General features: G+C 50.4%; 4 protein-coding genes across 8 annotated transcripts; 3 read left to right on the forward strand and 1 right to left on the reverse strand.

Moving 5' to 3' along the window:
• The first annotated feature begins 32,732 nt into the window (after nucleotides 1-32,732).
• MAP3K14 (mitogen-activated protein kinase kinase kinase 14) lies at nucleotides 32,733-80,064 on the forward strand. 2 transcript variants are annotated; one of them, XM_055330632.1, is made up of 16 exons: nucleotides 32,733-32,843; nucleotides 57,826-58,101; nucleotides 59,280-59,349; nucleotides 61,033-61,243; nucleotides 61,349-61,966; nucleotides 62,926-63,063; nucleotides 69,619-69,748; nucleotides 69,985-70,116; nucleotides 70,600-70,704; nucleotides 72,688-72,851; nucleotides 73,330-73,480; nucleotides 75,036-75,410; nucleotides 75,576-75,682; nucleotides 76,121-76,265; nucleotides 77,058-77,158; nucleotides 77,520-80,064. In XM_055330632.1, exons 2-16 carry the CDS (start codon nucleotides 57,846-57,848, stop codon nucleotides 77,682-77,684), a joined length of 2,868 nt encoding a protein of 955 aa, XP_055186607.1. In that variant the 5' UTR covers nucleotides 32,733-32,843; nucleotides 57,826-57,845; the 3' UTR covers nucleotides 77,685-80,064. The 2 variants fall into 2 exon arrangements, with proteins under 2 accessions (XP_055186607.1, XP_055186617.1); XM_055330642.1 differs by lacking the exons at nucleotides 32,733-32,843; nucleotides 57,826-58,101; nucleotides 59,280-59,349 and adding an exon at nucleotides 60,588-60,787.
• SPATA32 (spermatogenesis associated 32) lies at nucleotides 78,352-89,670 on the forward strand. The gene is made up of 6 exons (XM_055325561.1): nucleotides 78,352-78,496; nucleotides 78,605-78,751; nucleotides 85,616-85,751; nucleotides 86,612-86,666; nucleotides 86,991-87,865; nucleotides 88,467-89,670. Exons 1-6 carry the CDS (start codon nucleotides 78,352-78,354, stop codon nucleotides 88,549-88,551), a joined length of 1,443 nt encoding a protein of 480 aa, XP_055181536.1. The 3' UTR covers nucleotides 88,552-89,670.
• LOC129509720 (EF-hand calcium-binding domain-containing protein 3-like) lies at nucleotides 88,202-93,457 on the forward strand. Its single transcript, XM_055325570.1, has 10 exons — nucleotides 88,202-88,521; nucleotides 90,190-90,244; nucleotides 90,436-90,660; nucleotides 90,778-90,827; nucleotides 91,676-91,819; nucleotides 92,190-92,261; nucleotides 92,346-92,466; nucleotides 92,671-92,849; nucleotides 92,957-93,115; nucleotides 93,321-93,457. Exons 3-10 carry the CDS (start codon nucleotides 90,497-90,499, stop codon nucleotides 93,455-93,457), a joined length of 1,026 nt encoding a protein of 341 aa, XP_055181545.1. The 5' UTR covers nucleotides 88,202-88,521; nucleotides 90,190-90,244; nucleotides 90,436-90,496.
• A 60-nt stretch (nucleotides 93,458-93,517) lies between these two features.
• Nucleotides 93,518-118,525, reverse strand: FMNL1 (formin like 1). 4 transcript variants are annotated; one of them, XM_055336234.1, is made up of 27 exons: nucleotides 118,268-118,525; nucleotides 109,310-109,393; nucleotides 107,697-107,780; nucleotides 106,871-106,944; nucleotides 106,392-106,475; nucleotides 105,933-106,070; nucleotides 105,649-105,666; nucleotides 104,230-104,338; nucleotides 103,444-103,520; nucleotides 103,140-103,233; nucleotides 102,138-102,212; nucleotides 101,767-101,877; nucleotides 100,502-100,651; nucleotides 99,913-100,014; nucleotides 99,505-99,778; nucleotides 98,959-99,264; nucleotides 98,648-98,772; nucleotides 97,656-97,858; nucleotides 96,940-97,174; nucleotides 96,687-96,755; nucleotides 95,914-95,994; nucleotides 95,701-95,830; nucleotides 95,420-95,583; nucleotides 95,071-95,172; nucleotides 94,857-94,952; nucleotides 94,475-94,583; nucleotides 93,518-93,996 (listed from the first exon to the last, which is right to left on the reverse strand). In XM_055336234.1, exons 1-27 carry the CDS (start codon nucleotides 118,394-118,396, stop codon nucleotides 93,893-93,895), a joined length of 3,327 nt encoding a protein of 1,108 aa, XP_055192209.1. In that variant the 5' UTR covers nucleotides 118,397-118,525; the 3' UTR covers nucleotides 93,518-93,892. The 4 variants fall into 4 exon arrangements, with proteins under 4 accessions (XP_055192209.1, XP_055192194.1, XP_055192200.1 ...); XM_055336219.1 differs by having other exon boundaries at nucleotides 107,667-107,780; XM_055336241.1 differs by lacking the exon at nucleotides 105,649-105,666 and adding an exon at nucleotides 94,228-94,326 and having other exon boundaries at nucleotides 93,861-93,996; nucleotides 107,667-107,780.
• Between the last annotated feature and the right edge of the window lie 21,490 nt (nucleotides 118,526-140,015).

Raw genomic sequence — 140,015 nt, forward strand, 5'->3', positions numbered from 1 at the left:
GAGGGAGAAGCAGGCCCCATGCAGGGAGCCCGAGGTGGGACATGATCCCAGGACTCCAAGGATCACGCCCTGGGCCGAAGGCAGGCGCCAAACCGCTGAGCCACCCAGGGATCCCCTCAGTGAGCTTTTCTATTGGAAAACTCTAGCCTTGTCTGAACTGAACCAAAGGAGAAGGGATCTGTGGGCACCCAGGGGGATGGGGAAGGACAAGGGGTCAGGCCCCCTCTGACAAACAGTATCAGCTCTCAGGAGCTCACATCTGATGACCCCATCATTGGTTCCAGAAACATGCATGAATGCCTCCCTGGTGTTCAATCCATACCCCTTGACCTGGCATTCAAGGCCTTTCCCTCTTTCAGCTTCAGTCTTTGCTCCTCTCTATGCTAACCCTCTGCCCAGAATCTTCTTTCTTCTCCAACTCCCCAGATCTAACATTCAAATGGCAGTCATCCTTCAAGGCCCAACCCAGATGCATCCTCTTCCATGAAGCCTTCCTTGATCCTCTTAACTAAAAATGATATCTCCAGGACACTTGGGTGGCTCAGTGACTGAGCATCTGCCTTCAGCTCAGGGTGTGATCCAGGAATCTGGAGATCATATCCCATATCAGGCTCCCTGCAGGGAGCCTGCTTCTCCATCTACCTATGTTTCTGCCTCTCTCTGTGTCTCTCATGAATAAATAAATAACATCTTTTAAAAAAATAAAAATAAAAAAGACATCTCCTTCCTCTGAACTCCCACAGCCCCTGGTTCATACCTTTCAGAGGGCACATTTCATTGTTCTGTCAACAGTAGGCACTGACTGTTACCCCATTCCTCCTTCATCTTCCTTAAGATCATAGCACCCCAATCTTCCCCTAGATTGGTATGTGATCCAGAAGAAGCTGACTGCACCCAAGGATCCAGAGAGGGGCCTGTGACCCAGGCCTAGCAGTCAAAGCATCACATGTTCTCTTCAACACCCCCATCCCCATCCCCAACAGAGATCGGTTCAGAGTCAGGCCTGGGACCCAGAGTCAGTTAAATCAGGGTTTTTCTGGTATGACCAGGAGATGGACCCATCCTTTCAGGTGAGACTGACAAACACAGATTATAGTCCTAGGAGAATGAAGCCAAAACAAAGAAAAGCAGAGCCAGGCAGATTGCATACAAGGCCTTGGAGTAAGCCGAGCCTGAAGCTGGATTTGTTTTTTAGACATGGGGACAAAATACTCTTTTTTTTTAGTTGGTTCAGTTTGATTAACTCAAAGCATGGACTTAAGGTAACAGAGAAGTTAGGGGGCTAACAAAAAGATAAAGATGTCAGCTTTGATAAACTTACTTTGAATTCTGCAATCAGAACATCTAAAGAGTCCATGTTAATTTTGGCATACACACACATCACACACATTATTTCAAAAAATAGTGTTTAAAAAGAAGATAGTATTTCAGGGGCACCTGGGTGGCTCAGTGGGTTGAACATCTGACTCTTGGTTTTGGCTCAGGTCCTGATCTCATGGGTCGTGTGATCAAGCCCTATATCAGGCTCCACGCTGAGCAGGAATCTTCTTGGGAAATTCTCTCCCTTTGCCTCTCCTCCTGCTTGCTCACTCTCGCTCTCTCTCTCCAAAATAAATAAATCTTTTATTATTTTTTTTTATTTTTTTAAAGTTTTTTTTTTAAGTTCTTTTTTTTTTTTAAGATTTTATTTATTTATTAATGAGAGAGAGAGAGAGAGAAGAGACAGACACAGGCCAGAGGGAGAAGCAGGCTCCATGCAGGGAGCCCGACGTGGGACTCGATCCTGAGTCTTCAAGATCAGGCCCCAGGCTGAAGGTGGCACTAAACCGCTGAGCCACTAGGGCTGCCCCATAAATAAATCTTTTAAAAAATTAGCGTTCCAGAAAATTACATTTAAATCTGAATCACTTTCAGAAGTGAGAAGCACACAACCTTTTCTATCTAGACATCCAGTTACTTATAACTAAAAAATCCCTGACTGTTATACTCCCCTGTGTTGTGATTTTTCCATAGCTAATGTCCTATTTGAGCCTATGGGATAGAAGTTCCTGGAAGGCAGGGCCACAGCCTCTTGGCTTTGTGCTCCCCCAGCACCCATACAGGGTCCTCCCCACAGAGACACTCGGAGATGAGCGTTTGAGAACTGCCTGGATGAGGAGTGAACACTCTCACTGTCCTGGCCCAGGCAGGAGACAGCCCAGGGTCCCGAGACCCCCTCCTTCTCCCCAAGCCTGACCTGATAATGGGCAGCCCTACCCTGGGCTTCCTGCCTGCCACTCCCAGCCCATGGCTCCAGAGTCAGTGGGGGCCAGAAAGCGGTGATTGCCCAGATTGCAAGAGCTCTGCATCCACAGGGATACATCTAGAAGACAATGTGAGGCTCAGAGACTTCCAGGCACTCTGGCCAGAATCTGGAGAGGAGCCAGTGGCATCTGGGCCTTAGTGTTTGGAAGCTTTGGGAGGGTGTGGTGTGTGGACACAGAGAGGCTGTGCCAAAAATGAGCAGCTTGGGAAAGAAGCAATAGGGAAAAGCCTAATGCCGTGTGGAAGAGGAAGCAGAGCAGGAGGCCAGACCCCAGGGGTCTCTGCTATATGGGGGCTCAGAGAGACCTTCAGTACTCTCCCATCTGTTTCTGGTGGCTTGTCTTGGGGCAGTCCCCTCAGCCCCATGCTTACTCTGGGACTCTCATAACATGTCTGGGGTTCTCTGTTGTCAGTAGCCAGGGTACAACAGTGATGTGTCTGGAATTCTGTTCTGGTATATTAGTCAGAAACAGCCATAGTGAGCTGCAGTAAAAAATTAATCTCTCAAAAAAATTAATCTCTCAATCTCAGGGCTCTAGCACAACAGAGATGTGTCTCACTCACACAAGTCAGACAACTCTCCAGGTCAGCTGTCCTTTGTACAATGGCCTGCTGATCCAAGCTGCATCCTTCTAGGGGCTCCTCCCTTTCAAGCCATAGTCCCTATAGTCACCACTAACAGGAAAAGGAGAACAGGAGGGTCCAACATTTAAATGCTTTGTTCCAGAAATGACATATGTCCCTTCCATTCACAACCCACCGATCAGAGTTAGTCACATGACCGCAAGGAAGGCAAGGAAGTGTGGAGGAGCACATGGCTAATCAGTGAGTACTGGGTGCCTCTGCCACACCGGGTGTCCCAGGGAATAGGGATACAGAGGCACAAGGAATTAGCCAACTTTGAAGTTGAATAATTAGGTTCAAACCCAGCCTCCACCAATCGTTAGCTCTGTGACCTTGGGAAAGTTCATTTCTCTGAGACTTACTTTTCTCATCTGTAGAACAGGGATCAAATAAAAGTCCCTACCTCATTAGACTGTTGAGAAGATTAATCAGATAGTGCTCATAAAAAGTACTTAGCAATCCTTGGCACGTGGTAAGCACTAACAAATACAGGCTATTTAATTAGCCTCGATTTGCTTAGAAAAAGTTGAAGATGCTCAACATATGATTGAGGAGACTAGCTAAGACACCAGCAAAGCAGGGGACATCTGGCCCGAAACTGGCCATGCCCTAAGCCCAGAGCACCCTTGTCTCCTTCCCTCCTTTCTAGAAGGATCTATATGGACCTGCAGAGTGCGAGAATTCTGTCCTCTTTCCCAAGGCGCCTGTGTCTGAAGCCTTGGTGTTAGTTGTGAGGAGAAAGCCTTGGTCCTCAGTTGAGAGAATTCCAAACATTGTGAGCAGATGAGGAAGGGGGAGATCTCCCAAATGTTGCTCCTGCTCCTGTTTTATGGCAAAAAGGATGCTCAGAGAATGGAAGACCTCAGTGTGGATACTAAGATCCCTGAAAAGCTTCTTGGAAGCTGATTTAGCTTCTTGGAGTCAGATTTAGGCAAAGTGTCTAGAAGGAGGTGCAGGGGGTGGCTGAGTGAGGTTGAAAGCAACTTCTGAGACAGAGGAAAATCATGAGACATCCACACTGGGGTAGGGGTTTGTCAAATCCAAATAGCCTTCTACAGTTTATAGAACAAGCTCTCAAGGCTGGTTAAAACTCAGCAGGGCTCAGTGGCAGGGGCAGCAAAATCCAAATTCTTCTTTCCAGTGTGAAGTTGTCCCTGGGAAAGAGCTGTGGATCCAGGACCACATTTTTCCAGGCTCCCTGTGTCGAACTGTGGCCCCACAATAGGTCCTTGCCAATGGAAAGTGAGCAAAAGTAAATAAAGGGTGTCACCTCTGTGCCAAGGCTTTCGCCAAGTGGTTATGCCTTCTGCAGGATTTCCTTCCCCTCCTCCTAGATGGGTGCCGAGGATGACAGCTAGACCAGGGGATGGTAGGGCTTCAAAAATGCAAAAAGCCTGGTCTCTAAATTGTCTCTAAATCACTGCATTGGAGGAAAGCCACCCACAATCCCGGAACGACTGCTCAGAACTGGTATATTAGTAAGACAGAAGCAATGTATTTGGAGGTTTCATTGTTACAGAACTGACATTGTCTCAAAGCACGGTGGGTACACCTTTCCTTGAAGGGGCTTGAGGGGCATTGTGGGGAATACAGAGGGGTGACAGCCCCCTTTGGCACTGCCACTGCCCCCCAACATTCCTTTTGCCTAGCAACAGGGAAATCCTTGTGACTTCCTCCCCTCCCTCCCCTCACCCACCCTTCCTAATGGATGGGGGACAGAACCCAGGATGGGTGGAGCTTCGGTTTGTTCAGTTTCTGCTTCTTGAGAATCTTTCCTTAGAGCATGACGTGGAAGTTTTGGCCTTTGTGAGAGGTGTGGGCAGTTGCCTCTGTAACTGGGTGGGGTGACATGAAGAAATGGGGCTGGAGAAACCTTGAGGGTGGCAGTAGGTAGGGGAGAGCAGACAGCCAGCCCAGAAGTGTGGTGGTGATAGTTTGAGCCCAGTAAATCCTAGGTGCTTCTGCATCCATGTCCTCCCTACAGGCTGAGCCAGCTGAGGACCAGAGGGCACCGCAGCCTCTCATAGAGAGGACAGAATGTACCACAGAGGGCCATGCTTCTCCCAGGCCAGGGTGGCAGCAGCGCCCCCTAGAGGGATGGTTGGATTGAGGCAGCTCAGAAAGTTGGGGAAGGGGGAACAGGAACACTTTCCCAAGACCCCAGTTTTGGCACTGGCCTGCCCTTCCTCTCCTAGGAGGAAGTTGAGGAAGGCCTTCCCTTCTTGGGAACAGGGGAGGGAAAGGAAGCTGGCCTTCCATGCTTTATCGTGCATCTGACCTCCCTGCGGTCACATCAACGTGTTTGTCACTCCCTCAGCCCTTCTGCAGTTGCCTGCAAACAATGGCACCTCCCCCATTGGCATGTCCCAACATCTAGGACCTCCTGAAAGTCTGTCCTTCCTGTCACTGTTCTGGCTTCCAGCTCTGTTGCCAATACTAGAAAATGAAATTTGAAAAGTTTCATTTAACAACAGCATGAAAAAAAAAAAACAAACAAACATGAAATACTTGGGAATAAGTTTCACAAAAGATGCATAAGACCTGTGCACTACAGGGTGGGGGGATGGGGTAACTGGTGACGGGCTTTAAGGAGAGCACGTGATGAGATGAGCACTGGATGTTATACTATAAGTTGGCAAATTGAATTTGAATAAAATATATTTTTAAAAACTGACATAAACTGGGAAAATAAAAAAGATTAAAAAAAAACAAAAATAAAAAAAAATAAAAAATAAAAAAAACCTATGCACTACAAAATATTGCTGAAAGAAATTTGAAATTCAAGAAGACCTAAGGAAATGGAGAAATATGTTCATGGATTGGCAAAACTCAGTATCAAGTATCAATATTGAGATGTCTATTCTCTCCAAAATGATCTACAGATGCAACCCAATTTCAATTATAATTCCAGCAGATTCTTTTGTAGAAATTCACATGTTGACTCAAAAATTTTTATGGAAATGCAGAGGATCTGGAATATTCAAAGCTTCTTGAAAAAGAAGAAAATTAGAGAATTTACCCTACCTGACTTCATGATTTATTATAATGCTATAGCAATTGAGGCATTGTGGTATGATCGCAATGAAAAACAAATGGATCAATGGAATAGAAGAGAGAACCCAGAAATAGACCAACAATTAAACTAGTCATTTGATTTTTTTATACAATCACCAAAGCTTTTCAATGGAAAGGGGAAAGTTTTTTCAACAAATAGTGGTAGAACCAGCTATCCACATGGAAAAAAAAAAACTTCGGGACACCTGGGTGGCTCAGAGGTTTGGCGCCTGTCTTCATGCCCAGGGCATGATCCTGAAGTCCCAGGATCAAGTCCCACATCAGGCTCCCTGCATGGAGCTTGCTTCTTCCTCTGCCTGTGTCTCTGCCTCTCTCTGTATGTGTCTCTCATGAATAAATGAAATCTTTAAAAAAAAGAAGAAGAAAGAAAGAAAGAAAGAAAGAAAGAAAGAAAGAAAGAAAGAAAGAAAGAAGGAAACATCAACTTCTCCTTCACATCATTCACAAAATAATGATATACCTCAACCAAAAGCTAAAATCATAAAGCTTTTGAAAGAAGATATAGGAGAATATCTTTAAGACTTAGCAGTAAACAAAGATACCTTAAAATAGACTACAAAAAATAACTATATTTAAAAGATTGATACATTTTTCTTCATCAAAATAGAAAAACCTTCTGCTCAGGAGTCCTGGGTGTCTCAGCGGTTGAGCGTCTGCCTTTGGCTCAGGGTGTGATCCCAGGATCCATGATCGAGTCCCAGATTGGGCTTCCTGCAAGAAGCCTGCTTCTCCCTCTGCCTATGTCTCTGCCTCTCCCTCTCTGTGTCTCTCATGAATAAATATATAAATATTTTTAAAAAAGAAAATAAAAACCTTCTGCTCATCAAAATACACCATTAAGAAAATTATAGCAAGCCTCAGGCTAGAAGAAAATATTTGCAAAATATATCTGACAAAGGATGTGTATACAGAATATATAAAGAACCCCTACAACTCTGTAATAAAAAGATAGAGAACCCAATTCTTAAAATAGACAAAAGATTTGAATAAGACTTCACAAAGGAAATATACAGATGACCAAGAAGCACAGGAAAAAGTGCTTAACATTATTAGTCATTAGGAAAATGCAGAATAAAACCACAATGAGACACCAACATACACCTACCAAAATAGCAAAAATTAAAGACTGACAGCATCAAATGTTGGCACTGGAGTAATCAGAGCTCTCGCACATTCCTGGAAGGAATGTAAAATGGTTCAACCACCTTGGATAAAGATCTGGTAGTTTCTTAAAACAAAAACCATCTCAACAATTCTACTTCTAGGTATTCACCTAAGAGAAATGAAAGCATGTCCAAAAAATATATATATATGACCACAAGAATGTTCATTGCTAGAAACAGCTCTGATGACTATAAAATAAGAATAAATACTTTATCTTGGTATAATCATATAATGGGATTTACTTAGCAATGAGAAGAATGAACTACCTATACATGCAATATTATGAATGAATCTCCCATTGGGCTAAAAGAACCTAGACACACAAGAGTACATATAATGCAATTTGACTTATACAAAGTCCTAGAATAGGCAAAACTAATCTCTGGTGAAAAAAATTAGAATAATGGTTACCTGGGTAGGGAGAGGAAGAGATTGGGAAGAAGCATGGGGGATTTTCTGGGGTGATGATGACATACTGTGCCTTGATAGGGATTGGAGTTATACAGGTGTGGGCATTTGTCCAAATTCACTCATCCTTGAGATTCGAGTATAATTAAGACCTGTGCATTTCTTGGATATAAATTTTACCTAAAAAGAAATAAACAAATACTGAACTCTCATTAATTATGTTCATCCTAAAGTGTTTCTGAAAAGATACTGATGTCCACAACTTTCTTTGAAATGATTCAAAAAAGTTAAAGGATGGGAGGGTGGGTGGGTGGGTAGGTGGAGAGAGATGTATGGATACAAGATTCAGCAAACAGAGCAAAGCGTTAAACATAGAATCTAATTGGTATATGAGCACGCACATAAAAATCTTTCAAGTCTTCTGTATGTTTAAAATTTTTCTTAATAAAATGTTTTTGGAGAAAAGAGCAAAACAGATTGTTTCCTGCTGTATCCTCAGAACCTAGAACAGTGCCAGAACATGCAGTAGGTGCTCAGTAAATGCTTATAGAAAGAAAGAAGAAAAGGCGAGGAGATAATGTCAAATAGGATACAAGAGCAATTCCTCAGGAGTACCCTCACTTTCCCACTTCCCCTTTTGTACCAAGTTCTCTTTTTCCTTATGACAGTTGGAAAAGTGTCGCTATTCCTCTCCAAGACCATTGGCTCCATATACTCCAGGTACCATCTCCTCCCAACTTATCAAGAACTGGACTCCTGAGAAATCCTACCCTTTCTACCACCAGCAATTCGTCCTCTGAATCAGGTCATTTGAAACTCCTCCTTGACTCCATGTGCACATCCAACTTCTGTGCCATTTTTTTGGTCCAGTGGTTCTGTTGATATGCTGTATTACGTTCACCGATTTTTGGACGGTAAACCAACCTCACATGTCTGGGATAAATCCCACTTGATCATGGTATCTAATCCTTCTGATATGTTGCTGGGTTTGATTTGCTAGTGTGTTGTGGAGGATTTTTATATCTCTAGTCATTATTTTTATTGATCTCTATTTTTTTCTTGTTGTACTGAATTTTGCTTGGTTTTGTTATCAGGGTAGCGATGGCCCCATAGAACGAGTTGGGAAGTGTGTAGTTTCTTTCTGACTAATCTTTTGCTCAAGTTTATCTCTTGATCTTTACAACACTCTGAGAAAAAGCCAAGGCCAAGGAAGGTTTAGCTGGGGTTCTCGACTTGAGCACACAACACAATTAACTGGGAACTTGTTCAAAGCAGATTCTTGGGTTTGGGCTCCAGAGATTCTGACTCAGAAAGTCTGCAGCAAGGCTGGGGATTCTGTATTTCCAACAAGCACCCCCAAGAGATTCTGGGATGAGTGCCCTCTCGTTTCATTTTAAGAAACATTGACACAGCTAAGTAGCCACAGAGGATGGGCTAGAAAAGTAATGTTTCTTCATCCAGGAGTCTCAGAGCCTTCAGTGTGTTCCAGGGCTAAGGGGGAAGCTAGCTAGAGTATGAACTGTCCCACAAACTTTTTTTTTTTTTTAAGATTTTATTTATTTGAAAGAGAGAGCATGAGCATGGAGAGGGGTGGAGTAAAAGGGAGAAGCAGACTCCTCACTGAGCAGGGAGCCCAACACAACATGGAACTTGATCCTGGGATCCCAGGATCATGACCTGAGCCAAGGGCAGACACTTAACTGACTGAACCACCCAGGTATCCCTCCCAAACTTATTTGTCCACAAAATCTTTTTGTTTTAGAGGAGCATCTCACAGGATTTGGGAAACACTGCTCCCAACATTATTCAAATGTCCCTGAGCTCTCCTGGGGCCTTGTTCTAAGCACTCACTTTGGCCTGCTCCTTGGCTTGTATTTGCATAGCCATCAGTCAGAGGTCTGTTCAGGCAGGCCTCCATTAGGGTTACATGAGTTAGGGATTTGCCTCAATAACAATGTTTCAGGAGGTACCAACAAACTCAGTCATCAAGATGTGTTACTATTTGGCAGCTAGGTCAACCAGCTGGCCCATCAGGCAGCCAGTGGATTACTAGAGGGTATAATAGTGCAGCAAGTGTAGAGTCACCACTGCAAGTGGGTCAGGATTCAGGGTCTGCCCAGGTGGGGTCCAGCCCTAGGGCAGCAGGACAGTCAAGCCAGACCCATTGTCTGTCTCCCCATGGACTGTGAACCGACCCCCCCCCCAGTAGAGGGAAGTCTTCCTCACCTCTGAACCCCCAGTCTGAATCCACAGTGCCCAGAACACAGAAGTGTTCAACTCCCTCACACAGAGAACACAGGGTTAATGCCAAGTTCAATTACCTCCCAACTCCTACTTGAGTGTCTAACCCAGCACTAGGCACAAGGAGACACAGCCAAAGCATACTTTGAGGTGATTGAGTGGATTGCATCTAGAAAGCTTCCCTAGTATCTGAGCAGTCTTTGTGGTGATGCCTTGCTTTGCGGGGATGAGAGGGCTGGATGCCCGAGAATTTCTGGAAAAAGTCTGTCTTTTCCCAAATACCCTTCCTCTCTGTGTCCAACAGAGCTTGACCTCAAATGTGCAAGTTCTACTATTCAGAAAAAGTTGGGCTCGGGCCTGACTGGGCTGGTACTAGATGTTTGTGATTTGTGTAATCATTGTGGCCTGGTTGGGCTCAGTAGCTGAGAGGCCCTCAGGCCTGAGCTTGGAAAAAAAAAAATCTGAATGCCAAAAGCAGTTGCCCTGGGACACTTTGCTGGGCCCGCCCTTCAGGCTGGTTCCAGGACGTTCCCCTGCCTCAACTTTACTCATTCCTATGTGTCATTAGAAGGGCTTTCTACATCTCCCGTCTCTCCCTTAGAATTTCTATTTCTTTCTTCCAAGAACTATAAACTCTCGTCAATTAATTTGATGACCACAGAAACAATAATAGGGTTCTGTTTAAAAAGACCGGTGTAGAAAAGTTCCACATTGCCCTGGTCAAGAGAGGAAACATTTCACTCTTAGGCAACATCCAGCTGCAGATAAGCCTCCAGCTGATTATAGAAGATGCTCTTCTATGCAATAAAAAGCTGATCCCCCCATGACCTCTACTTGTCAACACCTCATAAGTTCACTTTGATTTGCTTCATAGCCTCAAAATTACAATGTCTTCTGGGAATTAAGCTTTATCATAATGCGATTGTGCTAAACAAACTTCAGCAAGCGGGGCAATTTGGAGGACTGGTAATCTGCATAGACACACAGGTTTTAGGATGCCAGGAAAGCTGATTCTTAGGGATTGTGGAATTGGCCCTAGGTCTAGGCTGCCGCTCTCAAATGAATGTCATTTCACGGAGCAGGGAACTGAGACTTTAGGTCCGTATTTACACAGTAGCAAAGCTTAGGATGTTGGTCTTCAAACACCAGATCCTATCTCCCTTTTCCTGCCCACTCCCAGGACCCAACACGTCTGCTCTAATCCCCTCCCTGCTGGGAAGGCAGAAAAGAATCTTGACAGCTGATAGCAGAACCCCAGCGAGTAGGAAAGAGATTCAGTCTGATTTCCCTCCTTAATTAGTCATCTGCATTTTAAGCCATTTATCCCATTTGTGCTGTGGAAGTTTCTGTGCCCTGTCAAATGAATTTCAGGCACATGGGAAGGTAGTGGTAGGAAGTGGACAGAGGACCGTGAAGTCACACCTTGGGCAGGGCCAAAGTTCTCACCCTTGGCCACATGGTGGAATCACTTGCGGTCATTTTTTTTTTTTCTTTTAAGATTTTATTTATTTGAGAGAGAGAGGGAAAGAGAGAGAGCACATGCACAAACGGGGGGGAGGGGCAGAGGGAGAAGGCAAGCAGACCCCCCACTGGGCAGTGAGCCCAAAGCAGCTGGACCATGAGGGGCTCCTTCCTGGGATCCTGGAGGCAGACACTTAACCAACGCTCCACCTGGGGTCATTTTAAAAGTCCTAATGTTTGGGACACCTGGGTGGCTCAGCGCTTGGGCATCTGCCTTCGGCTCAGGGCGCGATTCTGGGCTCCCTGCATGGAGCTGCTTCTCCCTCTGCCTGTGTCTCTGCCTCTGTGTGTGTGTGTGTGTGTTTCTCATGAATAAATAAATAAAATCTTTAAAAAGAAAAAAGTCCTAATGTCCAGGTCACACTCCAAATCAATTACCTTAGACTCTCCAAGACTGAGCTCCAGTATCAGGATTTTTTTTCAACTCCCCTTTGATTCCAACGTACAGCCAAGTTTGTGAACCAAAGCAGTATAAACCATTCTAAATCGGATGATGCCAATGTAGGGGGGGAACAGCTGCAGTTGTGATAAATGTCCATCCTTAATGGAGACAAAGCAGTATGATTTGTACGGGGGGTCCAGGGCCCTCACCTTCTCCCATCCTTGTCACCACAGCGAATCTTTATCTCTGCAGCTTGCTTCTGCCTGGCCAGGTATTCTACAGCATGCTCTCTGGGCATGGCCTCATCTCCCCACAGCTGCCCAGCAAGCCAGGTGCATTATTGTGTACACTTTAAAGATGACAAAGCTGAGACTTGCTTTGATGGAAAAGGAATGCAGATCTGTGTGACTCCAAAGCCTCTCTTCCAGGAAATATTTTTGAAGTCATTATTGTATGGATTAATACTGTATGCTTAAATATAATAATGGATTCAACAAATATTTCCTGGATGTCTCTTGTGGGCTGGGGGTAGAGTGGGGAGCAGGACAGGGTGAGGCCCGGCCCTCGGGGAGTTTGCAACCCAGTGGGCCAGATGGACTCTATTTGAAGATTCCACTCCAACAGTCACACTTGGAAACAGGTCATTTCCAGAGACAGAGTGAAGGAGACCAACAGGCAGCTGGCGTTGGGAGCAACGGAGGAGGGGCTGCTTCCCCTAGGGGCCAGAGTTGCGGGAAGTAAGGAAGTGGGTCCTGAGAAGGAGCCAGGCTGGTTCCAGTGGGCAAGGGGCAGGGGCCTCCCCCATCTCCTGGGAGACCCAGAGGAAGTCCCTTGAGGGTTTCAGGCAGAACAGTGACAGGATTAGCTTTGGATCATTAAGAGACAACCACGGAGGAAGTGGACACATTCTGCATCTCAGTACCTATGAGCTGGATGCCCCATCCTCCCTCACCGCCCCACCCACCCGGCAAAGGAGGGCCCACAGAGCCCACGGGTAACGGGCTGAGGAGCACATTTGTCAGCTAGCCTCAGCTCAGATTCTCAGGAAATACCGAAATAACAAGAGACCAGAGTGACCTAACTCAGCCAGAGAAGCTGGGAGGTTTTAATCAGAAACATCAGAGAAATTAGAACCTTAACATGAACAATCCTCGCCAGCTGGAAGTTCAGTTCAGTTCTTGCCTTCAAGGTCTTTGAAAAAGAATTCTCTGTACACAATACACTGGTCAGTTTTTGTGCTTAAATAATATTCGTGGGCTGGGACTCCAACCAGGGCTGAAATCTTCTTTACTGAAATTACACACGAACACCAGCTGATTTTCACCACACTTCTATTTGGGACATTTTGGGTATTTAAAGATAGTAAATTGTTTCCAATAAAAAGTTAAAAATTAAAGATGAGCCTACACTCTGATATAAAATAGTAGGTGTTCCCTTAAGTAGGTGATGGAAAGTATGTCCATTCTTGCCTGGATTCTGTACCCAGTAGGTGCATAATCCATGTTGCCTAAACAGTGGGGCCCCCTTGGGGCAGCCCCTGGGCCAGACACTTCTCATAAGATCACCTCATAAGAGCATCCGGAGGCAGATGCCCTAATTTTCCCATTCTACAGAGGGGGAAACAGGTTCTATTTCCAGGCTGAGCCAGGTATTCCCATCTGATTGCTGAGCAATCATCCCAGTGCTTTAGGGCCATGTTGGGGGAGATATGGTTTCTCCAGGACAGGAAAGTGCTAGGAGCTTCCCCTTTATCCTTTAGACCTAGGGCGCATAATACTTTTAGGGGCCCAGGAAGATGTTTTTGTTGTAATTTCTTTTAAAACTACAAGACAAATGATTAAAATGATCATGAAAACATAATCGTGAATCCAAACCTGAGTCATATTCATCTTTATACAATATAGCTGTAGAATGTTTTTTATAGAAGAGGGGGCCCATGAAGGCAAAAGTCACATGTGACCCCAGTGCCCCGTAATTCTGTCCCCACACGGGAGAAGAAGGCCAAGAGCTCCTTCTCCTGGCTCCCCCCCTCCCCATATCCTGTTGGCCCCTGGGGAGCTCAGCAAGGCCTGGCCAGAGCCCAGCCTATCTGTAGGGGCCCCGCGCCACACTGGCTTGGCCTGCAGAGCCCCTACCCCACACCCTGTCCTGTGACCAGCCTCCAGAGCCCCCCAGCGTCCTCGTGGCCCAGGGTTGAGGAAGGGTGTGTTCTGATTCCTGGCAGAGCCCAGCTTCCTGTTTTTCTCCAAGTGAACGAGGTCAGGCTGCTGCTGGACAGGGACGTGGGGACTAGTTATAGGCCAATAGATCCCAACCGCGCTGATGGGCTCGGTGGCTGAGGGAGGCGGGGGACAGCAGGCCGGTCCCACTGGGCACTCAGACGGACTCTCTTTTTGACACCTCTGCAGACCCCCAGAGATCTCCACAAGGCTTCCTTATCTTCTCTGATCTCCTGGGCTTCAATCTGCTCATCTATGAAACAGACAGGGAGGTTACGCAGTGCCTGCCCACCCACTAAGAGGATCCAAGTCAGGCTGACATGGGAGCGGAAATAGCTTTGTCAACTGCCAAGAGCTCATCAGCCATCAGCGCAGTAGGGCTGGTGAGGAGGTGCCGCCTTCACAGCATCCATTTATCACTCCCTTGTCCTGTGAGGGGCTCTACCCCCATATAACTTCATCTTCACCTTGACATGGAGGATGGACCCACATTCCTATTTTATGACTGAGGAAAATGAGGCTAACTGCCTCCCCTCTAGTCCCAGGGGTGGGAAGTGACCCATGTCAAGCTGTGCCCACACCACAGCCCTCTCCCTCCTTGAAGCTGGTGTGGGTAACTCCAACTCAGAACTGGGGAATCCAGCTTCCCTCTGGTTGGTGGAGGGTATGGCCTTGACCAAGGGGACTGAGGAATTACTGGGTGGGGAAGATAAGATGCTTTAGTAGCCGGTGCCCCACAGACACCAGACAGATGCCAGGGGTTTATGTAAAGAGCCTGCCCGCAGCCTCCCAGCACCACCATCCATTCGACACTGTTCACTGAGTGTTGGCTTGCTGCCGGTACATGCCCTTCCCGGGTGCCCTTGTAGGACTCCTGCACCTTCCCCCATCCAGGCGGTAGACCCAGCTCTCCCACCTCTACCATAGGCTTTGGGAGGGTTTTATAACCTGTGTTTGCTCCAGTTCCCTCTCCTGGAAAATGGGACTGATCATAGTACTGACCTCACAGGGCTATTGTTCAGATTGAAGCACTCATGCATTAATTCATAGCAATTGTCATGATCAGCACCCTCTCACACTTCTGTCTTTTCAACCCCTCTTGCTTCCCAGACCTCACTTCTTTCTTCCACTTGCCCTGCCCACTGCCCTCTCGGCTTCATCCCTCCCTCATCCTTACCAGGCCCTTTCCTGACCTTGGGAGAGGCATCCAGGAAAAGGAGACACAGCCAGGAGGAGTCCACAAAGCTACGGCCAAGGTAGGATCCAAGTGGAGAATCCAGCCACATGAGAGAGCAGGGTTCTAAGCTGCCAAGGGCCTCCTCTCCCACCAAGGCTTCTTGGGTCCAGGAGGAAGGGCCACTCATGGGGTCAGCCAAGGGGGGCATTCATGATGCACACTCTCCGCCAGCACCTAAAGGTCCAGAAGTCCAAAACAGAGGACAAGAGGCAGCTGAGTCGCAACAGAAGCTGGCTTTTCATTTGCGTGACGTTGAGCATGAATAAGAAATGGCAGGGGACAGGGAGTCTCACCTAGGCAAAAGCAAGCCCAGGGCAGCCTGCCCATTAGCTCAAATACTTGTGGGATGCAGAAGAATAAAATAAGAGGTTAGTGCCTGATGCATGGGTAGCAACTTATGAAATATTTGCCAAACGGATAAATGACTCCATGTGGGAGTGGAGGCAAGGTGTGTTGGAGAAAGGAGTCAAAGGGAGGTGGAGCCCGGAAACGACACCAAAGGCCACATCCACCATGCTGAATGCAGACCAAGATGGCAGCTCACAGGTAACACCAACAGCTAACCCCAGAGGAGCACTTCGTGTGTGCCCCAACAGTTCTGTTGTCATTACCATTGTTTTACAGACAAGGAAACTGAAACATAGAGAAATAAAGACACTGGCCTGAGGTTTATAAACCCAGACACTCCAGCCTCAGGGTGTCTCTCCTGCCTCTGAGTTTATTCTCAAGAGGAATATCCTCAACTTTCAGGTCATATGTTGATTCTTCAAATCAAATGTCATGTTTTGGGCTTCTCTCAGGTTTTTTGAGTTCATGTGCTCTGTTGAGGCTCCCTCAGTGGTCTTCTGACTCATTTTCTTCGCATTGCCACCTGTTTCTCCAGCAGCTCCATGCTGTTGGACATCTTGGTTCAAAATCAAAACAACATCAGCAATTAGGAGAGAGGATGTGGTGGTTTGCACTAGGGTGGAGGTGGTGAAGATGGAGAAAGTGAACAGTTGGCTCTGTTTGGGAGACGACTTCCAATAGTTTGGATGTGGGAGTGAGAACAATAATTATACTCACCTCATCGCAAATTAAATGATATGATGATCCTGCAGGGAGTGACATAATGCACGTGAAATGATATAATGCACACCAAAGGCACCAACTGTCCTCTAAAGCAGAGGAAATGGGTAAGGGAAGGGAAGAGAGCTGGTGATAAAGAGGTTGCAGACTGAACAAGCCCTGAGCTTCATGCCACCCTGCACTGATACAGGGTTCCAGCTGAAGGCCCCAGTAGATGCTCCCACCAAGGGCACCCCAGACAGCCTATTGCCTGGACATGTTTGTCATCAGTGCCCCTGTGGCAGGTGCTGTGAGGCACCATCCAAATCCCAAGTTGTTGGGAAAGCTGCCAGATGATGCCTTCAGCTGTCAGCCCTCTTTAGGGACGGCCAAACCCAAGGCCACACCTCCTTCCAGAGGCAGGAGGTATAAAAGCCAGACCACATACCCTAACTGGAGCTGATGCTGAAGGGGCCATCTGAGGTCTGAACCCCCTGTGGAGTTGGCCAAAGTCTTCACTGATAATGTATGTGGTACTTCTCCCTCTGCCTAGTCTGACTTGGGTACCTTCCTTTCCATAGGTGTTGACCCCAAAGCACCTCTAATAAACTTTCTGCACTTGAATCTGTATCTCAGAATCTGTCTCCCAAAGAATTCAACCTGTAACAATCATCTTTACTCTCAACGGTGTTCCAGTTGGGATACTAAATTATACAATCACTCTAGCTCTGTGAGACCTATCAGGTCCCAGCACTTGTCACAGCTCATTGTCATTATTTATTTAGTGACACTGGGCAGCCTTCCTGAGATGGGTCATGTGTGGGTCTTATTCATTCCCAGTCATGCAGCTCAGGGCTTGTCATGGCAGGTGTTCAGTAGATATTTGATGAATGGATGAATGAACCACACTATATGAGCATTTAGAGAGCAATGCAGCCAGTGGGGTCATGGGAGGGGAGGGTTCTCTAAATCTTTGAAGGAAAAGTAGCAGCAAGACATGTGTACCCCTCCCACCCTCACCCATCCCAACCAACTGTTTTTGCATTTAGCTCCTCCCAATGACATTTCATCCTGACTATGGTTTTCAGGATTTTTGTGTTTGTGGTTTCATTCATCCCTTCACTCCCTCCTTCATTCATTCGTTTAATACCTAAGTACCTACTGAGCAATCCCTGTGTGTCAGGCCCAGTTCAGAGCACTGGAATACAGAGGTGAGTATAACCCCGCCCTCTGTCCTCTGGAAGCTCACAAGTTAGAGCGAGGAACAGTTATGTAAACAACCGTGATGTAGTGTGAGGATGCATTGCACACCAAGGCTACCCTCAATTTTTATTTTAGCAAGACTTCACTTGCACTACTGTTGGGTGGAGGGAGGAAATGGATCCTTGGGTTTGTCCGCACCCTCAGAGGTGGCTCTGATCCCAATTGTACCTTTTCCTAAGAACCCACACCCACACTCCAACCTCATTGCTGCTCCCACTCCCTCTCCAACCAAAATCCATCTGTCCTGTGGCTCAGGCCAGGCTCACAGTGCCTTTCAAGATGACAAGTACTGAATCATAAAAGTGGCGGTGGAGTCAGCTGTTCCTTCCTGGATAAGGGTTGGGTTTTAAAGCAAGCCTTCTAGAGATAACAGCCTGTTGGTTGCCTGCTCCAGACCAGGTGGGCAGAGAGCTTGTCCTGGGTGGAAAGGGAACCCAAGCTGTAGACTTGCTTGGCCTCTTGCACAGCAGACAGGAAGCCACCCACTTTCATGGGTGAAATTCTCAGGAGCCCCAGGTGGGCCTCTGGAGGAAACCTGGAGCCAGTCTGCAGAGTTGGCAGTGCCCAGGAGAGCTGTCAGGCCACGCTACCTCCCCACCCACCCTCTAGCTTCCCATTCCCATCTCCTGTTAGTCAGAGGGGCCGCAGGAAGCTCACACACAAAGCAGAATTCCAGGAACGCCAGGCTAGGCAGACTCCTGGCTGTTTTCTCAGTTCCTTTTTGCTTCTTTTTTTTTTTTTTTTTTTTTTTTTTATTTTACTTATGATAGTCACAGAGAGAGAGAGAGAGAGGCAGAGACACAGGCAGAGGGAGAAGCAGGCTCCATGCACCGGGAGCCCGACGTGGGATTCGATCCCGGGTCTCCAGGATCGCGCCCTGGGCCAAAGGCAGGCGCCAAACTGCTGCGCCACCCAGGGATCCCCTCCTTTTTGCTTCTTAAAGGTCTCCCCTGTGGGAGCTCGGCCCCATGACCTTCCAGGCAGAATCCTGGTTGATTGCCTCTGCGCTGCGTCCCCCTCCCCCCACAATTACACTTCTCAGCAGCTTCTGAGAATCCTAGAAGGTCACTGCTGGAAAGGACCGTTATAGATAGTGAAAGAGGAAGCTGAATGGCTCCAGCCCAGAGAGATGGCCTCCATCTAACTGTCCCACCTGCCAGACTGCATCTCCTCAGAGTCCCCAGCCTCCGGAAGTGCAGCCATTAACCAGGCGCCAGTGGTGTGGGGCATGGGAACCAGACAATCTCACTCTTGGGTGACTGACCCTTCTCAGAGGTGATGAAATAAAAAGGTTTAACTGTTCTAGAAAAGGGTATGTGTGTGTGCTGGGGTGCTGACAACATACAAAACCCAGGCTATGATCAGAAAAGGTAGAGAGCTCTTCCAACTCACCCCCAGCGTCACAGTAGGAGGGGGGGAGATGCTGAGTTTTCTAGAAGGATGAAGACCACCTGGAGGGACTGCTCAACTGAGTGTCTATGAGTGCCAAGTGATGGGAAGATTGAGTAAGAAGTGACTCCAGGCATGTTGTTGTTTCTCATTTTCCAAGTTCCCAGATGCCTTTTCATTGCCTCTAGCTCTGCTTCCCCCCACACCTCTCTTCATTAACCCTGTCCTTTCTTATCTCCCCCACAGAGGTTCCCTGCCACAGGGCCTTGAGGTACCGCCCACCCTCAGACCACAGCTGACAACCACTGGTAGAGAGTTACTACCACCTATTTGGCATCAAGGGCACATTTGTGAAATGCGCCATTGTTTACATTTGCAACCACCGAGCTAATTGCATCTTGAGCTAACAAGTTTGTGGGTGATTGCAGACCCACTAGTGGTTGTGGAATTGTTCAGAAGGTTCTGGCTTTGAAAGCTCTTCAAAGGCCGACCTGGGGGGAAAAAAGCTTCCTTGGGTTTGGTTACTTCATCATAGTATATTTTAAGAGATTTATTGAGCAAGTCTTAGCCAGATTATGAATATCTGACTAAGTGTAGGGCATGAGCACCCCTGGCAGAGTCGTCTCCAAATACCTCAGGAGCCAGCAATGACAAAGAAGCCTTGGGGAATTCAAATGAAAGAGATTTTCTGAGGGAATGCAAATTCCTAACAGTTCATTAAAACGCGTGCATGCGCACGCACAAACATGCACACACGGACAACCATATGCAAACCTTTGTGCCCAGGAACTCAGTGAAATCAAAGCAAATAATAAATGATAAATAAAGTGCCTAGGAAGAAATATGGAAGCAAGACCATTTTGATACCAAAGATGATGAGGATACAAAAATAAACATCAACTACAGTATAAAGAGCCTCATCTTGGAGCACCTAGGTGGCTCAGTGGTTAAGCATCTGCCTTTGACTCTAGTTATGATCCTGGAATCCTGGGATGGAGTCCCGCCCCCCACCTTGGGCTCCCAGCAGGGAGCCTGCTTCTCCCTCTGCCTATGTCTCTGCCTCTCTCTCTGTATCTCTCATGAATAAATAAATAAATCTTTTTTTAAAAAAAAAAAAAAGAGCCTCAGCTCTCTGTGTTTTGTTTACATTAGTGATTTATTCACATGGGTCATTTGAATATCACCTTCATGGGGTTTCTTTTTCCCACCTCCGAATTCCACCTCTGTTATTATTCATTTAACATTCTTCTCTAAATTGACTCATTTTCCTTTTTAAGCTTAGCTTATTTTGAAAGTAGCATGATTATCCTTGATACTTTGAAAGGAACCTTCATCTTTGACTGTAGATGAAAAATCAGTATCATTTGCTATGTAAAATAAATCCAATAAAAACCAAATACTCGAAACGCCTGGGTGGCTGGGATCAAGTCCCACATCATGCTCCCTGCAGGGGCCTGCGTCTCCCTCTGCCTATGTCTCTACCTCTCTCTGTATCTCTCATAAATAAATAAAATCTTTAAACAAACAAAAAATACTGTTAATAAGCTCTACCTAGATCTGTGGCCTGCCAAAAACTCTAAACCTTAGACCAATACTCTGTCTTGAAAAGATGAGCCAGTGTTAGAAAAAGGTGTTAAAGACACATTGGCACCAAAGGAGACTTTCTTCTTGACTTAATTAGAAGGATTGACAGAAAGTGTGACCCACTACTTCAGACTTAATCCTCTGTCTATTCTCCACTATAGGATGGCAGCTCCATGATGCAAGGACTGGGGTCTTTGTGTTCACTGATCTACCCTGCCTGGTGCCTAGAGCTGGCCTGGTATAGAGTGTGTGGTTAGTAAATATTCGTTCAACGCATGGATTAATTAATACACAAAATAACATAGGTACAAGGCAACAATTCTTGTCACATGGAATGGCTGGAAACAGGTAAGTCCATCAACAGGGGACCAAGTAAATTACATACTAGCCAATTGTATGTGTAGCCATACTACACAATGGTATAGGATGCAGTCTTTAAAAAGAAGTAGGCAGCTCTTTATGTCTTACGTGGAACTCCCTGATATGTAAAGTGAAATAAGCAAGGAACAGAGCAGTCATGTATAGCATGCTTCCATTAATTTATTTAAAAGAGGGCAGCCGGGATCCCTGGGTGGCGTAGCGGTTTAGCGCCCGCCTTTGGCCCAGGGCGCGATCCTGGAGACCCGGGATCGAATCCCACGTCGGGCTCCCAGTGCATGGAGCCTGCTTCTCCCTCTGCCTGTGTTTCTGCCTCTCTCTCTCTGTGACTATCATAAATAAATAAAAATTAAAAAAAAATAAAAATAAAATAAAATGAAGGAAGTTAATCTTTAAAAAAAATAAAAATAAAAATAAAAATAAAAATAAATAAAAGAGGGCAGCCTGGGTGGCTCAGCGGTTTGGCGCTGCCTTCAGCCCAGGGTGTGATCCTGGAGACCCAGGATCGAGTCCCACGTCAGGCTCCCTGTATGGAGCCTGTTTCTCCCTCTCCCTGTGTCTCTGCCTCTCTCTCTCTCTGTGTGTGTGTCTCTCATGAATAAATACATAAAATCTTAAAAAAAAAAAAGTTACTTAACCTATTTAAAAAAAAATTTTTTTAAAGAGGCTACATGGGGGCACCCGGGTGGCTCAGTCCAGTTGAGCATCCAACTCCTGATTTTGGCTCGGATCATGACCTCAGGGTCGTGGGATTGAGCCCCACATTGGGCTCCCAGCTCAGGGCAGTGTCTGCTTCTCCCTCTCCCTCTACTCCTCCCCCTGGTTGCTCTCTCTTTCAAATAAATAAAATTTGTTAAAAAAAATAAAATAAAAAAGGCTATATGAATCTATGTGTTTGTAGATGCACAAAACATGTCTGGGAAAATGCACAAGAAACTGGTAAGAATGGTTGTTTCAAAAAAGGAAGACTCGTAGCCAGAGATGAGAGAAGCATACTCTTCTGAAATTGGGACAAAGTGCACACATCCACATCAACTATTCAAGGAATAGACTTTAAAAAAAAGGAAAAAAAAAAGAATTGGAAAGAAAACAACTTTCTCAGCATGACATCAGTGTCACTTAGGGCTCTGGCCCACCACACAGGGTCCAGTGCACCACTGGCAGACGGAGTGCCTCACTTGGAGAAGCCATGGATTATAGGACAGCTCCATTAGGATGGCACAGATTTGTGAAAGCACTCTCATCTCCACAGCTGACATCTGCTCTAATCTCTGAATCTTAACTCTGGGCTTTCCCTCCACCTCATCTGAGCATCTTTTATCTTAACGGAGTAAAATATGATTGGCCCATTAGCAGCAGAATCACATAGTCCTTGACTGAGATTTCTGGCATTCTCTGTCTCTAGCCCATTAAATTACTTATCTCCTCCCATAGCTTTTACCAGGAGAGGTTCCCTTTCTCAGAAAATAGGAGTGGCACTCTCGACTAACCTGGGTTACAGACCTGTCTTCTGTACCATTTCCATGTGTTACACAATCCCTCATAAGCACAAGCTGATTACATATGAAAGTTTATGACACTGTGATTTCATTCTCGGGCCATTTTTCATGATTGGAAACTCTCAAGATGGTGACATTTTACAAATCTCAGCATACAAGTCAGTATTGCATGTAATAGAAACTCAATTGCAGTGGCTTCACCAGGTAACAGGCAGCCGGAGGACAGCAGTCCTAGGAGGTGGGCAGTCCCTGGTTGTACCATGGTTCCATGAGGCCATCAGGGACTCAGCCCATCTCCCTTTCCACTCTGCCATCCAAGAATGAAGTTTTCATTCTTATGGTCAAGCACGGGCTGCTAGATCTACTGATAGTGGGTCCACATTCCAAACAGAAGAAGTATAATGAGCCAAAAGACAAAAGGGCATGTGCCAGCTGGGTTGGCCCTTGTTAGCAAGTTTTCCCAGAAGCCCCATCCAGAGACTTGTGTGCACATCTTACTGGCCAGAATTGTGTCACATGGCCACCCTAGCTGCAAGGGAGCCTTTAAAACTGAGCAGGTCTATTACTATGAGCAAAATTAGAATTCCAATCTTCTTCTTCTTCTTCTTTTTTTTTTTTTAAAGATTTCATGTATTTATTTCTTTAGAGACAGACAGACCATGCACACAAGCTAGGGAGAGGGACAGAGGGAGAGGGAAAGAAAGAATCTCAGACTCTGCACTCAGCACAAAGCTGGGTGTGGAGCTCAATCCCAGGACCGCCAGATCATGACCTGAGCCAAAATAAAGAGTTAGAGATTTATCCACCCAGGTGCCCCAGAATTCCAATCTCAAAGAAGGATAGGCCGGATAACCCATAAGCAAAAGATATCATTTTAAACTACTATTATATTAGCTATTAAAGTATGCATAGCTTAGCCACCCAGGTAGATAAAGGAAGGCAATGAGGATATATTTATTCATTTTTTAAAAATCTTTCACACGTTTAGCATAGAGCTGAAATTGAACGTGGGACATATTTTGGGGAATGGGGGTGGCAGAGTGAGGTTAGATACCTACAATGGAACCTGGGAAGCCACTAGAAACAGGTTTCTGAAGCGGATGACAATAAGGAGCCACAGCAGGTTCTTGATCTGAGCAATGATGTTGAGCCAATTTAGTTCAACACACATTTACTGAACCAACTCACCAGGGTGGTGATTATAAGCTGCCTCCAGGCACCATCTGTACAGGAGATGAGGCAGGCAATCAACTGGGAACTGTGATACTTAAGAGGAAGCATTTCATCGGAACCTTGAGTTATGGATGTGATTTGACAGGCAGAACCAGAGGGGTACGTTTCAATCCACAGGACAGCCTGTGGTCCAGGTGCACTGCACTCGGAGTGGTTTGGGGGCAATAGAAAGTAGTATAGAAGGGTGTCTACAGGGAAGTTGTGAACAGTAAGATGGGGCTGGACTGTGGGGACCTTGAGAACCAGATAACAACCTTGTACTTGGGGCGCCTGGGTGGCTCAATGGCTGAGTGTCTGCTTTTGGCTTAGGTCGTGATTTTGGGGTCCTGGGATCAAGTCCCACACTGGGCTCCCCCTGGGGAGCCTGCTTCTCCCTCTGCCTGTCTCTGCCTCTCTGTGTGTGTCTCTCATGAAGATAAATAAAATCTAGATAAAGATAAATAAAATCTTTAAAAAACAAACCAAAAAAAAGCTTGTACTTTATCAGTAGGCAATGGGGAGCCACTGAGAGTTTTGAGCAAGGGAGTAACAGGACAGAGTAGGACAGAGTGGAATGGAAATGAGGGAAGCAAGAGAAAACAGTGAGACAGCACCAGGGCACTGGTAGAAAGGGGAGACAAAGGAAGGCCACAGACACAAAGGACATTATGGAGAGAGAGAGTCAACGTGGCTTGGGGAGAGCAGGCAAGAGGAGGTGTTGGAGGCGACGGAGGCTCCTAGGGTGGGAGGTGATGTCATAGAGAGAGATGGGGCACTGCACAGACAGAGCTGGAGATGCCAGGTGGCTAGAAGTGGAAATGTTTAATGACTCCCTGGAAATTCCAGTTGGCTGCTCAAGAACGAGGTCAGAGATGAAGGTGTTTATTTGGAAGTTAACCAAGAAGGACAACTGAGGTGCCTCAGATACATTATGTCCGAAGCTGACACACCTTTCTTTCCCAGAACCTCTCTCCTCCTCTGGCTCCTGAGCAGCAGCAGCAGCCCAGATTTGGCCCTTCCATCCTCCAGCCACGCCCAATCTGCTGATTTATTTTCTCAATAGCAAGTCTCTCTGTATTTTGCTGATCTCTCTTGCTCCCCATCCCCTTGCACTGCCTTAGTCCAGCCCCTATCATCCTCTTACCTGGTCTACTGCAAAGCTCCCCCAACCCTGACTGGTCTCCAAATCTGTAGCCTGTACCCTATCCCCCAACCCTTTCACACTGCAGACGAGAAATGTCTCTAAAATTCTGTTCTGGAAATGTTCTTTGTCTCTCCCCTGGCCCAGCCTACAAGACCCTCTACAATCCAGATCATAGCCAGTGGGACCAGCCTGAGTCTCACTCGCCTCGTCCTTGCATCCCACACCCAGTTCCTCAATGTGTCTTGACATGTCCCTTGTCTCCATGCTCTTCCCACCTTATTCACCTGACTTACTGCTACTGTACAGCTTGGCAGCAATAGGTTCAAGCATCACTTCCTCTAAGAAACCTTCTTTGATCTCCCCTATGTGTTCTTACTTTACCTGGGGCTTCCTTCTACCCTCTACATTGTATGGCAACCTTACCTCTCCTCTAGTGCAGGCTTCATGACTTTTTCAACTTTCTCTGTTGAGAAAGAGGCATAACAGGTATTCAACTAATGTTTGTTGAATGATTAAAAGAAGTCAGGAATGGAAGAGAACTCCTAGGGAGAAAGTTTAAAGAACTGGGGTGCTTAAGACTAAAACTTGGGGAGTGCCTCAGTTTTTAAGAGTGGGAGAAGGAGGGGTGCCTGGGTGGCTCAATCGGTTAAGCATCTGCTTTTGGCTCAAGTCATGATCCGGGAGTTCCAGGATTGAGCCCTGAGTTGAGCCCTGAGTTGAGCCCTGAGTCAGGCTCCCTACTCAGCAGGGAGTCTGCTTCTCCCTCTTCCTCTGCTCCTCCCCCTGCGCATGCTCTCTCTCCCACTTGTTCACTCTCTCTCTCTCAAATAAATAAAATCTTTCTTAAAAAAAGAAGTGGGGGTGGGGGGAGAAGGAGGGGCGCCTGGGGGGCTCAGTCAGTTGAGCATCCAACTCTTGATTTTGGCTCAGGTTATGATCTCAGGGTCGTGAGATTGAGCCCCCCATGGAGCCTGATTGGGATTCTCTTTCTCCTTCTCCCTCTGTTCCTCCCCATCCTCCATCTCTCCCTAAAACAAAACAAAACAAAACAAAACAAACAAAACAAAACAAGAATGGGAGAAGGAAAGAGACACAGAAAGCGCAGTATCTCCAAAGACTCAGGAAGAGAATTGTCCTAAAACCCCAGTTATCCCTTTACTGTCTCCATAATTTTGCCTTTTCCAGAACAACATATAGTTGGAATCATACAGTATGTAGCCTTTTCAGATTGTCTTCCTTCACTTAGTAATAAGCATTTAAGTTCCCTGCATGTCTTTTCATGGCTTGATAGCTCATTTCTTTTTAGTGCTGAATAATATTTCATTGTCTGAATCTATCACAATTTATTTATTTATTACTATGGAGACAGTACAAAGATCAGCGGTTGCCAGGGGTTGAGACAGAAGGAAGGAATGAATAGACAGAAAGCAGTGGATTTTCAGGGCAGTGAAAATACTCTGTATGATACCATAGTGATAGATACTTGTCATTACACATTTTTCAAATCCACAGAATAAAAAGCCACAAGAGTGAACGCTACTGTAAACTATGGACTTGGGATGATTATGGGTCAGTGTAGGTTCATTGGTTGTTTAAAAAATACCACTCCCGTGGGGGGTGTTGATACTGTGGGAGGCTGTTTATGGGGGAAATCTCTGCACCTTCTGCTCAATCTTGCTGTGAATCTAAAACAGCTCTTTTTTTTTAAGATTTTATTTATTTAGATTTTATTTATCTATGAGAGACTCAGAGGCAGAGACATAGGCAGAGGGAGAAGCAGACTCCCCATGGGGAGCCTGATGTGGGGCTCAAACTCAGCCCTTAAAACAGTTCTCAAAAATGTTAATTCTTTTTGGGGCACCTGGGCGGCTCAGTCCCTTAAGCGGTTAAGCGTCTGCCTTCAGCTCAGGTCATGGTCCCAGGGTCCTGGGATTGAGCCCAGAGTCTGGCTTCCTGCTCAGCAAGGAATCTGCTGCTCCCTCTCTCTCTGCCCCTCCCTCCTGCCCCAACCCCTTCTCATGTGCGTGCATTCTCTCTCTCAAATAAATAAATGAAATGTTTTTTTAAAAAAGTTAAGTTTTTTGTTGTTGTTTTTTAATTCCAGTAATGACTGGGAATGTTTTCCCCTCTCTACTTTTCAGGTCCCAGTTTAACTCCTCAGAGAAGCCTTCTCTGAGCCTCTCCACTGCGTTAGACCCCACATTATCCTCTTCCATCCCATACCTGCCCTGGTCCTGGGCCGTGTGCCCTCCCATCTGGTTCTTAACTTCTCTTCTTTGCACTGGTGACTGATCCTTGTGGGCTCCCAGGTGAAGGAGAGGTGCTGGCAGAAAGTCATGGGGTGGAAAGGGGAATGAAAGGAGACTCTTAATCCCTCTTGGTCTTGAGTCATGTCTATGGAAGGGGTTGTGTCTCCTCTCTGGTTCCAACTTCTTCCAAGAGACCCCGGCCCCAGCCACTGATTACACTGCTTCCTCCTCAAGAACCTCCAGTCCAGGGGCGCCTGGGTGGCTCAGTCAGTTAAGCATCTGCCTTCAGCTCAGATCATGATCCCAGGGTCCTAAGATCAAGCCCTGAGTCCTGTTCCTTGCTCAGCAGGAAGTCTACTTCTCGTTGTCCCTCTGCCCCTTCTCCCTACTTGTGTTCTCTCTCTCTTTCAAATAAATAAATAACTAAATAACTAAATAAATAAATAGATAAATAAATAGATAAATAAATAAATAAATAAATATCTTTAAAAAACAAAACAAAAAACCCACCTCTCCAGCCCAGCCCAGGAGGAGCAGTGGATTCCTGATTACCTTGCCATCTCCTCCTGGACTTCTTCGCAATTCCATCCTTTCTGTAACCAACTCCTTGGATGTTTACAAGCTCAGAGTGAGTGCTGCCTCCCGAGTTGGGCCCTGCCTGATATAATACATTGTATCCTCCCTCTCTGTGGCCTCTGTCACTTGGAATGACTTACGTCCTCATCTGGAGTCACATGCTTGAGCAAGGTCTGCCCACCCACTAGACTGGAAGCTCCAAAGGGCAGGCACAGGCCTGGAGGTTCTGCACTCCCCAGGACCTGACAGAGTAAGTGCACCGAGCACCACATTTATGGTGTCTGCAGATGAGAGCTGAGATGACATCATCTGAGCAATTAGTGGGTGTCCATGGAGAGAAGGGGTAGTGGGCCAGAAACCACACAGCAAGGGGTACATGCAAGTGGGAAATGAAGCAGACATCCAGAGCGCCCAGAATTTTGGGAGTTAGGATGGGAAAAAAAGGTTGGGCCAACAGTGTAGGGAAAAGCCAAGACAGAGGGTTTTTATTTTTGTATTTTTTATTTTTTTTGACAGAGGGTTTTTAAATTATGATTTGTCTGTTTCTAGGCTGGGGAGACTTGTTCATATTTGGAGGTTGAGAGGAAGATGCCAAAGGGGAGGAGGTCAAGGGTAGGAGAACCTGGGACATGGGGGGTGGAACACATGACTAATCCACTTTTAGGAGGATTAAGGCCACAAGAAGGGTTGAGAATGGTGTGGAGAGGAGACTGCAGGCAGGGAGGGGAGTTAGGAGGAGATAACCAACCAACCGGCATCGAACCTTACTTAAGCCAGGGTTCCCTAAGAGGGCCCATGAGTTGAAAAGGTATCAGAACGGATATTCAGGACCTGTTCTCGGTAAGGTCATTTTTGCCCAGTGCCCCACAGAGAACCCCAGCCAGTCAGCTCCAACGTCTGCAGAGATGGGCACCTCTTCTTATCCACATCACCATGGCTCCTCCTCTTCTCCAACAACACTGTGGTTTGCCATGCTCCCTTCCATCTCCCACGTGGGGCAGAATTGGTGCGAGGCAGGCAGGACCCAGGATCTGTGTGCCGATAAAAGTTTAACAACCAGCCTGAGGGTAGGTAAGCCTGGCCTTAAACTGTTTGCCAATTTCCACAGTGTAAATACTCTCTTCTCATCCAGTGTTCAGCTACCAACATGAGGTCACTGAAGGCAAAGTAGGAACGGAGCTCTAGCACACCACTGCCTGCACCCATTCCCTCTCCTGCTTCCCTGGCCCCCCACATACCTCTAGACTGGGCGGCAGCAATGGTAGGCCTAAGCCAGAGAGGCCTGCAATAGCACCATGCTGCAGCCCCGGGCAGGCTCTCCTGGGGAAGGTAGAACTGCCTCTCCTCCAGAAACATCCACCCCCACCCCCCAGTCACCTCTGATCTCAGCCTCACATCTGAGTTCTTCTCAAGTATAACTTCAGTATCTCACAAGAATTTGGGGCCTGAGATCCACAGACACTCAGATGACTCACTAGCCACTTTCTGACTAGACATGGCTGGACACCATTAACTGTGCTGACTAAGGTGATAAAAACCAGAATATAATTTCCTTTTTCCCAAAGCAAACAGAAGAGGAAAAATGATTGAGGGAGCTCCAAGTATTGTCTCACTGATGCTCGACAGTCACTCACTCTTCCATAGAACTCATGGGCAAATGGCTCCCTGAAGCCCAAAGGCCCTTTGCAGAGTCCTTCATGGCTCTGGGGTCATGCCTGGTTTGAATCCCAGCTCTTTTTTTTTTTTTTTTAGATTTATTTATTTATTTTAGGGGGCAGGAGAGTATGTGTGCAAGCATGCATGGTAGGGGTGCAGAAGGAAAGAATCTCAAGATCTCAAGCAGACTCCCTACTGAGCGCTGAGCCCTCAAGCCCTGAGCCCCACTGTGGGGCCCTATCTCATAACCCCAAGGTCATGAACCTGAGCTGAAATCAAGAGACTGATGCTTAACCAATGAGCCATCCAGGCGCCTCCCCCCCCGGCCCCCCCCAAAGCTCTTCTATTAGAGCCAATGACCTTGCATAAGTCACTTCTCTCAGAGCCTCAGTTTGCTCATCTGTGAAATGGGAGTGATAATAATAATACCTATTTTGTGGGGTTAGACTGTAAGTGTTCTCAACGGGGGGGGGGAGGCAATTTCGCTTCCTTTGGGACATTCTGCAATGTCTGGAGACATTTTTTGTTGTCACAACTGAGTGTAGGGAGGGTGGCGTTACTGGCAGCTAGTGAGCAGAGGCTCTTGAACATCCTACAAGGTGTATGACAGCCTTTCACACCAAATAATTATCCAACCCCAAAAGTCCATAGGGCCAGCTGAGAAAGCCCATACTAGAGTGAATATTCAGGGAGGTTACAGACACACATGAAGCACTTAGACGTGTCCAGTTGCATTTTTGCAAGGTCTCAAAAAACAGAAGCTTCTATTCTTTTTTGGAAAAGCCCAGAGCCCCGTTTATCCCTTTTCCAGACCTGAACCCCTGGGGTAGGATGTAGAAACCCTTGAGTGCTGAGAACCTGGCTCACCACTCTAGGTGTGAGTCAGTCTATAAATGTCAATTTCTTTTATTTAAAGCAGAGCCGGGGCTGCACATGTGACTCAAGGCTGGAAGCCTCTCCAGGTTATCGTGACTTAACTGGCTGAGCTGGGAGGAAGTAATTTTGCCCTGAAGCTCTCCTTCCAGGAGATACAAGCATCTCAAGGTTAAAAGATTCCATGGTGCTCACTGAGACTGGGAACTGTGTTGTTTTTCATCTCACCCCCCATACAGCGGGGCTTGGAAAGGCCTGAGAAAGGTAACTGAAACCACGAGACCCTTCATGTCCTCAAATGCCTTCCTCACTGGTCTGTAAGGGTTTGTCCCTCTGCTGCAACCTGATGTGAAATCCCTTCTGGGGAGCTGCAATTTTAGGTCAATAGAGCACTCACTCCTGCTAATACACATTAGTGTTGGTGGGTAGATTTAAAGACAGATAATCTTGATGGGGTGGTGGATGCATGCAGGGGACCCAAAACTAAAGAAGTGTCAAGGGAAGCTGGGTAAAGTACGTGGGCATTGGGTGTCTTAAAGGAATGAGAGCCAGCCAGGGAGCGTCTGCAGACTCCGTACCAGTGCCCACGTCTTTCCGGAGAAGTGGTGTGCCCAGAGGCAAACAGGTGGTGGGAGAGGTAAGCCGAGCATCCAGGCTTACTTATACCGACCTGAAAAGCACCATCTGGCCAAGCTCCACCTCTCCCAGGGTGACTGAAATGAAAAACCCTGGGGTTGGAAGGAATTTTAGGGGCTCCCAGCCTCCTTTTTGCCCACCATCTCCTGGTCAGTGGCCGAGCCAGTTATGCACCAGAGACTATCCAGCTCCAAAGCATGGGCATTATGAGGACCACAACTTCAAATGCTTTAGGGGCCCAGACAGATGACATAAGCTAAGTGGTTGTGTGTTAAGATAACACAGGCTGAGGCTGCAAGGAACTGTAGGCTCTGCTCTAAGGCATTCAAATTCAAATTAAAAAAAAAAAAAAAAACCCAACCACATTGGACCAGCCAAACAAAACATATCTGTGGCCTGAGTGGGTGGGTGAGGCCCTTAGGTTGTGAGTTTTTGACCCCTAACTAAATAAATGGTCTTCCCTACCCCCCAACAACAGAGATCTCCAAAAATAGGCTTTGAGCTACCACAGACTGTCTGAAAATGAGAGCTCCTGAGCAGGTCTTTGCTCTAACACTTCCAGAGATGGAATGATCCTTAACCTCCGGAGACAACCTGGGATTTGGCCTGCCTAAGCCCACCACTAGAGCCAGTTGCCAGACCTGCCTGCCATGGACCAGTGAAGTGGGTAGGGTGCCCAGGTAGGGGCATATCTTTTACTCTGCAAACCGTTTTGAAAAGGTTGTAGGGGCACCTGGGTGGCTAAGTGGTTGAGCCTCTGCCTTCTGCTAAGCTAGTTATCCTGGGTCCTGGGATGGAGTTCCCATCCTGCTCTCCACAGAGAGCCAGGTTCTCCCTTTGCCTATGTCTCTGCCCCTCTCTCTGTGTCTCTCATGGATAAATAAATAAAATCTTATTTTAAAAAAAGTTTGTGGGGCACCTGGGTGGCTCAGTGGTTGAGCATCTGGCTCAAGTCGTGATCCTGGGGTCCTGAGATCAAGTCCCTCCTCGGGCTCTCCACAAGGAGCCTGCTTCTCCCTCTGCCTACCTCTCTGCCTCTGTGTCTCTCATGAATTAAAAAAAAAAAAAAAGTTCGTAATTTTCTACTATAAATAAAATGCAAGCTTATTGTGGAAACACTGGAAAATACAGATACCTTCCCTAACCACTCCCTACTCCCCCATTCAGAAAGAAGCACTGTTGACACTTTGGACCATATTCAGATTCCAGGTCCCTTTTCTCGCACAGGTGAAGTTCCAGTCTTCTCTCTGGCCCTGTAACCTGTAAACCCAGCTGGGAGATGCTTCGCGCAGCGCTCCCACTCCGTTGCTTCTCTGGCTGCACGAAGGGGTCGCACCAAGCCATCCACAAGCTCTCTCATCAGACCTGGGTCCATTAGGCCCTGGGCTCCCCAAGCTTCTCAAGGGAAGGAACCAGAACCTGTCTTAGGCACCAGAACCTGTCTTACTCGTCCTCAGGGATTCTACAGCGCCAAGCACACAGTAAGTGCTCAATAAAAGCGTTTCGAACCACCCCCCCCACCCCCCCACCCCCCCACCTCACGCCACACCTTCCCCAGCCGCCAGGGCTAAGTGCAAAGAGGAAGCAGAACCAGACCGGGGTGGGAGAGCGCCTCGCCGTCTCCAAGGTAACCCTAGTCCAAGTCTGGGGGTGCCCACGCATGCGCACAGCCGCCCTTCCTTCCCGTAACCTCCAGAAGCACGCAACACGTAAAAAGACTGCCAGAAGGCCAGTGCGCATGTGTGGTTACACCAACACCCTGGCTGCCTCCGCCTTCTGTCAATCTGTCCGCCTAGCAATCTCTGCTCTATAAACACTGTCCGGAAATAGTGCCCATTTCTGGAAACGAGGCCTTCCGAGCCAATCTTTGCTAAGGGCCGGACAACGGGACCAGCCTGGATGCGCCTTCTCATTGGTTAGCCTGGGGGGGCGGGGCCAAGGTCGAGGTGCGGCCCGAGCCAGGAGGCGCGAAGCGAGGCAAATCTGCAGCCGCCGGGGGAGGCGTGGCCCCGGGGGCGGCCGGGAAAGCGGCGAGGGGGCGGGGCCCGCGGCCGGGGCTGGGCGACAGCAGTCCCGTAGCCCAGCGGTCGGCGGCCGGCGGCGGGAGATCGCGGGCGAGGGGAGCGCGACACTCGCTGCTTGGGGAGATCGGCGCTCGGCCGGTAGGTGACTGGGCGGGACCCCGGGGCCCGGAGCGGGGCGCCACGGAGCGGAGGGGACGCGTCGCCCCTCCGCCTGGGACCGGGCCGCCGCCTGGCCGGCCGCCCGGAATGGTAGGGGTCGGCGGCGCGGCGGGTCGGGTCCTCCCGCGCGGGGGCCTCCGGCGGCGGGCCGCGAGCGCTCGCTTCGCACCACGCCGCTGGGGTCACGGCCTAACGCCGTGCTCGCCTCGCACCCCCGCAGGCCGCACACGCGCCCAGAGCGCGCGAAGGGGCGCCCTGCTTCCCCTTGCCCGACACCCCTTTGCTCCCCGCACCCCGCTGCGCGGCAGCCAAGCCCTCCCCTCCTGCGCCTCTCCTGGGGGCCCCCGGGGTGGGAACTCGCCTGGCGCGGGGACGGACGGTGGCGTGGCGATGCACGAGCGCTTCGGGGCTGTGCGCCCTCCACCTGCCCTGGCAGTGAAACCCTCGGCCTTCCCTTGGGAAGTTCTCCGGTCACACCCCGAGGCGGGGAGAAGGAGTCGACGTGCCCTCGGCACCCAGCGGGGCAGTGCTGGCCACGCTCAGCATCCTCTTTCTCACCCTGAGCCTCTGTAAGCCTTGTGCCCGCCCCACTCAGGAGTTCTTCTGTGGGCCCCCGTACGCTGTTCCCATCTTGAAAGCCCACGGGTCACTAGGCAGAAAGAGGCCTCTTGTACAGGGCAGAGTCCCACCTGCCCAGAAGCCTCCTCGGTGCTGGGTAACTTCAGAAAAAAAGCGCTTCCTTCCTAATTAGAGTTCAAAATTTTGCCTTGGGTCTTAAAAGGTGGACCGGGGAAGTCATGTGGGGAAGAAGAGGATGGCTGGAGAAGAGTACAGAAATCAGTGGTGTGAACGGTAGAATCATTTTTGTCAACTGGAAAGTGTGAACACCAGTGGCTTGATTAAGGAATCTAAAAGCAAGTGAAGTTAAGTGATGAGAAGTGGGGCCCAGTACAAAATAGCAGTCTCAAGCTCATTCCAGGAAAAATGTTGAAAACCCCTTGACTAGAAACATGGTCTTTCTGAAACATTACAGGGAGATAGTATCTTAACATTAGTGATGTTTTTTGTTTTTTTCTTTTTTTTCTTTTCTTTTCTTTTTTCTTTTTTTTTTTTTTTTTACTTTCTATCTTCATACCTATAACCTCCTTTTTCCTTCAGATATCTGGGTGAAGACCTAGGCAGGATTGTCCAGTTTGATAGGTGAGGGTACTGAGGCAGGTGGTGGGGTGGGTGGTATTCATGTTGCCTTATGCCTCATAGCTCGGACTCAGGGTGAGGAGCCTGGGCCACTGGAGTCTTAACCAGCTTCCTTCCCCTGGGCCAGGACCACCACATTATGGGACTTAGTTGCAAGAAGAAGAATAAGGGAGACGTTTGGTGTGGTATGCTCTTACCATGAGAGGACAGGTGCTTGTCTTGCTTATGATGTATTTGGGGTTACTCTTGGTGTTTTTTAAGTGATGTCAAGGCCAGTTCTTTGGGTGCAGTGATGCCAGACCTCTGACATCTTTAAGACATCCTCACTTATTTTGAAGGGTGTGGTGAACTTCTCAGAAGATCTCAAAATAAAAGTTATATAGTCTCTGACTTTAATTTTAGAAATACATACCCAGGTGTATGTTCCCACACTTTTGTAAAATCAGACAGCAATAAGCTGCCAAGCTTTAGGTCACCTTCTGACTGTTTTTCAGATTATAAGGAGCAGTTCTGAAGGGGAGTTTTTGCCTCTGGTATTGTCTGTTAGGGTTTGTGGGAGCGGCACCACAGACAGAGACCCTGCCAAATGAGCCTTCATCTATTAAACAAAAATGTCTGGTTGGCCGTTTCGCCTCAACAGATGGAGGTTTGGTTCCTCATTTTGGTTCTCCTGTTGAACACTGACTCCTTTGTGATCTGCTTGGAGTGTTTGTATATCATTTAATGTTGAGAGGCAGGCTTGCCCTGATTGGTTGTCCAAATCCAGGCAACTGTTGTGATTTTTTTGGTTCATGGTAACAGTTCATCCTGGCCAAGGTCTAGTGAGAGATCTGTAGAGATGGGAAAGGCAAAGCTTCATCCAGGCTTGTTTTCTTCACTGTTGGCACCCTCTTAAGAGCATTCTATCACTTTGGCTTGTGAAGTCATTTTTAATTTCCTATTTTTTTTCCTGTCTCAGTGGACAGCACAGGAGCTTTTCTGACAGGTCTGCCTTGCCTTGATGAAGAGGTGACAGATTCATAGTGGTTGGCCTGACAGATGCTCTTTCCGGGAGGATAGTTAAGAAGTGTAGAACCCAACTCAGTCCTAAATTAAAAGTATAAGTCAGCTTGATACTCATATAGGCAGCATATTTGTACCAAAGGCTACCATCATCTCAAAGCTGTTTTTTTTTTTTCCTGGCAAAAGGTTAAAATGCAACTAAAATTCTGCTTTCGTGATTAATAAGTCACTACCGCAGTTGTGTCTGATGCTTCCTGTTTGCCCCATTTTAGTATTTCAGTTAAACTGGAAACATCTGAGCATTATGGGCACTTTTGATGGCACTGGTGTGAAATTGGCGGGAAGGGAGACAATTCCATGTCCGTGGGTTTGGGGAACCATAAGGATACAAAGGCCCTCTGGCCTCTGCGCTGCTCCGTGGGAAGAAGGAAAAGGAGTAGGGGCTGAGCATCCTCAAGGGGTGGGGTGAGTGAAGTGATGCACGTGTGAAGGCTTTGCATTTACTTGGGTGATGCTGACTGAAATGTTGAAAGCAGTAGATTAGAAATAGAAGGCTAAACTTAGGACACATTGTGTAGTAGAACATTTCAGTTGAGCTGAGTGAAACATTGAAGTGTGTTGGGTCTGGAGCCTTCAGTTCTGGGTTTGTCTTATTTACCTGAGTGACACTACAGAGAAAAGTCATTTTTCCTGAGTGGCCTGTGGCCTGTGTGCCCTTCTTTGTATTCTAGTTTAAAAGATCCTTTTCCTGGCTTGCAATTTTACATCCTTTAACCCCTTATCCTCCTGATATATATCTCTTAAAATTATATGGCATCAAGAGTTATGGTACCTTGTAACCTTTTTTTTTTTTTTGGTATTTTCTTACAACACTCATGTAAAGAAAGGCAGAGCCAAAGATCAGGAAAGGCAAGCCTCATAAGAAGGAATAAAGTGGATGAGATTACTCAGGACATCATTGTCATGCCCAAAATCTAAACCCACATTTCTTGACCTCTAGTTCACTGCTTTCTCTACTAACTTACTCATGAAAGGATAAATGAGGGGTGGGGTCAGGGGTGGGGTATTGGTTTTTGTGTGTTTTTTTAATAAAGATTTTATTTATTTATTTATTTATTTATTTATTTATTTATTTATTTATTTATTTATTTAACAGAGTGAGAGCACATGAGTATGCACAAGCAGAGTGAGGGGGCGGGGGAGAGGAAGAAGCAGGCTCCCCGCTGAGCAGGGAGCCCCATTACGTGGGGCTGGGCTCAATTCCAGGACCCTGAAATCATGACCTGAGCCAAAGGCAGATGTTCAATCAACTGAGCCACCCAGGAACCCCTAAATTGGTTTTTGCCCCCAAACATGGCAATTTTGAATGTAACTAAACCAGGATGGCTACTTTATTTCTCTATTTAACCTAACAAGTATTAAGATTAATAAGTATTGGGGCACCTGGGTGGCTTAGTGATTGAGCATCTGCCTTCAGCTCAGATCATGATCCCGGGGTCTTGGGCTCAAGTCCCGCATCAGGCTTACCGGATGGAGCCTGCTTCTCCCTCTGCCTATGTCTCTGCCTTTCTCTCTGTGTCCCTCATGAATAAATAAATAAAATATTTTTTAAAAAGATTAATAAGTATTGCTAACAGTTGTTACCTGGTGTTGATTATTCATAATTACTTATTAATAAAGGGCTGAAAGATGAAGAGCACATCCTCTGGACGAGTCTGCTTATCTTCATTTTATAGCTGCAGACATTAAGGCAGAGTAGTCAAGTGATTTAGCCGGAGCAATAGAGCAAGTCTGCAGTATCTCCAATGTCAGATGTGGGGGTTTAGCCTGTCAAGTCAGACAGACCTGGGTCAGGTCCAGGTTTGCCACTGTCTGGCTGTGTGACTCAGGCAAATCACTTCACTTCCCTCGGCTCGGATGCCTCATCTATAAATGGGATCAGAAATACTTCATGGGGTTGTTTTGAGTAGAAAATGAGAGAATACATGTAAAGTGCTGAGCTCGGTGCCTGGCACATAATAAGCCGCAGAACATGACAGCTAGAAATGGTGGTAGTGGTGGTGGTAGTGGTAGTAGTAATAGCAATGGTCCTAGTTGCCTTTTTTCTGTAAGATGAGGTCAGGAAGGATCAGACTGCCTGACAGAGCAGAGTCATTTTCTCAGTAGGATCTCTGGGGGATGTTTCTTCTGCAGTGAAGTTTCACTGTCACGCTGTCCCTGTCATATACTAAATACTGCCCTCACCACCCTCCGAAGGAGCCTACGGAGGCCCAGGCTGTGCCCCATCAGAGCTGGTGATCCTAAGCCCAGGACTTTCAGCCAGAAGCAGGGCTGGTCCTTCCTAGGATTCCCTTCTGCCCCCACCACTGTGTGGTAAAGTAGGTCCTAGCCTTAGCTCTAAAGATAAAAAATAGGAAAATACTATATAGAATATAAGTCAACAAGGACTTGTTCTTTGAAAGACTCAGAGGGAGGGGATCCCTGGGTGGCTCAGCGGTTTGGCGCCTGCCTTTGGCCCGGGGCGCAATCCTGGAGTCCCGGGATCGAGTCCCACATCGGGCTCCTGGCATGGAGCCTGTTTCTCCCTCTGCCTGTGTCTCTGCCTCTCTCTCTCTCTCTCTCTCTCTCTCTCTCTCTCTCTCTGTGTGTGTGTCTATCATGAATAAATAAATAAACAAATCTTAAAAAAAAAAAAAAAGACTCAGAGGGAGATTTCGGTTCTGTGGGGTAAGGTTCTCACCACTGCATGGCACCCCCAGCTCACCACCCTTTTCCCTTGTAAATACCTCTTTGTCAGCTTATTGCTAGTATCATATCTGGGGGTCCCTGTAGTCAGGGACTTGCAGATTTTCCTTTAAATCACCCAAGGGAAAAAGTTTCATACTACATTTTAAATTCCTTTGTCCTCTTCTTAATACGAAACAAAAATATAGGCTCCCACCAGGCTGACGTTCCCTTTAAATAACATTTTGTTTTCTCTTGGGGAAGCTGTATTCATGGCCAGAGAGTCATTTCTAAAGTGAACCTAGTTTTTAGAAAAAATAGATCACCGGATGTCAAGCCTCATGTGGAGCTCGGTTCAGATGAAAATGAAACCAGCAGGCCTGGAGTGGCAGCTCCACACTGACTTCAGACTGGAGGTGAGAGGCAAAATATCTGGACCCAGCTCACTAACTGGTCGGCCTCACAGAGTGCATTTGATAGGTGCCTTAGTCATTTTCCAGGCAGCTTTGCTTAGGTGAGCAGAGCACTTTCTCTAGAAGGTGAGTCACCCATACAGGGGTGTAGGTGACAGGCGACTTATTCCCCAGCAAAATTGCAGAGGAAGTTTTGAGCAGAGCTTGTCAAGAAGCCCTCTGCCTTGGGGTGCCTGGCTGGCTCAGTCTGAAGAACATGTGACTCTGGATCTGGGAGTTGTGAGTTCGAGCCCCGTGTTGGGGGTCGAGAGTACTAAAAAAATAATAATAAATAAACTTAAAAAAAAAAAGAAGCCCTCTGCCAAAGATCACTTTCTCAGCTGAAGGGCTTTGTAGGCAGGAATAAGGAAACAAATGGGAGGCTCCCAAGGCTTGCCAACCAACAGAGAGATGGATCCCCTGGCTGGGGGGTCATGTGAATGAGACACAGAACCCAGATCAGCAGTATCACTGCACTCCTGAGTCCAGCTACCTTGAGGGTGGAAAATGGCCTGCTTCCAGTGACAGTCAGCAAGGAAGCAGGAGGGGAGCTTTGGCTCCAGGGAGCTGGGAAACCCCTTGGCAAGGAGCAGAGAAAGCAAACTGTGCTTTGGTATAAAAGACCTTTTGGGGAACCCTTTTCCACCTGCCTTTCTTTTTACCACCTGAGTTGAAGGGCTCTGAAGAACTCTGATGATTGAAAAGGCTAGATTAAACCCTGGACTTGAGGGAACTGTCATTCCAAGCCTACTACCACTTCAGTTGTCCACATATCCAGGACCAGTGTTTGGACTCAGAAAGAAGTGGCAGAAGAAAGTCCTAAGCCATCCCTGCCCCCCAGTTTCTGATTGCTATGGCTTCTGCTCACCCTCTTCCCACTAAGGCCATGACCAGGCATCCACCAAGACAAAGAGTCTCTTCAGAACTCTTCTAGACCCGTATAGTTGGTGTTGAGCTCGACAGCTAATGGTCAGGGACATCTGTAGGCAATGTCCCACAAAGAGGGCTTGACATTATTGAAGCCTCAAGGAAAGAACTAGCATTGCCTTGCAGGTGGTCATAGACTTCTCTTCAGCCCATAGGCACACCCCATCAATCTGAACTAGCCAGCCGTCATTTCAGGCAAGCATGGTTAAGTGACCTTTAGACCTTAACCAGTCTGTCAAGAAAGAGCTATTAGAATTACAGCCTGGAAATGATCTTTACTATTCACAACTCCCCTATTTTACAGAAGAGAAAATGAGGGCCCAAGGAAGCGGAGTGAGTTGCACAAAGCCGCATAGCTAGTTAATGGCAGAATCTGAACTAAAGTCTGGGCTCTTTCCACTGTGCTGTGCTGCCACTGAACAAAGGAGCTACTCCTGGAGTAGGAATTGGTTTTTTTAACTAGTTCCTCCTTTATTCCCCCACCCTGACCCCATCACTGTCAGCCTTTCTGCAAAGCTCTGCCAGACCTGGGAAGGGTGGAGCCAGAGCAGCTGGGTCTAAGAAAAAGTCAACAGAAAGCTATTCACTTGACACTCTTATACCATGAGTTTGTGTAACCAAAAGGAGGTCAAGGTTGATAAGAAAATACAATTCTGGGCAGGGTTACCCGGAAGTCTCAAAGGTTGCCCACACCTTTAGGGTACCCTCCTACCTCCCCAAGCAGTATCTTACCCAGAGTGGGCATTCAGTTACTATTAATGATTGATCGTGAGGGTACAAACCCTCTGGGCCCCAAACACTTCTGCATCTTTCCACTTGAAGAAGAGATAGGTTGCCCATGGCATGCAGGTGATCAGAAAAGCCAGAGCAGTCAGATGTCATTCCAACTGGATTATCCAAGCAATTCTCAGTGAAGAAGCTCTTCCTTGTGGTCAAAGCATGATGTCCTGTTTGGACGGTGGCCCCTGTAAGTATGAAGAGCTGTTGTAGGGGCAGCCGGGGTGGCTCAGCAGTTTAGTGCCGCCTTTAGTGGCCTGATCCTGGAGACCCGGATCGAGTCCCACGACGGGCTCCCTGCATGAGCCTGCTTCTCCCTCTGCCTGTGTCTCTGCCTCTATTGCTCTCTCTGTGTCTCTCATGAATAAATAAATAAAATATTTTTTAAAAATCCCCTTAAAACAAAATGAGCTGTTGTATCTGAGATTCACCACCCACCTTCTGCTCTCATTGACATTTCCTTTTACTGGGCTAGAAGTAGTCAATACTCATCTACGGGCCAATACTAGGGATGAGTGGGAGGTTTAGAAAGAAAGAGAGTCTTAGCCAAGCTCATGAGGATGCTATTACCAATTAAGATTTGAAATAGACTCCTTTGGCCCAAGAAATAGTTGGATGAATCAGGTTCCTTGAGCCATGCTCAGTAGTCCCAACTTGGGACTGTACTATTGGCAGATGCTGTACTTTGAGAGGCAGGAATAGCTTTATAGAGATAATTGTAAAAGGCAGAGATTTGTGTACCACCTCTCATTGAGCATATATGTGCATATCAGAGCCCAGATGGATGTTGTCCATTGTAGAAGGGTCATCTTCTCAAAGAATTGGAAATAATTGGGTATCAAGGTCAGCATTTAGGAAGGGGGACAAGGGTGGCTCAGTACCCAGCTTGCATGACACTTTCTTGCTGGGGTGCAGTCAGAATACAGACCACCCTGATCACCAGGCTCTGCCTACTGCTCTGCTCACCAGGTGAATGGACAGTCGGGACACTCAGATGCCAGACCAGCCAGGCTCTTAGAGCCAGGATACTCATATATTCTTCAGGAGAGCATCAGTCATCCTTTCAGTGAGCCCTTGCCAAGAATGTCACATGTGGCAGTCTCTGGCAGGTGCTAGAATATGAAAACGAGGTTAATGGAGATGCTGCCCTTGAGGAGCTCATTGTGGCAGGGGGAAGACAGACATTGCTGGTGCTAAATCTTGAGCCACAACTGTGGGGGCTGGAGAGGAGCCAGGAAGGCATCGCAGCCTAGTGGTCCTTGTTCAGCTTGACCCAGCACTGTCACACACAGAGGAGCCCTGCCTCCCATTCCGCAGGTGTCTGGGTGGGATCTGTCAGCTTAGAAAAGGAGCTTGAGAACAATCTGGGAACTTCAGCAGTCTCGGAGGACAGGAAAGCATTTGCAGAGGTGAAGGCACAGTCAGGAGAAATGTGTGCTTACACGTAGTTCAGAACAGAAGCAAACGACAGGTAGCTAGCTATTAAAGAGATGGCTGACTTATCCTAGCCTTCCAGGCTGGAATAGAGAAGGCAGTGACACAGTGACAAATCCCATATTCTTGGTGCCACTCTGACAGAGGTTCATAGGCAAATGATTCAAAGCCTGACCCGTGACAGTGCTTCTTAGTAACCGAGTTCAGCATTCCAGAAAAGCCTTTCCAGGGTTACAATGGTGAAAGCCTCACAAGGGCAAGGACCTTGTCTGTCTTGGTCACCATGGCATCTACTGGCCAGTGCAGCATGGGAGCATGGGAACCACTGGCTGGGTATCCGTGGTTGAGTAAAAGTACAAGACCAGCATCCACATTCATCCTTCTAGACCCAGCTGGCCCAAAAAAGACTGAAAGAGCCACAGGTTGTTCCTGGTTTCCCCTCCTTTACCAAGTAATACTCTGAGATTCTCTGAATATTCCGTTACACCACAGGTCCCAGGCCTTTCTTCCCTTCCTGGAGGAGGGCAAGAATGTGACCCTGTATTATAAAGGGACACATCAAAGTCACCTTGGCCCCTCATGTCGTCACTCACACCAGTCTGTCAAAGGGTGTGCAGGGCGGCATCTGAAATAAGGCTGTGATCAGGGCTCCACTGCCAGAAAAGCAGAGCTGGACTATGGGCTTCCTTCCATTTACCCCCATGCGTTGGAAGTCTTCTGTGGAAAGCCGAGTTGTTTGGGTTTCTTGTTTATTTTGAAGTTCCTCAAACTAGTTCCTCAATTTCAAAACCAGTCACCAGTGAGTACAATGAACTTGAAGCCTCCTCCCTCATGGGGAGGCTGAACCTGTCTTTCTCCATCTGTTCTGTGTACTGATAGACGCTGCTTGAAGCCGGTCCCACCTGGGAAAACAGTCACAAACTGAGAGAGGAGGGGAGTGGTTGTATTTCAGTGGGATTAACCACAGCCCAGGGAACTGCTCCGTGCTCAGAATCCAGTTCAGGAGGTTAAAGAAGGAGAACTGTTTTTTTATAACCCAGTGTTGCTTGTAGTGATGACCTCAAGGCCTGACCAGTTCCAGAAGTGCATTTTGACTCATCAAAAGAAAGCTGATTGTGTTTGGCATGATTTTAGTGTCAGGGGCAGTTTAGGGCACTGTAATCTTTGGAAATTAATCATTACCAAATAGTGTATACACTGCAGCCCCACTTAACCAAGATGTTCAATGACACAAAACACCCACAAAACACACTTGAAATTTTTTTTGACATAACATACATTAAAATTTCCTGCTGGTTATTATATAAAATAAGGCATGCAAATGGTTGGGAGTTTTTTTTCTCACTGCTACTCCCCCTACCCCAATTCTCTTGTATACCATTTCCATAATTGTTTATGTGGATCAATGATGCTCCAGTGGCATCTTCTTTTTTTTTTTTTTTTACTATTTTTTATTTTTTTATTTTATTTTTTAAAGATTTTATTTATTTATTCATGAGAGACACAGAGAGAGGCAGAGACAGGCAGAGGGAGAAGCAGACTGCATGCAGGGAGCCCAATGTGCGACTCAATCCTGGGATCCTAGGATTATGACCCCAGTGGAAGGCAGACCCTTCTGCAAAGCCACCCAGGTGTCCCCCCTTTTTTTTTAATTTTTTTTTAATTTTTTAAAGACATTATTTATTTGACAGAGTATACAAGCAGGGGGAGTGGCAGGCAGGGGAAGAGAGAGAAGCAGGCTCCCCACTGAGCAGGGAGCCCAATGTGGGGGTCGATCCCAGGACCCCAGGATCATGACCTGAGCCAAAGGCAGTTGGTTAACCGACAGCCACCCCGGCACCCCTCCAGTGGCATCTTCTAGTGGTATGCTATTGGCTCTCCTCATGCAAGGACTCAAGTCAATGTAACGTTTTTCTTTTAAAGCTTATACAATGCCCTTTGTCAGGGGCCCAGAGATAAAGTACTGACCATATTTATGAAAATACTATCTGATGCTCAGGGCTTTGCTATTAAACAAACAAACAACAACAAAAACCACAGTAAAATAGCCTGGAACCAGGCCTTCTAAAATGCATGGTAAATTTGAACTTTGTCCTAGAATTGGTCCTTGCAGTGGGCCCAAGTGCATGACCTGATACCCAAGCTGAGCATGGGTAGGCTAAGGAACTCTGGCCTACCATGTGTCCAGCCTGGAATCTTTCCTTCCCGTTGCCATTTTGAAGTTGCTTTTTTCCAGAACATAGGCTGGCTATATTTATGCCCCTAATTGAGGTGCTTCCTCCTGGGTCAGTCCCTGGGTTTCTCACTAACAAACCTTTGGCTTGTGGCAGCTTCTGCATTTGGGTCTCAATTTTTAAAGCTTAGATCACGTGAAAATAGAGTGTCATGGCTAAGAGTATGTATTTTGACATAAGAGCCCTTTGCACAAATCCGGCCTCTGCTGATTCCTTGTACAGTAGCCTTAGACTAACTACTTGAGCTCCGGAGCCTCAGTTTCTTTGTCCATATAAAGGGAATAATATTAGCGCCCTACTCACAGAGTTCCTGGGAGGGTCCAAGAAACAGTGCATGCATTACCTAATATGCAGCAAGCAATAATAGCTGCCATTATTTTTATTATTTTTGACAGCCGGCCTATGTGTAATTAATGAGTATACACGTAGCAGCAGATTGTTGAAAATACCCAAAGAAGTCCACAGGACAGCTAATTTCAACTTGAGCTGTCAAGGAATTCTGGGTCCTGGTTCATCATGCCCCGGCAGCTCATTCCTCAGTCCATTTGGGGCTGAGGCACTGCCAGCAGAGGGAGAGACTGGGCGGGTAGCAGGTGCAGAATGCACTTCAGAGAACATCCCCCTCGTAGGCCGACCTTGTCTTGCTGACTATTACCCTTCTGGTCTGGGGGTTCTCTTCCCACTTCTTTGACAGTGTCCATTCCAGACCTTCCTCCTGACACAAGGACTGCTAGCTAAAGGCTTTGCAAGGTGGATTTCAGCTCTGCAGAGGCAAGGCCTTTGAAGCAACTGGTTCTTCCAGTCCTGGAAAGGACCACTTTTCTTGTATCAGCTTTCTTTTCGTTGGAGGTTTTGCTAACATTTACAGAGTGCCCACGGTGTTCTAGACACAGTATTGGTCATTTAAAGATCGCTTCTTGCACTTAATTGTCCTGTAAAATCCTGATATTTCCGTTCAAACATCCCTGTTTTACAGACGAGACATCTGAGTCTCAGAGTAAGTGATCTACACCTGGTCACCCAGGTGTAACTTGGGTAATACCAGAGTGTTAGAGACTACAGTTCAAACTCAGACCTTTGGACTCTATACATCCTGTTATGTAGCCAGGTGGCTGTCCTCAGGGTTATTAGGTGATATGTTGGAATAAATGACCTCCAAGGGCCTTTCTGACCCCAAGATCATTTTGTGATTCCTTTATCATTTATCCAGCCGGCCATTCTCCCCAACTAGATTATAAGCACCTTAAAGGCAAGGATAGCATCTTTCTAGCAAATAACTAATATAATATTTGTGAACCACCTGTCCCAGACTGACCAATGCTGCCTACTTTCATGACACATAGAAACAAGTGACCGTGCAAAGGGTCCCCCAGAAATTCCGGTTCCAGGTATTTACCACCTAGAATTTACCTGTACAAGTGCACAAAGAAGTAAATAAAGGATTTGGGGATTTGGTTTTATTTTGTTTTTGCAGTAGTACTTATATGAATGAAAAATTGGGACCAATTTGCAAGAACATCATAGAAGGATAGGTGAAGAAATGATAGTGTGTTTATACCCTGGAATCTTATGGAGCCATTAAGAAAAATGAGAGAGATCTACATACATTGAAGGGGGACAGTGTCCATAATCTCTTGTGAGTTTTTTTTTGTTATTTTTTAGGGGCTTTTTAATTTTGTTTTTAGGGAGTGAGGGGATGGAGCAGAAGGAGAGGGAAAGAGAATCTTAAGCAGGCTCCATGCTGGGCATGGAGCCCAGCTGGCGGCTTGATCTCACAACCATGAGACCATCACCTGAACTGAAATCAACAGTCGGACACTTAACCAACTGAGCCACCCCAGGCACTCTCCATGATTTATTGTTAAGTGAAAGCTATACCTTGTAGAATATTAGATATGTATAAGCCCATGTTCCTTTTAAAAATAACCCCAAACTATATATGTGTGTGTGTGTGTGTGTGTGTGTGTGTGTGTGTATATGTATATATATATATAATGGTACTAGAAGGATTTACATCAAATTTAAGGGTTTCTTGTAGGGAGGAAGGAATGGGGTAAAGTTCTCTCTTTTTTTCTCTAAGCACCTTGTATGGTTGAAATTTTTACAGTGAACAAGTATTACTTTTGTATTTGAAAACAAAATACAGATTGAAAAAACATACAGGAGGGTCAGATATTAAATAAGGAAGGGAGGAGAGATTTGTCAGAACAGCTCGCCTTTTTCAGGTTCCCAGATTCAGACTGACCCTCAAGTCCCACCTGCGACATGATCAGGGGAAGTGGGGGCTGGTGGCTTCGTCTCAGGTCCAGTTCTGCTGTGTGTCCTGCTCTCTCTGGAGCCACTTGTCCACACAAGCATTTCTTAACATCCTGCACAGGGCTTAACTACTACACGCACTTGGCCTCAGTGACTAGAAATAAAAGCGAGGAAGCCGTGGCCGTCAGAGTTAAAGAAGGCTGATCTTTGAGCACCTTCCTACTTTTGAGTCATAACTGATAAAACCCACAGCCCCCAGTGGGAAACAAGAAAGAGACAGAAATGAAAACCAAAACCAGGAGGGACGGACTTGCCCATCTCCAGCCCTCCGTCTTGGTAGCCCTGCTGCTAGAACTCACAGACCAGCCATGGACATTCTGGCCAGGCTTCCAGTGTGGATGGTGTGGGCTGGTGGTGTTTATTATCACGAATTTATTAAGCCCCACTCACAACTGTGAACCAGATGCCCCCTCAGTTCTTATCCCAGGCCACAAGACCCTTTTCTCATGGTAGCTTGTTTTCATGATAAAAGTAATACCCCCCAGAGGACATCTCTGGGGGTTATACAAGAAACCAGTCACTGGGATCCCCTCAGAGGGTGAGAAGGGTGAGAAGGACTTAGATTTTTTACTGTATCTCCTTTCTGTATTGTTTTTTAAACACTTGGAAACATTGTGGAAAAAATGTAAATGGAGAAAAGTAATAAATGCTTGCTGAAAAACGTGGACAAATTAGAAAACTGTAAAATTATATGTGTGTGTGTGTGTGTGTGTGTGTGTGTGTAAATATATTAAAACACCAAAATTGAGCCATGGCTGCATGTCTGTGCTAGATGTCTGCTTTTATATTTATCTTAATCCTTTAAATGATTGATTGATTGATTGATTGGTGATAGAGAACATGCACACAGGGTGGGGAGGGGCAGAAAGGGAGGGAGAGGGATAAGCAGACTCATGCCAAACATGACACGGAGCCAATCCCACAACCAACCCTGAGATCATGATCCCAGCCAAAACCAAGAGTCAGGAGCTCAACCAACTGAGCCATCCAGGCACCCAGTCTGCATTTTTATAAAGGTTGATGGAGTCTACAGACAGGCTAGGTGGGGTCATACTCTAGATATAACTCTGAATCCTTTCTCTGTTAATATTGTGTCCCATTTGCATTTTTCCATACAGTTAAAACTTATTTGTAAACATTATTTTTTTATTTGTAAACATTATTAATGGATATACTATGGTTTATGTAATACTTATCCTACTCACCCCCGTCATTAGATATTTTGTTCCAGTTTTTACTATTAGAGTAGACAGTGAGCATCACTGATGATGCATCTTTTTCCACAATTCTGTTTGCTCCATTACCTAGACACCATTCTCTGAGTTTTGCACACCAGAAATGGCTCTCTTCTCTTGGTATAATATGCTTTCTTGTTTCCAGAGTTCTTTCATCTGCAGTACTTCATTTGATGAGTTAGGGGGTGGTGAGGGTGTGGTTAAGGGCCTGGGTGAGAGTGAGGGGAGTGAGGAGAGCCCGTGCGGTAGGCAGTCAGAAAAGGAGGCGTCAGTGCGGTGAAGCGGTGAAGCCGTTGGGAGGGACTTCCTGGAGGCCTAAGTCCAAGCTCAGCCAGTGAAGGACAAGCAGGATGTGCAGGGTGGCCCACACAAGGACATGGCACACCCAGAGACCTGTAGATTTGAGCAGTGAGCAAGTCACGTGGAGAGATCATTCTGGCCGGAACCAAATCCTGTGCATTTGGGGAAACAGTGGTCAGACAGATTATGGACCACAGAGTTGATACTGGGCCCATAAGCAGTGCAGAACCAGCAGATGTCTTTGAACTTGAGGTTATCTTAAGGATGAGAAGTTTTAAGATTAGCTGGGGCTGGGAGGAGGTCAGGGAAGAGCTGGAAGTAGGTAAGACCTATGCTAATAAAGTAGACATGAGGTGATTGCCTTGACCATTTGGGTTTGCTTGTTTCTTTTAGATTTTTAAAATTTTTCATATGAGAGAGAGAGAAAGAGAGCACGAGCAGGGGGAGAGGGAGAAGCAGACTCTCCACTGAGCAGGGAGCCCGATGTGGGGCTCCATCCCAGAACCCTGGGGTTGTGACCAGAGCCAAAGGCAGACGCTTGGGATCCCTGGGTGGCGCAGTGGTTTGGCGCCTGCCTTTGGCCCAGGGCGCGATCCTGGAGACCCGGGATCGAATCCCACATCGGGCTCCTTGCATGGAGCCTGCTTCTCCCTCTGCTTGTGTCTCTGCCTCTCTCTCTCTCTCTCTCTCTCTCTCTCTCTGACTATCATAAATAAATAAATTTAAAAAAAAAAGGCAGACGCTTAACCAACTGAGCCACCCAGGCACCCCATGCCCTGACCATCTGAAGGGGCCTGTAGACAGCAGTGTTTCTGTGCTGTTTTTGCTAGCCAACTTGGACAGGCGTGCAGTGGCATCTGGAGGACGGTCAGAAATTTCATTCCGTCTGTTTCATTTACCTAGCAGTTTGACCTGTGGAGTTGGCAAGACTGAGTTCTTGTGGGCATGTTGGGTTTTTATCTCAAAATTGATCCGGAAGATTTTAATGATTGATGTGCATTCACATTTCCTTTCCTCCTTAATGCGAAATGCTGAGGCAGAAATTGCTCTCCTGGGAAGCAGGCCTCAAGCTGGCCTGCCAGGCAGGTTTGGAAATTCTTCCAGCCTCCACTCAGAGTGCTCCTTCCTCCTTCCTCAGATATAGCTCTAGGTCCCGGTACCTGCTCAGCCTCTCTGCCTGGGGGAAGAAATTCAGCAAGGCTCCCAGAGGCCTGTAGCTTGGGATATTGTCAGCCCTGGTGGGGAGATAGGGTGGGAGTTCTGTCCCCAGGGCACAGTTTACATTTAAGAACCCACATCCACCATCTGCCCCTACCCTGTAGGTTCCTCCTTCTGGAACTCTACCTCTGAATTCTACCCCTCTCGCTAAGAATTTCACGCCTGTGTGACCTAGGCTTTGCCTGCCAGCAACTTCGCGCTGTTTGTGACTCTCTGTGCCTTAACTTTTGCTATTCCCTCCACCTGGAATACCTTCTTCCTTATTCTTGGGCAGTTTTTGCTTACCCCTTGAGACTTAGCTTGAGGACTTGAGGAAGCCTTTCCTGACACCCACCAGGTTGAGCGAGGCATCCCAAGAAGTGTTCCCATTGTGTCTGCTGTGTGACCATACTGTATTGTAATTTTCTGACTACTTGTCTCTTTCCCTTAGTAGACTATAAACTCCTCAGGGGACTGGGTCGTCTTCTCCAGTGTATACCCAGCACTCAGCACAGAGCCCAATCCCCAGCAGACCCAACCTATGCTCAAAGAATGCTTTGTTATAAGACCCTGCAGTTCTATTTGACAGGACACTCCAAAGCAGAGACCTCACTCATCCATAAAGCCTCAACTTGCCACCAGCCTTTGGATTTTAAGGCTCTTTATTAGGTGCATAGAAGTTATATACTTTCATCTTAAAAATTTTGTCTGATATGAATATTACATATCTTAGGTTAGTAGTAGCTGTCATATCTCTTGTCAGCCTTTTTCAGTCTTTCTATGTAATTTTATTTTGTCTCTTTTAGTAAGCATCTAGCTAGACCTTTTTTTCTTTTTCTTTTTTTTAACTCATGAGAGACACAGAGAGAGAGGCAGAGACATAAGCAGGCTCCCTGTGATGTGCGTCTTGCTCCCAGGACCCTGCGATTATGCCCTGAGCCGAAGGCAGATGCTGTTGAACAGCGTATGCACTGTATGCACTGAGCCACCCAGGTGCCCCTAGCTGGACCTTTTAAAATCCTGATTGTTTTTTAATAGGTGGGTGGGCTTAATCTATTCATGGTTAATGCTGCATTAATATTTCAACTTCTGCCACCTTCATTTCTGTTTTCATTTTACACTTAGTGTCCTTTATCTTTGCTACTTTTTTCCTTCTTTCCTTGCCTTTTTTTTTTTTTTTAATTCATGAGAGACACAGAGAGAGAGAGGCAGAGACTCAGGCAGAGGAAGAAGCAGGCTCCATGTAGGGAGCCCGATATGGGACTTTTTTTTTTAATTTTTTATTTATTTATGATAGTCACACAGAGAGAGAGAGAGAGGCAGAAACATAGGCAGAGGGAGAAGCAGGCTCCATGCACCGGGAGCCCAATGTGGGGTTCGATCCCGGGTCTCCAGGATCGCGCCCTGGGCCGAAGGCAGGCGCCAAACTGCTGTGCCACCCAGGGATCCCCCGATATGGGACTTGATCCCGGGTCTCCAGGATCACACCTTGAGCTGAAGGCAGTGCTAAACCACTTAGCCTCCCGGGCTGCCCTGTCCTTGCCTTTTGTTAGAGTGATCAAGTTTTCTGTTTTTCTTTTTTTGACCTTCTGGTTTAGAAACTCTGAGTTGTATTTCTATTCTTTTTTTTTAACATTTTATTTATTTATTTTGAGAAAGAGAAAGCAAGTGTACGAACAAGCAGAGAGAGGGGCAAGGGTAGGGGGGAGAACCTCAAGCAGACTGCATGCCAGGTACAGAGCCCCCAACACGGGGCTTGATCCCAAGACCTCAAGATCATGACCTGAGCCAAAACCAAGAGTCAGACACTCAAGTGACTGAGTCACCCAGGCATCCTTGTATTCTATTCTTATAGTTAGTTACTCTTTTTTTTTTTTAAGATTTTATTTATTTATGAGAGACATAGAGAGAGAGAGGCAGAGACACAGGCAGAGGGAGAAGCAGGCTCCATGCAGGGAGCCTGATGTGGGACTTGATCTCTAGTCCTCAGGATCCCGCCCTGGGCTGAAGGCAGCGCTAAACTGCTGAGCCACTGGGGCTACCCATAGTTAGTTACTCTTAAATTTTAACCTACATACTTAACTATAGTTTTTTAATAATATAGTGTAAACATTTTTATATGTAAATTTCACAAAACTACAAGGCTCATCACTCTTTACCCATTCATTGAACAATCCCCCCCACCTTTCTTCCTTGCTTATTTTTCTAGAACTTAATGTTTAAAGGTGGCTTAAACTATTTTTTTACATTCCACTCTTAATTAAATTGACCCCACATATCATATAGATTCCTGTGCCATCCATGGTTTCTTGCATCCTGCTTCTCTACTTTCCAAAGCACATCATCCCTCAGTGAATCTTTCAGTGAAAGTAATCTTTCCTGGAACTCTCATTTCTGTGTGTGTGCCTTATATGTAGTCTTGTCGTTTTTGAAGATAGTGGAGTGACCTGTTAAAACTAATCAAGTTAAAAATCCTAACATCCCAGGTACACGTGGTGGTGGAACCGAACTAGAAGTTGGACCAGTTTATTGCTGATTCAGCTTTTACTAGAGACCCCTCATTTTTAGTTCTTGTGCTTCCTGCCTACACAGGCTAAGCAATTAATATGAACAGTGGGCCAATCCCATGGGTAAAATAGGAACAGTGATAGCAACATGGATAGTAATACTGCTTGAGGTGCCCAGTACCTCTGCCAATAAGCTTTTGTTCTAGAATGGAGCTGGGAATCCCTTGGTCCCTGGCATCCCTTGGTTGCCAGGAAGCATTAGCAGTAACCCCATGGCAGATGATCTCGTTGTATAAATTAGGCCTCATTTGTTTCTCCGGGCAGCTTATCTCATAGAGCCTTAATTTCTTCATCTATAAAATGGGAATAATAGGGGCAAACGGGTGTCTCAGTCAGTTAAGCATCTGCCTTTGTTTGGCTCGGGTCATGATCCTAGGGTCCTGGGATCGAGCGCCACATCAGGCTCTGCTCAGTGGAGGGCCTGCTTCTACCTCTTCCTCTGCCTGCCCCTCTGCCTATTTGTGCTCTCTCTGTCAAGTAAATAAATAAAATATTTTTTAAAAATGGAAATACTATCCCCCACCTTGCAAGGTTTCCGGGAGGTTCAGCAATAAAGTGGATAAAGCACCTAATGCATGCCGAACGCACAGAAGACATTGAATGATTGATCCTGGTTAGTAGAGGCCCTGGCACTTAGGGGGCACTCTCTGAACACTTGTGGGACAAATGCAGGAGCTTCACTGAGGGCAGAGTAGTTATAAAGGATAGATGTTAATAAAGGAAGAAGGCATTCTCTACCAGACCAACAGGCTGAGCAAAGGAAAAGAATCTGAGGCTTACCCATTGCTGCTGTGATCGGGCAAGTGAGAGGAGCAGACTGGCCAGGACAGAGGCTGGGGGTGGGGGAAGTCTGGGGAGAGCAGGCAGGGCAGAAAGGGGAGCCAGGGTCTGAGCATGTTTGAGGATCTCTGGATCTGCTGGGCCAGATGGCTGTTTTTGCCAGGCCAGCTCACTCTGCCTGGCACTTGACCTTGGTTCCCCTTCCTGCACAGCCCCTCATTCTTGATAGGCAGAAGCCAACCCAGTGTGGCCCTAGTGGCCAGGCAAGCTGAAGGCTTAAAAGAGGAAGCATCAGAATAAGATTGGTTTTCAACTAATATCTTATTAAGGAAGTTGAGTCATTCCACTTCTGCTATCTGTCCCCTCTGGGCATTCAGAGGAGGACAAGTTTTTACTTCCAGTTGAAATAGTCATGAGAGGGATTTGCCCTGGTCTGCCCTGGTCCCTCAGTGGACATTTCTAAGATGACACTATAAAACGGATTTTTTTTTTAAGATTTATGTACGTATGTATGTGTTATGTGTATGTATGTATGTATTTGACAGAGAGAGAGCACATGCAGGAGGAGCAACAGGCCGAGGGAGAGGGAGAAACAGGCTCCTGGCAGAGCAGGGAGCCCAATATGGGGCTTGATCCCAACAACCCCCAGGATCATGACCCAAGCTGAAGACAGATGCCTAACAGACTGAGCTACCCAGGCACCCCATAAAATGGAGATTTTCATTTCCCTTTTATATACAGAGACTCGAGATTCAGTGTGTTGAATGCCTTAGCGACAGCTGAATACCTTGACTATGTGGTACCAACGTGGAGGAGCCCCATTGTCTCAGTGATGGCATATATGAGGCAGGTGAGGGGCAAGAGAATGAACTTTCATTCAACATCTGTGGGCCAGGCAGGCCAACTGGCATTTCATGTCCTCTACCTCATCCAGTCCTCAAAACGAGTCAGAAGCAGCTGAGAGAAGAATCTCAGTGTCCTGCTCAAGGTTGAGCGTGCAGGCTTGGGACAGCCACGTGGGTCCATCCCCACCTCTGCAGCTTGTAACTGTGTGGCTATTCTGGCAGGCCACTGCCTTCTCCAGGCCTTAGTCTTCACATCTGAAAATGGGATTAATAATGGTGGGTGCTTAGTGAGTATCGACAGTGATCATTCTGAATTAGTCATCTTGCCCTCAAATGATCCTGACAAATCAGTTACATTTGGAGAACTAAAAGGAACCTCAGAATATTTCCTAGGCCACTAGGTTTTCAAGCTCTCTTCCTCAGAAGAGAGGACCTAGGATTCCACAGAAATCCTTGGTAGATGAAGGGAAGCTGAGCATGTGGGGCTCCTGCCCACCTTCTTTAGCAGAGCAGCTGTTTCTCATGTGAGTTACGTGTCATTCGCATGCTTCTAGCCCTTTTATATATTGGGCTTTGAGCTATGATTTCATTTGACAAAAATGATCCCATTGCTTTTTTTAAAAAAGTTGCCAAGGCTAGAACCCATATCTTCTGGTTCCTAGTCTGGTGTTTTTATTGCACTTACTAAAAAAGGGAACTGAAATATGAAGGTTATCACTGAAGATCAAAATAAAACGTATTTTTGTATCTTCCAGTTAATCAGTAATTCATTTAACCTAAATTCCAGTCCTGTCCCAGAATCCTAGGAACAGAAATTCTGCTCTCAGAGAAAACATTGCTTTCATAGCCTTAAACAAGAACTGTCTGATTTCCTATAGTGATGGAAATATTCTCTATATGCACTGTCCAATATGGTAACTAGTGTAACTGAAGAATTTATTTTTAAATCGTATTTAATTTTATTTGCTTTAAATGCAAATAGCCACAATGTGGCTAGTAGCTGCCATATTGGACAACACAGCCTTACCTTACAGACCAGGGGTCAAATGGTAGTCTCTTGCCCCTTGGAATCAGAATCACCCAGAGAATTTGTCAAAAGTACAGATTCTGGGACAATTCCCACCAACTAATTCAGTAGGCCTAGGGCAAGTGCATTTTAGAACTTATCTGGTTATTCTAACTTGCAGTCAGATAGAAAACTGCTACATTTTGAGTTCTTCTTCTTCTTCTTCTTCTTCTTCTTCTTCTTCTTCTTCTTCTTTTTAAGATTTATTTATTCATGAGAGACACAGAGATAGAGAGACAGAGGCAGAGGCAGAGGAAGAAGCAGGCTCCTCACAGGAAGCCTGATGTGGCCCTCGATCTGGGATCCCAGAATCATACCCTGAGCCAAAAGCAGACACTCAACCACTGAGCCACCCAGGCATCCCTTATTGAGCTCTTCTTTGGCATGGAAGAATGGTGCAAGAATTGGGCATTTAACCCTGGCCTTGATCTTCTAAAGAGACTACAGCAACCTTCTGGGGAACATCAGACCCTTGGAAAATATTATGGATGCTGTGGACCACTTCCCTGTAAAAATAAAAATTGTATATAGTTTCTGTGGCTCACAGACCATCCTGAAACTGTCCTTGAACCCACATTAAGAATTCCCCAATTTGGGGGCACCTGGGTGGCTCAGTTGGTCTAAGTCTTGATCTTTGCTCAGGGCTTGATCTCAGGGTTATGAATTCAAGCCCCGCATTGGGCTCCATGCTGGGCATGGAGGCTACTTAAAAAAAAAAAAAATTCCCCAACTTGGACAGAAGAGTTTTATTAGCTGGTGAGGGAGCCAAATTTGTCTCAGGGCCTAGAAGCCTTTCCTACAACAGGCATGTCATACAGATATGCCCAAGGGTTGCTCTGTCACTTCAGTCACTTCTACCCCCAGACTTCTCCAGGGGGTCATCGAGGCACCATAGCAGACAGACAAGCAGTGTATATGCACCAGGCCCTAAAAGAATAAATTACATTTAAATAACACACCTTTCCTTTCCCCTTTGATTTCTGTAGCCTTGTAGGTGAGCTAAGTGGGTTTGGTTATTGCCAATGCACATCTTCAGCTCTGACAGAGCAGAGGAGCAGGATGCATTTGAGGCCTAAGTGGAACTGGGGAGAGCATCCCAACTGAATAATGGATCAGGATTTTGACTTGTCTTCAAAGGCAGAGACACAACTGTCTGTCTTCACTCCCCGCAAGCTACAAGAGAAAGAAGGGGCAACTCTGCAAAGCAGTGGTCTGGACAACAAGCCAGGGGCAAAGCCCAGGGTTAGGATAGCTGCCTGGCCAGCAGCCCCAGGCTTAATACAGAACCCTATTTTTTATAGGCCAGAACCTTTATAGAAATGGGGAAGGAGGGAGGGAGCAAACATGTGTGAATGTGTAGGAGAGCTGTTGTCAGGCCAGAGTATCCTGAGAATAGCTTCTTGAATTTAGAGACTATCAGTGAGGGTCTGAGTCATGGTCATATGGCACAGGAGAAGCTGTACAGCTCGCAGGCTGTGATTTTGTGCCCCTGGGAGGTGAGGGTCAGCCTGTTTTCCCGTGCCCTTCACAGGTTCAGCTGCCAGCTGCTGGGTTAGCTTCTCAACAGCCTGCTTGTTCCTCTCTCTGCCTGCCAGGCTGTTGGATGAGTCATCAGGGAACTGCAGAGGGGACCCTTGGCCCAGCTGCCTCGAACTCAGCTTCTCTGGGACTGGGGAGCCCAGCATGCTTGTGGAGGGGGGGATCAGGGCCCCTGGCCAGTGGCCTGGCTAACTGCCAAAGCAACAGGACAGCTCCTGGGGGTGAGGGGCAGCCCCCCAGCCTCTCTGGAGGACTGGAGCTGAGGATGAGCCACGTCCCACAGACACAGGCCGTGAGAACGCAAGCGCAGCTAGATCTCAAACAGCTGAGTGCCTTTACAACAACCACTGACAGCTTGGCCTCATTTCTCTCACTCCTCAGATGGGACTTTGTCTTCATCCCCCGTGCTCAGGATCATCCTTGTCTCTGAAGGTCATCCTCTAATGCCCCCATTCAGCCAACATCAATCACCTCATCTGTGCCCCACTGTGCTATACACCGAGGGCACCACCCCTGCCCTTCTGACCAGTCAGGGCCATGAGTTTTCCCTTTGTGTTTGCCTGGAGCCCAGGAGATCTGGGGAGGGGGTGGCACAGCCTGGAGCTATGGGCCCTAGGTCCTGGGCCTGCAGTGCCACACAAGGCTAGGTGACCTTCAGCAAGTCTCCGCCTATTTAGCATCAGTTTCTTCAAGTGAAAATGAGATTAAAGTGCTACTGTTCTGAGTTCAAAGCCATCAAGCAAACCCTTGAAGGCAGAGATGGAAAGATCAAGTTAGTAGGGACCAACAAGGCCATCCCACCTTCATCTGCACACACACGCACACACACACACCAGTTGAGCTGGTTCAGTGCTTCCTGGCTCTTGAAGAGACACAGACTCAGTAGGATGAGGCTTCAGGGCAGCCTTGGTGGCTCGGAGGTTTAGCGCCACCTTCAGCCCAGGGCGCAATCCTGGAGTCCCGGGATCGAGTCCCACGTTGGGCTCCCTGCATGGGGCCTGCTTCTCCCTCTGCCTCTCTCTCTCTCTGTGTCTCCCATGAATAAATAAATAAAATATTAAAAAAAAAAAAAAGGAAGAGGCTTCAGCCTGGAGATGGCCAGCCCCTCACCGTCCCATGTCAGCTTCTGGCCTCACAGGGCAAAGGGCCAGCAGTGTAAAGGTTTGCCTTCACACGGCCTACCTTCCTGGCCCAAGAGCAAATGGAGGTGTGTTCCAGGATGAGTGCATTTACAGCAGGGAAGACTCCATCTGCTAGCAACAGCTTGAGACCAGCCTGCCAACAGAGAGCACCTATTAAAGACCTGTCTGAAACCTGTCTGAATGCCTTCTCAGGCTTGTTCTAAAGCAAGTCCCAACCCAGGAGGGACCTGCACTTTGGGACCTCACAAGCCTGGTCTTTAAAAAGGTTCCCACATGGTAGCAATCCCAGAAGGGCGCAAATCTCTTTCATGACAGTCCTGGTCTATTTGCTGTTTGCACAGGCTGGTCTCAACACTGGGTTCTCTCCCTTGGGGCTTCCAGGGAATACACGGGGCTGCTGGAGATAGAAGCCAGAGAGAGGTGAAGCCCTGTGCTTTGTCTTCAGATTTCTAGAGGTATAGGTTGGCACTGGGAGCTCTAATATAAATTCCACTACTAAGGTTGCCTGAAAGGAAAATGATACCTAGGAGAGGTTTCCAGCAAATGAGTATGGACCTTACAGAAGGAAGCATGTCAGCTCCTTCTGGAAGGCCACAGACAGATGTGTCCTGGGAAGGAAGCCAAGTGCTGGCGCTGCCATTTGCATGCTAATTTTTAGACTTTGAAAAATTTTACATATATATGTGTATAATGTATATATCCACACATAAATCTATATTCATACACGCATACATGTACATACATCTAACTTCTGCTAGGGAACAATAACTTGATTCTCCCCATTTGGAGAAAAGCCATTGTGGCCAGTGTAGACATGTCCTTTAAGAAGGCAAGGTTTGTGCAGAATCAGTGAGGTGACTGGCAGTTTTGAAGTTATGGAATCCACCGCCATGTTCTGGGGGAGCAAAAATCCACCATAAAAAAAACCAACAGAAAAGGTTTCAGCCATTATTTATAAAAGCAAGACAGAACAAACCCAGATGTTTATGCTGTGGCTATCCTGGAGGAAGTGGGCTAGAATCCTCCTCGCTGGGCAGAGCGGAGGAGTCTGTTTATGGTCGTGTGCTAGTAGGACCAAGGGTCGGGGCACATGCCACATGGAACAAGAAAGATCAAATCCTTTGCCACTTGGGGTGTTTGGAAGATAAATATCAGGCATAAAGAGGCAGAGAGCTTCTCCCCTGCTTTTCTCCTCCAACCCAGCCTGTTCTGCATCTGGTCCCTCAGGGTGAGCGTGAGCCTGGGAGATGGCAGTGATGGAAATGGCCTGCCCGGGTGCCCCTGGTTCGGCAGCCGGGCAGCAGAAAGAGCTCGCCAAAGCCAAGGAGAAGACACAGGCAATGGGGAAGAAGCCAAGCCCCATCAACAAGCTCGAGGCTGTGGAGAAGAGCCCTGTGTTCTGCGGGAAGTGGGACATCCTGAACGACGTGATCACCAAAGGCACAGCCAAGGAAGGCTCTGAGGGAGGACTGGCCGCCATCTCCATCATCGCCCAGGCAGAATGTAAGGGCCCCGGGCTGGGGCCGGTGATAGAGGGCAGGTGGGCGGGCCTGCAGATGGGTGCAGTCCTTGTGCAAGGGTGGCAGGGCACAGGGGAGGGAGGTCAGGGTGACCACTAGCTGAGATTTTCACAAGATACAACTGGGTAGGGGGGCGGCAAGCCAAGAAGAAGTCGAAGTGAGCTGTAATGGTCCCGGGGACCAGAACACAGAAGGGAGGAGTGGTGCATGGAGGCTTCTGTCCATCTTGACCAGAGTAGGGGAAGAGAGCTGGGAGGCTTCACAGGTCCTGGGGCTCTTGGCAGGATCATGGAGCAGGCCATTAGCCTTATGCTATGACCTTGGGCAGCCTGAGCATCTCTGGAGAGGCCCCAGAGAGGAAAGGCCAGGGCTTCTGGAAAGCCCCTCTGGGGCCTCTCAGCCCTTCACTACCTTCCATGGTTAGGTGGCCCCACCCCAGAGAATGAACACCTGCTCTTTGGCCTGCCAGGACAGTCAAGGGGACATAGGCCAATGTGGGGTGGGGCCTGTCCGGTCCTCTCTGCTTCCACTCATGGTACTTCTAAATGACTTGGCATGGTGGCTGCCACCAGAGCCTGAGAAACTCCAAGTGCACTCCCTCGGTAAGGCCAGAAGTCCTCCTTTCTCCACACTACCCTCTCAACCAGTTTTCTTGGGGTCCAGCCTGGGGAGACTGACGGCTCATTTTCCCACATACACACAGCCTTCCTCAGCCTTCCACTCCCTTCTGTCTGGTTTTAAGGAGAGATGAGCGAATACAAATTAAAACAAGAGTGGGTGACGTAATGGTCCCAATACACACATACACATATGTATGTACAGGTATATATACTTGTACATATACAAGTATGTGTATACTTGTACATATACGTACAAATATAGCTGCTATTTATTGAGCCCTTACCGTGTGCCACCCCTGTGTTGGGTGTGTTGTATAGAGCTCCCTCAAGCACCATGGTTAGTGAAGTGAGGTGGGCACCCCTCAGACCCCCGTTATCGGTATGCCTTCTGCTCTTGGTCAGTGGGAGGCTGGGGTGAGGGTAAATGAGAGGAGCCCCTGGTGGCAAGAGGAGCAGCAGCCCCAAGAGGGCATCTGGAAGATGCTCCTTTTCTTTCTCTCCTTCTTTCCGTTCCGCCAACCTCTTTTTCTTTACTCACAAGGTGAGAACAGCCAAGAGTTCAGCCCCACCTTTTCAGAACGGATCTTCATCGCAGGGTCCAAGCAGTACAGGTAAGGAGGCCAGGGGTATGAGAGCCAGGGAACCAACAGGGCGTCCTCCCTCCCCCACTGCTCTGCTCCTGGGCTGCTCCCGCTCCCGCTCCCAAGTGACCCCTGGCTCCCTCCTCCAGCACCTGCCTTCCGCGCCTGGAACCCATCCAGGTTTTCCTGGCTGAACTGCTCTGTCAGCCAAAGAAGCTTTTCAAAAGCTTTTCACGGGCATGCGGATGACTGCCTCTGGTCCCCTCAGCTTGACATTTGATGTTTATTCTCCTCAGAGTCCTTGCTGCTCCCTCGTTTCCCATCAGTAGGGAGGGTGCTGGGAACAGGAGTCACTCTCGCGCTGATGCGTGACCATGACTGTGGTTGCAGGCGGTTGCAGGCTCCACTGCCTCTGAGGGGCCCCTCTAACAGTGGGAGAAACCTGCTGCTGTCTTTTCTCCTGCGAGACACACAAGGAGGGATGAGGGTTTGGAGAGGAGGGGACCAACAGACAGATTGGCAGCTAGGTGGCCCCAAAGAAAGGAAGCCCAGAGTGAGGCTCAGTGTGTTCCCCGGCTCTCCATCCCCAAAGAAAATTTTTAGACAACTACAGTTGAACTAGGAGGCAGTTCCTTCCTCTACCAATAGGCAGACTTTTTTTATAATTGGGATTTGGAAAATGCTAGTGAATAAAAAAAAAAGTTTGTGGGGAGGGCTGCTGCCCTTGAACCCAAAAATGCTCAGAGTCTGATCAAATGCTTTCTACTGCCCCAAATGCCATCTGGCCCAGGTTTGGGGGTTTCTGATGGGCCCATTTCTTTCAGTGGCCTGAGAGAGGGCCATAGGCCTTTAACAGTCCCCACAGGACTGGTATAAATTGGCCTCCTTTGTGAGGAGCAGAAGGTGAGGACACTGGGGGGCAGCTGAGGCTGTGATCTGCTCCACAGCTGTTTGGCAGTGGCATTTTCAGACACTTTTCTGTGGCCAGTGCCTTGCCTTAGCTAGCAAGGGTAAAACCCAGCTTGGAACCACAGTGATAGTCTCTGGGCTGTCCGGGGAGGGAAGGCCCCCCCCCGTCCCAGGCAGCAGCCCAGCCACAGTGTCTGTGTTTATGCAGCAACTTATATTCCCAGAAACCAGGTATCTCCAGGAGCCAAGAGTTCAGCCCCACCTTTTCAGAACGGATCTTCATCGCAGGGTCCACTCTTGGGGGTGAAGGTGCCCAAACTCAACTGTCCCTTGGTCCAGAGGCAATAGAAATAAGCTTTCGTCAGAGCTGAAAATACCTGCTGTGGAGTGTGGCCCTCCGAGTCACATGTCCCCCACCCTGGGACCTCTTCAGGGCAGCCCACTCTGGAGAGCCCTGAGGGAACCTTGTGTCTACCCATCCCCCAAGAGCAGCGTGCACCCCATCACGGTAGTACTAACTGCTGTCTGTTGGAAGCTTGCCTTGGGATCAAGCGCTGAGGTAGGCTTTTCATTAAAATGAGCCTTTATACCCCAGCTTCGTCTGCATGGCAGGAAATCCTACATCCATTTTATAAATGTGAAAACCAAGATTCCTTGGGGTTTAGGAGCTTTCCCATATTCACATACATACTCATTAGGCTAGGATCTGACCTCAGGGTCTCTACAACTCTGACCACAGTTCCCTGAGCCCTCCCGCCCTCCTGCCTCCTCACACTCAACATGCATATCTGTCCCTTTTGACAGCCAGTCCGAGAGTCTTGATCAGATCCCCAACAATGTGGCCCATGCAACCGAGGGCAAGATGGCCCGTGTGTGTTGGAAGGGGAAGCGCCGCAGCAAAGCCCAGAAGAAACGCAAGAAGAAGAGCTCAAAGTCCCTGGCTCAAGCAGGAGTGGCCTTGGCCAAACCCCTACCCAGAACCCCAGAGCAGGAGAGCTGCACAGTACCTGTGCAGGTAGGAGCCGCAACCACAGCCCAGACCCTAGGCTCATGGAGCCTTCAGGATGGCACTGGTGCCTCAGCCTGGTCCTGTGTCCTGAGGCCTGTGTTCCCTCCACAGGAAGATGAATCTCCGCTGGGCCCCTCGTATGTGAGAAACGCCCTCCAGTTCACCAAGCCTCTGAAGGAGCCAGGCCTTGGCCAACTGTGTTTTAAGAAACTCGAGGAGGACCTACGGCCAGCACTGCCTCGATCGGAACTCCATAAACTGATCAGCCCCTTGCAATGCCTAAACCATGTGTGGAAACTTCACCACCCCCAGGATCTCGGCCCCCTGCCCCAGCCCGCCCACCCCTTCCCCTACAGCAGACTGCCCCATCCCTTCCCATTCCACCCTCTCCAGCCCTGGAAACCTCACCCCTTAGAGTCCTTCTTCCTAAACAAACTGACCTGTATAGATAGTCAGCAGCCCCTGTCTGGCCCTCACCTGGGCAAACTGGCCTGTGTAGACAGTCAGAAGCCTGTGCCTGGCCCATGCCTGGAGCCCAGATGCCCGTCCCGTGGCACGTGTGAAAAGTTTTCTGTGGAAGAGTACCTGGTGCACGCTCTGCAAGGCAGTGTGAGCTCGGGCCAGGCCCACAGCCTGGCCAGCCTGGCCAAGACCTGGTCAGCAGGAGGTTCTAACCCGCAGAAGCCCAGCCCTGAAACAGAGGACAGCGAGGGTGTCCTGCTTACTGAGGTAAGCAATCCCCCAAACCGCATGTACATGTACTCTGGGGCCAAGAGCAGTGGGTGACAGTCAGGTGGGACCTGCTCTGGGGGAAGAAGCATCACTGGAAACCTGCCAAATTTGGTCTCCCCTTCCCACTTGGAGAGGGGAGTGGGGGGAGGGTCTTCGCTCTTTTATCAACAACGTCAGTCACACACATGATAACACATCAGATACTAGGAAAGTGCATAGCATTGGTGAGGGGAAGTATTCCTCACTTCACCTCCAGGTCACTCTTCAAGGCTTTTTAGATATTTCTGTTCTGAGTTGTTCTGGTTGGTTAGCTCATTACTGCTGTTGCTGGTGTGTGTGTGTGTGTTTTATGAATGATGCATATACTGAGGAACAGGAATTGTCCGCATCAACCACGGATGCTTTTTCCCCTCCCCTGCTATGAAAGACAAGGATTTTGCCCATCTGCACTAGCCCCTGACCTACCTCTCCCCCCACGGCCCCCACCCTGATTTCTGCTAGAGAGCTTTGTAACTCTAAATAATTTTACCAGGCTTAAGTTTCTGGGGTTTATTCCATGCCTGTTAGACAGATCCCTTGTCCCCTAACCCTCTTCATGGTCCTTCTCTTTCTTTTACCTTATAGCTCCTGAGCTTTATTTTTTCACTCTCAAGGTTGTTGACAATTCCATTTCTGTCCCACAACCACCAGTCTGGGGAGAAAGATATCTCATCACAAGGATCGACTTGACTTGGGCCACCTGCGAAGCTCTCCTTTGCCTTCAGCATATTCCTATAACCCCCTCTGGTCCTGCCCCTGCAGAGCCTTGCCTCATACTCACTGGTGTCTTTAGTTATGAGGGCTCTACCCCAGCAGTCTGGCAAGGACTGCCACCCAGAGAGCCTTCCTCACTGTAACCCTTCGTCCCTCTGCTGCCCTGGCCACTGAAATGGGCCTCTCTCTCCTGCCAACCCCAGAAACTCAAGCCGGTGGATTATGAGTACCGAGAGGAGGTCCACTGGGCCACGCGCCAGCCCTGCCTGGGCAGAGGCTCCTTTGGAGAGGTGCACAGGATGGAGGACAAGCAGACTGGCTTCCAATGTGCTGTCAAAAAGGTATGCCAAAGAGAAAAAGGTATGCCCAGGCTTTGGGGGCTGCAGAGGGAAACCAGGCAGGTGGCCTGTTGTATTCCTGCTGCTTTCTTTCAAGAGCAATCACAGGGCACCCATGGCTCTGACTTATTAACAGAGCGTGGCTGTTGCTGGGTACCCTGGGGTCAGCTGGAACTGGAAGGGAACAGTCTCAGTCACATGTCCCGGCCTGGGAGCTGTATTTGGTCTGCGTGTATGTCGGGAGTATGCAAGTGTGCACGTGTCCTGGGCCACTCCTGATGCCAGGGCCCTTGGGGGCAAGTCCAGACCTGGAAGACAGTTGGCTCATCGTGAAATTTGTGTTGAGCTGAAACCCCTAAAGCACATGGTGGAGCTGCTCACACCTGGGCCAGAAGGTAATAACCAGAGCAGTGGCCTCTACCTAACAGATGCCTCTTGGATGAGGCTGTGCACTGGGGGTCTTATCTGATTCAGGTTTGGGATCTGCCTCCCATTGGCAGGAATAATAGGTCCTGGGAGGTTGATGGTATGAGGAAATGAGACTTAGCAAGAGATCCAGCCTAGTCTGGCTTCAGAGTTCAGCTGGGAACCACTTTTTAGGAAGGAGGAAGGGGAGGAGACTTGTACCCCTAGGATTCCATGCAAGCAGAGGCGTGAATCTCCTCTCTGGCTCCCTCATCTCATCAGTGATAGAACTAGAGACCAGAGAGTGTAGTGTGCCTTCCCTAAAGCCACACAGCTAGGCTTAGAACTGAGGCCCCCTTCTGTCAGGCGGTCCTGTCCAGGCCCAGTGGCAGCAGAACACAGACCTTGGTACTGGGCCTGCTCCTTCAGGTGTCTTTTCTCTTACCTCAACTCTCAGCTCACCTTAACTGGAAGCCACTTTGTCCCTGGCCCAAACTTGGCCTCAGTGCTACTACCCAGGACTTCGAGGCAGAAATGAGAAAGATTTCCATGGGCCATTTTTTTTTTTTTTTTGGCCCATGATAAAGGAAAATAAGCTAGTTCAATGGTGGATATTGTTTTCTTTTTTTTTTTAATATTTTATTTATTCATAAGAAACATAGAGAGGCAGAGACATAGGCAGAAGGAGAAGCAGACTCCACACAGGGAGCCCGACGTGGGACTCGATCCCGGGACTCCAGGATCACACCCTGAGCTGAAGGCAGACACTTAACAGCTGAGCCACCCAGGCGTTCCATGGATCGTGTTTTCAAGTGGGTTTTGTTGCAGATGCTCTGATTCCCCAGGAGAGAAGATGAAATAGCCGGATGACGAGGCAGGGCCGGCACACTCAGGCACCATGCATAGTGAACACCACTGCCGCTGTGGTCACGGGTGCTTGTGGCTTTCAGTGGTGAGGACACAAATTGTGACATGAATAACCTAGCTGCCTTGGCTTGTATGTGGGCCAGGATGTTTAAAGTTTAGAGTTTGAGCCCCCGGGTAATAGTCCGAAAGGGGACTATCCGTAGGTATTACCCCAAACTTCAGACATAGTATGTCAAACAAGCAAACTCCAGCCCTGCCACCCGCTCTTGGCTGGAGCACGTGCTGGCAATGCTGAGTCCTTGCCAGCGTGGGTCATCATTCTCCGCTGCAGATGCCAAGGCTACGTGCCTGACCTCTTCAGCCGCAGGTCCCCCCGCAGGCCATCAGAGAAGGCTCAGCTGTCCCTCCTCAGAGGTGGGTGGGAGGAGAGTGAGAGTGTGAAGTGTCCTGGAAACTAGTGCCCAGTGCTGGGGAGAGCTTAGTCACTAGGCTTCTCAGCTGTTGCCCTGCTGAGGTTCTCTGAGTCCCAGGCAACAAGGTAAACAACCCTGATATAGTAGAAGAGGACAGATACTCCATTTCTCACCTCCCCATGGCAGGCGGAAAAGCTCCAACCACAAGTTCCAGAGCTGCTGCCCAGGCCCGCTAGAACTGGCCGCTCTCAGCCCACACAGCTGCCAACAAGGCGGTCCAGGGGACGGGCAAGGGGATGGGGGAGTAGGGCAGGCACTGGTGTCTTTTAGGATTTTCAGCTGAAAGATCTGAAAAATAGTTCCCTGCCAAGAGGATAGGGTTGGGGGAGGGAGCAGGGGGGTCAGAGGTCAGTCTGCACAAGGGGTTAGAGCAAGTTGTACACCCCCCAGTGCTCTCTGAGGATTCAGCATGTGGTACAACAGCACTTCCTTGGTCCTCCTTGTAGAACATCAGTGGCCTCAGGTCAGATGCTGATTGGTCACGAGTCTGGGGTTTAATGTAGAGGGTTTTGTTTTTTAAGGTTTAGTTTGATCTTTTAGTTGCAAATAAACACAGGCTCGTTATAAAAGAATTCAGATGATACCCTAAAACACAAAAGTCTCCCTGTTCCCCAATCCAATTCTCAGAGGCACCTGCCCTTTGACATAAATCCCTTTAGACTTTATATAAACACGTAGTTTATCTTTTAAGGATATTGTTTGTGTGCACGCACATGAGGAGGGGAAATAGAGGGGCAGTAGGAAAGGAAGAAGCAGAGAGCCTGGGACAGGGGCTCCATCCAGGGAACCTGAGATCTTGACCTGTGCCAAACTAAAGGCAGACACTTAACTGACTGAGCCACCCAGGGACCGCATAAGCATATAGTTTGTTTTATTAAAATGAGATTGTGCTCTAGAGTTGTGCCATGTTTTTCATGTAATAGTATATTGTGGTCACATTTCCTTATTGGTACATATACATCTCACTAGTGCTTTTTATCAGCAAATGTGGAAGTTCATATCCTAGTCAGCAGGTAAAACTATGGAATGCACGAACTTCTGGAACTTTATTCTATGGTGTACTTGTATGTGGTGCATATGTACACACACATTGTGGATGGGGAAGTCTGTATCAGATATCAGATTCTCAGAGGGGTCTGTGGCCCAAAGAGGGTTAAGAACCATTCAGAACATCTGGCTCAAGCATGGGATTCTGGGAGCCTCCTCTTGACTCTTCCACTGATCTGGGTTAGTGTGGCCTTGGCCAGATCCAGCCAGCTGTTACCAAGGACCTGCTCTGTGCCAGACACTGTGCCAGGGTCTGGAGACAGAATAGCAGAATCCACACACCTGCCCCAAAAGAGCTCGGGTTGTCATGAGGGAGGGACGCTTACATGGTCTGGATGGTATAAGCGGCCATCAATGAGGTACATGAGTGTGGGCAGCCTGGACAAGTGTTGAGAACGCAGAACTAGGATTAAGGGGAAAATATCTCCCTGAGGAGGTAGAAATAAAGGGGAAGCCCTCTGTTCATCGAACAACTACATGCCCAGTACTGTGTTAGTTATTCATTACTTTCACATACTTTATGTTCCTGGAATCTTTAAAAGAATTTACAGATCTGCGATTATCCCTTTTTTTCACTGATGCAATAAAATGGACACAAATACTAAACAGGAGGGGAGGGACGTGTGGGTGGCTCAGCGGTTGAGGTCTGCCTTCCGCTCAGGGCGTGATCCCAGGGTCCTGGATTGAGCCCCATGTCAGGCTTCCTGTGAGGAGGCTACTTCTCCCTCTGCCTATGTCTCTGCCTCTCTGTGTCTCTCATGAATAAATAAAATCTTTTTAAAAATAATAAATAAGCAAACAAGAGGGGAGAGTCTCAAGAAGGAAAAATCAATGCCCCGCATCAGCATGCAGGCAGTTAAGAGGAGAGAAGTGGCTTGTGGATTTGGCAGTTAGGTGATTGCTGACCACAGTCCCCCCCCCCCCCCCCAGGGAGTGGGTTGTATGCTCACTCCTGAATGGATGTGAAAACATCCCAGATGAAAAGCCCAGACTTCTGGAAAGGCCTTCGTGAGGCAGGGTAGCTGGCAGCTCTGTAGTCAGGCTTCCCCAACCCAGATGCCAGCTCTGATACTTTCTGCCAGTGACCTTGGGCAAATTACTTATCCAGACTTCAGCTTCCTTGCCTGTAGATGAGGACAGGGAGAATGCTGCCCCACAGGCTGCCATAAGATGCAAATACCAATGCTTACAAAGTGCTTAGAACTGTGCCCGGCATGTGTTAAATGGGCAGTAAATAGTGGTTTGGTTTTGTTTTTAAGACTTAGAGAGAGAGGGCATCTATGCGCATGTGGGGGTGAGGGGCAGAGGGAAAGGGAGGGAAAGAATCCCAAGCAGACTCCCTGCTGAGTGCTGAGCTTGGAACCCTCACCAGGCTCGATCCCACCACCCTGATGTGGATGCTGAAGTCCAGGAAGGAGAGGTGGGCCAGATGGGTAGCTGGCCGGGACAGGAGGGCCATGTCCATTCTTCCCACCCAGCTCCCTCTGGCCTGTTCTTTCTGCTTGCTCTCCCTGGGACTGGCACCTTGCGTTTTGAAGCATCCCCTCTGACCCCTTTGGGTCTAAGTGACAATTTTTTTTTTAAGATTTTCATTTTTACGTAGTCTCTACACCCAATCTGGGACTCGAACTTGTAACTCTCAGATCAAGAGTCACACACTCAACAGACTGAACCACCCAGGGGGTCCTGGGTGAGAATGTTTTTAACATTGCTGGGACACTCCCAAGGACTTAAGGATTTCTTAATAATTAAAGCAGAGGTTCCCAAACTTTCTTGCTTCGCAGCCCTTAGTGTCAGAAATTTTTCATGGCACCTCAGGCCAAAACAAGTACATTAAAGCTCCCTTTAGGTCAAACAATAGTGGGTTTTTTTTTTTTTTAAGATTTTATTTATTTATTCATGAGAGACAGAGAGACAGAGAGAGAGAAAGGCAGAGACACAGGCAGAGGGAAAAGCAGGCTTCACGCAGGGAGCCCGACGTGGGATTCCATCCCAGGTCTTCAGGTCAGCCATGGGCTGAAGGCGGCGCTAAACCGCTGAGCCCCCCCACCCCACCCCCCCATCCCCCCCGCTGCCCAAAAGGTAGTGTTCAACCTAACATCTTAGTGGTCCTTTGAATAACAATGCATATAAGTCAAAGAACCTTTTTCTTCTGTTCTTAACCATAATTCCTAACGGGATGTATGCCTCCTTGGGCACTGCACAATTCTCAAATTTTGAAATCCAGCTGGACACCCTCACCTGCTCCACACTTGCCCCCTAAAGTACTTTGATCACAGCCCCCTCCAGAAACCTAGCTCCATGAAGATCTGTGGAAAGAATGGAGCGCAAGCTACTGCTGAAACTGAACTCTTTTGAGCAAGTAGTTTCTGTGATGCCCCACAAGATAGCCATCACTGCTGCTTCCCTCAAATGTCAAACACCCTGCGGCGCCCTGCTGAGTCCTCAGGGGTGCCCCAGAGTGCTTCCGCTCACAGCTTGGGAGCCAGAGAGTTAAAGACATTTGCTAGTACAAGTCCTGTTGGTGAATTCCAGCTCGAGTTCAGAGCTGGAAACACTGACAAAGAGTCAAAGTTTATGCGAGTTGATTAACCAAACCAGATATTCTGTAACCAGAAGACATTTTCCACTGATAGGCGAAAGTCCAAAAGCCCAAAAGCCCCACATCGGCAGAGCTCCTGCCAAGTCAGCACGTCTCCAAGCAAAGCTCTGCCAGGCAGGTCCTGACTGGTTTCTTCCAGGCTGGTTTTGCTGCCACTGGCGCCCCCTGCTGGTACCTCTCAAAGCTAACTCAGGAGCCAGCTGCAGCCAGAAAGGACAAGCCTCTGTGAGAATTCCAGGTGTTTAATGAGCTGCCCTTATTTGACCTGGAGGAAGTGGACACCTGACATTTCCTGAGCACCCACTGGTTGCCAGGCCTGGTGTTGATTGATTATCATCAACAATCCAAGTCCTCCCTCTAGGCGGGACCAGATACCACTGTCACCTCCCTTTGCATATGGAAACAGAGCTTAGGGGAAGCAATCTACCTTTGGAAATGGCCAAGCCAGAGTCTGTCTAGGATGTTTGGATCCCAGGCCTATTTCATCCCACCCTGCTGTGTTGGTCCCTGCACAAAGGAGTGGGTGGTCCCTGCGGGAGGAGCCTTGGCCAAGCCACTCCCCCTTAGAAGCTGCTCTTAGGCCAAGATCCTGGGGAAACAGCTGCAAACAGAATAAACAAGCACTACTCCATCTACATAGACATTTTCATCCTCAGGGGAAAAGACAAATAATTGGGAGTTGAGAAAAGCGCTGAGAAGGGTGCTGACAGAGCCAGGATCTTGGCTGCATCGGCTCTGGCTGTAGATAAGATGGAAACCCAGCCTCTGGGGAATAGACACAAATGTTGATAAACAAAAGGTCCCACATCCTAGAAATGGCCTGGCCATTTGGGCTAGGGGAGAAAAAATTCTGTTTTTGGCAGATTTGAGGGTGGGCAGCATGCCAGGGCTCTGGATAGGGTTGTAGTTTTTGTGTGATTCTAATTGTTTCCACACACATCAGCAGTGCAGAACTTTAACCACATACTAGAAGTTGAACATGACCCCCAGGGTACATAGTTTAGTTTCAGGGTCCAGTAGCCCCACCGGGGCCCTGTCTGGCCTCACAGTCAACACGGGAAACATTAGCAGTCTCTGCAGGGAGCACCGAGGGTCCTGCCAGGATGCCAGGGAAATGGCCCCAGGCGCTCACCCTGACTCACAAAGACCTCTGGGCCCTGCCAGGTGCGCATCGAAGTGTTCCGGGCAGAGGAGTTGATGGCGTGTGCGGGATTGACCTCACCCAGAATCGTCCCTTTGTACGGAGCTGTGAAGGAAGGTCCTTGGGTCAACATCTTCATGGAACTGCTGGAAGGTAAGGAGCCAGGCGCCACTCTTCCCCCGTCATAGTTCAGAGCCAAGACTTGGGGTTTCCCCACGTCTTGCCCAGGTTGACCTTGGTCCCTAGTAATTCCATTTTTTAACCTTTTGACCCCGTGACATGGCCAGGAAAGGCCTCCTTTCCACCAGCTGCCCTTCAAAGGTCTTTGCCCTTGGCCTGCCTGCAGACCTGGAAATGCCCCACATAAAGACTGGCCATTGGTTTCCTAGGTGGCTCGTTGGGTCAGCTCATAAAGCAGAAGGGCTGTCTGCCAGAGGACCGGGCCCTTTACTACCTAGGCCAGGCTCTAGAAGGGCTGGAATACCTCCACTCTCGAAGGATTCTGCACGGAGATATCAAAGGTGAGGCTCATGCCCCGACCGCCCTGGTCCCCAGCTAGCTCCTCTCTTACCTCATCCTGCCTGATTTCCTCGTGGATCTGAGCCTGCCTGGCCATCCCCTGAGGCAGGGCCTGAGTCCGGCCAAGAGGGCTATGCTGGTGGGACAGGGAAGTGTGCTGACCAAGCCCTCAGCCTGACACCATAGCTGCCAGTGGCAGATCCAGCTCCTACAGGCCCATGACCACTGGGAGAAGGCGGGGGGACAGTAGAGCTGAGTGGCAGCGGCCCCAAGAGTAAACTCTGTCCCTGTACCTCAGAGATCTGCCTGCTGCCTGCCTCTAGCCTGAACTGATCACCCCCTTCACTTCCTCATGACTAATGAAACTAATCAGAAGCAGCAGCTGCCATGTAGGGTTGGCCAGAAACTGCCTTCCTGGAGGTCCAGAGTGGGCTGGGGCCTACACTGACTCACCTGTTCCTCCTCTTCTCTGGGGTGGCCTGCAGCTGACAACGTGCTCCTGTCCAGCGATGGGAGCCGCGCGGCCCTCTGTGACTTCGGCCATGCCGTGTGCCTTCAACCCAATGGGCTGGGGAAGTCCGTGGTCACCGGTAAGCCCCGCCTCCACTGCCCTTCCAGGATGACTAGCAGGGGCCTTTGCTTAGTCACCCCAGGTCTCCTGTGCGCTTGGAATGGCAGTCAGAGAGTAATAGAGACGCAAGTGCTCCATGTCTACCATTCTGTTTCAGCTCTCCACAACTCTAGTTTCGCAGAAAGCTTCTGTTAGGTTTCAACACAGGAATGAGCATCAGATGCTGATATTTTCAGATATTACTGTTCCACAGAGAAGGGAACAGAAAGGCTGACTGCCCTGCCCCAGGTCTCCTGCCCAGGCACCCTCAGAGCTCCATCTTCTGTACAGCCATCTTCTGTAGCCTTTTCTGGATGGCTGTGCTCCCAGCCTGTGGCCGTGGCCCTCTTGGGCCTCTGAGCATGGTTTCTGGAAGCACAACAGGAGGGCTAATGGGGGGTTGAGGCTCTGTAGCTGGAGAAATGTTTGTTCTTAGATTATTAAAATAATCAAAAATAAAAATAAAATAATCCACATCCATTGTAAAATATTGGGCAACTACAGAGTCACGTGGTCTAGAAGAGGTGAATAGAACCCATTCTGCTCCTCTTACCTGGAGAGATAATCATGAACATTTTACATAATTCCAGGTTGTCTTTCTTTCTTTCTTTCTTTCTTTCTTTCTTTCTTTCTTTCTTTCTTTCTTTTTTTTTACCTGTACAAAGTTAAGGCTGATATAACCCAATTTTGTGCCCTGCACTTTTTTTTAAGATTTTATTTATTTATTTGACGGAGAGAGAGTGAGAGAGCACAAGCAGGGGGACCGGGAGAGGGAGAGGGAGAAGCAGGCTCCTGGCTGAGCAGGGAGCCCGGTGCAGGGCTTGATCCCAGGACCTAAGCTGAAGACAAGATGCATAACTGACTGAGCCACCCAGGCGCCCCTATACTTTGCTTTTTTTCATTTAGAGCATTAAGCATAAAATTATTTCTTCTTGACCAAAAGAAAAACAATCTTTTAGAAGTGATTCTGTTATTAAAGGACTGTGTTGATCATTCTAAAGACGTAAATTCTAACGGACATCTGCCCTTCACTTTAAAATAGTGAGTTTTTTTATTACAAAAATAATCCTTTTCTAAAATCTTTTGTAGAAAGTAGAACTAAGCAAAAATAAAAAATTCAAATCACCAGAAGGGGGGAAACTTCACATCTGGTATTGATCCTTCTAGTCTTTCATGCATAGAAGTCTTTTGGGGTTTTTTTCCCACTCACTAAAGTTTCAGGAACATCAAACCATTAATTAGGCTCCTGCAACCTGATTTTCAATGTCCAGGCCCCTCCCCAATTTTATTTTATTTTATTTTTTTTTAATTTATGATAGGCACACAGTGAGAGAGAGAGAGAGTCAGAGACATAGGGAGAGGGAGAAGCAGGCTCCATGCACCGGGAGCCCGACGTGGGATTCGATCCCGGGTCTCCAGGATCGCGCCCTGGGCCAAAGGCAGGCGCTAAACCACTGCGCCACACAGGATTCCCCCTCCCCAATTTTAAAAAGCATTCTAAAGGGACGCCTGGGTGGCTCAGGGGTTGAGCACCTGCCTCTGGCCCAAGGTGTGATCCTGGAGTCCTGCGTCAGGCTCTGTGCATGGAGCCTGCCTCTCTCTCTCTGCCTGTGTCTCTGCCTCTCTCTCTCTCTCTCTCTCTCTCTGTGTGTCTCATGAATAAATAAATAAAATCTTAAAAAAAAAAAGCATTCTAAAGATTTGGTCCAAAGGGCCGAGCCCCTATTTTGGGTGATGTATTCTTTGTACCAGTTCCCAGTGGAGCCCCTGACTTAGCTCATCCCCAGCAGGTTTGATATGGAAGCTTCCTTTCTGTCTGAGATACTTTAACAGAGATAAATTCTAGGTTTTCCAGGTATTTTCACCGAATTGACTCAGTGGCCAGGGGGAGAGGGGGTCATTGCCAAGGCTTTTACCCTTCAAAGTTCATAGTTGGCTTTCCGGTCTCACCCCACCTTCTCAGGAGACTACATCCCTGGCACGGAGACCCACATGGCCCCAGAGGTGGTGATGGGCAAGCCCTGTGATGCTAAGGTGGATGTCTGGAGCAGCTGTTGCATGATGCTTCACATGCTCAACGGCTGCCACCCTTGGACCCAGTACTTTAGAGGGCCACTCTGCCTCAAGGTCAGTGACAGCACCTGGGATGGCAAAGAGGGAGAGCCAGCAGGGCCACAGGGCCCAGGCTGCATGCTTAAGGTGGCCCCCATTTGGGCTGCTCTTGGATGGCAGATGGCAACAGGAAGAAGCCTCATCATAAATGTGGGATCCTAACTAAAATACTTGCCACCCAAATCTGCAGGCCCAAGGAGAGATCCTAAGTGAGGGATCCCTTTGAGTTCATGGCAGGTCGGGGCTCTCCTCCACTCATACACTGTGCTATCTCTGCTGCCTCCTGATGGGCTGGTCATGGGCACCTTGCCATGGTCTGGCACTGGCCTGGCCTACCTGGCCCCTTTTCTCCTTTTCCTTGGAAAAGTCCCAGCCCTCTTCAGTCTTTTTGACCAACCCCAGGGTAGGGGAGAGTGGGGAAGAGCAAGAACAGAAAGCTGGGTCCTGGGAAGTGAGGGGGGACAGGCCACACATGTTGCCTTCTGACCCACAGATTGCCAGCGAGCCTCCGCCTGTGAGGGAGATCCCACCCTCCTGTGCCCCTCTCACCGCCCAGGCCATCCAGGAGGGACTGAGGAAAGAGCCTGGCCGCCGTGCATCTGCAGTGGAGCTGGGGGGAAAAGTCAGCCTGGCGCTGCAGCATGGTAAGAGCCCCCGACTGGCTGTAGGGGCACGGGACCCCACAGGGTAGTGCTGTGGTCAAGGGCAAGGACCTCTCAACCTCTCAGAGCCTTGGTGTCCCCATCTAGAGCATAGAGATGACACCCGCCTTGGGCTTGTTAGAAGATGGTAGTGTGAGTAGAAGTGCTTTGTACTGTGCCTCGCTGCTCAATAGATGGGGGACAGGGACTACAACATACAAAGGGGGCCTCAAGCCCATTAGTCATCAGTGAATGTGAAATAAAGCCAGGTACCACTTTCCAGCCATTAAGTGAGAAAAGGCAGAAAGTTCGTAGCACCAAGTGGTGGTGAGGAGATGGGGCAGTAGCCTTTAGGCTCTGCTGGGGGGCATCTGGTAGCACAGACATCTGCAGACCTGTGACCTCGCACTCCATACCCGGCACGCCAAAGAGGTTCTCACCAGATCCTTAAGGGGACATGCTGAGGATGCATGCTGCTGAGTCATTTATGGGAGGGGAGTAGGGTGTGATGGCGTGTCCCTTCCTGGGAGAGCGGAGGGGCCAAAGGCAAGGGTGGTAGGCAGGGTGTGTCACAGGGAACGCCACGCAGCAATTAAAGCAAGTCAGTGTTCATAGAACAACCGGCTGTATTTTAAAACCATAGTGCCAGGTAAAAAAGAGGATGGATAGAAAACACGATGCCTTTTTTGTAAATTTTAAAAAAAAGTTAAGAGTTTAAGATTTTATTCATTTGAGAGTGAGAGTGTAAGAGGGAGAGAACACGAGTAGGGAGAGGAGCAGAGGGAGAAGTCAAGCTCCCCTGCTCAGCGGGGAGCCTGGCTTCAGGCTCCATCCCCAGACTCTGGGACCATGACCTGAGCCAAAGGCTGACACTTAACTGAGTGAGCTACCCAGGCGCCCAGCAAATTCAATATTGATCAGTAAAAACAACACAGACTTTGCTAAGAGCATGATTGAACCCAAAGTGACACATCAAACATAATAGATTGTCACCAGGAGGTGGGCATGGGAATGGCTTTGGTTATGGGAATGAAAGGGGAATAAATAAAACAGGAGAGAGACCTTGCATGCCCTCCTGCCCCCCCACCCCCCACAAACATAGATAAACCTGTTACCACACTCCAGAGAAATGGCGCCCTTAGGAAGCACCAGCTGCAGAGAGGGAGGGGAAGAGAGATGGCAGTGGGGGGGGGGGGGGCAAGGAGGCCAGTTTACATGGGACCTTGAAGCTGGTGTTACTCAGAGCTGTTTTTAAATCTTCTCTTTATTAGTGACAGAGTCCTTCCTTGGAGCCATTTCTGTCCTTTTTAAAGTTGTGATTATGACCTAGAAGGAAGATGGCATAGACAGAAATACTGTCCTATTCCCATCGTAGAAGGCCATCTTAGGGAAGAAGCCTCCTCCAAGACCACACGCTGCCCTCCTGAATTGTGTCCCTGAGTGAGACAAGAGTCCTCCCTCACTGCCTGCCTCCAGCCCTGTGCTCAGGAAGGCCGCCCAGCCTGGCCCAGCATCTGGGCTGGCCTGTCTCTGCCTCACCACTTGTGCTGTTTTACAGTGGGGGGCCTGAGGAGTCCTTGGAGGGGAGAGTACAAAGAGCCAAGACGTCCGCTGCCACACCAAGTCCAGGCCCTGCCCAGCCAAGGCCACTGTCACCGGACCCTGCAGGCCCAGCCGAGGGAGCTCTCACCTGAGGCTCCAGGGCCCCAGCCAACTGAGGACACTACGGGAGGGGCCCCTCAGCTCCAACCTCCACTGCCCCCAGAGCCCCCAGAGCGGAACAAGTGTCCGAGCCTGACTTGGGGCAAGGAGGAGTCTGAGACCTGGGAGCCGTTGCCTCTGTCCTCCCTGGACCCGACCCCTGCCAAAAACCCCAGCTCAGCTGAGCGGAAGGCGACACTCCCTGAGCAGGAACTGCAGCAGCTGGAAATAGGTATGGCAGCCTTGGCCACGGCCCCGGGGCCTGTGCTCCCCTCCCTCTGCAGCCAGCATGGGCGCCTTCCCCCAGAGGTCCACTCCTGCGGTCCGGGTGGCCGGACACACAGACGGGCCGGGCCGTTCCCAGTCTCTCACAGCCATCCTCTGCCTCTCCCTGCAGAATTATTTCTGAACAGCCTGTCCCAGCCATTTTCACTGGAGGAGCAGGAGCAAATTCTCTCGTGCCTGAGCATCGACAGCCTGTCTCTATCAGACGACAGCGAGAAGGTAAGCGGGCCGTGGACCCAGAGCCACAGCCCAGAACTATGTGTCCTGCTGGTAAAGGGAGGCTGAAGGGAGTCACTCCTTCCTTGTGGAAAGGCTCCCCACCAGGGCAGGGGGGGGCATGGTTTCTCAGAGTGAGATAATCTGTCTTCCACACACCTGGGAATGGAGGAATGGTTTGGCTGCTAGGGATAATGGGAAGAAGATTTGGACTTGGGTCCCCCTAGAAATATTCCTCACCCTCCTCCAGCCCAGGAGCCCCTCATGACCTCAGCCCCCTGCTTTGTCCCCAAAGTGCCCAGTAGGGCCACACTCCAGCCCAGGATGTAAGCAGTCCCTCACCCTGGAGGAGGGCCCAGAGCCCCTGTGCCCCAAATCCAACCAAGGCCAGGGACGGCCCCCCAAGCCCGGGGGCCTGAGTTGTATCTACTCTTGTTTCAGAACCCGTCGAAGGCCTCTCAGAGCTCACGGGACACCCTGAGTTCCGGCGTGCACTCATGGAGCAGCCAGGCAGAGGCTCGCAGCTCCAGCTGGGACATGGTGCTGGCCCGGGGGCGGCCCACTGACACTCCGAGCTATTTCAATGGTACAGCCCAACCCTTGCCTGCTCAGCAGCCCCCGCGGTACCTGATTTGCCTGGATTTAGGGAGCTGGGAGGTAGGGGAGAAGGCACCTGGTGCCATGACTGGCCATGAAGTCAGTTTAGAGCAAAGGCCCTGATTGCCCAAGAGCCTTTCCTGGTGGGGCAGTGAAGGACCATTGCCCCTCATGGGCTGCCGGTGGGGAGTTCCAGAAGGCTCGTTGCTTGGGGCACAAAGCAGCCTCTCCTGGCCTAGAGTCAAGAAATAATGTCTCGAAGGGAAAAGGAGGAATAAGACCTCATGAGCATTTTCATCAAGAACTCAGCAGCAAGTTTGCTGGGGTCCTCCCCTGGGATTTAAAGTCATAAGATGTTTTTAAGTGTGGCTGCACAGGTTACGTGGTGAATTTTGACAGGCCTCTTCCCAGTGTGACACAACACACGGATCAAGCCCCCACGGCCTGGCCAACGGCCACCCCAGCTCAGACAACATTACTTGTGGGCCTGAGTTGCCCACAGGCTAATTTCGGAGTCTCTGTTCCCACTTCCGTTCTGCTTTGTGTGCAGGTTGAAATACTAGTTCCCCTTCAGAGCCAGGCTTAGCTCTTTGCATCGTGCAAGCCAAATTCTAGGTGTTGATAGAAGACTACCAGGAAGAGCCAGCACGTGTATAGCATTTGGGCTGCTCCAGCCTAAATGTCAGTCAGCTTCCTCAGAGCCATGCTGCGTCCCTCTGCATGGGGCTCCTTAGGGAGCCTCCAGCCACTCTCCTGATGGGTCCCGCTGCCTGCCTTCTAGGTGTGAAAATCCAGATACAGTCTCTCAATGGCGAACATCTGCACATCCGAGAGTTTCACCGGGTCAAGGTGGGGGACATCGCGACTGGCATCAGCAGCCAGGTAAGGGGGCAGGTATACACCTAGAGGCAGAGTCCCGGCAGTCAGTGTACCTGGCCCAGCCCTCCAGGAGGAAGGCTTTTGAATAAATAGAACTGGTACAGGAGGGAATGGTTGGCTTCAGAGATCCCCCAAGGTCCCAGGGTGAGCCTGACAGTGGCAGTTGAGGAGTCCTCAGGACCTACCCTCGGGCCAGGTGAGACTCTCTGAGTCCTCCAGGACTAAAGGCGAGAGTATGCCTTCAGGACTGCCTGTTTGGCTGGAGGGAGACTGCCCCGCCTCAGGAGACCCCAGTTTTGCCCTTCTAGGCAGCCTCTGAGCCCCATGCCACGATCTCAGGCCTGCTGGTTTGCTCTGCCCCCAGATCCCAGCTGCAGCCTTCAGCTTGGTGACCAAGGATGGGCAGCCCGTGCGGTATGACATGGAGGTGCCAGACTCAGGCATCGACCTGCAGTGCACCCTGGCCCCTGATGGCAGCTTTGCCTGGAGCTGGAGGGTCAAGCATGGCCAGCTGGAGAATAGGCCCTAACCCAGCCTTCCACCACTGGCTCCACTCTTCTAGAAGCAGCCTGCCTTCTCGGTGCTCAGTGCTGACCCTGACACACAGGCTCAGCCTGCTCCTGGGGATCTGCCAACCCTGGCTCAGCGGTGGGCCTAGGGACAAGCAGAATGCCTCCCAGGATCTCCTGTGACCTGCCAGACCCTGCCAGGAGAACACCTCGTGCCCACATGAGGAGGAGGAGGGAGGCAGGAGGCCTCCTCCCGTGGGGAACAAAGAGGGTCTTCTCTGCCCCGGTCTAGACAACAAGCTGACCTGATGTGTTTGGATCAGTGACCACTTGCTGGCCATCAGGGTAGAGTAGCTTCCGGCCTATGTCAAGGAGGGGTGAGCAAGTCCCTTGGCTTCGGAGCAGGTGGGAGAGTGTCAAGTGCCTGAGGATGCATACTCAGGTCCAGTACAGGAGTGAGGCAGCAAGCGTACCCACCCTTGGGCTAAAGGGGAGCCCTCTGACCCTCTTGTGGCCATCGAAGTCTCTTTTTAGATCTAGAAACTCTTCTGACAGAGTCAGGGAAGGAGCCACGCCTGATGCTGGGAAGTCTCCCTGGGAGACGACAATGGCACACCGTCAGGGTGTAGCAACATGGGTCCAGAGCCGAACTCAGCTTCTGCCCAGGACCACAGATGTCTAAGTGAAATGGTTCTCAGTCCCCAAGCACATGTCCCTTTGCTGCTGGCCACCAGTCTTCCCCAGGGCAGCAGGCCTCCAGCCCTGGCTGCAGACCCGGCCCTGCGCATCACTCACTGGCACTCAGCCACCTCATCTGTAGAAGTGAAGAGTGGTAGGTGCCCTGGCCGACGGGAGCAGTCTGAGGATGGGGTGTGATCTCATCCATGTGGAAGAAAGTAGCAGGTGTGAGCGCTACTCTTCCCTCCGGCCACGGCTTTAGACATCGTGCACACCAGCTTCCTGAGACACAGCCCAGGCCTTACACTCACACTGGCCCTGCCCTTCCCCTCTCTCAGGGGCAATGCCAACTGCACTTTGCACTCTGATGACCTCAAAGCACTTTCATGGCTGCCCTCAAAGAGGGCAGGTCAGTGGTTCTGCATGCGCAAAAGCAGGCCAGGAGATGGGTTGAAGGGATTCGAGTCTTGACCTGTCTCCATGCGCATGACCCCTCAAACCTCTGGATTTCTTTAAGATGAGCCCCCCCACCACCACCACCACCTACCCCATTTCCCCAACCCAGTCTCTTCTTCAGTGGGCAGGGGGGCTGATCAGGACTCATGTAGCATTAATCAACTGTGAATCCTTGTGTGAGGGCCTGCTAGCCTCCGCTCCTGGAGGTAAGGGGTGTCCCCTGGGAGTCCTCCTTGGGAAGAGCTCATCCCCGTGTCTTGCCAAGGTGGCCTCTGTCCAGCTATCCACATCGAGCCATTCTGCTCCCCAGGGAGAGACCCCGGCCCCCAGCACATAAAGAGCTGCAGCCTTGGTACTGCAGAGTTCGGGTGGTACTCTTTGTAAGCAATAAAGTTTGGGGTGATGACAAATGTGTTAGGGCATGGCTGTCCCCACTCTTGCCTACCTCAGATCCTAACAGCTGCCTCCCTGCGCCTTCTTGGTGGGATCTGGTCAAGGCTGCCCGTTATTTTTGGCAAGAACTGTTTGTAGCCCTTGAGTGAGGTTACTTTTCCCACCATCCCTCCCAGTGAGAGCTTCCAGTCCTATATTTGCCCTATCCATTCAAACCAGTTAGGCAAGATGCTCCAGCCAGTGGCATCTTGGCCCACCCAGTCCCTGGTCAAACACTGCCAGGCTGAGGAAGAGAGGCCTGGGCAATGTCCTGAGGTGGATAGGTGGGAGCATACCAGGAGCCCAGAACAAAGATCGCCCAGCCCTCTCCCAGCCCTGAGTGACCAGGTGACTTTCAGGAGTGGGTTCCTGGGTGATGGGGCAGGGGCCCATCTGAGGATGGATGCCACTGACACACGGGGCACCTCGTCAAATCTGGCTCCACACTCCCTGAAGTCTTGCTCAAGTATGTATGTGGGTGTTGCCTGGGCACGTGCACACTTGGGGTCAAGGCCGGAGGGGTCCTGCACCGCAGGAGGGGGCAGGAGCAAGGCCATCCGAGCTTACCAGTGGCCCTCCCTCTGGGCCTGCTGGGAAGAGCCCCGCAGCCCACGTCTTCCGGGAGCGCTCCGGCCCCTCCGGGGGACACCCCCCAACGGCCGCCCCGCCCACACGCCGCCGGGAATCCCGGGCGTCTTTCCCGTCCGTCCGCGGCGTCGTGGCAGGGACGTAACAGAAACGGCGACATCACAGGCGCCGGCGCCCCCCAAAGCCCCCAGCCAAAGAGCGCACTGGAGGCGGAGGGGCAGCAGCCACCAGCCCGCTCCCCGCCTCCCTGACAGAGCCTCGGTCAGCATGGGGGTGACAGGTGGGAGCGGGCTGGCGCGCGGCGGGGCCGGGCGCGAGGGGCGGGCGGGGCGGGGCGGGGAATCGGCCCTGGGCCCCGCGCGGTGCGCGAGCTTGTGCGCACGGGCACGCAGGCACACCTTGGAGTAAAGGCCGCAGGTTCTGGCGGCTCTTGGAGGGCTTCGGGGCACGCGGAAGCCGCAGTGGCCTTGGGCCCAGGCAACGACTCATGAATTGTCCCAAACCGCTCATAACCCCCAAATCACCTTCAGTTGTTCCTGGCTGACGATTGGAGGCTTTGCAGAGAGAAGCAGTTGGCTTCCACAGAGAACAAGCCACATGGTCTGGTAGGGTGAGAAGGATGAAGAATTCATTTCTTTGCACAGACTTTTGCTGAGCATCCACCTTGCAGACTCTGTGTGCAGCAGATCAGAGATTCAAAATGGGCAGCCCACACAGTCTGCCCAGCTCTAATAAGGGTCAGCAAGAGGTCCTGTGCTCAGAGGTCTGCAGGGAGTGGGTGGAGGCAACTGGAGGAGATAGACACAAGGGTTGGAGCTCTGAAGGTCTCCAGAAAGCAAAGCCCTGAGCATCATCACAACAGAAAGCAAGGAACATTTCAGAGATAGGAGACATCTAAGGCCCTAACCAGTGAGAGATACCTTTAGGGAGAGATGTGCAATTGGTGACTGAAGTTTGAGTCTAGAGCTTAGGAGAAGTGGGAATAATAAAGAGATTGGAGGAGCTTCTGTGGTCCCAGCCACAGGCTTGGAAGCCCCAAGAGGGCAGAGGCTGTGTGTGTTCATCACTGTGTCCCCTAGAACAGTGCATGGCCCTTATTCAAGGGCTCAACATTTAATTTTATCAAAGAAATTTATGCATGTGATTAAATAGCACTGAAGAGCTTACTCGGTGATGAAAAGCAAGTATCCTCTATAGCACACCCCCAGTCTCACTCCTCAGAACAACCACAATTGTTTCATTTGAACTGTTTTTCTGTCTAATTACCTTCTTATCTTTCTACAAGCTATCTTTCTTGGTTTATCAATTCTAGACATTATCACCTTCCTGCTCTAATGGATCCACCCTTCCCCATCCTCCCAACATCATTTTTAGATCTGCTGATGCTTTTGTAAATTTAATATACTTATATCTTTATTTTTCATCACTTTAGACAATATCTTTTGATACCACACATAGTAAGATGAAGTTTTTAGTGCCCCTACCTTTCCCTTCAGCTTTCCTCCTTCCCTCCCACCTCCCAACAATTCTAACCTGTATTTTTATCAAGGTTGGTAACACTTACATTGTCCTATAACCACAACTATGTTTTTCAATTTTTATTTATATGTTGATTCTGAAAGTTGAAACCCTGAATTGTTGTGACTACATAACTACTGTTGACTGCACAACCAATAAAGGTAACACAGTTACTTTTTCTTTCTCAGACAGCTTTTCGTTTTTCCTGGAGTTTCTGGTTGCCTTTTCCTTATATTCTTTGGTTTTGTCAGTCTTAGTTTTCAACCTTTCCATCTAGTCAACTATTCTGTCAAGTTTTCTTTATTTCAGAAATCTACTACCCAGAACCCTTCATCATCTTGCCACTCTACAGTTAACATCCTAGGACTTAGCTGCTTTCCTAATAGTGGTGGACCACTATTTCCTTCTTGGCTCTCTTGTTTCACACCTTTTATTTTGTTTTTAGCACATCCTCAAATAACTTCCTTAAAAAAAAAGAGGAAGTAAATTTTGTAAGTCATTCCATGTCTGAAATGATAGTTTGGCTGGATATAAACCTATACTTTAAAAAACATTTTCCTCAAAAATTTTAAGGCAGCCATTGTTGCTAACTCTGCTGTCAGTATAATTGATTCCTCTCCCCTTGTAGGTGACTGGTTTTTCTACTCTAGAAGCATTTAAGAATTCTTTGTTCCTGGTGCAAATGAACTTTCACAGCAAGGATCTTTTGACATCTATAATGCTGAGTGTTCAGTGAACCCTTTTAAGCCAATGACATCATTCAGTTCATGAAACATGAAAATTTTGATGTCTCTTTCCTTTTCTATGTTCTCTATTCTTTCTGGATTTCCTTTCTATAACTCAGAACTGTACTGCCTCTCGATCATTTTCTCTCACATAGTCATGATACTTTGGTTCTACTTTCTGGGAAGATTTTCTGTTTTATTTTCCAAGTCTTTTTGCCAAAAGCTCTTTCTTTCTCCTAATTTTTTAAGAGCATCCTGTTCTTGCTTTTTGGATGCAATATATATAGTTGAATATCTATATCCCAGAATCACTTAAGGGTTTAGGTATTTTTAAAGCTCCTTTCTGTTTCCCAAATAACCTCTGGTAATCTAGAGTCATCTTTTCTCTTAATCTGTCAATTGCATGTGGGCAGTTTCCTCAAATGTCTGGTGATGCTTGGCTGTTCATGTTTAAGAGTGAAATCATAAAAAGCTGATTGGGAACTGCAGGACTGATTCCCTGGCAGATGTCACTTTAGTATGATCAGGCAGGAAACAGACATATCTCTGTCTGGTTCAAGAAGATCAACAGAATTGACATCTCTAGCCAAACTAAACAGGACAGAAAGAAAGAAGACCAAAATTACCAATACGGGAAATGAAAGAGGTGGCATCACTACAGAATCTACAGATATGAAAAGAATAATAAAAAAATAATGAACAATTTATGCCAATACATTTACCAACTTAGATGAAATTGACAAGGAAACTCCAGGCTCAGGTTCACACACTTCACCTGTGAATTCTGCTAAGCATAAGGAAGAAATAATACCAATTTTATACAACCTTTTCAGAAAACTGCAGAGAGAATACTTCCCAACTCATTCTATGAGGCCAACATTGTTCTAATATCAAAGTCTGACAAAGACAATGTAAGAAAATTATACACCAATATACTTCATGAACCTCATGTGAGATTTCTTTTAAAAAGTTAGCAAATCAAATTCAACACTGTATAAAATGATAATACGTTATGACCAAATGAGATTCATCTCTGGGACGTAAGATTGATTTTAACATTCAAAACTTACTTCACCATAAATAAATAAGAGAATTATTAACAATAACATATAACATTATTCATGTTATAGCATCTTATATGTAACATATGATAACAGAATATAAAAGAAAAACAGGGGCACCTGGCTGGCTCAGTCAGAATAGCATGTGACTCTTGATCTCAGGGTCATGAGTTAGAGCCCCACATTGGGTGAGGAGATTACTAAAAAATAAAATAAAAACAAAAGAATATAACAGAAAAACTATATAATCCTCTCAATAAATGCAGAAAAGGCATCAGACAAAATCTAACATCTCTTCTAACTAAAAACTAAGTGAACTAAAGGGAGCCTGGGTGGCTCAGCCAGTTAAGTGTCCGACTCAATTTCAGCTCAGGGTCGTGGGATCAAGCCTACCATCAGGCTCTGTGCTGAACACGGAGTCTGCTCAGGATTCCCTCTCTCCTGTCCCTCCCCAGCCTTTGTATACACACACACTCTCTCTCTAAAAAGAATAAAAATTTGTAAAAACTAAGTGAACTAGGAATAAAAGGGAACTTTCCTCAACATGATAAAGGGCATCATAAAAAACAGCCAACATCATACTTAATGGTGAAATACTGAATGCTTTCTCCCTAAGGTCAGGAACGAAGCAAGGATGTCCACTCTCAATTCTATTCAGCATTGTACTAAACATTGTTCTCAGTACACTAAAGCAGAAAAAGGAAATAAGAGACATCCAGATTGGGAAGGAAGAAGTAAAACTCTTTTGAGTCACACACATAATTTTTTTAAATTGTTTAAGTAATCTCTACGCCCAACATGGGGCTTGAACCCATGACCCTGAGATCAAGAGTCACACGCTCTACTGACAGCCAGCCAGGCACCCTAGTTATACACATTATTGTTTATGTAGAGCACTCTATGGAATCTACAAAACAAAACAAAAAACTAGAACTGATAGGACTTTAGGATGGTTACAGGACATACAACTCTATACACAACAATCAGCAGTTGGAAACTGAAATTATTTCACACACTACAGAAGGTCACCTGAATCCCTAATAGAACATTCCCAAGTTGGGCATAGAGGTCCCTAGCTGAGTCAACCTCAGACTTTTGCTTCCAACCCCTAGTGCCACGATGAGGTTCATACTATAACATTTTCTCTTCCTATCCACACCCAGTTGCTCTCCATGGAAGGGTTTTAGGCTTCCATGGGTGTTGATTATTGTCCAGGGAAATTTTGAAAAGTGAACAAAGGAAGGCTCTGAGCCAAGAGGCCTGGAGAAAAGCAGCACTGGGGGGGTAGATTTGAGCTGGAAATGGAGACACGTGGGGAGAAAGCCAAGAAAACGTGGCAGTCAAGTTGGTAGAAGATTCCAGAGACCACTGAGCTGGCTCTTGGGAGCCTATCCGTGAAAGTACATTCTTAGCCTGGCCATGCGGCTGACCCAAGATGCCCAGGCCCAGGAGGAATGTGGATGTCCCCAAATGCTAGATGCAGAAACAGCCTCTACATTTCTAGAAAGAGGCCATGGCACATTCTGATCCTTTGGATATAATTCTGGGAGCAATTCTTAGCCAGAGCTGAGGCTGTCATTTCCTGCCACACTTGAGGCTCGGGGGATCCAGCTTTCCCAGTGCCATGACAGGTCCAGGATCAACCCTCATCTACTACCCCGGGGAAGAGAGAATGGGACAGCCTTGTGCTCCAACCCCCCAGAGGATGAAAAAGCAGCTTCTTCAGTAAAAGATACAAACCTCCAGGGAGGTTACTGGGGTAGGAAAACACCTACCTTCCCGAAGGTGTTGTTCAGTCTCTTCTGCAGAGAATGATGGGAACTCAGAAATCAGATTGCTGTCAGCGTCACCTCAGATCAAACGCCTAGGAGTGAGAACCTTGGCCTGCACTGGGGTGTGGGTGACCCCAGGATGTGATAGGGTGAAAAGTCTGAGGAGAGGAAGGGCTTCAGGGTAGGAGGGGCCGGGATTAGGGTGAGTGACAGATCTGAAGCCTGGTCAGAGAAGAGTGGAGAAAGGTGGCAGAGGAGTAGGAATGGAAGGTTCTGGGAGGGTTCCACGCAGAACACAGTCACGCAGTCACAGACTCCTGAGTAGAGAGTTAAGAATTTCTTCAGTCAAACCTGCATTCAGTTCCTGATGTCGGCAACCATCAGCTGAGGGACCTTGAGCAAATGAACCTCTTCTCATTTTGTGTGTGTGTTGAATTAATGAGATAAAGCACAGAAAGTGCCCAACACAATGCTTGGGCTGGCAGCACTCCATAATGGCAGTGAAGCCAGTTAGCATCCATCCTTGTGGAGGACAGTGACGGATAGGGGAGAGATAAAGGAAAGGCAGATTTGAGCATGGAGGGGCACAGATGTGGAGGGCAGGGCTGGTGACACCAGACAGAGCAGGGAGCGAGGGACAGTATGGAAGAGGGGGAGGGAAAGGGCTGAGATGCAGGATAGGGAGGGAGAGAGGGAGGGAGGGAGGGGGTAGCTGGAGCAGCAGCACCTGCCCAGGCTCCAGAACCCTCCAGGGAGGTCCTCACCTACAGCTCCCCTGCCCTCACCTCCTCCTCTCTGCCAGGTGCCAATGGATTTCCCTGCTGTGGCAAGGAGTCAGTGGACATTGTGGATACACAGTGAGAGCCAACCCCCCACCCTCCAGGCCCACCAACCCTTACCCCTTGCCACCACTGCCAAGTTCTCACGCCCCCCAACCCAGGATCTCCTTTCCTCTTTCTTCTTTCCACAATCTCCCCAAGGGCAGTGTTGTGGGGAGAGTCCTACCATCGCTCTTCTGCTTCTGCCTCCAGCCCCTGACATTAGTAACGGCTGAGGGGTGGAGGGGCTCACTCGGGGACATGGATGGGAACAGACCCCTTCTGCCTTGCTCTGAGGACACAGCCACCCGAGATGAGGGTGGGCAGGTAGATGCCTGAGGAAGGAGAGGGAGTCCCAATGGTTGGGCACTGAGGGCACTGGCCCAGGTGCCAGCAAATTGCCAACAAGAATTGAAGGGATCCTAAACACACACACACACACACACACACACACACACACACGCACATCCTCTGCCTTTCAGATCTGCCAAGCTGGGGTTGGGCAAGTCAGGAGGAGGGCACTGCCTTGGGCTTCCTCATCCATAGAGAGCCAACTTCTGGGCGCTGATTCTCCAAACGAGCTCCATTGGCTCACTGGAATACTTGATTAAAATGAAGAACCCTGGGCCTTACCTCCAACTAACCGGATCCCTCTTTGGGGTAGGGGGCAACTTGGCCAGCTCTCCAGGCACTTCCTAAACTCACTAAAGATTGAAAATGCTAGTCCAGAATTCTCGGTGGATGCAGAGATGTGAAGGGAGTGGAGGAGCCAGGGATATCTTGCCAGCCCCTGTACAAGGCGGGGGGGGTCTTGAGGGCCCCAGAGACCTCCATCCCCCTAGAGTCACCCCACCCACCCCATGGAGGTCTGTCATCCACTCTGTCTCCTTCTGTTGTAGGGGTAGCAAAAACCAACCCCAGTTCCAGCTGGTACAAGAGGAAGATGAGATCAAGGTAACAGTAGGCAGGGGCACCTCTTATGGGGAAGTGGTAGGTAAGGGGCTCGATTCTATAAGGCCCATCTTCCCTAAATCCTTGGCAATTCCAGGCCCCTGTACCAGGCCAGTGTTGGCATGTTCTTGCACACCCACCCTCACCACCTACCCCACCCTGCCTTCTGCCCCAGGCAGGTCTCTGCAAAGAGGCAAGTGGAGGGGAGGGAATGAGCGATAGGGAGTAGGGCAGTGCGAGGAGGAAGGCAGGAGAGAGGGCCGGGGAATTGGCACCAGGAAGGACCTCAGGGGCAAGGCCTCCTCAGCTTTAATTGAAACTTTTCAGCTGGAGAAAGAATTGCTAGAACTAGAGCCCCCACACAAGGTGGGCCTGGATCTAGAGCCAGAACTGGAGTTGGAGGTGGAGCCGAAGGCCGAGGACTCCGAGCAACTCAAGTATAGGATTGAGTCCCTCCAGCCCAACACGCAGCCCGACACGCAGCCCGACATCAGCCAGTGGAGCATCAGGCCAAATTCCAGCTACCTGAGTTCAGCAGAGGAGGACCAGGTGTCCACCAACCATCGCTCTATCTGCGTGCAGACCTCTAAGCACCTCTTCTGGGCAGACAAACTCATCCAGGCCTCGGAGCACAGCCTGGAACGGATGACTGACACTCAGCTGGGCAAGAACAAAGGTAAGACCATTAGCCATCTGGGCCAGCAGTCTGTCCCCAAGGACACCACGTGCTCCAAGAAGCAGCTCCAGACCCCCAGTGCCCAGCCAGGTCCGCCAGCCACAGACTCCCAACAGCTACCAAACCCCTACCCATCCTCCTCCAGTCTCTCACCAGCCATCGGTCTGGAAGAGCTGGTCAACTTTGCCTCTTCCTTGGCTGTGGCCTCTTCCAGCAAGATGGACTTGCCCAACTTGGAGCACATGATCAAAGCTCCGCCCCAGAAGGCTGAGGCGCCTTCTACAGATCCCACCACCCAGGTGGCCATGGACCAGCCCGAGAAGAAAAAGCTCACTAAAGAGTTGCCAGATAGACCACCACTTAAAGCCAGGGAGTCACAGAAAGCTCAGAAGCCACAGGACAAGAACTTCTCCCACCCTTACCTCGACTTCAGCAAGCCGGGGATCAAGAGGGCTACCATTAAAGGAGAAGTGAAGCTTCTCCAGCCACCGGCCATGTCCCCTCTGCCTCAAGGAGACATGAAAGAGTAAGTGAGGCTGGCTCACGGCTTCCCACCAGAGGGGGTGCTCCAGGATGGGCGGGCCCACTCTTCACACAGCTGGATGGGGGGTGGAAATGGAATGAGGGGCTAGGTAGGGGATGGGGCACGCTGTGATGTCTCAAACTCAGTGACTTCATAAAGGCTGCTGGAAACAAGGTTCCAGTGGACTGAGGCTTGGTGCCAGGGCCAGGGCTGGAGGAGGCCCCAGGGACCATGGAGGGTGAGCATCTCTGGGCCCAGGCAAGGACCTGGGTTCAACATGGGAAGTTAGGGTTAGGAAGCTTGGTCCCTAGAGGGTAGATGGCCTCACTCTCATGAGAAATGCTTAAGCTAGCATCTGCCCCACTGGGAACCTGATGGCCCCAGGCCCAGGACCCCTCTGTGGAGCATGGTGTGAGGGAACACGGCTCTCCAGCGGCCCTTGCTTCCTGGTGACAAATGGACACCACAGAAGGTCAGCTGCCTATCAGCGTGCAGCAGGAAGAGGCCCTCTTACCCCGGGGCCTCCTTGCAGAGGCCTCTGGGCTCACCCCTCTCCCCGACCCTGCCACGGGGCCCAAATGACACTCTCTCTTTTGCGTTGCAGCTCGGTGCCGGGAACCAGGAAAGGGAGTCCATTATTGCTGAAAATCCATTTTAAGGTGTCGTCCCCCACTTCCCCAGAGAAATGACTAGACAAAACCAGTAAAGCCTCCAGTGCTGGCCTCCGGCTCAGACTGTTTGTGCAAACGCTCTGGACTAGTGAGCTTACCTGGCTGTGGCGTCCTGGTCTCGATTTTTTAGGGATGCCACCCGTTTTGTTTTTTTTTTCTGTCAAGACTTTATTTAAATTCTAGTTAGTTAACATATTGTGTGGTATGAATTTCAACCCACCCTCATTTTTTAGCTACCCCAGCCCCCCTGCTCGGCCCGTCCCCAGAGGCTCACCCAGCCATGTTCAGCCCCTACTCACTGCCCCTGGCTTGTTCCACTTCACTCACACCTGTCCAGACCTCTCAGCCTGTGGCAGAGGCTCATGACCAGTCTCGGGGAGACCTTGGCACCCTCTCTGAGGCTTTGGGTGTCTTAGGTCATGAAGCGAGGTTTCCTCTTGGCCTGAAGCCGTGTTGGGATCATTTTAGGGGGGACCTCCTGGGGGTGGCCTGGCTGGGCAAGGAGGCGAGTCTGAAGGGAGTTCTTCTGTCTAGTGTGGGGGCCTGGCATGGGGAAGGCACGATGTCCAGGGGCTGAAAGGGACAGGAAGAAAGAAGCCAAAGGACTGCCCCACTAGGGGCCACAGCCTGGAACTAGAAGTATCTCAAAATGTAGGGGAGAGCCCGTATGTAATGATGTACTTCCCCATGCAGCCCAGACACACACACACACCAGCCGCTGATTCATACAGCACACAGGCACACACATACCACACATCCACTCAGTTTCACACGTCCCAGGTGCACAAGCACACATAAACACGCATGTGTTAGCCAGACACATGTGCTAAACACACACACGAATGCACAAGTCTCCCCATGTTGGAGGAGGACAGGCAATGTGTTTCCAGAGAAAGATCTGGAAGAGGAGCGCAGGGAAGGGAATTCAGAATGTGGGGAAGGACATGGGCATGATAAGGGAAGTCAGGGAGAGAAGGGAGGGGGAGGCAGAGCCACAGATTGGGCCCTGGTCAGCCTCCAGACCTAGCAGTGCCAAGGCTCCCTGTCAAGTGAAAGCTCGGCCTCGCAGATCCCCAAGAGCCTGCCCTGCCTTGAGAGGAGGCTGAAGAGGGAGGTGCTCAAGGCCTAGGAGGGTGAGATTAGGAAGGCGTAACAGTTGGGAATGGGGTGGGGGTGCAGGGGCAGGAAACTGGGAAGAGGAAGGAGGAGGAGATGCAGAGTGAGTATCCCTGGAGGCGCTGGGCTGTTGGGGAACATCTTCCAGGAGTATTTTGTGAACTATGATTTGTAAGTTTACATGGTTTGGAGGAGGAGATCCTTCTCTCCCAGGGGACCTGGGGTAAGGTGGGTCACAGGCCCACCCTGGGCTAGACTCCTCCTTCCCAAGGCCCGACTTCGGGACTCTAAGGCCTGCTTCTCCCTGGGCCTCTGCCAGCCTGTGTTAGCTTCTGGAGTGGAGTTGCAAATTCGGATGCTTTAAGGGGAGCAGAAACTCAAAAGAGTAAAACAGCAGGTCGCCCTGCCAAGAGAAGCAGGCCTGTGGTGAGGGAGAGTGCACCCTTGCCAAAAGATGTTAAAGTCTAACCCAGAGCCAGCCTGGGGGCTGCGGGCCTGGGGCACTGGACCAGCCTCAGAGCCTGTGACTCTGCCTTTCAGGCAGCCGAAGGCAGAAGACCAGGAGATCCCTGTCGTCAGCACAGGGAACGTACAGGTAAGCAGGGCCGGCCAAGGGTCTGCAGGTACAAGCTTCTGCCTGCAGAATCCCCTGGATAAGGGACTGTGAGTGCAGGCTGGGGGGGGTGGGGTGGGAGGAGGTAGAGCTGAGCCTGGTCTCAGGGTCCCTGGAGTCTGAGCCCCCCCCCCCCCGGGGCCCCTCAGCCCTGTCTTCCCCCTGCCTCCAAGGCCTCCCCAGCAGCCTCGAAGACTGCCCACACAGGACCCAGGAGAGGAGCAGCCCTGCAGGATGCAGAAGGGGAGGCCTCAGCAGCCCACTGCCCTGCCGGCCCAGAGGGAGCCAGCATCCATCGTGGCCACAGGGGCTGAGCAGTGCTCCCGGAGGGCCAGAGGGTTCAAGCACCTTGCAGCTACCAGCTCAGTGAAATCAGGCTCAGGTGCAGGGTCTCAGAGGTAAGGGCAGGGACTGCAAAGCGGGCCTGAGGTGCTGGGTTTGGAATAAGGCCTGCCTGGCCCCGACATCTCTCTGCAGTGGGTGCAAAGCTCCTTTCCACTCTCTTCCTCCTGAAGCAGCTCTGCAGATGAGAACCTGCTACCCCTGACAGCCCGGCTGCTGGAAGGTGAGGGCCCCAGGGCCAGGAGCAGGAGAGAATGAGGGCATACTCACAGCAGAACTACAAGGGGTCACTTCCCCAGAGTCTGGGGCCATTGGAAACAATCATATTGTAACCATTCCTCAATGCCAGGCTAATTGGCTAATCTTTACAATTCCAGGGCTCACTGATCTGTGTGTGTGTGTGTGTGTGTGTGTGTGTGTGTGTGTAAAAGAAGGGAGGGAGGGATTGGTGGATAGGAAGGTATTTGGATGATGGATGGATGGATGGATGGATGGACGGATGGACAGCATGGAAGGAGGAAGGGAGGAAGGAAATTGGGAGAGAGGATAGGGAAAAATAATCTGAGTTCCCCACCCCCCCTAGAATCTGGGGCTATGGGGTCAGGGGTATAAGGAACCACTTCTACATTTGGGGGGCCCAATGCCACTGTAATATTGGCAGGGGTCCCTCAAAGCAGAGTAATTTTACTCACCATCATTAATCTTTAGTGCCTGCTAAATGCCAGGTGCCAGCAGGGCTCCTGGAGCCTCAGAGCATTGCAGCTCCAGAGCAAGAGTCCAACGGCCAGCCCTGCCCAGTCTCCTGGTGATGTGACCTTGGACATAAGTTTTGAATGTCTTTTCATACCAACATGTCCAAACACAGGTTTTGGACATGAGAATTGAACGGAAAACTTAACAAATGCCAACACACAGTAGCCACTGTTGTTCTTTAAATGTTATAATGCCCCCCAAATGTCTTGGGTGTTGGAGAGACCCAAGTCTTCAGTCCCATTCTGAGCTAGACTGGGCCGATCTCTGGGCCCCTGTGTGTGGGTTCACCTTGTTCCCTGCCTCCCTCCCTGCCCTCAGCGTTCCAGGAGATCTTCAAACTGTTCAGCTCCAGCCCGACAGGCACTGTGGACATGCGCAGCATGAAAGCTGCCCTGCGCAATGTGGGCATCCAGCTGAGCCCACAGGAGATGTGTGAGGTTCTGCAGCAGGCAGACTTGGATGGTGGGTATCCCCACCCCTGGCCTTTTGTCCTCCTTCACTTCTGGCCCTGGAGAATGTCTCCTGTGCCCACAGACTCCGTAGCCTGGTCCTATTTTAAAGTTCCCTCTTCCAGGAAGCCCGCTCTGATCAATACATCTATCCCATGGCCCCTAAACATATTTCTGCTGTGTTAATCCTCATCCTGACTTGGGGATCCCCCAGGGCAGGGGCTATTTCTCCCCCATTCAACTGGGATTGACATTTGGCTAGAATTGGGACTGGATTCTCTGATGTCTGGAAGAAACTGCAAACAAGCCTCTAAAGCATATGCAGGGTAGGCCTTCTGCAGAGGAGGTACCCACAAAACCCCTTCCTCTCTCTCTCTTCCCAGGTGACGGAACTGTAAGCTTCAAAGACTTCCTGGGTGTCCTTACTGACAGCCACCGCCTGGCTCAGTGCTTGGGTGAGGGGCAAGGCTGGTGGAGTGGGAAGGCCTGGACTGAGGGGAGATTCCTCCTCACCCTCCCCTCTGATCTCTGACCCCCAGGCCAGGTGAGGAACAGCCGGTTCTATGACCCCCAGGGCCTGCAAACCCTTTTCTTAGAAATGCTGTTCAAGCTGATGAGCCAGGGCTTCCTGCCCCACAAAGTGGTACAGGAAGTGATGAGGTAAGCCCCTGTCCCCAGCTTCAGGGCCCAGGATGGGGGGAGCAGATGCTGCTGCAGGCCGGGTGCCCTGAGGCTCCTGCCCCAGAATCGGGAGCCCTGAATTCTGGGTCTGTTCCTGTCGTGCTTTGGTTTCCCCGCCTTCCAGACACAGAGGTGGGGGGAGGCGGGGTCTGACTAGGCGGGGGCGCCCCCCCTCCCCTCCAGCTACTACACGAAGAAGCAGCGGGCCCTGCGGCTGAACCCAGGCTGGAAGGGCCGGCCCCGTGGCCGCAGCGGCGCGGTGCGCACTCACGCGAGCCTCACCTTCTTCTGCCAGGCCGCGCGCCTGGGCGGCCTCTCGGGCGCCGAGCTGGAGCGCTCACTGCACAGACTGCACAAAGCAGGTGCGCCCCGGGCCGGGCGGGGACCCACCGGAGGGGCCAACCCTGACTCGGGACCTGCGGGCAGGACTAGCCTCTCCTTGTCCTCCTCCCGGCCTCCCCGGGGCCAGGTGCGCGCAGCCCCTACTCCCAGATACCTAACTTGGCCGGGCGGACACCCCCAGAAGACCGGACGCGGAACCGAGCCCCACTCCCCCACGTCCGACTTCCCAAGTCCTGCCAGCCCAGCCGCCACAAACCCGGGTCCACCCAGAGGTCCCTCAGCCTGGGTGAGAGCCGCGGGCGGGGCCGGGACTCCCGGAGACCCGGAGGGCGGGGACGCTGGACCGAGGCTGGGGCGGAGCCTAAGGAAAAGGCAGGGCAGCCGGGCCGCGGCGGGACGGCGGGGCGGGTGGAAAGGAGGGCCGAGGGGGCACCAACCCGGAGTCTCAAGGAAAGCAGCCCCCTTGACCCTCCGCACGCCCCCTCCCCCAGAGTCCGTGGGCCAGCCACTAGACGATCTACGCCCCCCGAAGATGGCTCCCTCCCCACCAACTCTAGTGCAGCAGCAGCCCTTCTCCCCTTCGCCAGCCTGTTTGCCGAAATCTGCTATGAAAAACGTGTACAAGTAAAGCGTTTGCGGAGCAAAATAGGCTGCGTGTGGTGGGGCGGGCACAGAGCGAACACGCATCTTTTGCAAACATCTTTATTAATCATCTTTATTAATCTTGTATAAAAATAAGGTCCTTGGAGAGTTCCCGGAGCTAAGGGTGGAGCACGACGTTGCACTTTATAAGTTACAGGCCAGGCTCCGGCTGAGGCTAAGTATGGCTATTAGGGGGTGAGGGGTGCTGCAAGCAGCATTTGGGGGAGCAGCTGGCGATGCTGTACCTCCACCACGCCCCTGCGCCCCCCCATCCCCACACCCACCACCTGGGGTGGGCCCATCTCAGAAGGTGGCAGCGCCAGAGGGGGTCGCCCAGGCCCAGCCGAGCTGAGCTGAGGGCCACCTTCCTTGTGCCACGGCTTGCCAATCCCCCACTGAGTCCATCAGCAGAAACTGCGGGCTAGAGCGAGAGATCCGAGGTGACCTGCAGGGGGGGTCCCGGGGGGCGACGGCGAGCACTTCTGCGGCCTGTGTCTGAGCGGATGTAGGGCTGATTCCGCAGATCTGGCAGCCAGGAGGAGAGACACTTACCCTTCAGAAGTCTGCCCCTGGGCTAGGACCACAGCTCCAGGGCACAGACCTCAGCCCTGTAGGGGCCGTGTTTATGTTTACCAGACCCTGCTCAAGCACACCCCAGCCATGTGTGGCCCCAGGGAGGACAGCATGACCCAATCCCCCGAGGGCCCCCAGGGTTGCGGGCAGCTTCTGGGGTCAGAGGCCAGGCTACCCAGGTACCTGGGGGCTAGAGAGGGATCTCTTCTCCCAGGCTGGCCTCACAGAGGAGCCTGGATGTCCGCTTGCCGGTGCGGGCCGTGAAGGGCACCGTCTTGAGCACTGACAGGATGGAGGAGGAGGGAAAGAAAGGGAAAAAAGACAGAAAAAAAAGCAAGAGGCAGTGAGGCAGCCAGACCCCTAGGGTGGGGGAGGAAGGAGGACAGCATTAGAAAGACAGAGGCCAGGCCAGGCCCAGCCAAAGCCTCACCTGTGATGATATCTTCAATGGCGCCATCACGGTCACTCTCATAGATAAGTGGCTCCTTCTGCTGCTTCCGCTTCAGCTCAGAGATGAGGTCCATCTGCTGCCGCCGGGCCTTGGGTGGTGATGGGGAGGAGGAGTTGGTAATGGAAGGTGTGTAGCTCTAGCTCCAGAATCCCCTCTCCCCAGGCTACCAAACCCTAGAACATCTGCCTGCCTGGTCCCCCACAGCAGGCTGGAGCAGAAGGAAGCCATTCCCATCCCAGGTTCCTGAAGTACCATCCTCACCTTGGGCAAGGTCTATTCATAGAAAGGAGGGTGTGGAAAGGGGCCAGATCTTTGGGATGAGGATCCCTGCAAAGTGCCAAGCTCAGGCACAACTGCCTACCTTGGGTGCTGGAGCTTCCTCTTTGCCCGGGGCATCGGCACCTGCCTCCTGGGCTACTGCTTCCTTCTTCCACTGTTCCACCTCCTGCTCAGCTTTCTGAGGGGCCAAAGTGGGTCTCCATGAGAGGAGTCTTATCCAACCCTCAGAGAGAAGTGTCCCCTACCCCTCGCACTGCCCAAGTGGAGAGGCCAAAATGCCCACCAGACACACATACCTTGTAGGCCTTGATGAAACGGCTAAAGAGGGAAAAGAACATGGAGGGGGATGTGGTCTTGGGGTTCTCTCCGAAGTACTCTACCACAGATTCGTAGGCCTCCTGTGGGCAACAGCCTGTCAGACCCACCAGCACCCACCCCCCAGGAGTTCTGTGTGCCTTTAAGACCCTGGCCACTTCATCTCTGGCCACTTCATCTCTGCTCTGCCAGGCAGGTGGACCCCCTGCCTCATCCCCGACTATGTCCCTGACCCTCCTGGCCTACATCCCCCACCACGGCCTTCTTCCCGGCCTACATCCCCCACCCCAGACTCCCCACCTTCAGCGCTCTTGGCCAGCCCTGGCCCACCTGAGCAGTCTTGCTGTCTGCCAGCAGTTTATCCATGGTGGGCGAGTTGGCCCTCAAGAACTCCTTGAGCACCATGCAGTCGTCCTGCCGCACAAACTCTCGCTGGGTCAACTCCAGGCCTCGCTGGAGGGAACGCACGTCCCCTAGGACGCTGTCCAAGGACACTGAGTGGGAGGGCAGGGCGGTATAGAGGCAGGGAATCAGAGAGGCCACATTCCCATGTCCCCTCCCCAGGGCGGAGCCCCTCACCCCACCCAAGGATGGGATACCTGCACCCCTACCTGACCCTGCCTTGTCCAAAAAGTGTAGGTCGCTGTGGAAACCTGTGAGCTGTGGGTACTTCTCAGCAATGACCTTCACTAGGTAGTGCAACAGCGTCTGCTTGCGGTCGGTGGACTTCATCTCCAGCAGCTGCGTGCAGGCCAGTTGTAAGCCACAGGCCACCAGCTATTCCCCATCCCCCAGGCCAGGGAACCCCGCTTTGTGCCCCTCACCACATCCAGACTCTGGAGCCGGAAGCCATAGGCTGCTCCACGCTTGCTGCTGTTCATGTAGTTGCCAAAGGCCAGGACAATCTGGGAGAGGTAGGGGGGAGGAGTTCAGCAGGGTGGTGGGGCCCAGGGAACCCCCTGAAGTATGACCTGTGCAAATCAACGTGGCAAAGAGCAAGCCCCACATGCTCAGCCCGCTCAGCCCACACTGCATACCTCCTTGGACCTGTCAGGTCCATGGCCCATGTATATCACGTGTACCTATCTGTGTGCCTGGCACACCCATTTTTTTTTTTTAAAGATTTTTTAAGTGATCTCTACACCCAACATGAGGCTCAAACCTACAACCCTGAGATCAAAAGTCTCATGCTCAGGGTGCCTGGCTGGCTCAGTTGGAGGATCATGCAACTCTTAATCTTGGGGTCAGGAGTTCAAGCCCTATACTTGGTGCAGAGATTTCTTAAATAAATATGAATAAACTTTAAAAAAAAAAGTCACATAATAACTGAGCCAGCAAAATGCCCCCAAGCATACCTAATTTTGTCCTCTGTTATTCCTACCCAAAACTTCACTGCTGACCTCTCCTCAGCTGTGGTGTCACAGTCCAACAGCCATTTCTACTGGGTCCCAGATACTCCACCAGACTCCATTGGGTAGGTGTGGATGCTCTGCTAATCACACGGTGATCCCCAGAGAGGATCCCTCTCACACAACCCAGAACAGGCAAGGAGTCATAGGTGGGCCCTACTTCCCAGACCCTTGCCCTGGGCTCTCACCTCCAGGATCTGGCGGAGTTTGTCAGAGGACTTGATGGACATTGAGGCTGCAATGATGGCATTCAGTTGCTGGGGGTGGGATTGGAGAGGCAAGATAAGTTTGGGGCAGGGTCGGGGGCAAGCCCGTGGGAGGCTCAAGGACTCCTAAATGCCCTCTGGGAGCCCAGGCTGCTGGCTGCCTTCCGGCCTCCCCAACCCAGGGCACAGCGCCCTGCCTGCCCCGCCCACACCGCTCTGCCTGCCCCGCCCACACCGGCATGAGCAGCTGGACAGTATCCGGAAAGTTGCCCAGGAAGGTGAGCGTGGCCATGCGCTCCGGCAGGCGCGGGATGCGGCTGAAGCGAAGCATAAAGCGGTCCTCCTCTGACAGCTCCTCCATGGGTCGCTGCTCCTGCTCGAAGCGGGTGATCAGGCTGCGCTCGTACTCCGTGGGCAGGAAGCGGGTCAGCAGTTCCAGGAAGTCCAGGCCAAGGGCCTGTAGGTCATACCTGGTGAAAGGTGGTGGAAGATGGCGTAGTTATCCTTCTACACCCACCAGATCTGGAGGGTAGGACTACCACCTCCCCTCACTTCCTCCACTGAATAAGTGAACTTCAGTATTCGCTATCTGCCAACAGCTCCAAGGACCAAGAGGTAGGACTCAGGGAAGTTGGGAGCTGCGAAGCCTGAGGTCCCTGTCATACATCAGTGCCAGAAGCCCAGCTGTAAATGCCTGGGCCTGAGTGCCCACGGCTGGGCAAGAAGGCAGGGAGGAAATGGGAATGTCTCAGTCTGGGTGTGACTCACAATATGGCCTCAGGTTTTTGGGCCTGAAAATGAGAAGCGATTCCCAGCTCTACCCCCTGACCAGGGTTAGCATGAACCTTGATGGCCTCTGCCTCATAGCTGGGACTCTTTTACCAGATGCCTGATGACCCTGGCCTAGCGAAGGGGCTGGGCTACTCACAAGCACAGGGTAGAGGTACTCACATCTCGATGGCCTGGCAGATGCGGTCAGCCCCCAGGTTGCCCTTGCGCAAGGTGATGGCCAGGTTCTTGGCCCGGTTGGCCTCGATGAGGGTGGCCTTGCTGGGGGCCTTCTGGGCTGCCTTACCCTTGAGAGCACTGAGGTCCAGGCTGGGACCTTGGGACTTAGTCTTGAACTGTTCCTCAAAGTCACTCATGTCTAGCTCCTGAGGGCACAGGTAGAGAGGAGGTGGAGCTAGGCAGGCTGGGGTCTGATACCTTCCTGGCTGACCCACCTTTCCAGCCCTGACCACACCACCCGCAGAGAAACAAACCAGTAACCCGGCTTGACCAGAGGCCCTGATGGGAGATACACAGGAAGAGCAGCACCTGACCCTGGGGACCCAGACTCCAAGCCCTTACAGCTGAAGGAAGAACTGAATTGCCAGGGCTAAAAAGGGGAAAGGGAAGGGCATTCCAGGCAGAAGGAACAGCATGAGCAATGGCTGGAGGCAAGAGAACACATCCTTTTTGGAAAATTAAAAGCAGAATTAGGCTAGAGGCGCCTGACTTTGGCTCAGGTCATGATTTCAGGGTTCTGAGACTGAGCCACATGTTGGACTCCATGCTAAACTTGGAGCCTGCTTAGGATTCTCTGTCTCCTTCTGTCCCCCTCACCCTACCCCACCCGGCTTTCTCTGAGATTAAAAAAAAAGACTTGAAGCCCTGGTTTTCTGTGTGGGTGGTGAGAAAGAAGCTTAAAAGGAAGAGAGAGAGGCCAGACGTGCCCTCAAACAGTGAGGGAAAAAAAGAAAACAGTGAGGGAGTTAGGAAAGCCTCCTGGGGAGTCCAGATATACTGCCTATCAGATACACTAATCCAGTTTAGCTTAACACCCATCCCCAGCCTCCATGCCCTCATCTGTACAAAGGGGTAGAGGAGATGACCAGGCACGATCCAGGCAAGTCCCCTCCTCCCCTGGCACCCACACTGGAAGCTAGGCAGGGCGTACTCACCTGCAGCACCTTCTCATCATTGAGCTCAGTGAAGACGGTGCCTGTGATCTGGCTGGGTTTCAGGGCCACCCAGTTTAGGAGTGGCATTCTGAACTTGGTCTGTATTGGTTTCTTGGCCTTTACTCCTGGGACATAGATGGAGTGGTGAGTGCTAGGGAGATGAGGGTGGGGTGGCTGGAGAGACCCAGGGCCCAGAGAAGCCTGACAGGACAGGCAGAAGGCAAAAGGAGGCCCCCATACACAGGGTCCTGGAGGACACTGAGGTCGGGGCACCTCCATATCTCCCCCCCAGCCCTGGACGGTTCACTCACCCGGGCCCATCTCTGGGCCGGACCCTCCAAGAGCATCAGAGGGACCTCCTGGAGGCGGTGGAGGCGGCGGAGGCACTGGTCCATCTGCACCGGGAGGCAGCGGTGGCGGCGGGGGTGGGGGCGGCAAGCCTCCCGGCAGCGGTGGGGGCGGGGGATCCGAGCTGCCAGGGATGGGTGAGGCCAGTGGGGGTGCTGAAGGCGGGGCTTCCTGCTGGGAGGAGGAACTGGGAAGTGGGGGTGGTGGTGGTGGCGGCGGCGGGGGTGCTGCTCCAGGAGCCGGCTCTGCCGAAGGTAGGAGATCTGAGCCTGGAGAGAACCCAGAACCCAAGAGAGGGGAAAGGGGGTGTCAAGTTCGGGGCCTGGGTGGTCTGTCCCCCCTCCCCACACATGCGCACTGGGCCCACGCCTACTGTCCTACCGCCACCTGACCACGCCCACAACCCCGAGCCTACCTCTGCCTGCTCTCTCCGCAGAGACTTCCCGGGCTCCCCTTCCCGACCCTGGTTCCCCTGCTCCCACCCCGCCCAGCCTGAAGCTCCTGCGCACCTGGGCTGGGTGAGCTGGTGGGCACTTCTGGGGCGGGCACTCCTGGAGGAGTCAGGGCGTCACTGCGGCTCGGAGTTGCCACGGCGACGGGAAGGATCTCAATGGAGACGGCATCCCCGGGCCCCCGCAGGATGCGGATTAACCCCTTCTCCTCCAGCTCCTCCACCTTCAGCTCTAAGGCCGAGGGCCGCGCCGCCGGCACGGAGGTAGGCACTTTCTCGGGCTCAGGAGGACGCCTGGAGGCGCCCATGGGGGTCGACTCGCTGAAGCGCTCCTGCGAGCCCCGGGGGAGGGGTCAGTGCCTACCAGCAGCCCGGGCACAGAGCCCCACCCTCCGGCCGCGGTAAGGGAGGTGTCCCCGCAGAAGCCCCCACGGGTCGGCTCCGGGAAGCCGGGCCCCAGCCTCACCCTCAGGGTCTCCAACTCCTTCCGAGCCTGGCTTAGCTGCTTTTCCAGTTCGGCGATCTTGGCCATGGATTCGTTCTCCGCGTCCCGAAGCTTCTCCGTCAGCTGTGGCACAGCACATGGTGAGCTCCCACCCGCCGCTGGGCACTGGCGCCGCCGCTGAGGGGGCGGCAGCAGGCAGGCCTGCCTCCGGGGCTGGGGGAGGCTTCCGGATGCGCTTAGCACAGGGTGCCTGGCGGGTGGGCTAAGCCTGGAGCCGGAGCCAAGGAGGTGAGATCCTGAGGGCACTGACGTTCTCTCCGGAGGAGGAACCAAGGCACCGCTGAGGAGGGAGGCGGGCGGAGAGGGGCACCGGGCACCTCGTTACACCCAAGCCAGGTTTGGGCTCTGAGCGCAGGGAGAGGAGGTGCCTGCCTTCTTCCTCTGAGGTCCAGCACCCAGCGAACGCTCATTGAGAAAGACACCACAGGATTCAAGATTTGGATTCAGGTCTAGGTCAGGGGCCTGGCAGACGATTACCCCCTATTCCCACCCAGAACCAATGCCTGAGCCCAGTGGGGGGTGGGGGGGCAGGTTGAGGAGCAGCTCTCACCAGGGCCACCTGCTCCTGCAGCTCTTCCATGTGCTCCAGCACAGCATTCTTGGTCTCGGTGTCCTCCAGCAGTGCACCCACATCAAAAACATTATCCAAGTATGCTTGAATCTGTACCAGCAGCTTGTCACTCTCTGTGAGCCGGAGCCTCTGTCCCCCAGACGGAAAGAGCAGGGTGGGGCCCAATGTAAGGGGTCTTTCCAGTACCACCCCCACCATCAGCATGAGATGGGGCCTGAGCCCCAGCCTGCTTTTTTAATTTTTTATTGTTATAATTCACATGCCATAAAATTCATTATCTTAAAGCATATAATTCAGTAGCTTGTAGTATATTCACAAGGCTGTGTGACCATCACAACTGTCTAATTCCAGAACATTTTCATCCCTCTAGAAGAACCCCTGTACCCGTGTTAGCGTCATTCCCTATTCTCTCCTCCCCCAACTGCTGGCAACTGCCAATCTACCTTCTGCCTCTGTGGACTTACCTCTTCTGGACATTCATATAAAGGAATCACGCGGTATTTGGACTTTTGTGTCTGGTTTCTTTTACTTAGCAAAATGCTCTTGAGGTTTATCCACATGGTAGCAGGTACCAGTACTTCATTCCTTTATATGGCTGACTAATATCCCCTTGTATGGTTGTATCACTCCAGCCAGCTTTTCACCTTTTGGCCTCTAGAAAGCCAATCCCAAATGTCCTGCTCCTCCAAGAAGCCCCCCAAAGGAATCAGGGGACCTGCAGCTTCTCTGCTCAGGCTGGACCAGGAAGCACCAAGACCCTCGGTCTACCTTTCCCAGGGTAAGGAACTCCCCTATGACCTGGGTCCATCCAACATGAGCCAGCTCCCACTTTGGCCCCATATCTCTGTGCTCCCCATTATGTGCTTGAGTCAGAACCTGTCTGAGAATGATGCTCCCAAAGCCAGACCCAGGGTGACCTAGAGCCTGTTCCAATGCTGCAAGAATAGCTCCAGGGACAGTGGGCCTATTAAGTGGCAGAAAATGTCCTGCCTCATTCTGTTTATAGAGTCATCATTACCTTTATGAGTCTCTTGTTTTATAGATGGGAAAAAATGAGACTCTGAGAGAAGAAGAAACCTATCCAAAGTCACATGGGCTTAGAAGCAGAGTCGGGATTTGAACCAGACCTGCCTGACCTCAATACCCAGGTTGCTAACCACACAGCCCTACTCTGCAGCTGATGAGTGGTTAAGTCCCAGTGAGGGAGATGCAGGGAGTCCCAGTGAGGGGGATGCAGGGCTCACCTCCAAGTACAAGTCCAGGCCCAGGTGGGTGAACTCATATTGCAGGAAGACACGGAAGTTCATGTTCTCCACAGAGTGTACCACGATGTTGATGAATTGCATGCAGGCCACCTGGGGAGCAGAGCCCACGGGCAGGTCTCTGGGGGGGGAGTGCTGCATACCCTCTGTGCCCTATATACTCCCAAGTCTCTTCTCTTCCCCATTTCTCACTCCATTAACCCAGCTTTGTCCCTACCCATACCCTTCCCCCACCCCCAAACCACTCAGTCCTCACAATTCACAGGAGCAGAGCCCAGAAGCCAGATACCCCAGGCCCCTGGCTGCTCCTTACACTGAAGGTGGCCAGGCCCAGCCTGGGCTCCCGAGCTCACCATGAAATCAATGTTGCTGTCTTCTTTCTGGAAATACTCCATCAGCTTCTCGAAGCGGTGCTGCTCCCCACACACCTGGGTGGGGAGAATGGCTGTCACTAGGGCCCAGTGACATACCTCCTAAGCCATTTGTAGTAGCCACCACCTTTGTGCTTCTACAGGCTCCTCCACATTAAATCTGAGTCAGGCCATGTCGCTCTTCCACTCAAAACCTCCCCTCCCCTCCCTCTCCATTTCCCCCAGCTCTCCCTTCACTTACTACACTGGCCACACTGGTATCCTGGCACCTTCCCAACCCAGGGCCTTTGCACCTGCTGTTCCAGCTGCCTGCTGTTCCTGCTTTTAGTCAAGATTGCCATCACACCAAGCTTCTCACTTCCTTCACAGCCTTGCTCAAACTTCACCATCTCCATGAAGCTTCCCTGACCACCCTGCAACCCATTTCTCTTGTCCCTCCAGCGGCCTGGACTCAGTCCTCAGAGTGTTCACCATTTCAGACACATAACCTGCTCATTTTGTATACTGTATATTATTATCTGCCCTCCCTTGCCTTCTTTGTTTCTTTTGCTCACTGATGTATCCCAAGTGCTCAGTCTGTGCCTGATACATAGTAGGCACTCAACAAGTATTCAAGAAAGAAATTAATGACCATATCCCACCCCTATGCATCATATTCTTATGCATCTACTTAGCCAGAGTCAGCAGACATGTATATATGCAACTCTGAGATGCCTGGACCAAGTACACTTTGGATCTGGCCAGGCTGAGGGTCAGAGGTTCAGCAGACCTCCATAGTTGTCCCTGTCACCCCAGACAGTGCCCCTATATGACCTAGCACCTTCCCTCCAAAGCTTCCCCATCCCAGATTATCTTCACCCTGTGCTCCCCAAATGCCCACCCAACACTCCCAGCTGTCCCCAGAAGAGGCCACAATTGCCAGCAACAGGCCTGCAAGCAGCACTAGAGAACAAGCACGTGTTTGGGGTGGGGGGACTTCAGTACCTCCTTGAAGTTGTCAAAGGCCGCAAGAATGATATCATGCCCTCCCCGCACCAGACACACAGCTGCCAGTAGCTCCAGCACCAGAGCCTTGGTTCTAGGGACAGAAGGGCCAGTTTATTCCTTGAAAGCAGGCCCCTCAACAAGGGTGGGTATAGGTCTGGCTGGGGGAGAACAGGGCAGCTGATGGGTAATAGGGGTGGAATAAGCCTGGTCAGTAATCCTGAGAACTGGGGACCAGAGTAGGCAAGGGGTGAAGTGGCAGGATAATCTAGATGTGGAGAAAGGGGAGGGGCCCGGACCTCACCTTGGGTTCTTGTTGTTGAGGCTCAAAGCAATCTCATTGACACAGGCTGGGTGGGTCATGACGAGGCTGAAGCCAGACTGGGGATAGAAAGGAAAGGTCAGCTCCTCCAGGCAGACCCCCAGGACTGCCAGCACTGCTAGCAGCGCCATTGTATTCTGGTCTCTCACTGTCTTCAAGCTTGGGAAGTTCTTTATACCCAACTATAGCCTTTTCTGTGGCTGCCAAAGCCTGGCCCCCCTTTTTAAATAACTTTGTTCAAAAGCCAGTGTCAGGATTCAGCACCTCGACACAGTGAGCCCTCAAAGGCCTGCTAAGTGAAGGAGCACTTGCCCCACCAGCCACTCCTCCAAACAAAGTAACCCAGAGCTGCTCTCCATGAGGGTGCTGTGTCCAGCCTTCCTTGGTGGGTGTGCCTAGGTCCCCACATTAGTCCCCACCAAAGCTTGGAAGTCATCATGGAAATGCTCTCCACAAGGTGGCGCTCACAGCCCCATGGGCTTCTCTTCCAATCTTGGAAGGCCAACTCTGAACTCAGACTCCCTTGGTTCATGCCCCCAGTCATGTCCAGGGTACTCCAGAGGACCTGACCAGGAGGGGACAGAAATCTGGGCTTCCCCTCATGACTCAGTAGCCTCAAGACCCTCAATGGCCCCCATCCCCAGGGTTCTCCAATGGGGAACAGGGTCAGGGGACAGTCAGTCCCTGAACCTCAGCGGCCTAGGTAGCTCCCAGTGAGGACAGGCCCAGCTCCCCAGGTCCCCCAGTGCCTTGTCCCCACTGACCAACCTGGTAGTTCATGATGGCACGCAAGCACATGATGCACACATGGACGTCATCCTTCTGGCTAACAATGCGAGAATTCCTCAGGGTCTTCCTGCTGTGGGCGGGGGTCAGCCTGGGTGGAGGAGGGAGGGGGCAGCTGGGATTAGAGTCCTACTCCCAGCTTCCCACCCCCACCCCACCCTCAGAAGGCACATTTGGAACATTAGGCCACTGATTCCCATCCACACAACCCAAGAGGCCAGCTGAGGGCAGGAAGGCTTCCTTGGTCCCTAGGCCTCGGGCCTGGCATGCTGCAAGGGGGTACGGAGAGGGTCAGGAAGGCAAAGACCCTTAACAGCAACTTGGCATCAAAAGGGTTGCTGTGTTGTGGTAGAGGCCCAAAGAGGGAAGACCACCAAAGCTTGGAAGTCACCACGGAAATACTCTCCACAAGGTGGCGCTCACAGCCCCATGGGCTTCTCTTCCATCTTGGAAGGCCAACTCTGAACTCAGACTCCTTGGTTCAAATACCAGCTCACTGCTTCTGAGGCAAGTTTACGTGTGCCTCAGTTTCCTCACTTGTAAAATAGGAATAGTAATAATAGTACCTTCCTGATCGGGTTTTGGGGACTATGAAATGAGCTTTGAACATTATCTGATACATAGTAAGTGCTATGAGTGTCCCTGATAATTCTTTGCTAGAAAATATGGGATTTTTTTTCACTGTGGCAGAACTGCCAATCAGGATTTCCACATCAGTGCCTCTTGACAATTTTATCACATTTCCAACAACACTGGGAAGCCCCACCTCCTCCTTCCATCTGCCACATCGTCCTTCTCCTGTCATTGTTCAAATATGCCTGAGTCTTTGTTCATGCTGTTCCTTCCACCTGGAATGCCCCTCCTTGTCCCCATCACTGCCTGTAAAGCCTGTATCCATCTGTGAGACATAGATGCTATCTCTTCTAGAAAACCTTCCTGATGCCCCAGGAAGTAGCCACCTCCCCTTTCAGAGCTCCCAGTCACACCTCCATGATAGCCTGTCATACATTGTCCCCTTCTAGACCAAGGGCTCCCCAGGGCAGGGTGATCTGTCTCCTGAGCACCTGCCACCATGCCTGATGCATAGGAAATGCTAAAAAAAAAAATCTGTTAAATGAATGAATGAATGAATGAATGAGCAAACAAAGAAACATACTGCGAGAGTTTTGGGCTTAATATGAAGTTGGTCCCTTAGACTAAAGTGGGAAGGATGGAAGCCAGGGACCATGTGAGGTCCAGGGGTGTCTCCTTCTCTCTCCCCGCCTCCCAGCAGGATGTCCTGCATTAGGGTGGGGTGGCCTATCCGCAGCAGGTGAACCCAGGGGTGTCAACTGAACACCCTACCCCACCCCCACCCAGGGAGCCAAGCAGGCATGCATCTGCCCCCAGGTGGCTACGTACCGGGGAGAGGGGGGGCACCTGGAGGCCGCACAGGAAAGAAGAGGGGGTTAGACAGGTACCAGGGAGGTCTTACCAACCCAGAAACACCATCCTCATCCCAGACCCACCCAGATTTCAGTTTCTAGATGCCATCCCTGGAAGGCTTCTTAGCACATCCATCTCCCAAGTCCTGCTTGAGGCCCTTACAGTGATCCTCAATGCCAGGCTGCCCCTCCCACCACCCCCTGGTGCCTGGGGTAGGGCTGGGAGGGTGCAGCAGTCTAGGGGTGATGGTACCCACATACTTGATGGTCAGGTGGCGACTCTTGGGCTGTGGAGGCAAGGATGAGGGAGGACCCTTGCTGAGATCTTCCACCGACTGCTCCAGCGGCTTGCTTTTCTCTGCGCCAGGGACCCCATTGTCCGTACTCTCCATGTCATACCTGCAGGGGTTCAAGTGGGGTTGAAGGCCAATGCTGCAGGGGCACTTTAGGGAGGGGCGGGGGAAACTGAGGTACCATGCTAGTCAGAGGAGGGGGCCAGGGAATGATGGGACAGACAAGTAAGCCACCCAGGTCCCAGCTGGCCATCCCAGGCCACGTCCCTCTCTATCCGTACAGGTCCTTAGAAAGGGGTATCACCCACTGTGAAGGGTGTGGTGTGTGTGAGCCCAGGGTGGATGCGGCCAGAGGAGTGGATGAAGTACAGGGAAACGTGGACCAGGGCTCTGAGGAGCAGCATGAGGGCTGGGGCAGGGGGCTTACGTGACGGAGCACTGGGCAAAGGCCAGGTACTCGAGGAGCACATCCAGGCCACGATTCTCCTCGTTGAGGAACTCCTCCACCCACCTGCAGGGCACAGGGCTCCCTGAGTTCCAGCCAGTGGGGAGGTCCTGCCCAGAGTGGGCCCAGAACAGGCACAGCCAGGGCTCCAGGGCTGCCCTTCCCCTGGCAGGACACCAGCCAGCCCCAACCTCAGAAGAGCCAGTGGCACTAGAGGATGCCAGGGGGCTCAAGCAGGATCCAGAGCCCCACTGTGCCTTGAGGTGTGAGCAGAGGGTAGGCGGAGAGGAGGCAGGGAAGCTGCACTGGACAGCCAACCCAGAAGTGGCCCACGGGCGCAGCCTATGCATGGGGGTTGGGGGGCAAGGAGGTGACAGCGGAGTAGCAAGGGGAAGCCCCAGGAACTACCTGGAGGCAGAGCTCCCCCAGGCTCCAAGATGGAAATCTGAGCCCTTGCTCACCCAATGTGGTTTGTCCTCAGGGAGATCTCCAGCTCCCGCAGCACCTGTGTGGACTCCTGAACTCGCCTCTTAAACTGGGGACCAAGAACAGGAGAGTCTGGTGGGTGAAGCCTGGGGCCTCCCACAGGCCTGCTGAGCCCTGAGGCAGCAGCCAGCAGCCCCTGCCCTCCCCCTACGACTGGCCTTTCACGCTCAGCCTCCCCCACCACCTCCACACACCTGCCTGCAGGATAAGCATTCTCAGGCTCTCCGTAGCCCCATACACACAGACTTGTGGCATACACACACATACACGCACACGCACACAGCCAGCCACAGGGCACATGCACATTCATATATGAAGACCCTGGCCATGCACACACACATATGCATCCATACACAAGCACCCTGGATACACAGATAAGACACCCATGCATTCATACGTGGACACATGAGTTACACACACACACACACACACACACACACACACACACCACACCTATACATGAACCCAAGGGCACACAACCATATGTGGACACAAAAGTACATGTATACATAGTATACATACATAGTATCCACACACGGCCACACAGTGTGCACACATGCACGCACACACACAGTACAGTACACACAAGCAGACCTGTGGAAGCACACGCAGGGATGCAGAGGTGCCTGCCCAGGGCCCTCTCAGTCCCCTGGAAACATACACACACACTCATACACAAGCCCACCAAAGAGTTTATTCACATGGTTACTCTGGCTGCCCAGAGCTTAGAAGGGGTGGCGGTGGGGCAGAGAAAAAGGGGGAGACATATACCCCCAAGTTAGACATCCAGTCCGCTGCTACCTTTCGGCTGACCCCACCCGTTTCCACGTAGCTTCTCAGCTTCTGGATGTAGGCTGCTGGAGGGTTCTTGACCTGAAACCGCTCCTGGGGAAATGGAATGGGGTGTCCAGGGAACCAGCCAGAGCTACCTCAGGCTGAAGGACCAGCCCTCGCCCCGGAATCCCTTTCTCAGCTCTGACCCCAGGTCCTAGGCTATCTTAAGACCCCTCTGAAATACCAAAGATCTAACCAAGCCACCTGCCAGGCCACTTTAAAAGACCCCAGTCCCGGACCTCTGCTCCCCACTAGGGCCTCACAAGCCACAGCCCTAGCACAGTCCTGAGAGGTAGTTTGGAGGTGTCACTTCTACCCCACACCCTGGTGGGGGGGCAAGGGGATAGAGGGTCTCAGACCTGCCAGTAGGTGGTACCTTCCCAGCTCCCCTGCCCTCCCCAGGCTGCACACCTGCCCACCCTGGATCACACACCTGCCTTCCCCGGGTCACACACCTGCCCACCCTGGGCCACACACTAGCCCCAAGCTGCACTGGTAGGTACCTGTGCATGTGTTTGCTCATCTTCTGTGCTCAACAGAGCAACCCCTAACTCCCCTGCCTCCCCCAGGACTCCGATAGCCACTCACACAGAGAAGCAGGGGCCATACCCAGAGGAGGGCCCTACCCAGAGGAGCTCCCATCCTTCCCAACCCAGATCCTTCAGCTATGCCCAGCCACCCTCCTCAACATCCCACTTCTCCCAGGCCTCTGAGCCCCCAACCTGAAATGCCAGGTCAAGTAGCAGGGATCCCTACCACAGCCCCAGAGCCTCTAGAAGCAGCTCCCTGCCCTCCCTCCATGACCCAGCCTTTACCCCCCAGACTCCTGCACAGCCGGCTCATCCCATTCTGGTCCATTAGCAGGAGCCAAAGGCCCAGCCTTGGCTCCCAGGGGAGGCTCCTTGCTCCCCAACTCCCCACCCCCAGCCTCCCTCCCTCACTGAATCACTGCAGCAGCCAGGCCCCACCCTGGCCCAGCACTGGGAGAGGGGTCTTCCTTGCTACCACGGACAGCGGCCCTAGAAGCTGCAGAGACAGGGCACCCAGTGGGCCATGAAGGTGGCAAACCCAGGTGCCTAACTAAGCACCAGGAGACAAGGATTCTGGTTCTTGCTCTGCCGCTTGGTTACTGGTTACCTTCAGGTTGTTGCTTGGTTGACAGTAGCTCCTCTGGGGCCAAGGAAAAGAAAGACAGGGACCCTGCCCCTTCCTTCACACCTCCCATGAAGTCAAAGATGCCCAACCCTGGGGTTGCCCCCTCTTCCCCAGTCCAGAGCAGGAGGGTCAACAGAGGCTGCTCCAAAAAGCTTAGCAAGGAAGGCGGTGACACGCCCCAGCTGCATTGGCCAGCACCCTGCACTAGCCCCTGCCAGCTCTTCCGAGGGCAGACCCAGCCCTGCCAGGGACTCATAAGGTCCCTGGGGAGGCCCTTGTCCAAGAGATGGAGATCCTAGAGTCTTGAAGATACCCCTAGCCCCCTCTGCAGGTGTTACACAGGCCTCTGGCAGGGTCCCCTCTCCTGCCAGCCCTAGCCTGGCCAGGGCAGGGCACCCTGATGCCAGAAGGGGCCTGGTACCTACCTGGTCACAAATGAGCTCCCACTTCTTCTCATTGTCATACTGGCTCAGCAGCTGCACTTTGTCCGGCGGCAAGTTCATGCAGTTCTGGGAGAAGGGAGGACAAGGTCAAGACTCTGAGCCTGAGTCCAGTGTGAGGGGCAAGGCATGGGCATTTTCAGAGAAGCCCAAGGGGTCAGCTCCCTAGGAGACCTGTCATACACATGACACCTGTCATGTGTCATACACATACACCTGTCACCCTCTCACCTGGGAGATAAGCATCAGCCGATGAGAAAACTGAGGCCCAAAGGTAGAGCACCTTGGCCTAGGCCCCAAAGCTAGAAAGTGACACTGGGATTTGACTCAGAGTCAGCCTGACCCCCGGGCCTGGGCTCCGTCATCCATACACCACCTCCCTGGCACATCTGCCATGATGGTAAGAGCGTGGGTTCTCAACCTAACTTCCTGGGGCCTCTGGCTCCTCTGGACTCACTTCCCCATGTGCAATGAGGGGGTATCATCTCTTCTTCCATTTGGGTGGGAAGCTAACAGGATCCACCTCCAGCCAGGCCCAAGTGCAGCCAGGCTCGGACTGGACCCCCTTCCTGCATGCCCCCAAACACCACGTGGACTGTCACTGTAGCCTAGGGCACCAGTGTCTCACAAACACCAGAAAACCTCTTGCAAGCATGGCAATGGCAATCTCCTCCTCATCCCTCCCTGGCCCCATCCCTCCTCATTACTTCTGGAAGGAGGAGACCGGGAAAAGCCAAGGGAACTTGTCAGGCAGGGAATTCCAAGCAGGTGCGTCATGGCTGCAGGGGCCAGGGGGATTCCTGGGGAAGGTCACCCAGCCACAGGAACTGGGGACAGCCACTGACATGCTAGGTCTGTGGTGCTGGTAGCCCAGGCTGGGACTCCCCTCAAGAGCTAAGAAAGGTCAGCATCGCTCTGCCTGGTCCTCCTCCCCCTCACAGGGCAGTTATAGGGTCCTGCCCAGTGCTGCTCGCACTCAGGGATCCCTGCCCCCACCCCCGAACTCGACTTGTCTTCCTGATAGACACAGTAGATGATGCCAGTCTACCCCAATTCGGCAAACCTCAGGTTAAAAGAAGATCTACTATGTGTCAGGCCCCAAAAGACAGTTCTTGCCCTCAAGGAGTTCCATCCCTGCTGGGGACATGGGAGTCCCCAGGGATCCCCAGCCCAGAGTCAAAGGGCCCCTGTCACCAGCTCTGGAGGCTCAGTCTACACGTCCTCAGTCACATGAGCCTGAAAGGAGGCCACAGCTGGAGCACAGAGGGGCCACACCCACCCAAGGCTCCTCAGCCAGCTTCCTCTCTGGGGTGCTGGGCCTAGTTCTGGGGCTCTGGCCAGAACTCACCCCAAAAAAATCACTGCCTTGGGTCAGTCCCAAACAACAGGAAGCTGGGTGCTCTCAGCCCCCATTGCCCAAGCTTTCCGGCTAGAGCCTCACTTGAGAGGTGAAACTGGCTACCCACCAGGCCCCCCAGGCCAGCTGGCAATGGGGCTATGTCATTCTTCTCCCCATTGTGAAAGCTAGCCCCTGGATTAAGGAAACCGCTGCTGTCTCCTCTGCTGCACTCCCCCAAGCTGCCAATAGCCAGCCCGGCTCGTGCCACCACAGGCCAGACTGCCCAGGCAGGGCCCTTGGAACTGGGGTAAGGCCTCCATTGGACCTGGACCGTTCTTGATCTCTGTCTCTGTCTCTGTCTCTGTCTCTCTCTCTCTCTCTCTCTCTCTCGCTGTCTCTCTGTCTCTCTCTCTCCTTGTTCTCTCCTGCTCCATCCTCATCCCACAGAGACGGGGGGGGGGGGGGGGGTGGCACGGGGTAGAGGGGGAAGGCCAGGGCAAAGGAGGAAGTGGGGAGGCAGCCAATGCCAGAGAAACTGAGCGCTGGCCAACACAGGAGAGAGGCTGTGGTGGGGAAGGAGAGTGAGGAGTGAGGGAGATGGCTGAGCCCCAGCAACTGAGCCTTCCAGGAGACAGCTGCTTCCTAATATGGGTCTTCCTGGGGCCTCACTGACCCCAGGGCCCTGTCTGGCTCCCTGAACAGCCCCAGTGGCACTTCTAGGAGCAGCAACTAATCATAATAATGATCCTCCACAGATGGGGTACCCGTCATCTCTGCCTGGACGCTCACCACACCTGGCACCACGCTGAGCCCTCCACTCGGGGGACACCTTCACTGCCCCAATCACCCCAACTGGCACCAGCAGTAGCAGTCCCATCGTACAGGTGCAAGTACAGATTAATGACCTGTCCAAGGTTACAGAGCCCGGAAGCGGGGAGCCAGACTGGCTTTGAGCCCAGCGCTGACTCTGAACCCACTCCCACGGGCCACCCCACAGTTATTACTGGGGAGAGGGCAGCCTCTGCTGTGGGGTCCATCATCCCAACAGCGGTGGAGGGAGGGCACTCCTCCGCCCCTTCCCCACCTGGGTGTGCTCAAGCCCCGGGGCTGCGCCAGCCTGCCAGACAGGCTAAATTTAGGCTCAGAAATCAGAAATAGCTCTGACAGCGCTGAGCGCTAATTAGCAGCTGTTCCTCCGCTGTGCCCACCGAGGAGCCAGGGAACCCTAAGGAGCGAGGGAGGAAGCAGAGAATGCCACTCACCCAGGGTGGAGTGACGTGCTCCCGGAAACCAGGACCCCAGGCCCAGGGTCCCCAGCAAGGGGGCGGCAGCAGGGGGACAAGCAGCAGGTGGGCTGGCGGGGCCCAAATAGGCGAGTCCAGGTGAGGGGAGGAGAAACACTTGCCTCCTGGGAGGGGACGTGGCTGGAGGAAGAAACTGCGCTGGCTTCAAGGGACCCAGCTTCTGAGCCCACCTAGCCAAATGTCTCCCAAACCCCTCAGCCTCCTCCTCCATAAAACAGGCACACTGCCCCCCCCCTGCCTTGCAGCTCTCAGAGCTCCTGGAAATACCCAGCAAGAAGCTGTGTTTTGATGTAATAATACTCTTCAGTGATGCACACTGTGAAGAGGCGTTTCACACATTGGGAGTTGGGGGGAGCCCACTGAAGACCCCAAGGTGAGGGATGAGGTGATGAGCAGAAGTGTGTAAGACATCCAGATAACATGGACCAGTCTCTGAGGCTCGGCCAAAAATGAGCTGACCTTTCAGCCCCCCATTCCCAGCTGCCCTCGATGCTCTGGGTCAGAGGAAGAGGGGAAAAGATCCATCTTTGAGGGTGTGGCCAAGAAAAGGAGCTGATTCCCCAATCTTTCTATTAGAACATGTGGGGATCATTCTCCGTCCCTGCTCCTACCTCTCCAGGCACAAGAGGAACCTCTTGCCTTGCTCCCCCAAGACCAGCCCCTTGCAAGCACAGCCTGACCCACTCTCCCCCAAGTGCTGATATCTGGAGAGGTGTCCCTGGAGGCAGAGGGGCTCCAGTCTGTATTTGGACACAGCCACACCCTCTGGTTTCACTTTCAGCTTAAGCTCAGACAATGTCCCAACCCACCTGCCCACCCTCTCCTCATGACGTCTGGTCCTTTGAGTCCCCAAATGCCCTTAAACTAGAGTTCCAAGCCCAGGCTCAGACCAGCCCTATGGGGGTTCCACAGCCTGATGAGCCTAGAAGCCAGGAGGTGTCCCCCACTTCCTCATCCATCCCTCTTCCACCCACCTTTCCATGGCCTCAACCTTTGGGGGCAGGGTGTGTGTGTGTGTATGTTTAAGATTTTATTTATTTGTTCATGAGAGACACAGAGAGAGAGACAGAGACACGGGCAGAGGGAGAAGCAAGCTCCTTGCAGGGAGCCCAATGCGGGACTGGATCCTCAGACTGGGATCACTCCCTGAGCTGAAGACAGATGCTCAACCACTGAGCCGCCAGGCATCCCTCAACCTTGGTTTTAGAGCTTTCAGTGTATCTCCAAAAACAATCAACTTTGTCCACGTTTTAAAATTCAAGTATATAGGTTTTTCTGGGGCTGCCATAGGCAATCCCAGACTTAAAGGAGGGCTCTAAGGTGACTGGCCCTGGGATTAGGAGCTAAGAACCCCCAAAAGCTCACAGCTTCTCCTCTCAGGGTGGAACGGTCCCCTTGGCAGGGACAAGGACAAGCCAGGTGGAAGCCAGGGCAGCAGGCACTGCCCATTCAATCCACAATGGTTGGGGAATTACAGCAACAATGATAGATATTCCCCAAAGGTTCACTCTGCATTAAGTGCAATTCCTAGTGCTTTTTATCTACTGACTCATTTAAACCTCAAAAAAGGGACACCTGGGTGGCTCAGAGGTTAAGCATCTGCCTTCGGCCCAAGGCATGATCCTGGAGTCCCAGGATCGAGTCCCACATCAGGCTCCCTGCATGGAGTCTGCTTCTCCCTCTGCCTGTGTCTCTGTCTCTCTCTCATGAATAAATAAATAAAATATTTAAAAATTTAAAAAAACTCAAAAAGAAGCTTACACAGTAAACACTATTGTGATCCCCATTTCACAAATGGGAAACTGAGGCACAGAGCAAATAAGTCGCTTGCCCAAGCTGACCTGGCTGGCAAGCAGGTAAGAAGACTCAGTTTCCTTGGAAGAAAGAGCACTGGAGACAGGGAGAAATGTAGGTCCTAAGCCCCCAGGGGTCTTCTGCAGACAGCCTGGCCCCAGTACCCCCGTCTGAGGAACCAGGAACAGCCAGCCCCATTTCCTGCCACCCAGCACCCTACGCTTCCTGTTGTTGCCCACACGGAGCTCTTACTCACTGGGGAACCCCCCCCCCAGTACACCATCTCTCAGAGGGAAGTGGAGGCCTCCCCACCCCCTCCCCATGTGCACACAGCTACCGTTAGCACCACTGCCCCACCCTCCAGGAGAGGTGGGCCCTCCCTCTGGTGGTTTCCGGCCAAGGCAGTTTTCGGTCTAGGCCTCACTGTTGCTGACCTGCGTGATGGCAGCGAGGGCAGCCTGGCCTGTGAGGGCTGAAGTTGGTAACCTTGGTTGGTCTCGGTAACGGAGATGGGAAGGGGGGAAAGGCACAGTCTGGAGGGCCTAGAAGGCCTCCGGTATGCAGAGGATCCTATCCACTCCAACATCATCCCCTTCCTCACAGTCAGGGAGAGTTTCTGGAGCACTTGCTCTATGTCAGGGCAAACAATCTTTCCACAATCCTAGGAGGCCAACATATGCCGGTAGCATTCTCTCTCTTCATGTGGGGAATATTGAAGTTCAGAGAGGTTAAGGAACTTGCTCAAGGTCACACAGGTAATAAGTGGCAAAGACAAAACCCAATTCCCACAACAGAATGACCCCGAAGCTACTCTGCCTTTCCCGTTAATAACCCTTGCCCCTCCCAGAGGCAGGCAGGCCTGAGCCACCTTCCAGGGCGACATGTTCCCAGGAAAAATGCAGAGGTAGCCCCCAGAGCAGCCCCACCTGCTCCTGCCCATCTCACCCAGGTCCTTGCCAACTGGCCCCAGATGTCCCTGTGAATCATGCCTACCACATCCCTGGGTTTTCAGGGTCAGCACGTGCCAGCCCTGCCTGCTAAGAATGTCAACCCACAGCTCCTGCCCAGCCCAACATCTGCCCACATGGCCACAGCCCCATTGAGATTCTCCGTGTAAGACACCCCACCCCAGAGATAAGAGGTATAGGGCCTGAGTGCCCCTACAGCTACATGTCCCCAACTTCATCTGTCTCATCCCAGAGAAGGGCACTGGCCAACAGAATGGAGTCTACCTCTGCTCTTCAGGGAAGGGGTCCAGGTGAAAGCAGGACTCCCAGGATCTGACCTCACCGTATAGCCAGCCTCACCAAATGTCTACATCCCTGGGCACATGCTGAGGGCCACCCAGGGTGCAAGGCCCATTGGCCGAACTCGTCTCCAGCTGGTTTGGCCTCCACGTGGATCAGCATCACTCTCAGCCTCGAGCACCACATCCGGGCAACTTCCCCTGGTCCTCGAGTCCCAAGGTTACAGGCTCCTCCCTGACCAGACAAATCAGAGGTGTCCTATGCTCAGTCGCTGTAAGCATGGAACTTCTGGAAGGCCAGGAAAGAGTGCCTTGTTCATCCCAAGCACCGACCCTTACAGGGAAAAGTCTACAAAGGAGACACAAGCCTTGGGCATGGCATAGGAGAGGCAAGAGCATGGAGCCTGGCGGGCTAGTTTTCCCACCATGACAGCAGGCCCATGTCGATGGGCAGCCATCACTCCTCTGCTGTTGCTAAGGCAACAGTAGGAAACCCTGGCTCAACCTGCTTTCTCCCCACCTCCATTTTAAGCAGGGGCACCTGTCTCTCTCACAGCCTCCTTGGAACGGTAGCCCCCCACCACCCACCCTTGCATGGGAGAAAGGCCACCATAGGAAAAGGGGGAGCTTTTCCTGGCTTTTCCTGGCTCCCTCTCCTACCTGGCTGTGGGCCTTGGAGGGGGTGCCCTCCACCCACAAGATGGGTCCCACAGCCAGGAGCCAAGGACTGGTTTTGGGTATCAGGATCCTATTCCCCACCAGGAACCAAAGGGCTGAGATTAAGCAAAAGGAAGAGGGGCGCCTGGGTGGCTCAGCCGGTTACACGTCTGCCTTCCACTCAGGTGATGATCTCAGGGTCCTGGGATGGAGCCCTACATCGGGCTCCCTGCTCAGCAGGGGAGTCTGCTTCTCCCTCTCTCCAGCCCCCACTCATGCTTTCTCTCGCTATCTCTGTCTCTCTGTCAAATAAATAAATAAAATCTTTTTTAAAAAGAATAGCAAAAGGAAGGGCTTCCCTGGGGCCATGTGACAACATCTGAAGGGGCTATGCTTTTCCCATCAAGAATCAGAGATTCCTGGGGGTGGGGGGGCCATCACTCTCAGCAGTCTGAGGCTCTTCTCCTCTTAGACATTCACTACAGACAGGACTCCCCTCTGGCCAGGAGGCAGTGCTGATGGAGGCATGCCCTGCGATACTGGTTGCCAGGCCTGTGGGTTTAGCCGAAGACGTAGCCCAGGCAGCTGCAGGCAGGGGCCAAAGCTGTCATGCCAGGGCGGGGCTCATGTCCCTGTCGGTGGGGAGCGAGGGGAGCAAGGTTCTTAGCCGAGCAACCTTGGATGGGGTGTGTTCTGCTCACATAGGACAAGGGACAGGCTGATCCCTTCCCAGAAAGAAGGCCAAGAGTAGAAACACACTGGGGTTTCTGTGGGCTAGGGTGGAAAGCTGAGCCCCAATGGGTGCTGCTGCCCTAGATTTCTACCTAACTCCCCCCTAAGACCCAGCTCTGACCCTCTGCCTTGCATGCCCCGGCACTCAGGGACTCCCAGTGGCAGTTAGCATCAGACTCAGCCAATCAGAGCTAAGGCCAAAACACAAGCAGGGCAATCAAGAAGTACACATGCATCAAAACCTCACCATTTGACTTTTGGATTTCCCACTGGTCTGAATTATTCACACAGCTCCTCCCCATTAGAATGTGTTTAACTGGGGCCGGTACTTCACCCTGCCAGTCTGTCACACCCCTGTCCACAGACACACAGTTGTGGGGAAAGACAGGCTCATATCCCCCACCATCAGCCTGGCCAGAGTCCAGGGATCCACCACCAACTCAGGCTCCCCAGATGGCCCCTCAGAGACCAACTTTCCTCATTCTGCCCCTCCCCCACCTGCTCAGCTCAGCTTTGCCAGGCGATGCGTTTGAGGAAGGGAAAGCAGGTGGATAGATGGGGGTAATCAGCGCCTGGCCAGGTGTGAGGTGTCCCTCAGAGTCTCTCCCTCTCCCCTAATCAAGCAAGGTGCCTTCAAAAGGATAGACCAGACCTCACCCCACCCAAAGCTCCCCCAAACCCCTCCTAGCCTTCCTTCTGGGAGGGGGCAGCCAAGATTTCTAGGAACTCTTATGAGGGGCCATGCAGAGGATCTGGCAAGTACAGTCCAATGACCGGCAAGGGAGGGGAAATGATGCCAAGGAGGTGGAGGGGACAAAGAATTGAGCACTGCCACCAGCCAGGCTTGCTCTACTGCCTGTGCCTCCCTTGGGCCTTCACCCTCAGACCTGCAGTGCCAGCCTGCTTAGACTCGGAAGTGCCCCCGGGAAAAAGCATGGCCTCATTCGCCTGTCATCCAGAGTCCAGCAAGGGAGCTGACAGCAGACAGGCCACCAGGCAATTAGAGAAGGGAGCCTGGGACAGGGCTGATGTAGGGAGAGGGAAGTGAAAATGAGTGGCCCTTCCCCCTCCCTACTTCTGCCTCCCACCGAGTCTTGGGGAGCCCTGATTTTGCTCTAGAGCCCCTCCCCAAACACATCCTGACTGCTTCCAGGCTCAGCCGCAGCTGATGGCTCTCTCCCCAGGGGCCAAGTCTCCAAGACCCCCGATTCCTCCAGCAGGTGATAGTGGGGAAGGGAGGGGGTGCTCCCAGACTTTTGCACCATACCAAGCCAGAGTGGACCAACCCATCCCGACCCTCCTAACCTTAATCCCTTCAGTGGGCTGGAGGATATGCCCCAGATAATAACCCACACACAATCTCTCCTGGACATGTAGGGGGTGAGAAACAGACACTCCCCTCCGTCCGCATGATCCGAGAACCCAACTCCCAGCAGCCCAGGCACCATCGAATTAGGAGCAAACACCTAAATGCAGTCTCCAGCTCCCAGGACATGAAAACCTTCCTTGCAACCCTTCCATCTTTGGCCCCGAGACACAAGCAGATGCTCCTGACCGCCCGGTGGGTGGGCCTGAGTGCAGTGCGGAAGGGGATGCTCCAGGACCCCTTAGCGTGCTGGGCTCCCAACTTCCTGCAGGACCTTTTCGTTGAGACCTTTAGACCCAGGAGCGCTGGGGAAGGGGGTGTCTCGGGGAGGCAGACCCGGCGACTGCAGAACAAAGTTTTGGGGGGAGAGTGCTAAGTCACTCTGAGAAGAAGCCACTGTCATTCCCACGTCCTGTAGGGGCGGCCACCGGGCCGGGGATCTCCAAGCGGTGCCGAGCCCCTGCCGCCCCCCGCCCGCGCCCCGCGCGCGCCGGGCCGCACTCACCAGAACCCGGTTGAACCTCTCCTCCAGCTCCCCGGCCGCGGGCATCGGCTGCTTGGGCGCCGCGGGCTGCTTGGGGGACGGCGCGGCGGGGCCCGCGGGCTGCTCCGCGCTGCCGGCCGCGTTGCCCATGGTGGTCCCCACCCAGTCGGCCAGGCGCCTCCAGCCTCGGAAATCCAGCTTTCCGGGGCGCGGGGGACGCGGCGCGGGGCCTGGGGGGCGAGCAGGGCAGCGGCTCGGCTCGGCGGCGCTCGGCTCGGCGGCGGGGGCGCGGGCTCGGCTCGGCGGCGCGGGCTCGGCTCAGCGGCGCGCGAGGGCCGGGGCGCGGCGTCCCATCGGGGCGGCCCCGTCCGAGGCGCGGGCGGCGAGCTGCGGGGTGGGGGAGGAAGTCAGGCTGCAGGCCGCCGGGGCCAGAGGGCTGGGCCGGGGGCAGGAAGCTGCGGCGCGGGCTCCCCCCTCGGCGATTTTCGAACTTCTGCTGTCGCTCCCCGAGCGCGCAAACCGCATTTCGCCGCCGCCGCGACGCACCCGGCCCCCGGGGGGCGGGCTGGAGGGAGGGGGCGGGCGCGGGCCGCGGGCCGGGGGTCCGCCGCAGCCATGGCGCGGCCGGGAGGGGGCCGCCGCCCCGCTTCACCTGCCGCAGGGGGGGGCGGCGGGCGCCGCTACACCTGCCGGAGCGGGCGGCGGCCGGGGCGAGGCAGAGGCGGCGGCGCGCGCGGCGGCGCCTCCGGGTCCTAGAACCGCAGGCTCCCGCTCTCCCGGAGCAGGAGATCGGCCGCGTCGGGGTGAGGCGGGGCGGGGCGGGGGTCACGGCCCCGGGGGTCCGGAGGGGCCGACCTTGGCGACGACTGCCAGCGGCTGCGAGCGCGGCTTGGGGACCCATGACCGCGCGGCGCTGGGGCGCAAGGTCTGGGTCTCCCTCTCGGATTCCCGACAGAAAAGGTGGGAACCCCCTTCCAGGCCCCCCACCCCTTGTTTCTGTCCTCCTCCTCCGCGGAGCCGAGGACCAGAGGGAACCATCTGCAAATGAGAACCCCAAAGCAGGGCGTGGGGGGGCGTCGCAAATCCAGGCCAGCGGAGACCCCCGCGACCTGTCTCCCCCACCGGACCAACTCTGTGCGCGCCTGCGGACATCCCCAGGGTGGGAGAATGGGGGCGCCTGTGGAAAAAAAGACAAGGTGCAAGAATCTGGAGACCCCCAGGGCAGTCTCAAGGAGAAGCTCGCGGTTGGGGAACAGAAGATTAAAGCCAACATCCAGGCTGAGAGAGGACCAGGCACCGCAGAGGAGGGAAAAAAAACATATCTCCTTGACGCTATCACCTCCAGGGACATAGGGTGGCCTCTCACCTTGGCGAATAATAACCTCGGAAGGCTAGCAATTACAGAGATGCTTCCAGAGGTCTTCTTTCATTCATGCCGACAATGGCCAGGGAAGGTAGGTGTTGATGTCTTCATTTAGAGATGGGAGACAGAGGCTCCCTGCGGTTAGGTGACTTGCCCAAGGGCACACAACTAATAAGAGGCAGAAACGGGCCTCCTCTGTGCTCACCTTCAAAATCCACACTGCCATGGAGCCCCTCTCCTAGCCCTCACTGCCCCTCTCATCCAGGGTAGATCAGAAAGGTGAGTGAGTACTGGGAGGGCCCTAGAACCTCAGGTCTGAGACATCCATCTCCAACCCATATTTGAGACTCTTCTCTCTCACTTGCTCCTTTCTTTCCCCATTTGATTTGTGGAGATCCCCAGTTGCCCTCCCTGCACTTCCAAGACCCTGAGGAGGGAGGGCCCACTAAATGAGCCCTGGATTTCCTCTAGGCCAGGCCAGAGGCCATAAGTGTCCCTTCCCCTTGTAGCTTCCTCTTCCTTCTACAACCCCCCCCCACCCCCCCACCCCCAGCCCCATTCAGAACCAGGAGTTAAGCAGGAGCTGGGAAATTTAGCTAATTTTAAGGAAGGCCCTGGGATGAAATAGCCCCTTCCCCCAGACTGACCTGATTTAAGTGTTTCTCCTGCCAAGGTCACCAGCACCTCTGGTGGGTGAGAGATGTGCGGTTACTTATTTCATGTACCAGCCAGGGACCCATAAGATAAGACAAAGCAGGATTTTCCTTGGGCATGCTAAGAAGGTGATCCATTCTGGGCTCCTACCTTTATCTTCAGCCAAGGATGGTCCAGTCTTGCCACTGAGTTCATGCCCTTGAGATTAACTAGGACCTCCTTTTTTTGTTTTTCCTTTTTAAAGAATTTAGTCCCCAGTCCCCACAATGCTTGTCTCTTTCCATTTAACAACAAACCTTTATGCCCAGCCCTGCACTCACTCCTGGAGAATCTATGGCAGGTGAAGAGTGCCCAGTGTTAGGCTGTTCACAGCCCAGCAAGGGACAGACTCTAAACACATCTGGGGGAGTGACTGCCATCAGTCAGATCAGTGCCAGGTGTTCATGCTTCCTCTTGCCCAGAACTACTTCTTCGAGTGGGTAGGAGAAGGGTGGGAGTGGTGCGCCACAGCTGAAAATCCGAGCAGGGTGGGGATCCTCTAATGAAGTAGTTGCCAGCCTGAGCCCTCAATCCCCGGGGATGCTCTGGCCATTGGCAACCACTGCCACCCAAGGCCTAGTGGAAACAAGGCTGGGCTAAGTAGAACCTCTTATGTGGAAAATGATGAGCTCTGCAGGCCTACATTCTGTTGCGTGCACCCTGATCAGAAAAGTGAGGCACAAAAAAGGGAGAGAACTTAATCAATTATCACCTAATAAATTTGGTTGGCTTGGCAGGAAGTTATCTTTCCAATCGTGGTCCACAGAGGAGGAAATCCTAGAAGGGTTGCTTGGTGAAGTTTGGAACCAATGCTTTGGTGGGCCTGTGCTTCCGCCTGCTGGGCACAGGAGGTATGACAGCCAAGACAAGGCGAGGCCTCCAGAGGTGATAGAGATGGAGTCACAGCGTGGGTGACATTTCTGAACATTGGTGGTCTTGTCACCTCCGATGGAGGAATTGTGCAGTCACTGGGGACACTCGGAGCTCGGGTGATGGAGGTCTCCCCAGGAATCTCCCTCCTCCTGCCTGCTGCCCCATTACTCAGGGGGTGCCTCTTAAAAAAAATTGTTTAAGGTAATACATACATGTGCACAGTTTAAAAGAAAGACTGTTTTAATGCATCTTTCCAGAGATGTTTTGGGCTGTGTGTGTGTGTGTGTGTGTGTGTGTTTGACACAAATGATGGCACATACTCCACAACTTAGCAACTTGTTATCTTCACTTAATAATATATTTGCCTCTACAAAATCTACATAGTCCTCCATCATCTGAATGTGTCACAATCTATTTCACTATTCCCCTCCTAGTGGGTATTTAGGTTGTATCGGTCTTTTGTTGCAACAAACAATGGTGCCTTCAGGAAATATCTCAGTACATATATTTGTCTGTACTTATGTGTGTGTCCATAAGACAAATTTGTAAATATAACAGTGCTGAGTCAAAGGTTTTGGGGGGTAGATATTTGGGAAATTGGATAGATTTGGAATTGCCCTCAAAAAAGTTTGCACTAATTTGCAATCCCCCAAGAATGGATGCCTGTTTTCCCACATCTTCACTCTATTATATTATAGCTATTATAAGGCCTTTTTTTAAAAAAAAAAAAGATTTTATTTATTTATTTATTTATTTATTTATTTATTTATTTATTTATTTATTTATGAGAGGCAGAGGCATAGGCAAAGGGGGAAGCAGGCTCCATGCAGGAAGCCTGATGCAGGAATCGATGCCAGTACTCTGGGATCACGCCCTGAGTCAAAGGCAGACGTTGAGCCCAGGCATCCCTATTATAAGGCCTTTTGATGTTTATTGAGGCCTATTTGAAAGTCTTTGTCACAAGGCAGGTAACAATCTCTTTCTCCAAGAAAGAAACTGTCTTTTCTGCCCCCATATCAGCACTGTAGGACTTAAATCGGGAATGAAAGGAAACAGCATTGCATTTTGCTAGAGATGGGGAGGTGGGGAGTGGAGAGTTAGAGCTAAGCAGGAAACGTGTCCTTAGGGCCACTCTCCTTTCCAGGCCCTGGTCAAGCCCCTGCCCCAAACTTAATAGCCCTCCTCTTGCAGGAGCCTCCCAGATTTTGAGATCTAAGGTTGAAAGCCTAGCATGCCCAGAACTAGCTCCCACTCAGCTCTCCTGCATCCCAGGGATGAGCAGCATCATCACTGAACTGCCTCAAGATTGGAAATCAGGGGGATCCCTGGGTGGCGCAGTGGTTTGGCGCCTGCCTTTGGCCCAGGGCGCGATCCTGGAGACCCGGGATCGAGTCCCACGTCAGGCTCCCGGTGCATGGAGCCTGCTTCTCCCTCTGCCTGTGTCTCTGCCTCTCTCTCTCTCTCTCTCTCTGTGACTGTCATAAATAAATAAATAAATAAATAAATAAATAAATAAATAAATAATTAAAAAAAAAAAAGATTGGAAATCAGCCAAGTGGTCATGGGGAATCAGTGAAACCAGCAATCCAATTGAACTTTCTGCAATGATGGAAATGTTCCATTCTATCAATCCTGTCCAACATGATAGCCACTGGCCACAAATAGCTATACTGAGCTCTTGAAATGTGGCCAGTGCCACTGAGGAAGAGAATTTCAAATTTGATTTGATTATAACTAAGTTCAATGTAAATAGCCACATGTGGCTACTCTACTGAACAATGAAGTGTTAAATAAGCTCTGGTACATCTCAACAATGAAAAGATACGCAGATGTGAAAAAAAAATGAACCTGTCAGATATTAATAGGGAAAGATCTCCAGGATTTATTTTGAAGCAAAAATACAGTGCAAAGCAGTATATATGTTATCTTTTGTGTGAGAAAAGGAGGTGGAAATAAGAATAAATGTATTATTAGCTCAAATTTATGTCAGCAAAGGAACAAAAGTAGTAACTTATAAGGTGCAGGGAAACAGGGTGAACAAGGCAGAGGAGGGGAGCAACAATTCTCAATGCATCTTTCTAAACTGTCTTGATTTTTTAACCATATGCATTTATTACCTATTTAAAAAGAGCAAAAAGGGGCAGCCCAGGTGGCTCAGCAGTTTAGCACCTGCCTTTGGCCCAGGGCTTGATCCTGGAGACCCAGCATCAAGTCCCACGTCAGGCTTCTGCATGGAGCCTGCTTCTCCCTCTGCCTGTGTCTCTGCCTCTCTCTCTCTCTCTCCCTCTCTCTCTCTGCTTCTCATGAATAAATAAAATCTTAAAAAAAAAAAAAAGAGCAAAGGGGCAGCCAGAGTGGCTCAGCAGTTTCACACCACCTTCAGTCCAGGGCCTGATCCTGGAGACCCAGGATCAAGTCCCACATCAGGCTCCTTGCATGGAGCCTGCTTCTCCCTCTGCCTCTCTCTGTGTGTCTCTCATGAATAAATAAATAAATAAAATCTAAAAAAAAAATGTTAAAAAGAGCAAAATAAAAGCCAGTTACTTGCTAACCAAAGAGAGCTGTTCTATCCCTCTTGTTGGCAACTTATGGTAGATGAAGGAATTAACCCCACTGTCCTGTCTCTGTGACCTGCCAAAGGACAGCCCAGGGGAGTAGGGTGGGAATACCTCATGAACCATACCCCAGGTGACACATGTGCCCAAACCTCGTAGTGCATCTGAGTCAGAATCTCAGCAGATGTGCCTTTTCTGGTCTACCAGGTAACTCTCCAGCAGACACTGTACTATCCTTGTCAACATCACCCAGGGAAGAGAGGACACACCCCAGTACCAGGCACATGTCCCTTCCTTGTAGACAGCAATGACTAAAGACTGGAAATAAGCCAGATGTTCACAGGTTAGATGGTCACAGATGTCTTCCAAGCATCAACACCACGACAGAGGCTTTCCACACGTCATTCAAAGTGGGACAGCAGCCCTGCAAGGCAGGCCATATTGCTGTGCTCTCTGAGCTTGATGTCCTCTTTTTTTTTTTAAAGATTTTATTTATTTATTAGAGAGAGAGAGAGAACAAGCAGTGGGGAGGAACAGAGGGAGAGGGAGAAGCAGGCTCCCCACTGAGCAGGGAGCCCAACATGGGACTTGATCTCAGCACCCTGGGATCATGACCTGAGCCAAAGGCAGATAGATGCCTAACTGACTAAGCCATCTAGGCACCCCTCAGTGTCCTCTTAAATGACTGACTTATTCAAGGTCACACAGCTGGTGTCAGAGCTAGGGTCTGAACTCAGTCATAAAACCCCTGAGCCTCAGTTTTCTTTTTCTTTTTCTTTTTTTTTAAAGATTTTATTTATTTATTCATGAGAGACAGAGAGAGAGAGAGAGAGAAGCAGAGACACAGGCAGAGGGAGAAGCAGGCTCCATGCAGGGAGCCCGTCATGGGACTCGATCCCGGGTTTCCAGGATCAGACCCTGGGCTGAAGGCAGTGCTAAACTGCTGAGCCACCAGGATGCCTGAGCCTCAGTTTTCTGATTATGAAAAGATGGTGATAGGATTTCATAGGATTGTTTTAAATATTAAGTAAAATGTCAAGTTAAGAGCTAACAGAGACTTTTATTTCCAGCAATAAGGTGGACTGTATGTCCAGATAAACCCTTCTAGTACAAAACAATTTGAAGTGCTAGAGAAAAGATAAAGTGTGTGTGTGATATTTTCAGTGCAAGCCCAAGCCTGCAAGAAAATAAAATCCCCAAAGGCACAAATCCAAGATGGAACAAGACTTGGGACACTTGGGTAGCTCAAAGGTTAAGCATCTGCCTTCAGCCCAGGGCCTGATCTTGGAGTCCCGAGCATGGAGCCTGTTTCTCTCTCTGCCTGTCTCTGCCTCTCTCTCCCTGTATCTCTCATGAATAAATAAATGAAATCTTTAAAAAAAATGGAACAAGACAAAACCTGGGGCCTCATAAGATAGAAGATTGGAACAGATACAATCCGTCCCTCTCAAAAGTCAACGGTGCCCAAAAAGTAACATCCTTGGGGAAACATGAAAAGAGAAAAACCCACCTTACTGAGAGAGAGAGTAGGATACTGGCCTGCCTCAATTTATCAAGAATATATAACCATAGGGGCACCTGGGTAGCTCAGTCAGTTGGGTGTCCTCCTTAGGCTCTGGTCATGATCTTGGGGGTCCTAGGATCAAGCACCACATCAGGCTCCCTGCTCAGCGGGGAGCCTACTTCTCCCTCTCCCTCTGCTCCTCCCACCCCCACCTCTGTTTGGGCTCTCTCTCTCTCTCTCTCAAATAAATAAAATCTTTAAATATATCCATATAACCATTCTACAGTTATATGCACCTAATAACATAGCTTCAAAATCATAAAAGAAAAAGTGGGAAAGTTAGACAAGTCCACCAATACAAAGGAAGATTTAAATCACCTCCCTCTGGAATTGATAGTTTAAGTAGACCAAAAAATCAGTAAGTGTGTAGAAGGTTTGGACGATACAAATGGCAAGCTTAACTTAATTGAATACTTTGATTTCTCCTGTCCACAACTGGTAAACACACTTTTGCTTTCAGGCACACAATTACAAAAGTGACCATGTATTAGATCACAAGGCAAGTTCTGACCAATTCAAAACAATCAAACAGACCTCATTATCTGACAGCAATATAATTACATTAGAAATCAATAATTAAACGGTGCCTGGCTGGCTCGGTTGGAAGAGCATGCACCTCTTGATCTCGGCAGTTGTGAGTCTGAGCCCCGCGTTGGATGTAGAGATAACTTAAAATCCTAAAAAAAATAAAAAATAAAAAGACAACATAAAAAGAAAAGACAACCCCATGCATTTGGAAATGTAAAAAATGCACTTCTAAATAATTCATGGGTTGAAGACCTCCTAACAGAAATTGAAAATATTTGGAATAGAATCTTAAAAATATTACATATAAAGTCCTTGGCACAGAGGGTTCCAATGATGGCAGGAGGAAGAGGAGGATAAAGCCTCAATGGTAGTTTGTGGAGTGAGAGGTGTCTATAAGAGAAACTTGGCAGTAGTTAATTCTGGGGTCAAAGGAGGCGGTGAAGACCCAATGATGGGCTGAATTTCGAGGTCACCACAGAGGCTGGGAAGAGATGTAACAAAGCATGCGTTACAACCCACAGTCCTGTAAGGTGGAGATTATCCTCGTCCCATTTTCCTAATGAGACCACTGAGGCTGCCACCAGTGGGACAGCTCAAGTCACCCAGCTAAAGGATGACACAGCCAGGAGGATGCAAACACATGTTGCCCTCTTGTTTTCATGCTGCCCCTGAGCGAGGGAGGCGGGGACAACCTTTTTGGTTAACACCAAAGGATGTGCCAAGAAGGTATCTGATCCCCTCTCAAGCTTTAGGGAGTCTGAGCTGAGAGGCCACAGACCACTGCTATCTCCTACCTTGGTCTGTCTGTTCCTCTGGCTCAGCCAGTTCTCATAGCCCACTCAAAATGAAAAATGTGGTCTTCTGTGTTTATAGCCCACACTAACTGGAGCAGATGAGGCCTCAGGCAGCCAGCAGCCACCAGGAAGGGGGCACACAGGTGCCTAGAGCCACCAAGCTAGAGGGGTGTTGAGGGAGCCCCTGGGAGCACTCAGGCCCAGCAGGGTGTTCCCCATTCTACAATGGGGAACTGCGCCTGCAGCTGACACACAGTAAGTGCTAACTAAATGGACACTTATGCAAGACCTGCTGAATGCCAGGCATTGGGCCTATGAGAAGATCTCATTTACTTTGATCATTGGGGTAACACACTGTGGTTGGCATTATTAGCCTCTTTTTTTTTTTTAAGATTTTATTTATTTATTTATTTATTTATTTATTTATTTATTTATTTATTTATTTATTTATTTTTATGATAGTCACACACACACAGAGAGAGAGAGAGAGAGAGAGAGAGAGAAGCAGAGACACAGGCAGAGGGAAAAGCAGGCTCCTTGCAGGGAACCTGATGCTAGCAGGGAACCTGATGCTAGACTCGATCCCAGGACCCTGGGATCACGACTCGAGCAACAACTTGAGCAATAACTTGAGCCAAAGGCAGATGCTCAACCACAGAGCCACCCAGTTGCCCCCAGCCCCATTTTTTCACAGAAAGGGAGATGGGGACTCAGAAAGTGACTTGTCCAAGGTCAAGAAAATGGCAAAGCAGAGACGGGAACCCCAGGTCTGGGGGCCTCGCTCCCTTGGCCCATTTTCCCTGTAGCAGGGCCAGCCAGCTCTCAAAGATCCCCCTCCCTGAACAGCCAGCTGCCCCACCAGGCATTGTAATGAGAGCCAAAGCCTTGGGCAAGCAGCTGAACCTCTTTACTCATCATTCAATTATGATTTATGGTAGGCCAACAGCGTACCAGGCACCAGAATTAGTAGAATAGAATTCTCTAATTCTATTAGATTGGAATTAGACCCAGGCCTGCCTGGGAAAGAGCTGACAGCCTACAGTGGGAGATGTGAGGGGAGGTTCTGTGGGCCAGAGGCTTAGTTAGTGATGAAACTAACCTTAAACCCACTTCTGAGGGGCTCCTGATGGCTTAGTTGGGCACTTCCAACTTGATTTTACAATATTATGATCTCATGACCTCAGGGTCATGATCTCCAAGTGGTGGGATCCAGCCTCCTCCACACCCCCACTTGAAATCTCACAAGCCTCTCCCCCCTCATCTGTCTCCTGTCTGCCTCTCCCTCTCCCCCTCCCCCTCCCCATGTATGCTTTTCTCTCCCTAAAATAATCTTTTTTAAAAAATGATTTGAGGAGGGATCCCTGGGTGGCTCAGCGGTTTAGCACCTGCCTTTGGCCCAGGGTGGGATCCTGGAGTCCTGGGATCGAGTCCCGCATCGGGCTTCCTGCATGGAGCCTGCTTCTCCCTCTGCCTGTGTCTCTACCTCTCTCTCTCTCTCTCTCTACGTCTATCATGAATAAATAAATAAAATCTTTAAAAAAAATAAAATAAAAAATGATTTGAGAGAGAGAGCATGAAAAGGGGGGAAGAGCAGAGGGAGAGCAGACCCCCTGCTCAGCAGGGAGCCCAACATGGGGTCTATCCCAGGACTCTGAGATCATGACCTGAGCCAAAGGCTCAGACACTTAACCGACTAAGCCACCCAGATGCCCCAATAAATAAATAAATAAATCTTTAAAAAACAAACAAACAAACAAAACCTCTACTCCTGAGACTTGTGGGTCAAGGGCCAGAAATTAACTAGAGTCCACTTACAATTCATCAAAATATTTTTTTTAATTTTTTTTAAATTATTTATTTATTTATTTATTTATTTATTTATTTATTTATTTATTTATTTATGATAGGCACACAGTGAGAGAGAGAGAGAGGCAGAGACACAGGCAGAGGGAGAAGCAGGCTCCATGCACCGGGAGCCCGACGTGGGATTCGATCCCGGGTCTCCAGGATCGCGCCCTGGGCCAAAGGCAGGTGCCAAACCACTGCGCCACCCAGGGATCCCATAATTCATCAAAATATTTAAAAGTTATAAATCAAGCCAACAATTTTATCTTCTTACCCCATTAAGAAGAATATACCTTCAGGATGCCTGAGTGGCTCAGCAGTTAAGTGTCTGCCTTCAGCTCAGGATATGATCCCAGTCTAGGGGTCAAGTCCCACTTCAGGCTCCCCGCGAGGAGCCTGCTTCTCCCTCTGTCTGTGTCTCTGCCTCTCTCAATGTCTCTCATGAATAAATAAATAAAATATTTTTTTAAAGAAGAAGAATATATCTTCAAAGAGGACCCGCAAACCCGATTCAAATAAAAAAATTCTAGGATTGGAGTACCTGGCTGGCTCAGTTGGTGGAGCATGTGCCTCTTGATCTGGGGGTCATGAGTTGAGTCTCATGTTGGGTATGAGGCCTACTTAAAAAAAAAAAAAAAAAAAAAAAAAAAAAAAAACTAGGACTATCCACTGGAACATGACAGTTCAAGGAGAGTGCCCCCTTCTCACTCCAGGTTCTGCACTGCATGAAGAGGAACCACAATCATACACACATGCCACATATCCAACTCCCATCCACAACCCCATAAACAGCACCCTTACCCACATATACACACCAACTACACAGTCTTTCCTTAGAAGAATAAATCTGGGACATAGCCTTTGCAAGCCCGGGAAACAGGGTTTGGGGCCTTCTGGGCAGAGAACCCCAAGACCCCAGGTACCTAAGGCATGGACAAGTTCTGTGCTTTCCCAATATGGTAGCCTCTAGCCACATATAGCTATTTAAGTTTTTATTTGAATTATTTAAAATTAAATAAAATTATAAAGTCAATTCCTAAGTTACAGTGAACCACATTCCCAGTGCTCAATAGCCACATGTGGCTAGTGGCCACCATATTGGACAGTGTAGATAGAGAATATTTCCATTACCACAAAAAATGCTATTGGACAGCGCTGATCTAGAAGGTGAAGCAGTGCTTCCAGTGGGCTCCTTGCCTTCTGGGGAGGGATATGGCTGGAGGATGCCAGAGCTGGCCCCCTGTTTCCCAGATGTAAAGGTAGAACTGCCAAAGGATGTCAGGAAGTCTTCACAGAGAGGGTGACATTAGAGCATTTGACCAGATTAGTGGGAGGAGGTAGATAAAGAGTGGTGAATGATCATTCAAATGGAGAAAGCCTGTGCAAAAGTCCAGTGGCAATGATCTGTTGGGAGAAACACAACAGATTTGGTATGATGGGAATGCAGGGCATGGACCTAGAAGGGGGAGGATGGGAGTCTGGAAGGATCCACTGCCAAGACTCTCAAGATGCTGGGGCCATGCTAACATTATGAGACTCAAGCCTGGTAGTTGAAGAGATCAAGTGGAGCCAGAGGGCCATGGCCGACTGGGTACATCAGAAAGAGACAGTAAAACTGAAGACCAGTTACAGATTTAAAAACAAAACAACGGGGATGCCTGGGTGGCTCAGTCTACCTTCAGCTCAGGCCCTGATCCCAGAGTCCCGGGATCGAGCCTGCTTCTTCCTCTGCCTGTATCTCTACCTCTCTCTCTGTGTGTGTCTCTCATAAATAAATAAATAAATAAATAAATAAATAAATAAATAAATAAATAAATAAATAAATAAATAAAATCTTTAAAAATAAATAAAAACAAAACAACAAATCAGGAGAGAAGCGGGGTGGGGGGGAGATATCTTTTAGAGGAAAGATATGGCTTTGATGTAAGGGTGAAAAGTAGCTCATGCTTGGATTGCAGGTGACAGAGAGCTGGTGAGTCACAATAGGCACTAGGATGATGTTACAGATTGGAAGAGAAGTAAACAGTTCCTTTCGGGAATCTTAGAAGCTAAAAGGCATCCACAGGGCCAGCCCGGACAGGAGAGGAGATTCAGGGCTGCACTACTAAATGGATGATGAAGAAAGGGATGTAGGGATCCCTGGGTGGCGCAGCGGTTTGGCGCCTGCCTTTGGCCCAGGGCGCGATCCTGGAGACCCGGGATCGAATCCCACGTCGGGCTCCCGGTGCATGGAGCCTGCTTCTCCCTCTGCCTATGTCTCTGCCTCTCTCTCTTTCTCTCTCTGTGACTATCATAAATAAATAAAAATTTAAAAAAAATAAAAACATTTAAGAAAGGGATGTGGATGCCACTAACAGAGCTCTGGGGCGCCTGGGTGGCTCAGTGGGTTAAGGGTCTGACTCTCAGCTCAGGTCTTGATTTCAGGATGTTAGAGCCCCTCCTGCTGGGTGTGGAGCCTACAAGAAGAAAGAAGGAAGGAAGAAGAAGGAGAAAGAAGAAAGAAGAAAAGAAAGAAGAAGAAAAGGCTGAGCTCTCCCACAAGTCTGGAGATCCATCTCTGCAGACCAAAAGTGGGAGGAAGCCTCCACTGAGGTTTTAGGAGGCCACAAGAAAAACCAGGACCTGCAGAGTCCCCAGCAGGCACCAGCTACCATTCGGTTATTTGCTGGGGTGTTTCAGGAAGGAGAGTGAGTCCCAGGCCCTGAGAGGTGGTCAAGAGGATAAGGACTGTGAAGACGTTGAGTTGGACAGTTAGGGTGTCCCTAGACACTTAAGGTACCCCTAGTGGCCTTCAAAAAGGATAATGCTTTCAACAGGAGTAGCTGAATTTCAAAGGCAAAGTTTGGAAGCAGGAGGGAGGGAAGGGGAGTAAAGGGGCAGAGCCTTAACCTACCATCAACAGAAAGGAAACACATGTAACTGATACTGTCGTTCTTAACCCATGTTGAAAATCTGATTGGAGTTTATACAGATAACTCTGGGGTTAGTCCTTAGAGATTCAGGGGTTCCATAAACTCCAATCCCCAAGAACATGGCTTATGTAGTATTTCCACCAGGGATGTGTAGCCTGAATCTACACATAAGGAAACACTAGACAGGGGCACTTGGGTGACTCAGTTAAGCATCTGCCTTCGACTCAGGTCATGACTTGGGGGTCCTAGGGTCAAGTCTCACATCTGGCTCCCTGCTCCACGGGGAGTCCACTTCTCCCTCTGCCCCATACCCCCTCACGCGCTCTCTCTCTCAAATAAACAAATAAAATCTTAAAAAAAAAAAAAAAAGGAAACACCAGACAAACTCAAATTGAGGGGTACTCAATTAAAAGAAGCGGGAGGACTCTACTCTGAAAAAATGTGGTCAGAAAAAGACAAGGAATTTCTCCTTGTTGAAGAGGCTGAAAAAAAAAATGTAACATGTGATCCTGATCTTGGACCCTACACTAGAGGGAAATAATGCTTTAAGAGACCCTTAGTGAGGGATTCCCTGGATGGCTCAGCGGTTAAGCATTTGACTTTGGCGGGCGGCGTGATCCTGGAGTCCCGGGATCCAGGCCCACATCGGGCTCCCTGCATGGAGGCTGCTTCTCTCTCTGCCTATGTCTCTGCCTCTCTCTCTCTCTCTCTCTCTCTCTCTCTCTCTGTGTGTGTGTGTGTGTGTGTGTGTGTGTGTGTGTCATGAATAAATAAATAAAATCTTAAAAAAAGAGAGACCCTTAGTGAATTAATTGATAACATTGGAATATGGACAGTAGGTTAGTTACAAGTATTGTATCAATGTGAAATTTCCCAAAGTTGGGAAGTCTACTGTGGTTATGTAAGGGAATGCCCTTAGTCTTAGGAAATAGCCGCTGAAGTATTTATGAGCAAATGAGCACAATGACTGCCACTCTCAAGAGAGAAAACACACACACACAGAGGGGAAGCAAATGGGACAAAATTTTTAAACAACTGGTGATGGCATATGGATATTTTGGTATATGGTATATTTTAACAACTGGGTAAGTGGTTTGTGGTGGATCTTTGTAAGTTCTTGCAACTCTCCTGTGAGCTTGAAATCTTCCCGGAAAAAAAAAAAAAAAAAAGTTACACACACACAAGTCTACAACCATGAGCTCTGAAGTCAGGGGTATTTATCCTGCTCTTTCCCAGCGCTGGTCCTGGATTGGGGTCCTGGGTCCGCAAGGCAGAACTAGGGGCACAGGTGGTGACTGGAGGGGCCGAGGCCGCCGCCTGGGGACATTCCTCACACCGACAGCTGAGGCAGCGGTGGACCTGAGCCGGAGTGACTCATCCGCTGGGCCCCCAGGGCGGAGGGGGAGCCCCGCCCCGCCCCGCCCCGCCCCGCCCCGCAGGGAGCGCCCCGGCCAGCAGGTGCCGCTGTTGGGCCAGCTCCGCGGACCCTGGCAGAGGCTTCGCCGGGACCTGGAGGGGGTGTGCCCATCGGGTGGCTTCCAGAGCCCGGCCCACCGGGGTCTGTAAGCAGCCTCGCTCGTCCTTCCCGGGGTCTAACTTCCCACCCCCTCCCCCAACGTGGATGCCCCAAAGACAACTGCCTAGGATGACGCCTGGTGGAGGCAGGGAGGGGATGAGCAGGAAGAGGCTTCAGTCCTAGGCCCTAAAGTCTGAGCAGCAAATTAATCCTCCCTTTTCTCTGCCCCATCTCCTCTTCTTCCTACCCCTCCCCCATTCGCTCCCTCCTCCTCCACCTCCTCCTTTCTTCCCCTCCCCCTCCCCCTCCTCCTCTTCTTCCTCCTTTTCCTCCTACTCTTGAGCAGCCCCAGGCTTTCAAAACAAACACACCCCTCCCCAACCCATCCCCAGCCTGCCTAGGCCTTTCTCAAGAAGTTGTTGCTCTGAGAGTCCAGTTCCTTCTGCTGGGCAGAGGATTGGGATCGGGATGGGCGTGGGGAGGGGGTAACGGGGTGCTGAGGAGGGCAGGGAGAAGCGCTGTGGTGCTTTTTTCCCCTTGGTAGAGAGGACTTGCTCTTCCACTGCCTGGCTGGCTCAGTGGGAGGAGCCTACGACTCTGGATCTCAGGGTCTTGAGTTGAGCCCTACACAGGGTGTAAAGATTACTAAAATACGTTTGAAAACAAGAAAGGAAGGGAGGATGGAAAGGATGGAAAGGAAGGAAGGAAGGAAGGAGGAAGGAAGGAAGGTAAGGAAGGAAGGAGTTCTCACACAGCACCCCTATAGTAGAGTGGGATGGGCTGGGGAGGTGGGCTGGGGGGTGGGGTGTCTTCCCTGCCTGGGATGGTGGAGCTGGTGCTTTACTCCAGCTGTCCCCTGGCCTTCCCAGACTCAGGATTAAAGGGGCATACAAAGGTCATTTGGTCCATCCCCTGGTTCCAGGAAGGACCATAACTGTGTCAAACTCTCCCCACCTCATACACTCACTAATTTCTTCAACAACCCTCCACCAAGCACCAGCTTTGTATAAGGTACCTGGAGCCTTCCTGGATGCCAGCACTTAGAGTCCTTACTAGGACCACTGGAGATCAGCACTGTTCCTCTTAGCTGACTTGTCCAAAGATGCAGTTCAGTGGAGTGCTCCGCTGTAGTTCCTTTCTGACTCACTCAGTGGGATCGACCTCCTTTAGCTTTGGGGCCACCACTGTACTTGCACAATGTAATTATAGCATGTGTCTCACCAGCTTCCAGTGATGTGTTTTTGTGGGTCCCCTACCCCTACCAGACTGGGCTCCAGATCACAGAGGCTGGAGACAGCAACACCCAGGGGACCTACTCTAGCCCTCACTGGGCAACCTTGAAGAAGTTTCTTAACTTCTTCAAGATCAATTTTCTAGGGCAGCCTCAGTGGCTTAGCGGTTTAGCGCCGCCTACAGATTAGGGTGTGATCCTGGAGACCAGGATCCAGTCCCCTGTCGGGCTCCCTGCATGGAGCCTGCTTCTCCCTCTGCCTCTGTGTGTGTGTGTGTCTCTCGTGAATAAATAAATAAAATCTTAAAAAAAAAAAAAAGATCAGTTTTCTAATCTGTAAAACAGAGTTAACAGAAATCCCCTCCCCATGGGTTAAATGTAATGGGAAAATCAGAAGATGGCTATAAAGTGCCTAGTAGAGTTGAACTTTAAAAAGAGAAGCCCCCCCCCCCCGCCAAAAAAAGAGAAGCCCAGGGGTGCCTGGGTGGCAGCTCAGTTGGTTAAGCATCTGCCTTCGGCTCAGGTCATGATCCCAGGGTCCTGGGATAGAGCCCCACATCGGACTCCCTACTCAGTGGGGAGTCTGCTTCTCCCTCTACCTCTGCACCTTCCTCCCCCGCCCCCCACTGCTCAGGCTCTCTCTCTCTCATTCTCTCTTTCAAATAAATAAATTAAATATAAATAATAAATAAATAATAAATAAATAAATAAATAAATAAATAAATAACTGTTTTTACATAACCTTATGCCCAACATGGGGCTCAAGTTCATGACCTCAAGATCAAAAGTCATATGCTCCACTGACTGAGCCAGCGAGGTGCCCCCACAGAAGTTTTAAAAGTGCCTACCACTTTTTTAAAAAGTGCAACTCTTGATCTTGAGCCCACAGTGGGTGTAGAGATTACTAAAAAAAAAAAAAAAAAAAAACAATAAACTTACACACAAAAAAAAACACAACTTAACCACTACTTATTATTTAAGCATACGTACCTAGGTAGTACAAATAGCAGACATACAGGAGGATGATAAATACAAAATGCAGAACAAAGTTACCATTTTAGGGAGAGAGAGGGGACTGAGAACTTCCCGAGACACTTCACACATTTTTCTAGTTTTCTTAAACCTGGTGGTTCTTATCAGCTATTCATTTTATTGTTCTTATTACTTTATACTTTTCTGATTGCCTGACTTATTTTATAGTTAAAAATAGTTCTCAGGGCGTCTGGGTGGTTGAGTCAGTTAAGTGTCTGACTCCTTTTTTTTTTTTTAAGACTTTATTTATTCATGAGAGAAAGAGAGAGACAGAGACAGAGACACAGGGAGAGGGAGAGGGAGAAGCAGGCTCCATGCAGGGAGCCCTATGTGGGACTCAATCCCAGGACTCCAGGATCAGGCCCTAGGCCGAAGGCAGGCGGTAAACTGCTGAGCCACCCAGGGATCCCCTCCTTTTTCTTTTTTTTTTTAAGATTTTATTTATTTATTCATGAGAGGCCCAGAGAGAGAGGCAGAGACATAGGCAGGGGGAGAAGCAGGCTCCCCACAGGGAGCCTGATCCCAGGACACTGAGATCACAACCTGAGCCAAAGGCAGACACTCAACCATCGAGCCACTCATGTGCCCTAAGTGTCCAACTCTTGATTTCAGCTCAGGTCATGATCTCTAGGTCATGACATGGAGCCCCACATCGGGCTCTGCACTGAGCATGGAGACTGCTTAGGATTCTTTCTCTCCCTCTCCTCTCCCCCTCCCCATCCATGCTCTCTCTCTAAAAAAAATAAGTAAAAATAAATAAAAAATAAAAATACTCCTCAGTGTTAAAAAACAAAAACAAATGCAGGCGAGGGAAGAAATTGTGTCTGATTCTTCTTTGTCTTTCCTGCGCCAACCTAGTGCCTGGTACTCAATAAATGTTTGGTGGCTGAAGATCATTGGGCCAGTAATAGCCTCAGAGCCAGGATTCATGTCAAGTCTTCCCACAACAAATCACAAGTACAGGGCATGCCCCACAACACCCCTCCTCACCCTCCCACAAGTTGGGAGGCACCTGTGTAGGGGCGGCAACAAAGGAACCCCGAGACTTACTCAGCACTTTGTGTATCTAAACTGAATTATAGGAAACAGAGAAGGAAGGAACAAAGCGACTTCATTCATCGGCACTCTGCACATTCAGAATCTGGTAGCCTAAATTTCTATGAATCACGCTGCCAAAATCTTTTCGTAACCTGCTCTTTATCCTAAACCTTTTAAGATTTATTTATATATCTTGATGCTTTCATCTTTTTTTTTTTTTTTTTTTTTTTTTAGCACATTTGTCCTCTCCATGGGAAAAGGGGACTTTCTAAGCCAAGGTTTGGTTAAAACAGGATTGTGGAGCACATCTGGCTGGGGTGAGAAAACAAGCAAACAGCCTTCAGCACATTAATTCTTTGTGTGCAAAGAGATGCCACTAATTGCAGAAGCATTCTATCTGTTTGTTAGGCCCCGTGTGGAATGCAGCCTCTGAGAAAAGCACTTCTCACCACTCAAAACCCACCCAAGCATGCCGGGCCCTGAGAGGGGCTTCTAGGAATGCAAACGATGGGCTGAGCAGCTGGTACAGCAGTAAGCAGAGTTAACCGCATAGTGAGTACACGGGGTGGCAGTTCAAAGGCTTTGAGGATTTTTTTAAGGAAGAGAAATAGGTCCAGTTCTGTGGGAGGCTGATAATTCGCTTACCACCAACCAGAGCTAATAGTTTAAAGGGTTTCAAACGACACTGGTGTGACGGAAGCTGCCAGAAGCCCATCTGGTCATCCGTGGCATCATTGTATACTTGTCTACACAGCAGATCTTCACCCTACTGTAGGCATTAAGAAGCAAGGTGCTTCTGTTTGGCAGCACTGACAGAGGGAGTGGCATACTGCAGTTTATGTAATAAAATGACGATTCTCTTTAAAAACAGTCCCATTGGGAACCCTGGGTGGCGCAGCGGTTTAGCGCCTGCCTTTGGCCCAGGGCGCGATCCTGGAGACCCGGGCTCGAATCCCACGTCGGGCTCCCGGTGCATGGAGCCTGCTTCTCCCTCTGCCTATGTCTCTGTCTCTCTCTCTCTCTCTCTCTCTCTCTCTCTCTCTGTGTATGACTATCATAAATAAATTAAAAAATTAAAAAAAAAAAAACAGTCCCATTCAGGGGAACCTGAGTGACTAGTCAATTAAGCATCTGCCTTTAACTCAGATCATGATCCCTGAATTCTGGGATCAAGCCCCAGCATTGGGCTCTCTGCTCAGTGGGGAGCCTGCTTCTCCCTCTCTGGCTCCCCCTGCTTGTGCTCTCTCTCTCTCTCTCTCTGTCAAACAAATAAATAAAATCTAAAAAAAAAAAAAAAAAAAAAATCCCATTTAGATTTCCCTCCCATTCAGACTGTCTTCTTGCCCCTAGTAGCTCCCCACCCCCACGAGGCAGGCTGAAATCAATTCTACAGCTAGCTACTCCTTCACTCATTTAACCAATTTAACATTTGATAAAAAACCCATTTGTGGCAGCTATTGTGTCAGATGCTGCGGTGGCAAAAATGATTGATAGGGTCCCTACCCTTAGGATCTCAGAGTCATGCTAACAAATAATTAGGATTCCATGTGATTAGGGCAATGATAGAGGGAAATTCAGAAGGGAGGTCCCCAAGGAGGGCAAGGATGGCTGCTTATCTACCTCCCCAAGCTCCCCACTTCTCCTCCCCAACTTGCCAGCCAGGCCCAACATTCGCTTCCTGAACTCATTCCTGAGTCTCTGCCCTGCTGTTCTCTCTGCTAGTAATGTCCTTTCCTACCCACAGCCGACTCTAACCCACTGCTTCTCCCCCAAGATTCAGCTCCAAAGGATAAGCCCCAAATTGAGGTGGGGGGTTCATCTGGGAGGATTCCATGAGGGAGAAAAACCCTGGGGATCATTTTTAATGTTTCATTTCCTAAGCAGGGGGTTCATTCTCTCATTCTATATGCCTTTCTGTCTCTGAACTATTTTGGCATAATACATATTTGCAAAAGATACCTGGCTCAAGCTACACCCCCACCTTGATCCCAACCTCCTGCTACCTTTTCTCATCAAGAATTAAGCTCAAAAATGCCTTACTGTCTGTCAAAAGCAGCTCTGTGTTTCTAAAGATTCACGGAAATGATTGTCACCAATCTAGGATTCTGGGTGCCCCACCTAGGGTGCCGAATGATATAATTGGGGAGTGATAAGATGCTAGAGCTTCAGCAGTAATAGCAATATTGCTAATTCCTAAACTGGGTGGTGGGCACATGAGTGTTTGTTTTATGTCTAAAATATTTTTTTTTAAGATTTTACCTATTTATTCATGAGAGACACACAGAGAGAGAGGCAGAGACATAGGCAGAGGAAGAAGCAGGCTCCATGCAGGGAGCCCAATGTGGGACTCGATCCCGGGTCTCCAGGATCATGCCCTGAGCCAAAGGCAGACGCTCAACCACTGAGCTACCCAGGCATCCCATATATCTAAAATATTGTATATAATAAATAAAACATTTGAAAAAGCAATTTTGTCCAGAGTAAGAGGGAACAGGAAGGAAGAGGAAGAGAGAAGGAGCTTCAGAGCAGTTAGATAAGGAAGAACAAAGAGATGGCTCTCTGCTAGGCATGGAGGGTACATGAGTAATCAGGCTTGACTTGCTGTTGTAGAGCAGAGAGCAGCAAAAAAATACAAGGCCGTGTTTCACTGTAGAGAACCATATGGCGGTGGCCAAGAGCATGGAAGCAGGAGCTAGACCATCTAGTTCAAGTCCTAGTGCAATCTCTTATTGGCCTCATGGCATTAGGCAACTTTCAATTTCCTCATCCTGTTTGTGAGGATCAAATGAGATTAAGTGTGTGAAGTCACACTGGTTGGCATCTAGCAAGAGCTGAATTTGATTGTTAACTTGTGTTATTACTTGTTAGTTCTGTGACCCTGAACAAGTCACTTCAGTTCTCCAAGACTTGGTCTCCCTATTCAAGAAATGGGGAATCTTGTCATATCGCACAAATAAACTCATGTGAAAGAAATTGGTTTGAACACTCCAGAGTGATTTGTGAATAAGAGTTAGAATTAAGGGGCACCTAGGGGACTTTGTTAAGCAACCAACTCAATTTCTGCTAGGTCATGATCCTAGGGTAGTGGGATGGAGCCCCATGTCGGCCTTCATGCTTAATGGGGAGTCTGCTGGAGATTCTCTCTCCCTCTCCCTCTGCCCCTCCCCTGGCACTCTCTGTCTCTCTCAAATAAATAAATAAATCTTTTTTAAAAAAAAGTTAAATAAGAAGATATAGGTAGTGGGGAGAGCCCAGCTGGCTCAGTCGGTGCAACATTTTGGACTCTTGATCTCCAGGTTGTGAGTTCAAGCCCCATGTTGGGTGTGGAGCCTACTTAGAAAGAAAGAAAGAAAGAAAGAAAGAAAGAAAGAAAGAAAGAAAGAAAGAAAGAAAGAAAGAGAAAGAAAGAAGCTATAGGTAAAAAGACACAAGACAGTATAAGGTCCATGAGGATAGAGCTTGTGTCCAGAGAACTTACTGTGACAACCCCAGTGCCTGCCACAGTGCCTGGCACAGCATGGAAAAATACCCATAGTTATGGACTAAATTGAGTCCCTCTACCCACAAAAAGGATATGTTGAAATCCTGATCCCCAATACCTTAGAATACAACCTTTTTTTGGAACTAGGGTCTATACATAGGTAATCAAGTTGAAAGGAGGTAATTAGGGTGTCCTTATATTTTAGTATAGTGCTACCAAAGTGCACAGTAGGGTGTCCTTATATAAAGGGGAAATTTGGACACAGACAGACACACACAGATTGGAGTAATGTGGCTGCAAACCAAGGAAGACTACAGACTCCCAGCAGACCACCAGAAGCTAAG

The sequence above is a fragment of the Nyctereutes procyonoides genome, unplaced genomic scaffold (assembly GCF_905146905.1).
Source record: "Nyctereutes procyonoides isolate TBG_1078 unplaced genomic scaffold, NYPRO_anot_genome, whole genome shotgun sequence".
Taxonomy (NCBI): Eukaryota; Metazoa; Chordata; class Mammalia; order Carnivora; family Canidae; genus Nyctereutes; species Nyctereutes procyonoides.

What these genes read in the sequence shown, in the direction of transcription:
- MAP3K14 (XM_055330632.1), top strand. Translation starts at nt 57,846, where the DNA reads ATGGCAGTGATGGAAATGGCCTGCCCGGGTGCCCCTGGTTCGGCAGCC. An exon ending in TCCAATGTGCTGTCAAAAAG is followed by an intron (nt 63,064 to 69,618) that starts GTATGCCAAAGA and finishes GGGCCCTGCCAG; the next exon opens with GTGCGCATCGAAGTGTTCCG. An exon ending in CAGCCTGGCGCTGCAGCATG is followed by an intron (nt 73,481 to 75,035) that starts GTAAGAGCCCCC and finishes GCTGTTTTACAG; the next exon opens with TGGGGGGCCTGAGGAGTCCT.
- SPATA32 (XM_055325561.1), top strand. Translation starts at nt 78,352, where the DNA reads ATGGTTCTCAGTCCCCAAGCACATGTCCCTTTGCTGCTGGCCACCAGT. An exon ending in GTGGACATTGTGGATACACA is followed by an intron (nt 85,752 to 86,611) that starts GTGAGAGCCAAC and finishes CTTCTGTTGTAG; the next exon opens with GGGTAGCAAAAACCAACCCC. An exon ending in CCTCAAGGAGACATGAAAGA is followed by an intron (nt 87,866 to 88,466) that starts GTAAGTGAGGCT and finishes TTTGCGTTGCAG; the next exon opens with CTCGGTGCCGGGAACCAGGA.
- LOC129509720 (XM_055325570.1), top strand. Translation starts at nt 90,497, where the DNA reads ATGCAGAAGGGGAGGCCTCAGCAGCCCACTGCCCTGCCGGCCCAGAGG. An exon ending in GACAGCCCGGCTGCTGGAAG is followed by an intron (nt 90,828 to 91,675) that starts GTGAGGGCCCCA and finishes CCCTGCCCTCAG; the next exon opens with CGTTCCAGGAGATCTTCAAA. An exon ending in GCACAGACTGCACAAAGCAG is followed by an intron (nt 92,850 to 92,956) that starts GTGCGCCCCGGG and finishes CCCCGGGGCCAG; the next exon opens with GTGCGCGCAGCCCCTACTCC.
- FMNL1 (XM_055336219.1), bottom strand. Translation starts at nt 118,396, where the DNA reads ATGGGCAACGCGGCCGGCAGCGCGGAGCAGCCCGCGGGCCCCGCCGCG. An exon ending in CTGAGGACAAACCACATTGG is followed by an intron (nt 106,476 to 106,870) that starts GTGAGCAAGGGC and finishes TGTGCCCTGCAG; the next exon opens with GTGGGTGGAGGAGTTCCTCA. An exon ending in GGCTCCAGAGTCTGGATGTG is followed by an intron (nt 95,831 to 95,913) that starts GTGAGGGGCACA and finishes GCCTGCACGCAG; the next exon opens with CTGCTGGAGATGAAGTCCAC.